This window comes from Amblyomma maculatum, chromosome 6 (assembly GCF_055883805.1).
Source record: "Amblyomma maculatum isolate TAMU_Amacu chromosome 6, ASM5588380v1, whole genome shotgun sequence".
In the NCBI taxonomy this organism is placed as follows: Eukaryota; Metazoa; Arthropoda; class Arachnida; order Ixodida; family Ixodidae; genus Amblyomma; species Amblyomma maculatum.
The window spans coordinates 16,451,491-16,587,779 of NC_139349.1; the positions used below are offsets into that span (position 1 = coordinate 16,451,491).

A 136,289-nucleotide genomic window follows, 5' to 3' on the forward strand; every position below is an offset into this window, starting at 1 on the left:
GGATATGATGAGCGTCATGTACGATATTTAATTAATTAAACCCGGTGTTCCAAGAGAACAGTACATGCTTTTAATGGCCTACAAGCAATTCTTATTAAGTGTCTTATATCTATGCCATTTTGCCGAAGTCCATAAGCTTTACGAAGGGTTGAGTTTATCGAAGGTTGTAAGCGCTCGCTTTATCGCGTTTCACCCCTCTCCGATTGTACACGATATGAAAAGTGCAATAATCGTGATCCAATCCATAGCCAAGGCTAGTACCGAGAGGGATGCTTTAAACACGGGGGCGCTTAATTAAGCATCTCCTATTAAGATCAGAATGCGATTGTGCTGTCGGACCCGTACATTACGAAATTAATAGGTCTGCCTCTATTCAGCTTGAACCGGCGAGCCTTCTCGATCTATGAGCGTTTGTCTGTATCGCAACACGAAAGTCCTGGGCCCGACATCCAACCCACTGAACGTTGACTAAGTTTTCATTTCAGCTTAATTATCTTCCTTTAGTTACGGAACTTTCTTCAGGAATATGGCGCCAATCGGAACATTTCAAATTGCTTGTGGATTTTCCATAGGGATGTATCATCTACGGCCGACGACAACGACGACGAAGCCGGATTTTCTGCCATACGGAACCCTTGGCGACATCGCATTAAAATCCTGTAAATTCGGCCAATGAAACGATATACTCGTGAGATAGTGGTGCCGGCACAATGCAATGGCAGGTGACGCAGAATTTCTTATATCTCGGCTCGAGGGTTACCGTGAGCACACATGAGAAGAGCTTGCAAAGGTATAGGGTAAATCAAAAAGAAGAAGAAAAAGAAAACAGCGAATAATCTGTTGAAGCAATTGATCAGTCACTGCAGCATATACCCACGATAAAGCGGGGCTCAACATTGCAGGTGGTCATTTAGTGATTGCTTGTTGGAGGAACCTGCCGCGTCTAGGCATTAGTTTCTCCCAGATGGCTGCAGCATCATCAATTTTTTCGGTTCGGCAGAAAGGGGTACTTAATTTAATGCTTCGGGCTACCTTTCCAAAAATCGGCAGGAGCTAAATAGCAAAAACAAGAATCGCCGCCATGAACTTCGGAAATTCTCACAGCGATGCATGAGCAGCGGCAAAGTCTCCCGGAAGCACTTCTGAAAACGACCGCTAGGCGGTTTTCAGTGGCGCCCCTATAAGCGGTCCACGGGCACGTATACCGTTTGTAGCTACAAAGAACACACGTCCAGCTTTCTTTTGTGTCAGCATTGCCGTACTATAAAGCTCTATAGCTGTGCTCGGGCGGATGTTAGCGATTAAGTATACCCACTTCCTTTATATCTACTTCATATGGGAAATTTCTCCTAAATACAGGCAATTGTCGGGTGTCGAAACGAAGCTTAGGTGTCGAAACGAAGCTACTAAAGCACTAAAGCCTCAGTTCGACATATGTATTGTAACAACTTTGCTCCTATTGAGAGCCACGTTTTCTAAGGGTGGGTTGTGCGAAATCCAAAACTTTCGAACGGCGAATCGAATATCCACGTATTTTGTTGCTCTGACGAATCAAGTAATGTATTTCAGAAATGTTCAAACGGACTCAAAAGCGTTACCAAATTTGTGAATGCATTTCGAATAATTGGCACTAGGGCATAATAAAGCACGCCATAGTAATTTTCTTCGACGACTGTCCATAAACAGGACCCAAAAAGAGGCTCCTTGCCACTCTGTAGCTATTAGTATGCGCGGGTGTTCAAGTTTGTGTGGCAGCTTTCGTAATAGAGGTGGCCTATAAGAATGAACGACAAGCTTTAGGCAAGTTAAGCAACCTTGTCTTGATGTCTGGCTTCGGAGGCCATGGCGCATACCTGCTAATACCTGTTTAAAGTTTTGAGGATGTATCTCTAGTTTATTCGTTTTCGTCTCTAATAAGAAAAGGTTATTATTATACGTGTGTTATTCGACTCTTTTAGAGTTAGCATAGTTGATTTTGAGTTACGGCCCTATAATGGAGATTAAGGTTGCGTCTATCTGTAGCTTTAACTCCACAAGTTACGACCACAGCTCAGCGCTGCCGCTGGCGCTTATACCTGTTACACTACAGTTATTTGCAGAATTCGCGAATATTTGTCCGAATATTCGATTTTTATTTGATTCGGTAGTGAAGCTGCGTTTTTCGTATTCGGTTTAGTAGCGGAGGTACAAGTGCGAACAAAAGTAAATGGAGCGCCCTATTTCATTTTAACCATTTTTTTTCAGGCGTTCTATAATTTAAAATGGCAGTCAGGTATGCGCAAACTAGTAGTAGACGCCAGTGCTCATTACTTGGACAAATAACATTTTCTTATCTCTAGTGCAGAAGGCGTGATTGCAATTTGAACGAAAAACTGTGCCCCGTTTACTTATGTCCGCACCTGTACATTATTACATTCAATTTGGTTCGGAGGAAATACTATTCACCCACTCTTACCCGAGCTTTTAGCTATATATACGTCTCGCCAAGCGCATCAGCGTGAGCTACTTACCGGGGCCTGACGCGGGCAGCGGCCTCGGACACTGAGATGGTGACTGGGCGACTGTGCCGGGGTTCCGGGCACCATACCAGGGAGCGGGCATGGGACGCGGAGGAAATGGAGTCCGCATTTCTGAATAATAGCTTTGAAGGCACGCAGAGGCTGCTAAGAACACGACGGATATGGCGCTTTTCTTTTGCCTCGTCTGTGGTGCTGCGTTCACGCGCTGCCCAGTGGTCAAGGCATAAAGATGTCGTCGTCGTCGTCGCTGTTGTTTACCGAACAGCATATGGCACATGCCCACGCAGGGTGATTGGGCAAGCATTGGGGAGCAGAGAGAGTTTTAGATGTATACTTACATGTCTAAAAAGAAAATGATCGGAGGAGTAAAGAAAAACAAGCGAAAAAGGTGAAATAAATGATATAGAAAGGAAAAGAAAATAGAGAAGAAATAAGAGGGAGAGAGAAAGACGCGCGTCGTCCGCCACCTAAGCGGTGGTGGCGGCGGGTGAAATGACGGCTTACAACAGGTACAATCGCCGGTGGCTGGCGAGATACCGCCGCAAACGGCGGGGGCCTACCATTCCCAGCCCCGTAGGGGATCAGCCACCCTCCACTCCTGCTGTGCGATTTAAATGATCTCCAAGTGGTCGAAATTACTCCGCAGCCCTCCACTACGGCACCCCTTTTTTTCTCCTTCCGCTTTCACTCCCACCTTCGTAGCTTCCCTTACGGCGCAGTTGAGGTGTCCACAGAAAGTGTGGCCATGACTGCGCCTTTCCTGATAACTAATTATTTAGTCAAATACATCCACTTCCTGTTGCAATGTTGTTACATCTACTGGATTTCGACATTAGTCGTATGATTAGTGTCGACTTATGTTTGATTTTACTTTTACATTTTTGCTCTAATTAATTAACTAATCATGCTATCGACATAATTTGTTTTCTGAGCATCCTCATATCCTTTACCGATCACAATAATTCGCTTGATTATAACCTACCTGAGAACGACACAACGGCTGCGGACACGACGTTGCCGACATAGCCTAAATAAGAAAGCACGAGTGGAGGAAGCGGCTTGGGAGGAGGCCAAGAGCTGGTGTGGCTGACAGAAGGACGGATGGATGTTAAGAGCGTCCCCTTTGAAGCGTCCTAATTAACAATCAATCATCAGCCTGAGCCTCTCCAGAGTTGACGTCACCAGCCTAGCTCCTCGCATGCCCGAGCACGGAGAAGCCACGGAGAAGCTCGCGATCACGTGGCCGAGTGGCTCTCCCACTACCAATGAGTAAACCGCTATAACAAGTGGGACAATAATGACCAACTGGTGAACGCCGTTCCGCTCACGGATATGGCCCCCAACGGTACAAAAATCACGAGGATACATTGACATCTTGGTCTCGCATCATGGACGATGATGATTCATCGACTAAGAAGAAGAGGGCTGAGAGCAGACACTGGCTCATCGGGCTCGGTTTCCCGGTGAGATGTGTACACAGATTGAGGCAATACTCAAGCTCTGCAGTCGCCTCGCTTTGTATATTCGATAAGGACAAATTGGGCCGTTTGCCTGATGGTTTCGCTGAACACATCTAGATGTTCTTTATTAGCAAGAAAAGCTTAAACTCCTCTCCGACGTCGAACGGAATTGCCGAACATTTGACACTTTGAAGATGCGGTGAATAACACGAAGTTTGGTCGCGTGGACACAGTCCCAAGAGTTGCTGCCATCTCGCTTCCACTATCCGGCGGATAGTTCGAGAGGAAATATCCCCGCTGCTATGCAGTCCCTTGTGACCTCAAGTTCACATTTTTGCAGCGACCGAGATAGCCTTTTACACCAATGCAACGGTCTTTGGTACGCGCCGAGCTCTTATTCTTCACCTCACAACGCTCCGAGGTTGCACCAGGACCAATGCTATATACTGCGAACGGCCACCAGCAACCACGACGAGAGCACATGTTCATTGGGTCCTGGTGCCGATAAATACTGCCAGGCACGGAGGCTTGATCACCCCGATGAACATTTTGAACCACCTTTAATTTGCACTGCGATGATCTAGCTATAGGGCACATTTCAACATTTTACGACCGCTGTAGACCTTCTAGCTGCAGTCCATCAACTTTTCCATGCGACTGCCTTACCATACCATTTCAGTGCCTACGCGTCCCCTCCAACAGAAGTTCGGCACACACCCTTCGTAATTCGTCCCCGACGATCGATTGGAGTATATGATCCTCATCCCGTGCTTCGTTGTTGGTTGTACAACCTTTAATTCCATCGGAAACGAGGAGTCGTGCGCCCGCGGATTAGAGGCTGGCAGGTAGCCCTTGGCTTGTTGCGGCCTCTTCCGCCAGATGGACGGTGCGGTGCTGGATCGCAGGGTCCGCGCTTCGCAGCAGGGTATCCCAGGCTTCTTTACTTGTAATATTTTGCCCTATCCCTGGAGATTGTGGGCACTCCCAAATTATGTGGTCGAGGGTCCCTCTCGCCCGACAGTTTGCAGAGATCATTGTCCCTAAAGTCTGGTAGCGCGTGAAACGCCCAGACCGGGTTCATAAACGTATTAGTTTGTAGCCGCCTCCACGCGACAGCTTCTCTATTATTTAGTCTAATATCTGGCGGGGGTACCAGTCTACGTCCCAGTTTATAATGGTCGATGATTTCCCCGTAATTTTGCAGACGCTCGTCGTATGCCCAGTGTTCGGGGGGCTCGACGGCTACCCGGAAGTAGATAGCTCGGGCTAGCTCGTGAGCCGCCTCGTTACCAGGGACGGCAGCGTGAGCGGGTGTCCAAATTAATTGAATTTTCCTATTTATCGTTCTTTGGGTGAGGATTTTGGCCGCCTCCGGCGATATCCTCCCCTTCCCAAAATTTTGAATGGCAGTTTTGCTGTCGCTAATTATGAACTTGGCTTCTGTTCCTACGCAAACTAGCGCTATCGCAACTTCCTCCGCAGTTCGCACACGGCGGTCTTCGTCATCTCATCACCGGTGCTTGTCACCTCGTCCGGAAACCTATAGCCAGCGTGACTGATGGAGGTCCGGTCACTGGACGTCCGCTCTGTTCGAATATTTCTCCTCCTGTCTCAATGCTTAAGAACAAAGTTTGTTCGGTTGTTAGTAACCTGTCTACATTGGCTCTCGTCGATACCGGTGCTGAGTGTCTGTGGTCAGGAGGAGGCTTAAGATTTGTTGGGACGAAAATGTTGAAGTGTGATGATGAATCATCAACGTTTTGCGGCATGAGTGGCTAGCAGTTGCGTCCTATGGGAGTGCGGAATCTGGAAGTTGAGTTGGGTGGAGACCCTTTTCAACCGGGATTCGTTGTTATTTCTATCTCTACCCATGACGTCATTTTAAGAATGGAACTTTTAAAGCTGTGTAGAGCAACAGTCGACTGCGCAAGTGGCGAGGTTTATTTTGAGCGTATGAATGTGCCCAGCTCAAGAAACGTTCGTGGGACGCCACACCGGTGTTTTGTGTCTGAAGATACTGTCGCGTACCATCGCAGGCTGCAGTGTGTATTCCAGCGTTCGCTACCCCTGCCAATCGTGAAATGTTTGAAGCTCTAGTGGAACCTGTACATGTGGGGACGGAATGGCGCACCGGAAGGTTCAGCGAAGTTCACGCCCCCCTACCAATAATATAACACGGACACTTGCTGTCAGTATGAGATTTCAGTTCAGCCACAAAGTTCCAAGCAGTGGTGCGCGCCCACACAGAATGAATTCGTTCCACGCGTGCAAAGTTAGAACACCAATACACCAAGAACATCGTTTACATCATAAATAAAGTGTTTCCTCTCATCCCCTGATGAAAGGGAAGCTCGACTAGCGCAATCGACAGGATCGCAGCTTCTTTCTACTCGAGGCATCAAAAGCAAAGTGAGAGCAAGTTGGTGGACAAGCTGCAGAGTAGGTCGTCCCAAAGGACAAAACTTGAAGCTGCGTCGTGAGACTGACGTTGTGAGCTTCAATATAACTGGTCGAGTCCGAGAGGACGTCGGAGGCAAAGAGTCAGGTGTCCACACATTGAAAAGGTTCAAAGCAAGAACCAGGCGACCAGGTCAAGTGGGAACCGAGGCGCTCAAATTTCGGAAATAAAATAAAAAGGTATAGTATTATCTGCCAGACTACAAAACTGCAATATATTGGATGATCATGGCACGGTCATCCAATATATTGAGGACGAAGAAGAGAGCTATAGAATGTAAAATGGTATAAAGAGATAGGTAAGGGGCCGAGGGTCCGGGAGCGAAAACGCGTGTTAATGATATTCTAGTTGAAACAATGAAGACGAAACTGGCATACGGCCAGTACATGCAATGCAAAGGTAATATAACTGATGGCTACTAACGTTAAAAGATTGGGTTTCCAAGGGGAAGCAAGCATAGAAGGAGGCGAAAATAAGTTAGGTGGGCAAATGAAAGGAGGAAATTTGTGGAGATCAAGTGAATGCATCTGGCATCGGACTCTGTCAATTGGTGGGATATGGGAGAGACATCTGCCCTGCAGGAGTCATGGCAAGGCTGCTGCTGCTGATGATGATGATGAATACACTTTTTTCATAAATTACGCATACGATACAAATATGTTATACTGCCATATCACGATGGCTTCCACTCGGCCGCTTAACTGTTGTCTCTGCGAATACCTCTGTAACATTGAAAGAGCATCGCTGCGACTTGGTTTCGAGAACAGCGCCGCCGGCAACTGCATAAAGAGAATTACACAGTTGATGCTGTCGTGCACCGCGCGTGTTTAACTACGTTCATATCAGTCGCCAACCGCTGGGGCCGCCGTAAACTATCGGCAACTCCTATTCGTTTACATCTATCCGGAACCCCACTTCAGGAAAGTCCAACAGTAAAAATATTGGGCTTAACAATTCATGAGTCAGGAACTGAAACTACATGGCTGTCTGGCGCTAAAAAACAGGCGTTACAGACACTGGGTTTAATTAGACGCATTGCTCCAAAAATGGGCGGCGCTCGCTCAGATGTTGCGAGACAGTTGGTGAGGGCAGTTGTGCAACCGCGCCTTGTTTATCAAGCCCAATTTCAGCATTTGACAAGGGCACAATGGGATCGACTTGAGGCTATAAATCGAGAGGCAATGAGGGTCAACACCCGCCTCCCTCGCATTACACCAGTCGTGGCGCTCCAAGAAAACGCACAACTAAACACAATAGATGAACTGGTGCAGCAACGACGTGATGCACGCAAGCTTAAGGCCACACTCTCTCACGCAACGTGCGCTCTGAAGGCTTATGCTTCGAAACATTCAATACTACCACCGCCACTGCCAGTTCTTCCTCCTTGGCGTTTTGTACAGCTGAGCGATAACAAGCCAACTGATTTATGCCGACCAAGAACACAGGAAACGGCGTCGTCACTTCGCGACCGAATTATGGAACAAGACGCCCACTTGCCACATGGTTCCATTATAATTTACGTCGACGCAAGCATCAAAGCCTGTGAAGTGATAACAGCAGTTTACTGTCCTAGCAAATCTTCATTGAACAAGACGTCAACATTTCAATTACCGGAACATCCATCTTCTTTTTGTGCGGAACTGCTTGCAGTGCAAGAGGCGCTTCGCTCTGTGACCGCCATTCCCATGCTTCCCACGGCCCGTATTATCATACGTACAGATGCCCTCCAGGTGACAAAGCTACTTAGACGAGTTAGTAGTAGCCCGGAAATCTGCCAGAACATACACAGTCTAGCGGCTGGCATACCAAATCCAATTCGTATTGAATGGACCCCGCGTGACCTTTTAAGTGCTCAAAGCCAAATAGATTCTGCGACCCGCCTTTCAAACTCAACATCTGAAGTGAATCGAGAAGTGGTTGGCGAAGAACGAACAAGCTTTATTAAAGGTTAGTAGTATTTATAGCCGTTGGCTAGCCACGTCACCGCAGCTACTGTCGTTAACAGTGGCTTAGCCGGTATCTAGGTAGATAAGCACGTGTTCATGCGTCACAACAATTCTCCCCTCTTAAGGAGTGAAGCGGTCGCGGTGTCGGGTGTTCCTTTTTGACCTACGCAGTGTCACTCCAGCGCCGCCAGTCACCGGTGCCTCGTTTGTACTGTCCTCAGCTTGTGAGCCTGACGGCGTTTGCATGTCAGCGCCCGCTTGACACTGGCTCTCGCTGCTGCCGTGCACTTGAGACTGCGGCTCTCCCGATATACTTGGGCTGTCTTCAGCCATTGATGCCTCCGTGGGGGCCTCGGGTTTAACCTCCGCTCCTTCCACACTGGTTCTCCTGGTCTTTAGCTGATCCAGGTGGCGACGATGTTGCTCCCCATCTGCGGTCTTTACGGTTGTCATGCGCGAGCCCTCGGTGGACTCTATCACACCTGGGCCGGCTTGCACGATAAAGTCCGAGCTAAGTCCAGACTTAAATGGTGTCTTTAGAAAGACCACGCTTATTTAAGACGGCTCGTGTTCCGAACGTCGAACGCTTCGGGTTCATGTTCACCAGAGTGGCTTCCCAGAACGGCCTCAGCAACCACTTGGGGCATTTTTCCTCGTAACACAATCTTAAGCCGCAAAAAGCAATGGCACGGATTTTACACAACGCAAAATTGGCGGAATGTGTACATCTTACAGCAGGGACAGTGCCAGCGCATCCCTGTATTTCCCTAATTTCTATACTTAGACACCTGGCGTCCTTGTGTCTTAACCAAGACAGCACTAGAGTCGTAAACATACAAGCGACTTATTCAAGTCAGGACTGAAGCCCAGTCTTAACTCCAGTCTTAAGCGGCCATGCTAGTGGCCTATTCTTTAGACTTCAGTTAAGTCTGGACTTAGCTAAGACAGTCTTAAGATTGTTTTGTGCAAGCGGGCCCTGGTTTCCACTTGTCACCTGCTCCGTAGTTCTTGAACCAGATTTCCCTGCGCAGCGGTTTGCCGTTGTTGCAAGCACCTGCAGAGGGAAAAGGTCGTGACACGATATTGTGCAGTAAACAGCGCGGCTCGTAACCGAGAAGCATGGAGGCCGGGGTTTTCCCGTTTAGATGGGGGGGTACGCCGATAATGAGACAGAATGTGGTCCAGGCGTGCTTGCAGACTACCGTGCGTGTTCTTGCTTAGACCTTGCTTCACAGTACGTACCGCCCTTTCCGCCAGGCCGTTAGACTGCGGCTTGTAAGGAGCTGTCCGCAAATGAATGATACCATTGCGCATCATATATGCCCTGAACTCCTCGCTACTAAACTGCGGCCCGTTATCAGTCACGAGAATCCTTGGCAAGCCGAATCGGCTGAACATTGTCTGCAGTGCTTCAATTGTTTTCATTGAAGTGGCAGTCTTCATAGCAGCAACCTCGATCCATTTCGTATGAGAATCGACCACAACCATCAACATGTGACCTTCCAAGGGCCCCGCAAAATCGACATGGATTCTAGACCAGGGCTCCTCCGTTTTCGGCCAAGGAACGGGTTGTTGTGCCGCGGGCATGCTGCCGCATTCTATGCATGTTGGACACGCGTTGACAAGCTTCTCAATGTCCCGATCAAGTCCTGGATACCAGAATACAGACCGAGCCAAGTTCTTCATGGCCGTTATACCTTGATGCGCGTCATGCAGCATACGCAGCATTGGTAGCCTCGCAGCCATCGGAATTACCGCACGATGACCCCAGTATACAATTCCATGGCTGCAAGTCAGTTCGTCCTTCCTGTGCATATATGCGCGTAATGGCTCCTGGCTGGGCTGCCAGTATCGTGGCCAGCCATTGTGAATGTATTGGCGAACTTGCGCGAGGTCGCTATCACTGCCCGTCATCTTGGCCAAATCACTCGCTGAGAGAGGACCAGAATTTAGGTGATCTGTTAGAAGAACGTACTCACGCGCATCATCTTCTGCAATCTTAGCGTTTTGCTTCTCCCGCACAGGCAAACGGCTAAGGGTGTCGGCAGGAATCAGTGCCTTCCCTGGTTTGTACTGAATTTTGTAGTTGTAGGCGCTCAGCAGGAGAGACCAACGCTGAATCCGTGCAGCGGCCATGGCTGGAACGGGCTTGTCGGGGCTGAAAAGGCTCACGAGAGGTCTGTGATCAGTGACGAGCGTGAACTGATTCCCGAGCAGATATTCCCGGAACTTTGTAACACCAAATACTACCGCCAATGCCTCTCTTTCAATCTGCGCGTAATTGCGCTCAGCAGCTGAAAGAGTTCGCGATCGGAACCCGATTGGTAGATCTTGCCCATTTACTCTGTGGTAAAGTACGGCGCCAACGCCACACGATGATGCATCGGTTTCCAAGAAAAGGGGCTTACTTGGATCGTAGTTTGCCAAGAACTTTGCTTCCTCTAGCAGCCGCTTCGTTGTTCGGAAAGCGTTATCTTGTCTCGCCCCCCACTTCCAGCGTGCGTTCTTTCTTAGTAGTTCATGCAGCGGCTCCAGAACCATAGCCAAATTTCCCAGAAATGCGTGGTAATAGGTTACAAACCCCAAGAATGCCCGCAGTTCCGCAACGCACGTTGGCTTCGGCATCTTTGCTATGGCGGCAGTGTTATCTGCCTTAGGTAACAACCCGTCCGCGCTTATACGATGCCCCAGAAATTCAACTTCTGTTTGCCGAAACTTGCATTTCTGGGGATGCAACTTAACACCATGCTGCCGGAAACGCCTGAAAACTTCACGCAGTGTGTCAGAGTTCCCGTGTTTTTCCGCGACTACTACGTCGTCCACGTAAACTTGAACGCCCGGAATGCCTTGCAGGATGCCTTCCATACGTCTCTGAAAAATTGCAGGAGCAGACGCTACACCAAACGGAAGTCGATTGAAGCAAAACAGGCCTTTCGGGGTGTTTACGACCAAAAGCTTCCTGGTTTCCTCATCAAGCGGCAACTGATTGTAAGCATCTTTCAAGTCGATAGTGCTGAAGACTTCCCCGCCGTTTAGGTTGGCGAAAATATCCCGTATTTTCGGCAATGGGTACTGCTCCGTAACGCATGCAGAGTTTGCGGTCACCTTAAAATCACCACACAACCGAATGGAACCATTCTTCTTGATCACGGGAACCAGAGGCGTGGCCCAATCCGCACTGTCGATAGGCGAGAGAATGCCATCTTTAACAAGCCGGTCTATTTCATCAGACACTTGCTCCCGCATTGCATATGGCACAGAACGAGCTTTGCAGAAACGCGGTTTCGCATTTTCATGCAACCGCAGATGAACTGCGGGACCGTTAATGCGCCCTAGACCTGGCGTAAACAAATCACTGAACTCTTCTATCAGTGCGCTAACGGAAGGTTGGTGCGACAAATCTTGCTCACCAGAGGTTGCATCGCTGGCAATGCTGAGGACGGGTCTTCCGCTATGCTCAAATGCGCTGATGATGTCACGTCCGCACAAGTCCGGGCCAGCACACTGCAGCACGGTCAGCGTCGCTTCCAAGGTTTTTCCCGCGTACGAGACAGGAAGCTTGAGCTGGCCCTTCACGGGGAGCTTGCCCAGGAAGCAGGACAACTGCAAAGACGTCTTGAGTAGCGCAGGCCAGGCATGCCGATGCTTGCAGTAGGTTTTCCACGTAATGATAGAGACCGGCGAGCCTGTGTCTACTTGCATCTTGATCGGAATCCCGCTCCAACGGAATGTGCGAATAATGGGCGTGGTCAAGTTAACAGACGCAGTGTACAAACTAAGTAGACAAAGCTCGTTGCCGTCACTTGAAGAGGAATGCTCTTCATAAAGTGCCACTCCTGGTTGTTTCAACGCGCACATTTTAGCTAGGTGCCCTTTCCGTCGGCAGCGAAAACACTCCGCCCGGCGAAACTTGCACTTCCCTGCCTTGTGCTCAGTGCTACCGCAACACGGGCAAGCGTCACCTGGGCTTGGTTTAGATGCCGTGTGCGTACGAGTTTTGTGGCAATATGGTTGGCCCTGCTGCTTGCTCCTCACGGCATTAATATTGCCATGATCCTTTGTCTTAACCATGTGGTCCACGTTAAGGGCTGCCATTTCTGCCGCTAACGCTATATCCTCGGCTTCTTTCAGCGTTAGCGAAGCTTTTGACAAGAGTTTCCGCTGAACGCCGGTGTCACGCAGACCGCAAACAAGTCTGTCTCGTAACATCCTGTCCCTTGCATTGCCAAAGTTGCACCTACAGGCTTGCTTCCGAATTTCGGCAATAAAGTCCTTCATTGTTTCGTCCGGACGCTGGCGTCTTGTGAAGAACTTGTACGACTCCGCAATTTCATTGCCTTGCGGCGCGAAATGCTCAGTCAGCAGCAGAACCAGCTGCTCGTAGGCTAGCTCTTGAATCTTGACCGGCGCGCAACGTCCCGTTATTATGCCGACTGTTGCTGTACTTAAAGCTGCCGTTAGAAGAGCCCGTCGTTTCTTCGAGTCATCGATTCCGTAAGCTTCAAAATAAGATTCCAGACGCACCTGATAGGCTTCCCAACTGTCTTCCGTTTCGTCGAAACCCGGTGGTCCGGCGTGGGCCGCCATGGAGCAGACAGTGCCCGGCTGTGGGCAGCCTCGTCGCCACTGAAGTGAATCGAGAAGTGGTTGGCGAAGAACGAACAAGCTTTATTAAAGGTTAGTAGTATTTATAGCCGTTGGCTAGCCACGTCACCGCAGCTACTGTCGTTAACAGTGGCTTAGCCGGTATCTCGGTAGATAAGCACGTGTTCATGCGTCACAACAACATCGACATCGCCAAACCTCATAAAATTGGACAATGCCACCCTGCTTTTAACAAGAAAGGAGCACCTCCGGCGCCGTACACGTGCTCTTATACCTCCGTGTACGGTAAGCCTCCCCCGCGGTCTAACCCGTGCAGAGGAGGTGGCGCTTCGGAGGATTAGAGTTGGGGTGGCCCTAACACCAGCAGTGATCCGAAAGTGGCCACAATTTCGGTATTTATATCCACACCCTGGGTGCCCCATCTGCAAGTCAAGAAATATAGAAGCTGACATCCATCACCTACTGTGGGATTGTCCAGCGTTGAAGCCAACGCGGATCCGGCACCTGGTGGCAGCTAGCCTCTCCCCCCATAATCCGCAGTCATATGCTGCTTAGACACTGGGACCGCATCATCGTTCACTACTCGATTTCATTGCATCAGCCAACCTTTTTTCATTTATTTGACCACACCCTTCATCCATCATAACATTCCTTTTATGCCCTGAGGCAATAAACTTCGCAAAAAAAAAAACTATACCCCTTCATCGCCATTTATTGTTATTATACTATTATGCTTCAAATATGAACATAATATAATTCTGTACTGGCGTCTTAGCACACAATCAAGCTTCCCATTTAGCTTTTTGTTTGCGCTCTAAACATATCAAGATGATGCAAATAAACGTCAGTCAATCGACTGATTGTCGAGCCCGCAGAGACTCTCTCCCTCCTCATCCTAGCTTACAATATTACAAATTACAATATTACAGACTTTTTCGCAGAAAATATTCGCCCCATGCTAAGAACTCTTCAAGCTGATGAGGTTAGATGGCGACAGATCCGGATTGAAACCTACAGCTCACCTTCCCATTCAAACCGAATACACTCGGTTCCTACACACTCAATTGGAAATTGTGCACGGAGAAGGCGGGCTTGCGGCCCATGATGGGGTCCTGCCAAAATAGTCCACCTGACAACCCAAAAGCAATGGGAAGCTTCCCTGTCCAATTCTGGACTTGAAGGCCGAATAATGTCACGCGCAACACGAGCACGGACACTAGAGGCAGCCGCTGGTGACCTGCACTATAGAACCCCACAGATACATCCCTTTTCCAAGTCTCCGAAAAGATATTGATTCATTCATCGCCATTGTCATCAACATCGTCGCCTCAATTTTTTCTACCCGTTTCTCCTGGCCTGATCCAGAACTTTGTGTTCCCCCGATACAAAGGGGAATGGCCGCATCAGCATCAGCATCAGCATTTTTAAGCAACGTTACGTTGCCTTTAAGGTCCACCTGGTAAAAAAAGGGAAGCTTCAGTACCAATCCATCCAATCCAATCCGTTGATGCACTGAGAAAGAAAGGGTGCAGACGCGTGCAGAGAGCGTAAAGAAGAAGAGCTCTGGCCATGGAGCTCAGGCAGAAGAAATCTGTCTCCCAAGAACAGCCTCCCAAGAACAGCCCACTGCCCAGTATTTCGGTGTCTGGGGTGTGCACTGTGGCAGCCAGCACGTGCACCACCACAGACTGCAGTTCTTCCTCCCCAAAGGATAGATCTCCAGCAGCAACCGGACAACACCGAGTAGAGGAGAGTGACAAACAGGGACGCCGGCACCGCCACAGATCTTTCCTCAAATCGCCGAGCAGGACGAGACCTGCACATCCGGGGTCAGCCAGACAGACCATTTCTGCCAAAAAAGGTGTGTCTTCTTGAGTTTTGCGGGGTAGGGGTCGTTAACAGATCACTCCTCATTCCGATTGCGCGGGAAATATTTGAAACAAATTTTGTGGCGCTGCCTTTCATACACGGTCGTCTAAACTATACTCATCCGTTGTTAATCTTTCCTAATACGAACTGGTTCCAAATTGCGTTGGAACTTTTCCCACACTTGTGAAATGTGCGGGCACTTGACATTGCTCGCTGTATGAAGTACAAGTTGTCCTAACGACATCGTCACAAGCGCTTTCGTTTGCGGTCGCCACAGTGAGCGAGATTCCCGTCCAGAATTCCGCAGCGCCAAGCTTGTTCCGCGTCCACTCCGCAGGCACCGCCGACGCAGTAACGTCGAAAAGCACGGATGGTGATGGCGCTGTGCCCAAGGATGAAGCAACACCCACGGCACTGAATGCCACTGGAGCTTCTGCAGAAGCGCTTAAAGCCACACAGAACGAAGGAGAAGCGCCGCAGAGCACAGTGACCTCGCAGCCGGACGCCGTTTCGGCCTCCGACGTGGGTGCCAGTGGCCGCCCCCGACCAGAAATTGACCAGGCTCGTACCCTTTGATGTTTGTATGCCACATGGAGCACAATAGGGTTATTGCGGAGTTGCTGTCTTCATCGGTCGACCGTGTTCGATGCAGCACTTGTGGTGTAAATTAATGCTCATGTCCGCCGCTAGTGTGCGCGGCGCTGGTGAATGCTAGGGAGTTTACATGTTTCGCCGCGGCGCAGCGGCGAAACATGTAGGCTCCCTAGTGAATGCCATAAAAATTGGGCAGCGCTTAACACCTTTAAAAGTAGATAAACAATAGCCTGGGTAGCTCAGTCGGTATACGACTGCACGCGCACAAAAGCCCCGTGCCATTCTATCATTTGTAGTATTTCGACTTTTTTGTCGCTTTTTTTTAACTAAAAGTGTTTCACTGCTAAATGCTCGCTGTGGAGCCTGCTTTACGCAATGCCTCTTTGGGCGTTTAAGGTGTCTCAAGGGAATAAACTAAAACGAGTCATGCATCACAGGCTCAAGGGCAAGTGGCGAGAGCCCCACGAAGAGCTCGCCTCGCGGATTCGCCGGAGGTGGGCGAGAAGCAACCAGGGTGTCGCTTGGATGTCCCCGAGGACAATAACGGCACTGGAGGTGAAGCCAGTGAAGCTATGGCTGTGCACGTGGCGAGTGTGCTGGACAATTTGTTATGGGACTTCCGGTCCGTGGCGCACGTTTTCAGGAAAAGGGAGCGGTCTTTGCTGGCTTCGGCCGAGGGAACGGCCCCGACATCGGAAACTGTGGACTGTAACTCCATCGTTATGATTCGTAAGTGGGATTTCGCATTTGCTTTTGACGCACGCCCCTTTAGAGCCGGTTCAATAGTCCCACAGCTCAGGTTACAGCAGTCAGACCTGGTTGGAAGAGGGAAGTATAAACAGTAGCAGCGCTATACGCCATGCGCAGCGCCTATAGGGGCGCCACTGAAAGCCGCCTAGCGGCGGCCATCGGAACCCGAGGCGGGCCTCATGCGGCAAGCCTGGCCGTGGTGCGCGCGTGCGATCTGCCGTTTGTGCGCGTCTCGCGGGTACTTCCGCGGTGACAGTGTGCGCAAGGGGATCGCCCTTTATAATAGCGGACATGTGTTTGATATCACGGCCGTCTGAAACTGCATCGTTTCCATATGCATCAAGTGTCTCCTGCAGACTGGCGTAAACAAGGTTGCGTATATATACGAAGTGCAGCTCATTTTGGGTGCCCCGCTTTCATTACAACGCCACCCTAATTCGTTAATTCCTTGACCTATGAACCAATGCTCTTTCTTTGCTTCATGGTACACGCTTGCTTCGTTTACATGCAATAAATTGCTACAGAAAACTAGGTAGCGTCTTCGAAACTGCGAGCGGTTTCGTAGCGGCGCGACCGCAGGAAAAGCCAGTGAGCTTGCAAATTCTGAGCATCAGATAAATAGCGCATATATTGGGCTCCTGTAGCAAGAGTTAAAATTTTTCATGCTTGCGCTTTACCACTGCCTGTACGGCATGAATTTCACGTATTCCGCCGTCAAAAAGGCAGATCGGGTAGATAATTTCATGGGGGAATGAGATATCAGCATATCTGAAAAGCCGCATCACAGGTTAGCCAAGAGCATGTTAGATTTAAACTTTATATCCTATTTTATTATTGTAATATCATGTTCATTTAATTTGTATCACCCTCGCGCCCAACTGCAGAATTACAGCGCGCTTTGTAACAAGCTCTATAACATTTAGATTGAATATCAAGTACAGCGACATGTTATGTTTTCGTAATCTTGCCAGCCAACAAGAACACTGGCTCTGGTCTTCAAAGTAATTGCATGGCAAGTTTCAAAACGCATATTGGAAATTGTCTGTTCAATAACCTGCCGCAGCGGCTCAGGCTACTGAGGAAGATCGAGTTATCAGGACCGAAGTCGACCGCGCCGCCCGCGTTTCAGTGGAGGCGAAACTCAAAATGCAACCATGGGCTGTGCGATGTCAATGCACGCTAAAGATTGTCTGGCTAAGCATTTAACAAATCTAATGCGTATTGTATATTCCCGGTAGCGGAGTCAACCAAATTTAAACAAGAAGTGTTCATGGAAGGTGCAATGACAAGCAGAAAACACTAAAAACATAGTTATCAATAGTTATCACTCAGCCCCGCCACACGGTAAATTTAATACCTTTTCCATCGAATGACGTTCGTTCAAAATGGTATTTGTTTGCTGCTACCCGAGAAAATATAATGACATTCGATGAAAACGACCTTAGGTATCGAATGAGTTTGAGGTACTCATCCGAATGCGATCAACGAGGAAATGTGTTATCTCGATGCCAGAGACTCGATGAGAAGATACACCCAAAATAAACTACAAACATTCCACCTGCAATAAATGCTACTGTGCTCCTATAATTGTGCAGCTTGTCATGTTTCTGAAATATGCCAAATGCCATCGTAAAAAAAAAAAGAAAAAACTGGCACCCATTGCTGCCAGCCAATCCGTAGCCACCGCACCCAGCGCGGGCGGAACAGGTCGCTCCTGCTGCCGCGGTCTGTCGGCGCCGAGTTGCCGACACGACGAATTTCTTTAGCCACCTTCAGAAACGCATGCTCTGTTGATTATGGATAATAAGCGCCTAATTTGATGAAGGAATAAAAAAAAATTACTATTTCCAAAGCGCTTCCAGCTACGGCTTTGATGTGAAACCGTTTAGGCGTTTAGGCATAGTGACGACTAGGGCCTAGCACGCGGCCAGAGCGCCGTCGTCGGCTGCTTTCGCGGGAAGCGTCGTTGCGGTAAGCTCGCGGTATCCGATGTGGCAAGCGTTACGAATTTGCCATATGTTTTCTTGATGAGGACAAGCTAGGGCATTTTTCGACGGGCCTTAATACTCAGAGCGAACGATCCGGTGAAAACGTACGGGAGTCAAGGGGGCTGTAGTATGATAAGGCGATACTCGAAGGTTCTATAGAAGCACCTTCTGAGAGTACACTAGATACTGCCTATTTTACGTGTTGATCTTGACACTTGCTTTAGTGCGCCAAGTGTACGCGTTGTTGAAACTCGTACGCGTTTCGCAGTCGAGCGCAGACGTGCGCACCTTCCGCGCCCTTTCGAAAACAAACGCCGCCGACATTGCCGCTGACTTCGTAATTGATAGTCCTAATCAACAGGTAGGTTACAAGGCATGCAAGACAGGAATGTCAATTTAAAGGCTGCTTTCGTTTACAGCGCAGTGATCTTCGCAACATATTGAAGACGCACCAACATTTGCATGTCAATCTCAGTTACCATACTTTGGAAATGACATTAGCTTTGGTCGTGTAGCAGCGCGTCGAAAAAAAAATGGCATTAACCTGAACAAATGTCATTCGGTGCGATTTCTTGCTTTCTGCGTCGAAAAACCACGATTCACGGCCGCCGTCGTTCTTGTGAAGCATCACTGGAAATTTATACAAACGTGTTCCTGGCAAAGGTTTCACGTCTGTTTGAAAAATCAACTACGCAGCAATTCTTCCCGGACATTGCTAAAGATTGACAGCGGCGTTATATCAGTTAAACCACGACCAAAGACGAAAACGCGACGCGCGCGCATAGAGGCTGACATGAACAGCGCCCGACCGAGCCCGCCTACGCTTTGCGGCTTTGGCGACAGGCGGCGTTGTCGGCGTTTTGCGCATCGCCTATAGTGGAGTCATGTCAGAGTTGTGTAACGGTGAGTAGCGCATAACTATTCAAGTGCTATTTTAAGGCGAAAGCCTTTATTGCCTCATCGTTGTCATCAGCAAAAGTGTCACGCTTTTGCTGCGGCTCTGATTGGTCGAGACGGGATGACATCATAGAAGTCTCGACTAATCACAGAGCATCACCATATGCCATATGTCAATATGTCAATCAATGATCAATTACTATTTAACGGCTACTAATTATCAATTACCTAATTGCTAGTTATTTAATAAGTACTAATTAGAGACAGTTGTGTAACTAGTTAATTACTAATTAATGCCGCGCACCCGGTAAAATCAACCGCACAGCAGTAAACGAACAGCTGCGAAGATACAAGGAGTGCGATCTCGTCGCTGCCAAGCAGAATTCACCGAATATAAATGCACTCGCAGAATATGAGAGAGTAGTCGCTCACTTTACTCAACGTTGGCTTTACTCGCAGCAGCATTCATCGATACATGCGCAACAGTCGCGTGGCAGAATGCAGCACTCGGGCTTTCGCCTTTCATCACTTTAGTCGCCAAAGTGTCCTAGAAGTTTTAATCATACATCTTGCGGAAGCCGTTGCAAATTCAGGTCAAACTCAATGCCTATAAGGCACTCATTCCTGTCGGGAATACGTACCCACGAGTGAAATTAAGCGTTTGGAAGCGCTCGGAGCTACCATGTACAGCATATGCAGGAGTCGGGCCACAGTTGGGTTTCAGTGCGTAAGCACCACTTCATGAGATCGAAACGGGTCATCAGATTTTGTTCTCTTGACATTTGACCTTCTATTTCATGCCGATATGACAGGTGCTGACAACTCGAATTTCGCAATTGAGATTAGAGGGTCGCACCGTGTTCAGCCGCACAGGAACGTCCTACAGCGTATTCAGGGCAGGACTTTATGCAGCTCCTGGATTAATGGGCAGCTTACAGCACGACTTCTATTCACGTTCTTCTGTACGAGGAACATTGCGCCTAACAACAAGGAAAGCAACAAAGATTGATCTTGCATAAAACCCGATATTTTCACTGCCTCTCTAACAGCACCACAAAGCTATAATGCATCTATGCAAAGTTATGTTTTCGCAAGACAAGACTGGTTTAACCATGGTTTTAACCACGCCGAACTTTCTTCTTGCGCCACTGCTGCTAAGGTGTCTGCCCAAAAGCATGAATAATACTGACCATAGAATAGATGGTCGCACTAACAATAAATGATACTGCAAATGACACGCACCACTATAATTTTGACATGAAATCGCGTTATATTTTGTTACCATTTTCTGACCACACTTCCTGCTCTAGCTATCCTTAGGCAAGTAAAGCTTCCGCCTTAAATCGTATAATTACCAGCCATTTTCATCACAAAATTGCAGTGACGTCACCAAAGCTGCCCCCCTGGCTGTTGATCATTGAGTTAGCTACGTTACTATGACAGCAATCACGCCCAAATGGTGGTCACGGAGTCTTTTTCGGTCTTGAAGTCGCGAGCTTGAACATAAGGGTTAGGTTAGAGTGTCTAGCGTACCAAAGCGACTCAGGCTATTAAGGACCGTAGTGGAGGGCTCCGGAAATTTTGACCACTTGCGGTTCTTTAACGTGCACTGACATCTCACAGTACACCGGTGGGTTGCTTTTCGCCTCCTTCTTAAGCGGCCGCCGCGGTCGGGATTTGATCCGTGGGAAAACTTTCAAACCAGATTTTCGCCAGCAACCGCGTCTATGCATGGCTGACGAACGAACATCACGGGTCGTATTGTGGACAGCATCACAAATATGTTACAAATATGTCCGCATGTGGGTATGCGGTGACGTATGTTACAAAACCTGTCACACACTGATCAGTTAGCCCATATCGGTCGATTCTGACCGGTAGGAGGGGATAATTGAAAGATTTGCGATGGTTTTTGTGACGTGATTATGATTTGATCGTTGCGTAGTTCGGCCCCAGCATAGCAAAAATGAACATTAGAATCGGCGTTTAGTGAGAACAAAAGAAGTGAGGGATTTCTTCTCTGTTGTTATTTCAAGTTGACCGCAGTCAGGTTAGCTGCTTGCTTCCTTCTTCCTGGGCCCCGCATACGAAGGGATCTGAAGAGGCTTGCTAATCTCCAGGGCTCAGTTCACAGAAGGCGACCGATTTTATGCAGCGGGCCGGCTGTCCCCGCTCCGGGTCGAGTTGCTCTCCGGCTTCTCTACGTCGGCGCGTAACCGGAACAGCGGCTCCGCCTCGTCCATCCAGCGGGGCAGCATTCACCTGACCTGCTTCGTGGCGCTGACAGCCGCCGGCTGCCTTGTGCTGCTGTTGCTCATCTTCTCGCTGCGGGGATTGCGGGAACGCGCACTTCGCTGTAGTGAGAGCTGCCAGCGCCCAAGAAACGACTCCTCGGCCTCCATGAACTGAATCGGGCTGAATGAGCAGCCACATTAGGGTGTATTGCGAGTGGCATAGCCACAGCATAGTTACTGGCATTGACGGAATGCGGCAGAATTCGTTCTGTCTTTAGCTTTACCGTCCCGCAGAGAACTTTAATAGGTACTCACATGGAAATAGAAACGAACGCAACACAGAGAGTGTCAAATGGTTGTGTGATGGCCTTCGTATGCGTTTCCACTACTAGCATCTCGCGCATTTCGTCCCGCACCGCTCCGTGCTGTTTGTTAGTGATTTTCAGAAAATCTACGTCATGCTGCGGCAGTATCGCGAACCATGTGGCAGCATCGAAAACCATGTGAATCATATGGTTCTCGACGCTGCAGCAGAGGGGAACCATATGTGAGTTTCTTCTCTGAAAGTGGTTCGACGACAATGAATGAAAGAGCCGTGAGCTATATAGTTCGGGACGGTGGAAAAATAGATTGTGGAATGCCTCGAAAAACATTTTAACGCGACAGCGTTAGTATAGCCCCGCCCCCGTTAAAGAAAATACCAATCGGCGCCGGCGGCACTTGCGTTCAGCGCGGCACTTGCGTTCAAATGATTGAGGCAGCACAATGTGGTTATGACATGAGCGCGCCGCAGATACCGGGTACTATCACTTTTTCTTTCACCTCATTCCCTTCCCTGGCTTCAACACCCGCCCGACACAATGAAGTTGTCTTTTGCCTAACTTGAATTTCCGAGTGCAGGCATCACATCACTTCAGTGGCAACGAGAATGTCATAATCCAATGAACCCTACCGGAGAAATGGAATGGCCAACTACGCCGGCCCACCGCCGTTCGACGAGGTGAACGACAAATAGCCCGCGTGCAGGTGCACTAAAAGTGAAACGGAGCATGCGAGTGGAGGACAAACTGCAAAAAGGCTGCATGCCAGCGCTCTTAATCAGCAGATGCGCAGCAGCGTACGAGGTAGGTTTCGTCGGCCAGCTGAGACCCCAAAAAGTTCCCACAAGTGTGCCGCCATTTGACCACCATAATCAAAATCATAACTGTAACCAAAGTTTTTTCTCGCTAAGTCAAATTGAGCAAGGTTTGGAATGATCGAGTTTGAAAACATCGATAGATAACTTAGCTTTAAAATGTTTACACATCTTTAAAGTTTCAAAACGCATTTCAGACACTTTTTGAGGCATAATTAAGGAGTTGATGTAGGACAATTGTTAATGTTCGCGAGCAAGCGCTCTTTGAGTTTCGTTTTGAAATTTCAGTTTTTGAATGTCGCTTCAGCTTGCAGCTGCAAAGTGAATGCACTTAAAATAAGAAGCATGCAGTTCTTAACAAAAAGCCCATTGAGCACTCATGCATCGAGATGGCCCTTCATGCGTTGCCATGCAAGGCAAAAACTTCAAAAGGATCCGGAATATCGCCTCACGCATGCATGAGCAAACGCACCTCATCGCATTTGCAAATTTCATGACAGGTTTTGCGTTCCACGACAAGAGCTATGCGTGAACTATGGCCTGCAAGGCGTGTTAACGAAAACCTCCATGTGACAAATGACACCAAGGAAACGGAACATTTTTATTCGCCGATTTTCTTACAGCAACAGCCGGACAAGTATAGTTCAGCGCCATGAGTTTACCACCGCCTCAGGCCAGAACACGCTGCATGCTCTTCACGCGGCATCCTCAAGCGTCAGTTATGAAAGAAAAACAGGACAAATAAAATGAACAGTAAACAAACATACAAGCCCACTTTCAAGTTTGCTGTATATGCAGCGCTGGCCTGGCAGAACCACTGCTGTGGAATTCGTCAGAGTTCTTTGTTTTTTATACTGTGTTCGTCTTATGTCAAATGAAAATTCCGACGTGTTTTCAGGCAACAGATGGGATGCGTGGGTGCTCAATGGTTGAAATGCAAGCGAAGCGCGCAACAATCGCAGAGCTAGCTGGCCTTGAGGTAACGCAGAAGAAACTTGACACTTATATGCAGTTACAGTGGGTACGCTACGAAATATGTAATCAGATATGCTTCAGACGAGACACTTTTGCCGTTGTTTGCAATAGCTACTCTACAGCTACCGCCTGTTAACTTCATGCCGCCGTCTTTAAGAGATCAACGTTGTCAAGTTCAAACCTTGTTCATCGGCCAAATTTAGGAAGTAGAAAATATTTGACAACCACCAAACACTTTTATGGTGGCGGCAATCTTGCGTTCACTGCAGTATGTGCATGTGCCGCTAGTTGACACCACTGCTTCGCTGGCTATATATTTGGGTTCAGTAAAGAATGACGAGCTTTTCCCGCTGTAGCGTGTCGTTCTTGCTTGCAGAAGCATGTCCCGCTACATGGTGTCAGAAGTGGGATCACGACGCCACTGATTCGGCGCTCTTCAGCTCTTCTCCATGAACAACACCGCCGTCTCACTCGAGGCAGTGCTACGCCCACCGCCGCAGTTCGACTTTGACAACCCAGGTACCGACATGGCTGCTGCAGTTCGAGGACTTCGGTTGTGCAATGGTACTGCCTACCGCACACCAGAGGAAGTTCAGGTACGGTCCATGCTATACTGCACGGAGCCGCAAGCGAGAATGGTCCTTGAATCGACGACGCTGGCAGGGGCCGACGTCAATGACAAAAATTATAGATAGGAAGACGTCGGATGCCGCCAGCGGATCCTAGCTTAAATAATAAAGAGGCAATAGCCTGGCGGCGATTACAAGCCGAAAATTTCCCAAATCCTGTCTGGTTATTTCACACCCATGCAGATAGATGAGTAATATCGACCACCTGGGGATCTTTAACGTGCGCTGACATCGCACAGCACACGGACGCCACTTCCGTTTCGCCTCCATCGAAACGCAGCCGCCGTGGTCGGGTTCGAAACCGAGAGAAAAATTATAAATGTAAAGCCTGCGAAGCGAGGGGGACCCTCGATCATATACTTTGGGAATGCCATAAGTCTCCGGGGGTTAGGGACATTAAAAGTAGAGAATCGTGGGTAACCCTGCTGCAAAGCGACGTCCCCGCTGACCAGCAAAAAGCCGTCCGCCTGGCGGCTGAGGCCGCGAATAACCAATGTATATTCGCCAGTCCTTAGTCGCGGAGGTTCTAGCCCCCGTTCCTCAGGCCTGCGTGCCAGGAGCGGGGAGAAGGGGGTCTCCTAAATCGGTGGAAAATAAAGTTTTAATCAATCAATCAATCAATCAATGTCTAAGCCTAACCAAAGCAAAGCCTTCGCTTCGCCTAACTAGGTTTAGCAGGTTTGAACCGCCATCTTAGAAGTTGCCACCGAAGCTGTTTGCGGTGAATTAAAAGCCCGGATGTGACAAACAGCATGACGTCACGAAAAACACCATATTGTACTAAAATATCGCAATACGGAGGCTATTTTTAATTTCTTTTAAATGCCCACACTAAAACCATGCTCTTTCAAGATGTGGCACGCAGGCAGCCTTTATTACATTCTTTTGCCCGGCGTCTCTCATAGCCTGAATCGCTTTGGGACGTTAAACACCACAAATAAACCAACCATATATACGTCGCAAGCAGACGTCATGCAGACGACGTGGCGCGGAGGAACACGCTTGAAGCTCTTTGTTGACTGGCTGAAGATGTCTCCTAGGTTCCAGTGTTCTTGCATGGCCGGTCTCGAGGGAAAGCGCGCTTCCCCTCCGCCAACCACGCATCACGTGACTGCATGACCGTGAGCCAGAGACAGCGCTACGGGCGGCAGTGAGATTATAGTAATAAACTGATGAGTAGATGTGATAACACCATAAACACTGCATTTTCATTCCGCGATTTTATTTCATTTTTTTTTTTGAAAATCGGTTTATATAGGAAGAGAAAGGCGTAATATCTGCCATGAAGGCCTCACGCAAAGGCGCTTTCCAGTTTACTCGCTTGAGCATCCCTCTAATTCAAACCATGTACAACCTTGCTAAACCATACAAAGCTATTCTTAAAGTTTTTGCATAAGTAACTACGTTCAAGCCATGCATAAATACCCATCATTTATGCACTGCCTCGAATTCGACAAGAATACTGTGTAGTTCCAACAATGAAAATGGCCCATTTAAGAAAAGGAAGTGGCGACAAAATTGAATACAGGTATTGCCAGCAGCGGCCATTTTTGTAAGCAAACTACGATGACATCAAGACAGTTTCCAGCAGGCATATCCCCAGGGTTAGACTGCACCATCCATTTGCAAACGGTGTTCACAGTCACTTTCCATTTTGATGCCATAGGCTTGAATCAAGCAGCAAGAAAAAATCTATGTTTAATGTTTTCTAAGCAATTCATGCATCTTTTGCTGCCTAACAAATATGAGCATAGCCAGAAAGAACTTAGAATAAAGTTTCACTACAAAAAGAGAGAGTTGTCCCCAGAGTTCATACGAATCAGTTCACAGGTAAGTATTGTGCAGCCTCCAAGCTAAGCCGATACGTATACCACAAAATGCAACATGCGTTCCCAGCTGTTCTTGGTTACCATGGCACTTACATGCACCCCAGAACAGCTGCTTCAACACATGGTAGCCTAATCAGAGTAACATGGTGTGTTATGATTTTGCACGTTGGGTTCAATGTCCTGGGGCTGTACATTGGATATAAACTTTGAACTGATTTTGACCTTCTCTCTCTTTTTTCTTAACGCACTGTAGACTGGCATTATCGCACTCCACCTCAGCTGATCTAACCCTGGCTACAGCAGTTGAATGCCATAACTGTAATCACTAAACCGCTACCAGAGTGACTCTGCTGCTACCATGCACATTAAGGTAAAAAATTGTTCGGGCTGAGTGATCAAATAATGTTATACTAAACAGTACATCTCCTAAATTAGTGTAAAACTATGTCGAAATGTTTTCGAGCAGAATGCTGGCTGCTACAGAACACGAGCAATGCACAAGATGTCATGAGAAGCACTTTGTTTTGGTCTGGTTGGTTCATAGCTAAGGAAGATTCAGAGAAGGCACAAAAAGTGCAAGGACAAAGAAGAAAGCCAAAAACAACAGGATAGGCACCACTGTTTTTGTGTTTCTTCCTTGTCCCTTTTATTACATACTTAGAATCAATCTTAGCAAGTTTACAGTCCTACAACTCACGCTATGACGGACATAGTGAAGGGCTCTGGATAATTTTGACCCCTTATGGTCCTTCAACGTGCTCAGACATCGTACAGCACAGAGGCGTCTTGCAATTCATCTCTATCAAAACATGGTCGCAGACAGCTCCCAGAACAATGTGCAGCATTAGACCGGTCCATGCTGGTGCCAGTGGCATACAACAGCCTTGTGTCTGTAGTACATTGAGATTATTAAAACGCTAGCTGTCAGTGTAAGCTGCACTGCAATAAAAGTGCATTCACTGCTCACAATGACAACTGTTCTCTGTCAAGGAGAGACCAAAATGAGTCCCATTGATGGCTAGATGCTAAGAAATGACGAACTGTATGAGAAGAGAAAGCTTCAACAAAACAGAAAGACAGTATGTTGTTGCTGCACGCGCACCTTTGGTGATTTCATCACGAACACGAAAATGAAGCTCTAGTGAGTCTCGCAGTTGTGAGCTGTAATGCATGAGCTATTTTCGCTTTTCTCCCTTCTCCCTTCCCCCCCCCCCCCCCCCTTTTTTTCTTCGAGCAAAAACACTGGTCACTTGCGAAACTGCATCGAAACCCTAAGAAACAACGCAGGTGCAAATATGTATCATGCAAAGGTTAAGTCAAAGGCGCTCTTTTCGAGAGAATCACAATTTGACAGCGTGTATTGGTCGCGGTTCGGCAGCGTATGCTACTAGGAATGCTAGGAGGCCGGCCGCGGCTGTTTCTTGTCGGCCGTTTTCGTAGGCTTCACGTCGGCGGCCTCCGGCTTGGGCGGTTCAGGCGGGAACTTGGCCGCCAACTCCGCGAGCAGCATGTCAACACGACGCCGTTGAAACAGGCTGGCGCCCGCGTTGCTCTGTGCTGCAGTAGCGGGGGTGGCAGCTGCCGTGCCGGCTGGGTTGTCTTTGAAGTGCCACCAGTAGCCGCGCGACGGGTGGTACCGCGCGTAGCCCATGGACTCGTGCAGTGCGGCCTGCAGCGCGTGCGCGGCACCCAAGAGTCTCGAATTAAGCACCGAGCCGAGGTCGGGCGCCTGGTAAACGACGCCAGCCAACACGTAGTAGTCGGCCAGCGGCGTCACCTGGGTGGGAGAGTGTCGGTGCTGCTTGCGAACTACGTACAGGATGGGCTCCTGCGCGTGCAGCAGCACATACTCGAGCCCCGTCATATGCGTCAGCTGGTCGGGGCTCAAGCGCTGCATCTTCACGATCTCATTGTTGCATGTACGGTCGTAAAACGGGTTGCTCCTTTCCGAGAAGTAGTCCATCACATTTGAAGGATCCAGGGCGGGTAGCCAGGCCGTGTCGTGCCACGAGATGCTCAACGGGTTCTCTTTGGCCGGCTCCATGGTGCCAGGCAAGGGTTCGCGCCACACCGTTTAACAGCTCGTGCGGCGGCTTCTGGGCGACGCTTACCTAGTTCTTGCGGGGGGGCAACACGTAACCACGTAACGCCCAAGAAGTAGATGGAGAACTTATCGCCACCACGCTAACGAAAAGCTACCGCAGATACATCGGAAACCGAAAACGCTTACATACATCACCCCACTTCACCCGGCGTCTTCATGCGACGTACACACAGACAGACACACCGACACACACGCACGCGCACACACACACATCTTGACTACACCTTGGCTTGCCTTGGTTTCAAGCAACGTTGGCTATAGATATGAAAGAACTCTACGTATGTAAGTACTCTACGCCATGCCAATAAGCACCTCCATGCTCTACTACCAGTGATTTGCTTTACTACTGCGCTCTACGGAGATCATAGCTTACAGGCAGGGCTGGATCGTAGGCTCGCAATCACAGTGGTCATAACAATTATAGTCTAGTTTTTGTGCATTTCAGCAAACCTGCGTTGGCAACCTCAAAATGTGGCGTTTCCAGTTTCTAGTTTCTAGCTAGCAGTACGCGTGAGGTTATCGAGACCGCCAAACTGGCTTGAATCTACGAATGTCATGAACTCTGTGAGTTTCGCGCCGAGTTTGCACTTGTTCGCTGGTGTATAGTTGTCAATGAAACGCTATTCTAGCCAAACATTGCATTCGGTCTCATAAGCAAGCCATCTGATTCAAGCTAAGTTGAATGAGTAAGGGGCGGGTGTACTTTCGCACCACATGGGATGCTGCGACTTAGGAAGCACGACATCTTCTTCGATATAATCTCTGTATAGCTTGCAAGCAATATGAGTTTTTGGCCATATTTGTTCTGCTGATACCCAGCAAATGATGCAGCTCTCCTGTGTTGGCATTTCCGTCGTTGTTACGCCGAATACAATCGGAGATGTATGCCATAGGAAACCCATCAGCAACACCCGCGCCTACATTTTGTTCTTGTTTGGCGTGCACGCGGAACCGGGAGTAAAACTGGCACCGGTCAGCTGAGATGCGCCTCTTCACAGGTGGTGTGCAATGGCGAGGAAGGCCCCGCTGCGAAGCAGTGGGATCAACCTCTAACGACCGCAGACATGCGAGCACGGGCTGCTGACTGGTCGCTGGCTGACGACTCTCGAGTAAGAAAACGTGTGTTACGAACGGCGTTCATGAGGCAATATCACTGTCTCGACGCCATATGTCGATGGATTCCTGTGTGCGCGTATATCGGCTGGAAACCACTTCCTATCCTACACTAATATTTACGGGAGCGCGGCAGCCCTATACGGCCTGTCACTTAGTTAACGTATGTCCCTTCTCATAAGCAAGACGTTACAGTGCAAAAAGTAAGAAAGGAAACACAATTCCGAAAACGCTGTATGTCAGATGACGCCCTTTGAATATGAGCTAGATAGATACTGATGAAATTTAAGGATGTACAAGCGGGCCGGAATTAGAGTTCTGTGTCTAGCAAAACTACATTTCATCCAAACAGTTTCAACACTAAATGCGCACTGTAAAATGAATGCTGCTATTGGTTAAAGTAATTGATTATTCGTGCTGAAATTTTAGGACACAGATATCATATACAACCATCTATCGTTTTTAATACCAGTTTGAACGATGTGCTTGCCTGATTAGATCAGAATTAATTTGAAATTCTCGTGTAGTCTGTGACATTGGCAAATCAAAAGGAAGTACTTGCCTTATTCGATCAGAATTTGAAATCCTTTTCTTCTGCAACGTCAGTGACCCATAAGAAGCCTTCTCTTGCGTTGCTGATGCTACAGGGATTTTGAATTCTCATTATGAGTAAAACTTGCTGTTTTTGGTCACATTGGTCACTGAATAGGCCATTGTATAGCAGACAGCTGCCAATAGTAATCAGCCCAAAAAAGAAGAGGGTGGTTTAGGAGGAAAAAGTTTGCTTAATGTCTTTTTTTTTTTTTTTTTTCTAGCACTTCAAAGCTCGTCTGCTCCTCATTTATGGGAATAGGGAAGGAACTTGCTGCCTCCTCCATGGCAATGGCTGCGAAGCAAATGTTGCTTACACATATATATGTTGCATGTGGTAAAATGTTCCAAAGATTCCTTTTCTTTTCTGTTATGACACAAAAGTGGCCTTGGGCGATGGGGCAAAAAGGTAGATATGCTCTGCCTGATGAGGCGCTAATTTGTTCTGCCATTGCTATTTGGTAAATCGCTTTTCTGAAACACTCAATGTGGCTTCTGCTTGCAGCTACTTGCTTACCTGGAGGCCTTCACCCAAAGTTTAACAGCAAGGACGTGTGAGATCCAGAAGCAACTTGAAGGCCTTGTTTATGAGACACAGGTGAGTGCTGCAAAGAACTGGACTGTTTAGGCATGCTTGTTTGTGAACACATCCACCTGTGCTGAGCACGGGACATTTTATGTGTGATGATGGATTAACCGTGATAGACTCCTGCTAAGATGAACGGTGAAGGTGAATTTTGGGGAAGGTGAAGAATGCAAGACCCTGGGTAATTTCTGATAGAACTCAGAGTAAGAAAAAAATCTGCTTAAAATGAACTATTTTGGCACGTCCTTCGGTTCAGGTGAACTTTTGCAGTGGCAGTGAAGAACAGCTTCCCCCCTGCGCAACGACACTCAATGGTGTTTAGGAGAAAGTATTGATGCACCCTTGTGTCCAAGCAGTATATGAGGGCTGTTAGTTTGGTGGGAGACCCGTTGCTGCCAAGTGCCAAGCTCTGGTTGGCTTCAGTGCTGGGAAAACCCATGGCAAATGGTGAATATCTGCCTCAGGGTTTTGAGAGTTGCAGACCAGACACCTCAGTGTACTGAAAGTAGTGCATAGCACCGAGGAGCTAGAGGTGTCCAATCAGCAAGGTGCAGCTTATGCTGTTGCTCCAAAAGATGTAGCGACATACAGTTCGAATTAGCCAGCTCTTTGAGGGGCATTAACTTCACTTGCTATGAAGCAAGTAAGTCGCATCAGTGAAGTTTCATTGTGGCTATCTTTTTGTCACTGGGGGGGATAGATGCTGCTCATTTTGTCTTGCAGGTATCCAGTGTAAAGGTCAACAATGTCATCAATGACTTCAACCATCTGAGCAGCCTTCAGTTTGTTGAAAATGTGAGTTGGCAAAGACCAGGGCGTCATTAGCTGACCAGCGTCACTAACGCGGCAGGTGCTGTTGTCTCGTGCAGCGCGTCTATGATGAGGAAGTGAAGGACGAAGCCCACCTGAAGGACACCCGTGGGGACTCGAAGGTGAGCATGTCATTTTGTATTTAGTGCTGGCATTGGGTAAGCTGAGGCGTGCTGATATCAGACACACCCATAACAGGTGCAGGTGCAGCAGAAGGATAAGAACAGAGGTGAACATCAGTAAAGCTACACACTGGAAACCTGAATAATGGTTTCGTAGTTCTCTCTTTTGTGTATGTTCTTCATGGAAATTGGTGCTGCTACAGATGATGTAGCCTACAGGCAAATTGCAGTAAAATTTTACTTTCACTGCAATGACTCTTAATTTGCTCAGGGTTTTATGAGACTAATAGTAAAGAAATTTCTTGCTTCTTTGGAAACTAGCTCTTTTGTTAAAACTTTTTCAAAGTCTATCTAGCTGGTGGCACTTGCACTTGGTGGCATATCAGAGGGTTGGACAACTTGTCGGATATGATGTAGGAACAAGCACTCAAGTGGCATCCCTAAATTGAGTTCACTGTGAGTTGATCAGACTAAGACAGCACACAGTAGGAGGCTGGAGGCTGAGCTTTGTCTTTGCATTTGTAGGTTTGTTACAGTGGCATCGCTTTATACAATTTTAGGCACGATTACTGCGCAAAGGTGGCTACTTAGCCGTCGGGAGCCCAAGCACGCATGCCTCATTCGTTTCCAAAGTGTGAAAAATATTAAGCGAAACAAGTAGTGGGGCAGAGGTTGGCGGGCATTTGTTCTGCAGTGTCGTAAATTCATGTGGTCAGCATTTGCCAGAGTCGGAACCATGGAAGAATGCAAACATTATCCTCATTCACAAGAAAGGGGACTCTAAGGACCTTAAAAATTACAGACCAATCAGCTTACTGTCTGTTACGTATAAGGTATTTACTAAGCTAATCGCTAATAGAATCAGGACAACCTTAGACTGCAATCAAGCAAAGGATCAAGCAGGGTTTCGGAAACGGTACTCTACTATCGATCATATCCATACCATCAATCAGGTGATAGAAAAATGCTCGGAATATAACCAGCCCTTATACATAGCATTCATTGATTACGAAAAAGCATTTGACTCAGTTGAAACCTCGGCGGTGATGCAGGCATTGCGAAAACAGGGGGTAGACGAGCCGTACGTGAAAGTGCTGGAAGATATATATAGTGGCTGCACAGCAACCATAGTTCTGCATAAAGAAAGTAACAAAATTCCCATAAAAAAAGGTGTTAGGCAAGGAGACACAATCTCCCCAGTACTATTCACAGCTTGTTTAGAGGAAGTATTCAGAGACTTGGAATGGGAGCAGTTAGGGATAAGGGTAGATGGAGAATACCTCAGTAATCTGCGATTTGCTGATGACATTGCCTTGCTAAGCAACTTGGGGGATGAACTGCAAGTAATGATTGATGACCTAGACAGAAAAAGTAGAAAGGTAGGCTTGAAAATCAATATGCAGAAGACTAAGGTAATGTTCAACAGCCTCGGGAAGGAACAGCAGTTTACATTAGGTAGCGAAATACTGGAAGTAGTAGGCGAATATGTCTATTTAGGACAGGTAGTAACCACAGATCCGGACCATGAAAAGGAAATAACAAGAAGAATAAGATTGGGATGGAGCGCATTTGGCAAGCACTCACAGATTATGACTAGCAGCTTACCGGTATCGCTCAAGAGGAAAGTATACAACAGTTGCATCTTGCCTGTACTCGCCTATGGGGCTGAAACGTGGAGGCTAACCAAGAGAGTTCTACTTAAGTTGAGGACAACCCAGAGGGCTATGGAACGAAAAATGGTAGGGGTAACATTAAGAGATGGAAAGCGTGCAGAGTGGGTCAGAGAAATAACTCAAGTTACCGACATTCTAGTGGAAATTAAGAAGAAGAAATGGATATGGGCAGGACATGTAGTGCGAAGAGAGGATAACCGATGGTCGCTGAGGGTAACAAACTGAATTCCAAGGGAAGGAAAGCGTAGCAGGGGGCGGCAGAAAGGTAGGTGGGCGGATGAGATTAAGAAGTTCGCAGGGGTCAAGTGGATGCAGCTAGCACAGAACCGGGCTAAGTGGAGAAATATGGGAGAGGCCTTCGCCCTGCAGTGGGTATAATCAGGCTGATGATGATGATGATGAATGAGTGCACACTTGCTGAATTTTCTACAAACTGCAGTAAGTGCCAAAATGCCAGTACTACAAAGCTGTGTGTTTGATTGTGCCCTTTTCACATCATTTCGGGCTCTTATGAATTGCCATCTTTTTCCTAGTTTTGGTTTGAAGAACGACGATTATCGTAGATGACTTCTGACACACCCGCATCTATCAAAAATAACATATTTTGTTTTTAATACTCTCTCATGATGTATTCTATTGGAAAACACTGCTTCTATGGACTGAAAAAATTTGCAGCTGGCCTGTTAAGGGGTCCTGCAACATATTTTGAGTGCATTGTTTTGCTTGTTTGTTGCAATTGTTGAGTTATGGCGATGTTTTTACCACCGATCGTAACAAGCATATTTTAGTATTTAGATATTTTAATTTGCTCGAGAAGCAAATACATTGGTTCTGATGGTGTCGGCACACCTTGGTGTTTCTTTGGAGCTGATGTGACATTAACAGGCACGCGTTTGACGATTGAATAAATAGCAAATGCATTGCAAGTTGTGCCCATTAGGAAATATTTGTATTGTCACGTCGCTGTATTTTATATTAAATCAATGAATCCAACATGTTTGCTTTGCACAATGACACTGCAAAGCTAGTGACTCAAAAAGCACCGACAGAGGCGCTAGTTACTTCTTTGCATTACAGACTTTCACTGCTTTCGCGACCTATACATGTGGACAGCTATCTTGGGGCTTTGCAGTCAAAGTTAGGCCACTCCTCGCTATTGGAAGATGCCTGCGGATATAGAGAAAGAGGCGGTCAAGGAGTGGGCTCAGGAGAAAAGCACGACAGCTGTGGTTGCAGGGTGATGAATATCTCTTTCCTGTGACTCGTCAACTTTGGCAAAAGCATGTTGTAGCGACTGGAAAACCATTAGAAGACATCCTCCACGACGTTGTAGTGATATGCTCATGCAAGCTGTCTGAATTGGTTCTGCACGTGTCTTCTTTGGGTGAGTGAAATGGGAAAACGAAAGACTGGGAAGACTGGGTTCTAGTGCACTGATTCCTGCAATTCTTTCTGCTTCGATATCTGCGTGACATAAATAATTCATCTAAAGCATAGTGGACAAACGTTACAGGGCCCCTTTAAAGCCTGCAGCATAGTGCAGCAGTCAACAGAAACTAGGGCTGAATGCTGTGTTTGACAGAGTTCGACGTGGCGGCGTCTGAACAGCTGGTGCGGCATCACAGCTGGTAGAGGTGGTGGCTGCAGAAATGACACGGGCAAGGGAATTCCTGAGGGAGGCACTGGACTCTAACTGGAAATTAACAAGTTGTTATGTGGTAGAAGTGATGACCACAGGCCTCAAAAGACCACAGAAGACTGGAAATGGTGCTTTTTATGCTGAAGCTGGTAGCGGGACGAATCTCTGGCAAAGAAATAGGACACGTGATTGGTAGGCGTGATATGGCCAAGGCCTAAAAGAGTTCTGTTGGGGTGAGCCTATAAGGGTACGGAGCATATCAAAGGCAGTGGGATAATGACCATGAAGATATTACAGGGCCGGAAAGGGTGTGTCCAGTGGAAGATATTTAAGTGGCACGATGAGAAATTTTGATGTACAGCTCATCACAGAGCAATTAGTGATAGGCTGCAGTGCAAGCATAGTTGGTGGCATTGTAGGAGCCCCGCCAACAAATTACATCATACTGTAGGGAATTCAAGCTTCCGGCTTCCAGCAAAGGTGGTTGACGAAACAGAGGGTATGTACCGTCTGTTGCAAAAGTTTAAGATCCACCACACCGTTCATTCAAATGGCTTTTGAAACAGACTGCACCTTCCTTGGCATCTTCTAACATTTTGGAACATGAGCAGGCAAGCTGTTGCTGTCCTGGCCATAATGAGGGCAGGTCAAAATCTTTGTAAATCATTGCTTATGGGATGTCTCAAAAAGAGGTCAGGAAGGTTAACTATGGAACCGCTGCTTTCTCCGCAGTTTAGCAGCTGCATACAGTCCAGAAATATAGTTATGCCAGCTCTAGTACAAATACTTAGCTCATATAAAGTGTTAAAGCAAAACATTATATGAGGATGGATCTCTGAGATAAAGGCAACTGCAGCCAACTACATCCAAGCCAGAAGGTTAACTAGAGTCTTTTCCTTCGGCTATCTTGCAGCAGCAGGCATCGGGGGACCAGGAAGCTGCACTGGTGGAGCGTGTGTCCGAGGCCTTCCGGCTGGGTGTGGAGGTGCTCCGCTCTTCGCTGGAAGTCATTGACCTGCACCAGGAGGGTGACTCTGACGACTCGGATGAGGAAGACGGGGGGGGCCGGGAGAGGCACGAGCCTCTCCTGCGGTCCCTGGACCCATACTTAGCGAGGCCACTGCCACCTCTAATTGGCTCCGATCGCTTCCTAGCCGACGACCGCGTAGGCCTAGGCGAGCTGCTCAGTGAAGGTAGGCCCTTATAGCAGCTTTTTCTCATGAGAGTAGGATTTGAAATAATTATCGCGAGAGCTGGTTATGCTCGTTTTGGCAAATTTGTGCTTACTTTAGGACTTGAATGTAACTGGAAATGCTTTGCACAGCTTAATACATTTTTGCAGCCACTTCATACTGACAGTTGGGGATGCCGGAATATAGAAGTCCCCTCTATACAAATTTTTGAACATTCTTTTCTTTGCTGCTACAGAAGGCAACATAATGGTTTGAATGCCCTTCTGGATTTAGATGTGAAATTAAGTGACCGAAAGTTTTTTCTATCCTGAAGCGCACAAATATTCATTTTTTTTCTTCTTTTCTGCTCAGCTGAAGCAGAAAGCCTGTTCCAGATTGGTGAAGGTCCTGCCAGCATTGCTTCTCTTTTCTTTTCTTTCTTTTTCTTTCAGATGAGGGGGACGAAAAAAGTAGCAGCCATGGAGGAGAGTTCGAGGATGAGGAGAGCGATGAATCTGAGGCAGACAGTGACCTGTTACTGGTGAGGGCACCAATTTAATTTTTACTTAAGGGCAAGGCAATGTGGGCTGATAAAGACCATTGTATCCAGGGAAGGATTTTGGCAGGTATTTGAGACAGTCATACCCTGCTATCTTTTCCCTGGGTTCAATATGCTGGCATAGAGCAAAAGAGGTTCTGCTGACCTGAAAAAAGCGCAGACTTGCATAAGTGGATCATACGTCTGGTATCTGGTCTGTTACCAGGATATTAGTTCAAATTAACAATTGAATGTGTAAGGGAAGGAGAAAAATTAGCACTATAGCAAGGTGATTATAATGTGACTTGGCAGCTAGGTGACGTAAGTGAGTCTGAATAACTTTGTAGTAGTGGTTTAGTTCAGACGATGAATGTTGATTAGAGAAAATGGCACTATCACGATACGATTTGTGAGCAAAGCAAGAAAAAAGTATTGCATCAATTTTTTTTTTTTAATTATCATCAGGAGCTGAAGCAACATTGTGTATTACTGGTATTAATTCAGTGTAGATTGTTTCGGCTTGAGGTGCCATCACAGAAAATTAATATTTAATTTTTATTATCTTTTTTAATATTTAACTTAATTTTTTAGTATTTCAGTGCGCAGTTTCCTTTGTTGAAAAATGTTGAGCTTTTACATGCCATCCAACTAATGTGTTGGGATGCCTTTTTACAAAATGCCACCAACTGTTAACTGTTTCTATGGCATAAAATTGACAAACGGCTTCTGCATTTGCTGTATTGGAAATAAATCCATTTTAAAATTGTTTTGCAGAAAGCCAACTTTACAAGCTTAACAGTGCATATTTTTGAAGTTAAATACTTTGAAATGTGTCTCCTATGAAGAAAATTTAGAAACCGAAAACAGGACCGTACTGGACCATACTCCAGTTTGGTCCCCACTTTCTCAATATAATGTTGGCTCCTAAAATAATAAGTAAAGAAGTTGACGAGTTAATTTTAGTTAATCAATTCATCACTGATCTCTATTACATATATAATACACCAACTTTCTGTACAGTCCACTTGCACAGACCGCACCAACATATCTCTCAGAGGGTTTAAAATAACAATCTGTAAACAGCTACAAAGACACCTTGGTACATTTTTTATTTTGGTTTTCATTGTGCATTGTCCTTTCAAAAGCCTTTACATAAAAACTGCATATATATAACGAAAATATGGAAATAGCGGAAAATCATGGGACTTCTGGTTTTCTTATAACCATGTCTAACTGTAGTTCTTTCTGGGACATTGCATTCTGGGACTGTGACATGCTTTCACATTCAACCACTCAGTTTGGTTAAGCATCATGCAAAAGTCACAGTGCTCTTTGGTCAAGGAGCCATCCTTGGATTTCGGTCATCGTTGATATCAGAATGGGTCTTAAACCTATTTTTGTTATTCACCGCCGAAATTTGATGAAACTGCGCAGAATTAAGTGCTCACTTTATTATAATTTCAAATATGCAAATATTTTCCTTCTAGGGCAACTAGTTGTAGAGGTATTAGGAAATTATTGGTATTGTCTGCTCAAACAATAGGGGAAAAAATGCTTATCAGAAATTAATATTTATTATATGGGTAGATGCTATAAGGTGTAAGGAAGGCAACGTTGGAAGCTTATTTGTTTTCACGTATAAAGTTTCTGTATTTTATCTTGAAATTGTAATATAGTTGCCATGGCTGTGAACGCCAAGTTCAGTGGGCTGCTAAATCTTTATTATTAGCCCAACTTGAAAACTATTTCCAACATTGCATTTCTTACACCTTATAGTGTCTACCTGTATATTAAATCTTAATTTCTGATGAGCATTTTTTTCCTTATTGCTTGAGCAAACAAATACAATAATTTCCTGTTAACTCTAGAACTAATTGCTCCAGGGTGAAAATTTTTGCATATTTGAAATCAGCAAAAAAAGAAAAAGAAAATAACCGTGCAATTCTGTTAGTTTTTGTAAAATTTGGCTTGTAAACAACAAAATTAGTTCTAAGGCCATGTCCTTAAAGAGGATCTCTCGACAGCGCAGTGATGTGGTGGCTTCAAGGAACAACAGGCCAAGGTGAGACAATGGTGGATGTCGCTGGTCACTTAAAGCGGCTGCATGGCATGCAGGCAGAACCTAAGAAGCCAGCAGGGGCCATTGACAACAAGATGGCCGACTACATGCAGCGCGAATTTGGGGGCGCCCAGGCAGAGAGTGACGAGGATGTGTTTGCTGCTGCCGCCGACCCAGAGGAGCTGCACTCTAACAGCAGCAGCAGCAGCGAGCTGGAGGACTCTGACAGGGACGAGTCCGCCGGTGCTGGGAGTGATGCCGTCGCACCCAAGAGAGGCACAGTGCCTTCACCTAGGAGCCAAATTGGTGAGTAGCCTTCACACAGCCCTAGGATGCGTGCTTTTGTCTTTGCTGCTGCTGCAGCAGTGCATTCTGGGACCCTCTCCTGCTGCGCAGGTGCCTTGAATTCTTTGTTGGTGACCGGCATTTGAACTTTTATTGGCGCATGGTAAACGATGCTCAGAATGTGCTGTTTTTGCAGTGGTGGTTGTACCAGGTCGACTTTCCAAACTTCAGCCGCTGCCCAGGGTGCTTATTTCAGGGCCATGTCGGCAAGGGTTATTTCTTGACCGCGTTTTTCATTATAATAACTGGTTATTTGAGGAAACCAGATAAAGCAGGTTTGTAGGTTAGCCGCTGGGCTCATGGGCACTATACAAGAAGTAAAAATTTTTCTAGACTGAGAGCTGGGTGAGTGGGAATGCATTTTTTTCCAGTCTGAAAAATAAAGGGTGAGAGAAGGTCAGAACTGCTCAGCAATGCTTCACTATGCGGTGCTTTCTCTTACAAAGCTCTCAAAGCAGCAAGATTTGCTTTAGATGGAGTATGCAAAAACATCTCAGTGTATAGAGTAGAACCCATTTATAGTAAAGTCACTGAGAACAGCAAAAATCTTTACCGTCTGACTATACTAGTTGCTGGTAATGAAATGGCCCTAAAAATGCTGTCTGGTATTGAATGACTACGTGATAAGCACGTCTTGTTGCTTTACAAAAAAAAAAAAAGCCCAAAATATCTCTCTTCTGTCTCTCTCTGCACTTTTCTTTCTTTTTTTTTCAGTTTTAAGATTTTTGTTTACACCATGTGGACGAATTATTAGCATAAATGCAATGTAGCTGCCAATACAACTGAGTTCGATTTCATGCAAAAGAAAACCAATGCCTTGCATGAGCATGGCATCACCTTCTGCATCGAAGAGCCAATGCACGTGACAGTCAAGCGTGGCAACTGCACTCTCGCCACGCCTCCACTTCTTGCCACCGCTGCACAGTTCTGCGAATTCTCGGCTATTTCATTTCCTTCCCTATTTCTTGCTGCAATTTTGCTCTTACATTCTGAGTGGACCATGCCACCTTCTTTCCACGGTCGTAGCCAGCTCTACTTTTGTTTCTCCCTACGTTTTGCGTGCTTTCCCTCACGACTTTAAGACTTATGTAAAGTTGGCTTCTCCTCAGGGCTGGTAATTTTTTTTAATATTTTTTTTTTTTTTTTTTGAAAAGGAAGCAGCTAAGACATGCTAACTAGCAAGCTAGTTAACCATGATGAAATTGTTAACTTTTTAAGTATTACAGTTAGATTCCTCCTTTATCGCGAGATTGGTAGCTAGCAACTAGCAAAATCCAGACAAATGTTTTTTATTTTTGGAAATGCAATTCTTATCGGAGCTGCCGGGGCAAGGAATTATGCTCCTTTCTTGCTCTAAACTCTAGGCAATCGAACAGAGAAACATATTAGAAGAAAACCTGAGTAGGACCTCTGGTGGCTAGTTGCAGAGAGCGGTGCAAAGGATGAAGAGGATGCCTTGTTTGGACTGAGCAGCACCGAGGACGGTCCAGGGGGAGAAAAGGCTTCACCATTTGTGCGCAAGAGTGGTCTCTTCGCTGGCGACGGGAAGCTCTTTGATGACGACAGTGACGAGGTGTGTAGAATGATGATGATGTAGGCAGCAGCTGGGCCTTATAGGTGACTGCTGGACCCAGCGCGACGCGTAAAAGTTTCTCAGTACTGCCCAGATGAAAAAGTTGGCACCGTGTACACGAGTTTCTTAAAGAGTGCTTCATCTACTGCAGGAAAGCCAGTAAACAAGATTTCATGTTAGGCTTGGATGGACTGATTACTCTCCCTTTGAATCAGGAGCTTTACTATGGTACTCTTCTGTGTATGTGGTTTAAATTATTTCAATTTTTTTTTTATTCCTAAGAAGGGAGAGAAGGTGCCAGCAAACCCTCAAACTTTTTGATGGTGCCATCTGTCAGACATGCCACCAAGCTTACTCCGATGTTGCACTGTTGTTGCCATGTCAACACTGGAGTCAGTTGTTCCATTTTGCTCTATGCTTTCATAAAAGCTTTCTACCTTGGTGATGATGGATGAGTAACTAAACCTGCTGTGGTAGTGTAATGCTCTAGTTACAAAACCTAATGTATTTGGTGCATCTGGTGTCTAATATGTCAGCTCGTCAAGTGAGTCTTGGTGGCTACTTTGCTAGCACGTCTGTGTCCGGAGTATTCCTCGCACTCGCTGAATGGTTAAACTAGTAGGGGGAATGTTCTTGGAACGTTTTCTTTCAGGGGGACCTGTTCAAGGACGTGTCCTCAGCAAAGGAGCCGCCTTCAAGTACACGTGCAAAGGAGCCGCCTTCAAGTACACGTGCAAAGGAGCAGCCTTCAAGTACACGTGAGTCAAAACTGACACTAGCAGGATTTACTGGCTTTTTGATGACCCCGATTTTACCAAGCTTGCTTATTGAAAACCGCCAAACTTTCATCTTAGTTGTAGCAGAGTCCTTCAATACCTTTTTACTGGTAGTGTAACTTCTAAAGAAGTTCGTGGGATAAAAACTGCGGCAGAAAGCTATCCTTGAGAATAACACTTCTGTTAACAATGCAAAGGTGCTGTTTACGCAGTAAAGTGTCACCTTATCAAGTTTCCTTGTCATTATGGGGACAATGTTTTTATCAAATTTTGAGACACGCTTCTGGGAACCATTCAGTGTTTTTTTGAACGATTGAGCTCCTAGTGGCACGCTGACGCCTGCAAGGTTGCTTACCTATGCACACCGTAACATCCTCATAGCCAAAGATGTGCGAAATATCAAATTTTTTGGGTGCTAAGCAAATATAGGTAATAACATGATGAATAAACAGCGCTAAAGACGAGAACGAAGGGTCACTGTACCAACTTGTCCAGATCATCTATTATAGGTAATAACAGTCTGCGAGAATTCAAATACTTTCGGCTTAATTTCAAATTTCACAGTTTGCACCTAATAGCAGTCAAGGCCTTAGGCTGTGCTTGCTCTGCGATGCCATTTCATAGCAGGGGTGTTGTACGAAAACCACAGCAAGCAAACGTCCGGGAAAAATTAGTCGCTTGGGATGAGCACTTCAATATTTTGAACACCAAAAATTTGGATCAAGTTGAATACTTTATTGTTCGACTGAATATTTGAAACTGTGTTTGTACAAGCCTGTCCAGGACCTTCTCACTGCTGTTAGCTTTGCTCTTCCTTTTGTACTTGCTGGATGCTAGGAAAAGTAACCATATTTTTTTCTTTCTTTCTTTTTTTTTTTTTTTTTTTCTTTTTTTTTTTTTTTTTTTTTTTTTTTCAGCCAAATCGCCAAAGCTGACAGCAAGTGGCAAGAAAATTCCTGCAGGAGGTGTGTCTATGTTTGGAGGTGAGTCCCCTTGTCATTGCAAATATGTAACATACTTGCTTCCAAAATTTTAATGCACAGTAGAGCTTTGGTGTAACAAAGCTCACACTTGCTGTGTAAAACTTTACGACACTTAAGCACACATCTCAATTCTGCACAAAATGGTGAAATTTGGGAGTTGAGGTTTGATTTTTGGTGCAGTTGCAACTGACCTGATAGAGGTAGAGCAGCAAAGGAGAGAAATAACCGATGTGGGGGGTCTAGGTACATGCATTTTGGCTCAGTCAGCCCGTATTGAAAGAAAGACCTAAACAATGCAGAACAAAGCATGTGCCCCTTCTGTGAGTGAGACACAACGTCACAAGTTTTTCAGATGCCCTTAATTCCTGGCTATTTTGTCACAAAGCGACTTATAGACCGAATCCCTAGGGAAATAGTAAATTTGTGGTCACAGCATCTGTGGACGTTTGCTATGTTACTTATCGCCATTCCTATTGTCTGTTATCTGACAGATGCCTTAGGCTCAAAATACAGAGTAAGCAAGATAGTCGGTGGAGACTTACTATTTGAACTGAACACAGCATATATAAAGCTTGCAAGCATCCAGGCTATCAGGGACATACCCGGGACGGCCACTTCACATCGGACATTAAATACCGTGCACAACATAATTTCCGATTCTGGCCTCCTCCATATCACCGACGAAGAAATGCTGAGGCCTTGCAGATCATGATGCTGTAAATATGCCTAGAATAACGATTGGGAATGACGATAAGAAAACTCTTGACAAAGCACCTGATCATTATTCAATTCAAGCGCACTCCCGGAAAAAATAGAAGTAGGCTGCCTGAAATCCAAAGTGCATCTGTACGTTCATGACCGTCGCAGATGCTTTAACTGTTGAGTTGGAAAACTGAAAAAGAAATCATTGCGCATTAAATCAAAGGAAAATATGTCTTCCAGAAAGGCTAGAGAAATGGTTGACAGAAACCGACTGGTTCATTTTCATGGCCAAGGCAAACTTGCGGATGTGGTGGGAAGGAGCAGAGTGTTTACTGCAACCTGGCATCTACCTGGGCTTCATCTTTGTTGTTTGTGGTACGGCAATTCAACCCCGCTCCAGGCAGAGGTGGCAAAGGTTGCCATGGCAACTCCAAAAGAGCGCCCATTGACCACTTAGTCAGGAGCCTCCTAGGCTTCCCTTAGCAGGGGGAGGCCTAAGACTCGTCCATCTGCAGCTTCACCGTGGGCCTTCAGCGCCTCTCAACAACTTCTAGATACGCATCAGTGTGACTTTAAAGAAACACGTTAAACAGCCAATTAAATTGTCAGTCTTGAAAACACAGTCTGGCATGGCAATTGCATTCATCCACGGGCAACACTGTGTTGGGGTCGTCTTTGATCTGGAGGAGGCCTATGATAGCATGTGGAGGTTCAGTATCCTTCGTGACCTAGCAGACCTAGGTATCAGTGGCAGGATGCTGACTTGCTTGATCACCTACCTGTCTAACCACACATTCAGAGTTCGTCTGGACACAACTTCTTTCATGATGCTCATGCTTAGTGTCATGTCTAGAATGCACCCCAGGGATGCATTCTAAGCATGGCACTTCTCACAAGCAAAAAAAAATGAATTCCTTAGCTAAAGTAATCCCTAAGTTTATAATGTGTTCTGTTAAAGTAGATGACCTCCAAAAAGAGCGTGCACTTCCTTATGCATATAAACCTGCACGAGACAGATGCAGATTACTGTAAACAAGCTGTCCTCTTGGGCAGACAAAAATGAATTCAAGTTCTCTCCGTAGAAAGCAGTAGCCATTCTGTTTTCACAGAAGCAGGGCTTACAGACTCACCCTACATTGCACCTGAACCAAACTGCATTACCTGTTAAACATGAGCATAAATTGTTAGGCATAACTTTTAATAGAAAACTAAATTATACCACATATAAACAAGCTAAAGAATAAATCATCCCAAGCCATAAATGCCCTGAAACTTTTCTCATGAAAACGCTGGGGGTCTGATAGGACATGCCTATTACATGTCTGTCGTTTCCTGGTGTGATCCAAGTTAGATGATAGTGGAACCCCGCTGTAGTAAGTTCCGATTGGTAAAAACTCGGATACAGTAAAGTGAAGTCATAGTCCCAGTTCATCTTCCATAGATGACTGTACATTTTTCCCCCTTGGTAAAAATCAGTTATGGTAAAGTGCGTCTGGCCATGGCGACTACTTTCCACGAAATGACATCACAGCCCACGCCCTATCTAGAATCTTGATGCAAATATTTTTTTTTTCTGAAAAAAAAAACAAAACAAAACAAACAAAAAGACACGAATGTTTTTTTAAATGGCTTTACCATTAGGCTTGGCAGAATTCAGGAGAAGCGAACTTTACGTACGTCTTGAAACCGTGAGGGAAAGCAGCGCATAGGAAAAAAAAAAGTGAAGAAGTCTACAAACATGGAAAGAGGCAGCACGGTTTGTTAGAAAGTAAAGGAGAGTAAAAGTGCTACGAAAAACAGGAAAGGGGAAGAAACTGGCGAGCATTCGCAGCGCCGTGCAGCACGAAGCACGAGGCAGGAAGTGAAGCACAGCATGTGCAGTCTTGCAGCACTTCGACTGCCACGCACATTTATCATGTATTGCTTTCTACAAGAAAGGGCTGGAAATTAGTTGTATTCTTGCGAGGCTTTGGTTTTCCCCTAAAATCAAAGTTGGTTGTATTCGTTGTAACATTATCCTTATGCTTTAGAGGCACTTCCTCAAGATGTAAACAAAAAATTTCATAATAAAAAATAGTACGAAGAGTATTTCAGAGTTTTCATTAAGCAACCAGACGTGTTCAGTAAATAGCCATTTAATTACACACAGCATCTTCAGGATGATGTCATCACCAGCAACTGATATAGTAAAGATCCTGATATAGTAAAGTTTTTTGCTGGTCCCAGTGACTTTATTATAAAGGGGTTCTACTGTAGTACAAGCAATGTGTATGGCTCGGCAAAAGCATCCTATTTAAAAAAATTTAACCCTGTTCCTAATCTTTGTTTATGCTTATCATCTTGAGCTTACAGAACGTCCTGAATAACCAGTGTTTACCGAGAAACAACTGAGCCAGCTTTTAAGATGAAAAATTGCCCGTATATGTATGTACGTCATTAAATTACGATCTCAGCTAAAACATACAACAGAATGGTCACAACACAGAAACATGCTATAAAATTCCGCTGGCCCCTAGTCACGTTGGGATCAGAGGTAATGAGGGGTGGCATGCGTACACTGTATGAGCAAGAACCATGGAAACAAAACTTGTAAGCATGCCATACAGGCATCATACAAAGTTAGGGGCGGGCTGCTTGAGAAACATAAGCAGGCTACGATCTTCATTCTGTAAAGCCCATTTTAGGGCTATGGGAATCGTGTCAACACTATAAAAGCTAAGCTCCGCCGGGGTGGCTTAGTGGTTACGACGCTCGACTACTGTTCCCAAGGATGTGGGAAATTTCGACCCCATGTGGTCGACATTTCTGGAGTCCTCCCCTATGGCATCTCTCATAGCCTGAGTCGCTTTGGGATATTAAACCCCACAAACCAAATCTAAAGCTAACTAAAGTTGTGTCAGTCTTCATTCGTTTCTTTTCTTACTGCCACTCTGCAAAAAGCTAACTGGCCACAATTCTCAGCTCTTGTTTGTTCTACCTGCCATTGTTATTGACGCTGTGTGTTGACACTGTAAACAGTAACCGCTTCACTGGCAACTGCACAGAGCGTTTACAATATACTGTCGAGCTATGCATCCACTGATCTCCAACTGGGGCATGCCAAGCACAGCTCCACCCAATCCTGGTTATTGTTACAAATTGATCGCTTTCTTTTTGTGGCTCTGTTGATTTTTTGCTGCAAAAGACTTGCTTACTGCTGAGGTGATGAAAATTAAAAATTGATCTTTTTTTGTTATTCATTTAAACTTGTGAAATGGAAGATATTGTAGTCCGGGCACAGGGATCCACACACACACACACACACACACACACACACACACACACACACACACACACACACACACACACACACACACACGCGCGCGCGCGCGCGCGCGCGCGCACACACACACACACACACACACACACACACACACACACACACACACACACACACACACACACACACACACACACACACACACACACACACACACACACACACACACACACACACACACACACACACACACACACACACACATGCACGTGCACACACACACACACACACACACACACACTAATAAAATCTCAAAATTGCTGAAATTTTCTTACCAAATTTTGGCTGTTCATATAGTTCCGTGAAGATGATGTGCATTACGCTTTTCAATGCTTTGCCTAGACTGCAGATAAACATGGTCAGCAGTCATGCCTCTTCTTTTTAGTGCTAACTTTCAGTTTTGTGCACAGGGCATGTGGTGTCCTTTTTCAGTGATGCCATCTGGCTGAGTGCAGGTTTCGTTCCCCTTTTGTTTTGACAGGAGCTGGGCTGCCTTTGCCGTCCGAGCGGAGTGACTTCAAGCAGGAGGCCCAAGGTCGCAGGTCCTCGGCAGGTGGTCCTATGCACACGGGTGAACTTGCCAGCAGCCTGCCTGAAGGTGACTTTGGCCATTCTAATGAACTCTGGGGTCTTCTGCTGTGAGGTAGTAGTCCTGATGGTACAAGCAGTCTTTTTTTGGGGGTCAAGTGCTTGGCTTCAGGGCAAGGTGTCGTGCTGGTTTTCTTGTGTGTGTGTGCGCATTTTAAGTGATGTATGCTGCACGGGTCTTTTTTTGTTCTCTGGGCATGTTTGGGTTCAGCCGTGAATTGGGCTTAGTGTCTGCTTGCTGAGTGGACTGCCAAATGTGCGTCTGTCTTTCAGATGAAGACGAAGACTCCCTATTTGGAAGTGTCAAGAAAGAGGCGCCTCTAAGGAAACCAGCCGCCGGCACAGGAGCCACGACCTCGGAAGATATCGTTGACAGCGAAAAGGACTCCGGCGGTGCATATGGTGTGCCGAAGAGTAGTCACCGTAAGTGAACTCTGGCATTGTCTACAGTGCATTCGCACAGTTGGGAGGTGGAGTTTTGGGTGGATAATTTTGGGCACAGACTTGCTCCAGTAAAATCACACTTTACTTGCTTGGATTGGGCATTGTTCAGGCTAAGGCTTCGGTGTTCTAGCAATTGGGCTTGTGATCAAGCCTTGTGATGGTTAACCTCAAATGAGTGCAGAAGTTACTTTGCTGCAATGTTTGAGGACCAGACCTTGGGCATGTTCTCTACTCTTTGCTTTGACCCTGTTTGGCAAAATCTAGCAATGCAAAAGCCACTAAACCAGATGTTATTACCTAACTGATTGGATGTGGGTGGTGTCGGTTAATTGGAGGTTAATGCCCCTATGCCAGTGTCACGAGATGCCCAGCGTGGCACCAAATGCAGTCGCCTGTATCAAGTTATCCAAACTGAAGGAAAAAGAACTTGTTTTTGCGATCCACACAGATCGTTGTTCACTCTGTCCTTGGTGCTTGTGCTGTGCTCTCTAGACAACTTCTGTTTGAGCTTTGTATCCCATTTGGGAAAGTCTGGTAGATTGGTGGATGCAACAGCTATTATTTGGTTATGACCGCAGTGACTGGCAAACCAACTGTGGCTGCTACTGCTGGGGGCCTCTTTGACGGAGATGATGACGATGACCTGTGGGCACCAGCAGAAAGCATGGTGAGTGGTGCCCCAAGGAGGAATTTTGCGGAATTCTTTAGGGTGAAGGCAATTAAGGGTCAGCGTGGCCGAGGGTGGTGCATGACAGAAACAGGAAAAAGGAGGGCTTGCCCACCTTTCCATCTTCATAAATAAAAGCAAAGTAGCAGAAGTGTCGCCTTAAATGCTATCTTGACTTTGGTATAGGCTCATTTCTATATTCTAACACTTCCTGTCTTGCATCACCAGAAAGCACCCAAGCGGGAATCCAGCGTGCCTTCCAGCCAGCCTGGAGTTGCCAGTGGTGCAAAGGACTTGCTCAAAGAGGCAAGCACATTTTTCTGCCTCCTTTTTTTTTTTTTTTCCACTTCAATTAAACCTTAGGTTTGACTTCAGAGGGCTCTGAAGGTTGCATACTCAAGTGGTTCCCCCCTCACCCCCAGAAGTTTACAAATGTCATCGTTATCATGTAGTATGGTGGAATCTTGAAGTTGTGAGTCTAATGGGGTCTCAAAATATTTGTATCTTCCAATATGCAGATGCACAGGAAATGCATTCACACAAATCAATTCTACAGCTGACAAGGTTTGCCGTATTTTCTGGTGCGTCCTATACAACGGTGTGTCTTATAGGCAAATTTTTCCTTGTTTTCTTTTTTCCAAGTTCGAAAATTCAGAATCTACACAAGAGTTGATGTTCAAGCTTGTTTCATCGAAAAAAATATTACTACCGACCATGCGGTTGTAACACAGTGATGCTTCAATACAAAGACTGCTGTGTGCAACCTTCTTGGGTGTACTTTATCACGAAACGCCGGTGATGACATCTTCTGAGATTACATTACAAACGTGCGGCCGTTTCTGAGGCTTTAAGCATAAATGAAAAGGGCGGGTAGGTGGGGCGTGAGTGTTGGCTATTTTGATCACTGTGTTCTACATATGAACTTCTCACTAGTATGGTGCATTTCGCGATGGTTATGCAAGCATGTTTAATTAGTCTCGTTAGCCTAACTGGGTAAGGGTGCGTCCTTACACCGGAAAATACGGTATTTAAGGTTGCACACCAGCGCTCGCTCATGATGCCTGCAGAGTACAGGTCACCGTCACTCACTGCTTGCTGTGTGTGCCGCTCAAGTGGTGATTGTAGCATCAATGATGTATGGACCGCACATTAATCACACACGCGACTCACGGACCACATGTGACGTCTACTGTCCGACTGGCAAATACACATCAGTGATGGGCGTACAGTGTGTAGTGCTCAAGATCGCTTGTCTTTATTATCTGTAGTGGTGCAGGAGAGTGTCTGTAATGCTAAAACATTCTGCACATTGTACATGATGCGCTCTACTTTGACCAGGGAATATGTTATCAATTTGCATAATACTGAAATTCATATTAACCACAATCTGTCATTAAAATCTACTGAAGATTTACTTAGTGACAAGTTGGGAGATGGTTATCTTTTTTTTTAGATCAAAACTACATAAGTACTACAGAGTGGTAAAGGCCTCCATACTTTCCAGTCATTCCTTCATGTCACACATGTGAGCCCCATCTTTTTTTTATTAAGACAAAGTGCAGTGTGCCCTCAATGTATCTTTCTCCGCTGCTTGAAGTTTAGTTTAGTTTTGTTTTGTTTTGTTGAAGTTTAGTGGACTTTTTTGGGATTGTCACCCCCAGCTTGTGGGGACCTCCCATGCTTGTTTTTGAGGTGCATATTGCTATGAAGCTTTTCAACATTCATTTGCTCATGATCAAAACTACCGAGATGCAGCTTTGTATTTATTATGCAAAATGTGACCACATTTGTCTCCAGTAATCACAGCCGTGCACAACTGCTTCTGCATTGTTCGGGATTTTCATGGCCACTTTGCACGCCTTAGCTTGAAAGTTCATCATCTTTTAATAATAATCATAATTGATTCACATGAAAGAAAAGGCACAGTATTTGTCACACTTGTTCTGTGGACACCTGAACCACGCCATAAAGGAAGGGGGGAATGTAGGAGTGAAAGCGGGAAGAGAGAAAGGGGTGCCATAGTGGAGGGGCTATGGAGTAATTTCGACCGCCTGGAGATCTTTAACATGCCCTGACATAGCACAGCACATAGACGCTACTTCGTTTTGCCTCCATTGGAACGCAGCCAGCGGCGGTCGGGATCGAACCCGGGTACTCCAGCTCAATAGCCGGGCATCTTACCGCTGCGCCACAGTGGCGGGCTTTAGTTCTGGTGTTCCGTGTTAAAATGTATTCAGACAAGCTCTTTATTTGGCATAACGCATTGAACAGCTTAGTAGGGTCAAAGCAGCAAGTGTAGTTGATGGTTGTCAAAGAATAAATTTATGGTCATTCTCGACAGTACTCAGTTTGAAAATGTCAAACGTTCGACTTAAGGTGGAGAAACCACCTCTAGTGCACTATCTTAGACATCGTAGGACCAGTTACACATGGCTGCTGCAGTTTGAGATAGACTTGCATATGGACGAACGTTCCAAAGCTTCGCCGAAAGATTGAGGCAGCAGGCCTGTTTTGTGAGTGAATCCTGCCTGGACCTCCTTTATGCTTGGTAAAAGAGTCAGTTAAAGGCATATAGGCATCTAATTTTTGTTGTGCTTTGTTCTCTGTCACAATCTGTAAGACTTTGCTATACTTGAATCACCACATACTATTTGTCTGCATGGCTAAATAGTTTATAATGAATTTTTTTTCTTACCTCTTTCGGTTTTGACTTCAACAGCGAAGATTTTTCCTGGAGCAGCAGCCTCCGGACTAGGGCTTTTTTTACTGAGACAGTGGTATACCACTCCTTTGTCATTTTATTTCGTGCAATGCTAAATCAGCCTACCTCAAAAACAGGAATCACAACAAATGAAGAAGCGACGATTATGTTCCAGTCTTTTCATCCCATCATGTGACATATGGCAGATTGCGAGTGCTTGACCGAAGCTACAAACGAAGTGCATTTTTCCGGTATAGATCAATTCCTCCATATTTGTTATTGGAATGTGTTCGCTCTCGTGGGAGCATGCTCCCTGGTGGACGTAAGCCAATCAGTGCCCACACTGGTTCTTGTAGCTCCATCCCCTGTAATGGCCACCGCCTTCGCTCTGTTGTGAGCACATTTTTGCAGCTGTTGGCATAACAAGCGTGTCTAATAGCATGAATCTTTGCATTTCTTATAAAGCATAATCAAACCTTGGATCGAAGCTAGCATAAGTCTTTGGAGCGGCAAAGGTGCCATTTGAAAAACTGCAGACGACGAGCGATGGCATCTCAAGCGAAGGGAATTAGTTTTTCCTACCTTCAGTAATTCAGGGGTTCACACTCTAATAACATAAAGAATGCTGAGAAATATTGTTTTTGCGTCGGATGGGATGAGGAACCATTTACGAGATACAAATGCGAAAAAAAGTATGCTTCGAGTATCGATGGTGTCATGGCTGGCTGCAGGGTTTCATCGTCTTGCTGCCGCCGAAGTGTGAAGGAACAACGTTGTGAATCATGCATACAGCTCGCGTGACATGCTTTGTGAGGTTAACATACAATGAAAGTTTACAAATGATAATTTATTCCATCTTACGCTGTAGCGGCTTCTTTAGCGACTGGTACGTAGCCACTGATCGTCTATATACAGCGTCGTCGTAACTGATGCCCTGTGATGGGTTTGATGCCGGTGCTTACCGATGGCGTCCGCTCCTTGCTCGATTTCGATACAGCCTACCGCGCAAAATTCACCGCGAAAATTTTTAGCAGTGAAAGTTGACTCCTTGGAGTCGTGGCAGAAAGCAGAAGCGGAAACATGAGACATGGCACACGCTTCCGGCCAAATCTCCCGACTTCAGCGGAGCTAATATCGTTGCTCCACGGAGCGATCCGGGATCCACACCTGATCCCAATATTCAATTGGAACAGATAGCTCTTGCTCCCATTTTGCCATTGGAGTACAACTTCCCCAAACGGAGCAGAAAAACTTGATCCCGATTTGCCATTGGAATTCAACGATAGACTTCACTTTGATGTGATAGCAATCGCTTGGCTGCTGAAACCTAAACCAAAACAGGTGAGGAAAAAAATCAATTATATGTTATCTAGAGGTCTTATGAAAAAAACATGGTGGTCTGTGTACAGTGATATCTTACTTGTCATTAACAAGAAGCAAAATGGGATCAAAATTTCGTGCCTATACTCCTTTAACACTCCGGTCATAGTGTCCCTCTTACACTGTGGAGTGGGGAAGCTATGCATCTCTTTGAGGCCACAGCTGGAGGGGGAGCATCACTTCGCTTGGAACACCGGATTAGCAAAAGAATTTGATTTGATTGCGGCTTCCCATTTTGTTTTTCTCTTGGGGAACCTAGGAGTTTGTCTGGGCATCTGAGAAGTCTAGATATTGTAATCCAGCCACTTGCAGCCGATGGAAGCCCTGGATGTCCAGTGTCGTTTCTCTCTCAAAGTCTTGCCGGCACGATGGAGTGATTGTGCTGTGTCTTGCGCTGCTCTTCCCAGGAGCCTCCTCCTTTACCGAAAGCTGAAAGCGGCAAGGCTTGGGGAAAGAACAGCCTATTTGAAGACGATGACGAGGATGACGACTTCTTGTTCTCGGCTCCCAGGTGCGGCTTCGCTGGGCTGTGCGACAAATTGTCATTCTGGGACTTTTGACAAAGCTGCCTAATGCACACCGAATCGGATTTATCCAGAGGCCCGTATGATGATTCGACAGTGACTGTTGCATCGTATAAGCAAACTATATTTTTTTTTTGTGTGTGTGTGTGTAGGGGGGGGGGGGGCTAAACGAATTCTGATAATGTACTAACTAGCCCCTCCAGAAGACATATTTCATGGATAAGCTGCTAGGCTGCTTTAGCACTGTGTTTCTCCGATGGCTGTCTTCTGTCTACCTTAAAACAGACTAGGTTCACCCTCATTAGTTTTATTGCATTATGTACCCCTGGCCCTCGGTTAACCTGACTGGTATAATCGTGGGTCGATGGCGCATTTCAGCTAGGACCCATATGCAATGGGAGCATGAGCTAGTCTCAAGGTAATCTTGTCCAGAAATGACCTATGTTTGGGCTGGAAACACAGTAGTCGCTTATGCAGAAATACACCCCACAGGCATTTTTGTCACCAGTTTCCGTAGCATTTCAGCATGCTCACAGGAGCACACAGTGAGCTTCTTCCAGTCATAGCTTAACATGGTTGTTGCTGATACTGGAAGGTGTGGACAAATTTAAATGAAGAATGCACTTCTATTGGTAAGTTGGCTGGGCTTCGAGCTGAAGTGCTGGTCAACCTGTGTATGGTAAGAATGCTGGAGAGAATTGCTATCCATTTTTGCTCTTTTGAATTTTTGCGGCCTTGCACGGATATTTACGCCTATGCAATTGGAAAAAGAGCCCCATGCATTTAAAAAAGCTGGCAAAGTGACTGCTTCCTGCTTTTGGGTTTAGCGGTGCTCTGAAGACTGAGAGCAAGCCAACCAAGTCATTCCTGTTTGACGAGGAGGGTGATGATGACTTTTTCACTGGGGGTGGCGATTGCAAGCCGTCACTGACCAAGGCTGCCAACCATGAGGAGGCAAAGCCGGATGCTACTGGGGACAGCTCTGCCGTCGGCAGCGCACCCACAAACCGGAGGTGAGGGGCTTCTTGTTCTGCTCCAGTGCATCTGCGCGGGAGGAATGGGGAGGGTTTTAATGAGCATTACATGCTAAACTACTTTTAGGACAAACTCTGATCGGAGCTGAGTAGTTTAGGTACGGCTGGTGTAATAGTGACAGACCTGTGTGCACTGAGATGAACTATTGCAAAACCACACTGAGGTGCCTGCATCGAATGGCTTTTTAGTTTTTCGACATTCCGTTGTTGCACAGTGGTTGTGGTGGATCGGGGTAGTCGATGCCCAAACGTCGTACTTGTTCATGTCCGTATCGAGGTTTAGCTCTCCAAAAATCATGCTGTTTTGTTATAGTATGTCAGTAACAGGGAATTATAGCATAGCGCGAGCTGCTACTGCGACCTGCTTCCGCGCGCCACTGTGAGCACGTGCTTGCGCGATCTGATACGGAGTGTGCAGCCGCCAGTGTGCGCTTGCTGATTGGTCCCGATGTGGCAGGCAGGCGTGCATCCGGGAAGCTTGCTGCTCGCTCGAGCTGGTCTCTGCACGGGCAGTGGCAACCCACGGCAGCGGATCATGCTAAACTATAAGCACTCTAATTCTCCAGTTGGACTGTCTCAGCCGGTCATGCTTTCTTTATTTCCATTCTACTTTACAACTGTGACGAAGCTTTTGAACTTCACAGAGTCTGAAATGTCGATCGGGAAAATGTACATGCTCCTATGGGGTGTGTGACGGTTCCTGAATAAGTCCAAAATATTGCCAGTTCTAAATTATTGGAGTCTGAAAAATCGGTCCGCTGTTCTATTAGACGAGGAGAAAACTAATTAATTTTAAAATATAATCTTATGGGTAGAATGGCATAATTTTGCCACAGTAGGATTGTATGCAGTGGCTGCCATGGCCAGTCTCAGTGTGGTCATGATAGGAAAAATTTGATTTGTCTCGCAGTTTCTTGGCGTCTCTTGCTGATGAGCATTAATTGTTGTTCAGCATGGCGTTTGCCTGTGAGTTGAAGGAGCTGTCGTACAAAATTAAATGGCACGCCATTGAACGTGTGCTGGAAAATGGAAACCAAGCAGCATGGAGGCACTCTGATGTAAGTGGAAGTATGATCCAGGCTGATCCGGTCACTGTAGCTAACCCAAAAGGCAGACCACAGAAAGAAATCTACACTAGCCAGAACGGAGGATTGTCTGTGCGCAGCAGCCATCACAAGCGTTTACTATTTCCATCTCGCTCTAACGGAGGGATCCCCGGTGCATTTTTCTGCAGTGCTACTGAATGACAAGTGCACTTTGTACCCCAGTGCAAATTATGAGGACACTTCTCTTTTCTTCCAAAAAACTGTCTCATATAGGTGGAGTGAGTTATACACCGGAAAATATGGTATACGGCCAAACCCACTTTATCAATATGGAACTGCCACGGAAATATAATTGTTATAGCAGTTAATTGTTATAACCGGGATAAGCACTAACAACAAAGAAAACTTGACAAGCATGACAAATTTTAACATCGTGACAATTTGGGCTAGTTGGTGTGAATCTTAACATATTGAACCAGCGATTTTATTGTCTAACAAATTTTATCGAAGTGGCTTAAAGTTTTCACTTACTTGCGGGCAGAGATCCATAATCAGTCAGCTTAAACTGCTTTGCGAAAGTCTTGTTGATATCTCTCTTCAGGGCGTTCAGCCATTGCTGCATGTTGCAGAGTGAAAGATATTTAGCACAAATGAAGTCCTAATAGGGTTGGCGCTTAGTCACAATTTAATTGCTATAACCAACAATCTGCTATTACGGCATTGTCATAGTATGCTGGTTATTTTACGACAGAAGAGATGGTAAAGCTGACGGTGCTGCGGCTGGCCATTGTTATACTCAAAATATCTTTCAGAGTGGTATCGTTATAAGCGGATTTGACTGTACTCGATGGTCAGTGTCATTGTAGCATAGCAAGAGAGTCTTGGGCAAAAGTTTGCTTAGCGCTTCCCCCTGAGTCAACAAAGGAGTATATTTTGCAGACAAGGCTTGAACTGAATGTAACTAAACGGTTGACTAGCAGGCATTGTCTAGAATTGCTCTTTTCATTGTAGTAATGGGTAAAAGATGCGTTGTCAACTCCACCTAATTTATGCTCATTTCTGGTTTACAGTTCGTGCCTTTACTGTGCTGGTTTACAACTTGATATTTTGGGCATTTCTGCAAAGCCAGGTTCGACAAAACATGATGTTGAGCTAGTTGGCAATTCTTTTTTAAACTCTACAAGCATTTGTGTAAACTTAATATAGCGTGAAGCAGAAACATGGCATGAACACAACTCTGCAACCAATATATATTCGGAGGAGGTCGCCACCAAGTAGTGCACTCACTCACTACCTGGCTTATGGGCACCGTGCAGAAACCCAAAAGGCAGCATTCGTGGTGGACAGGCAGTGCCAGCATGGGTGGCCGTAGGATTTTCGTAGTGGCCGGTGCGGTCGCCTGGGCAGGGCGTGCACTTGAAAGAGGCGGCTGTGAGAATGCAATCGGGGTCTGCGCAGCGAAATGGTGGCAGTTTCGGGCAACTGGAGTGATTTAGTGAAGCATAAATAATGCAAGAGCCATACGAGAGACAGGGACGAGCCCTGGCGGCCTGCTGGGTGTTTACTTACTTCTAGGCTGGAAACACGAGAAACGGAAGGCAACAGAAGAAGCGCGCGCAGTTGGAATAGACTGAGCAAGAAACGAAGGAGAGAGGAGAAAGAAGGGGGGGGGATACGAAAGCACGGTAAAAATGTTGAAAAATACAAAAATCATTTCTGGCAAACACCCCTTCCCCCACGTGTGGTACAGCTTCACACAAAGCCAACCTCGAACGCTCCAAATGAGACTGGCTGAGAGAGAAAAAAAAAAGGAAAGCTGCGGTGAATTGAGCAGTGGGAAGAATTGAGCAGTGGGAGAAGAATAGGAATGAAGAATGAAGCTGAAGCCAAAGAGGAGAAAAATGCCTGAAAACTCAGTAACAATTACCGAGGCTTGACCATGCCGCAGGCACTTATACTACGCAGAAGACTTTTGTAAAGCTTTAGCTGCCTTTCTGGTGAGGCGGTTGCCCCCTTTCTCGATGATAAAGGAAAGGATGGCAGATTCACACTGCTCGCTCTGTCCACGCAGTGGTCGCGCACGCGGTTGCTGATACAGCGACACCGCACAGCCGCGGTACAGTGCCGCGCCGTGCCTCCGCACCTAGCGATGCCACTGATTCATGTCACAACAAGCGATCTACAGTTTTTAATACACATGCATGTTTTCCTCTTTTTTAGGCATGTAGGGATTGTAGCATGTCTACTTTTCTCTTTCGTTGAAAGAACTTATGCCTCAAATCCCGACTTGAATGCTAGATTTTTTTTTTTTTCTAACAATACGATACTTATTGCTGATTTAACTGTACTTTCAAGTCCTCTGCCACAAAAATAAGTTGGGACAGGGAAATGTGACAAGTGGCAGCCAGCCACTCGACCACTTGTTTGGAGCAGGATGGCGTGTAATGAATGCAATATTTGTTCAGAGCGTCCACGAATAAGTAAAAAAAAAAAAGTAATGTTTACCAATGCTACTAGCTTCCATTGAGCAGTATGGCGTGAGAAGTTCATCATTCGAGGTTCAACAGCTTAGTAGACCTTGAAATGTTATTAACGTGACTAAATGAATAAAGTGTATGGAATAGCATACAGGGCTTTATGAATCACCTCAACAGAAGAGGGCGAAGTGGATAGCTGGTACTTCAACGTCAGATAGGGAAGGTTTTTTTTTTACACATTTTCATTTGGTTTGCATTTCAAAAGCAATAAAAACCGGGGGAGAGCAGGCAAAAGGTGTATCGACAAGGCCCACCCGCCCCGTATTAGACAGGTGCCCATGCAAGCTATCATAGACAGGGTAATATAGACCGCAGGACAGCTTAAATAAAAATTATGCATTGATGAACTGCATCCACCAGCGCAGCCCACTGGACACGCACTGCGGTCCCAGTAGACGTGAATTCTATTTGTCGGGCTTGCCTATTGGCACCGTGCAGATAGTGCAGGTGCCAATTTCACACTGCTTCAGCAAACAATTTCAGAATGTTTTTTGTTTTTATGAAATACCACTTCAATGACAAAAAGTTTATGCCCGACACAGTGGGTCAGTGGTTGGGGCACTCAACTACTGAACCCAAGGATGCAGGATCGAATCGTGGCCGTGGCGGCTGCTTTTCGATGGAGGTGAAAAGCAAGGCATCCGTGTACTGTGCGACATTGGTGCACGTTAAAGATTTCCACGTGGCCAATATTTCTGCAGCCCTCCACTACGGCGTCTCTCATAGCCTGAGTTGCTTTGGGACTTGAAACACTGTAAACCAACCAACCATCTCACTTCACATTTTGAGTTTTTAGAGTTGTGAAGCTGTCTTTGTAGGGGAACCCTAACATGTTCATGCGCAGTTGTGCAATGATGCTGGACTACTGATGGCCATGTTGATGGCATGACTAATGTTTTGTGAAAGAAAGCATACCTTTTTCCCTGGGCTGGTTGGAGCTTTGCTGCTTGACCGGCAGTTACCTTGGCGAGCATGCCCTGCACACAGTAGTGACAAAAATTGTGCATGAGTCACCTGCCTTCACTGGATGTTAACTTCCCTGTTTTGCTTTCCAGCCGCACAGCCTCTCGGGGGATATTTTTGTTTGAAGATGAAGATGAGCCAGGGAAGCCCAGCCCAGCAGCGCCAGTGCCTCAGAAGGTGAGAACTACCTGGCAGTTAGTAATTGTAAATTGATCATTTATCAATATCCCAAAGCAGTGTGTGGCCCAGGCAGTGCTTTCACTCTCAGAGTAAGAACACCAGCATGGCCTTGAGGTCCCTAAGGGTGACTTTGCGGTGTCGGTTTGCCGCTGACCTTGATGTGAATCACATTTTGCTGCATAGCTTTAGGATCTGGGTTTTTCGTTACGAGTGCTGCCTTAACTGTTTGTTTGCCAGCGAATTGCTACCAAATTTTTCTGAAATGATTGTAACCACCTTCAGTTTCTCGGACATGTGAGAATTTTTTCAGTGTATAAGGTGCCTCATCTCAAAAGTTCACCTTTTAAGTGGACCACAATCAAAAGCGACGGTATTAGTAAACTGTATTGACAGTCAAATGCTTCTGAAGCTAACACTGCTGCCGAGTTTCTTTAATGGCCATTCAAAAGGAAATTAAGTTTCTTAAGTCAGTGGTCATAGATGTATTGGTGCGCTAAACTTTGGAGTTTTTTCCTGCTTATCTGTTTGCTTTTTCTGCATAAAAGCAAAAACTCCTTTACCTGATAAACAGTTCCTACTGAAACGTTATTCCTGCTTTTTATGCCTCGTGTATTTCTTAGTGCTGTAATGTGCTATTAGGGACCAAAATTGACCGAAGTAGCAATTGTGCGCTAAATAAGTATGTTGTCAAGCAATAAACGCTTTATTTCTCTAGCATACACGAGAGAACTCAAGTCGAACTTTCAAATCTGCAAGTACAGTCTGAAACCGCTACTGGCCGATAAAAAAAGCTGTGTTTTGGTTGCTGTTTGTGTGTTCCAGGGACTTTTGTCCCCGATGGTACGTGGCACTCCCTAATTGGAGTGAAAAGTGAGGTAGTACTGCTTTTGCTCAGTGCACTTGAACTCTGCTCGTTGAATTGTTTGGAATGTGTAGTACTTTATTTTTGTGCCCGGTAAACAAGAGGTGGTGGCGTGGAACTTGCAGCCACCAGCGGCCCCCGCGGCGACTACTACGTCCAAGCCCATTTCTCTGTTCACTGCCGACGAGGAAGGTGGCGAGGATGATGAAGACCTGTTCTCCTCGGAGCGCACACCCCCCACCCACTTGGCCGACAGTCAAAGCAGCCACAGCGTCCAAAGTGCCTCGTGGAGTGTTGGGGTGAGGAGGAGCCTCCCACTGAGGACGGTGTTGTCATGGCCATCGTAGGGGGACACACATGCACTAGGGGGGGTCTAAGACCCCCCCATCAGTATTTAAGAACGCTCCGAGACCCCCTCCGCATTCAACTGTATAAGGAATGCATGATTACAAAGCAAGCTGCCATCTTTTATTCTTGCCAGTGCTTGGCATTTCTTTTCTGTTGTTTTGGCAATTTCACTGTAAGTTTTAATAAGAGCCATTATGATATTTTCTAAAATTTGTGAACGAGGAAAATAATTTCTGCCCTTTGTATAAAATGGTGTGCAAAGCAGGTATTAGCCACTTTCTCTCTCTCCTTCTTTATTTCCCTTTCCTTTCCAGCTGTCCTCGAATCACTAGAAATTCCCCTCTGATGGAGTCAGACTTTAAGCACTGTGCACACTGTTCGCAGCATTCCTAATTTGTAAGCCTGGCTCTACAACTGTATCATGACACAAAAATATGTGGACTATTTCCTGAAGACACCTTGTGTAGAGAGTGCAATTTGAGGTGCGAAGGGAAGAAATCTTGCAGACGACTCCTTTCAAGTTCAGCTTGACTGGTGCTAGGCACGGCCAGTGTAATGTATGCCTGGCAGAACTGCCCAGGTCGAAGATTTTATGCGACAGGCAGCAGAGAAAAGCTCTGCTGGATAGCTGAGCCCACCCATTCCATCTTGTGATGCTGTGTTCGGTCAGTGTTCAGTGGGCTACTGAATTGTTGTCACAGTGTTACCACTGTTTGCTAGTTTTGTTCCTTTCCTGTTGCATGCTTCGGTTGCTATGTGCATGAAAGAGGCCACCAAAGGGAAATACTATAAACAGAGTGAAGCTAGGCCAGATTGGTTCGTTTCACTAGAAGATAGCTGCTTTGTAGACAAAATTTCAGCTTTAGCTTCCTATATTCTCCCCACTATCCAGTGTCCTCCCCTTGGCAAACAGAGAAAACAAGATGGACGTGAAACTGGCTTTGCTGCTAGACCAATAGGTTCTATCCACAGTATTGCCGTGGACGTACCAAAACAAAAGATTTGTGCAGCTAGCAAGTCGCTGGTGGCCGTGCCCGCTGCACAGCTCGTTACTGGTCCCATTTCCCAGGTAGAAAAGAATACTGCGAGGAGCACTGGGAGGAACGCTGTTTCAGGCATGGCTGAACAGAATTCTTGTGCAAAGTGCTCTGCTTAAGCATCGGTTTGTGATGGGGCCCGCTTTTTGCGCTTTGTTGCGATGCAGTCCAAGGGGGAGGCTGAGCCCACACCGGTTGTCCACGTTGGAGCCGTGCCTGAGGAACCAGTCACCAAGGTGAGGAGAGTGAGATGGATCACTTCATCTGCGGAACTTGTAGCAAGTGCTCCCTGAGTACAAATGGCAGGGTTTTCACTTGAGAGGTCATTGCGGGGTCTGTTCTACTGTGACAAGCGCATGGCACAATGGGGCTTGTAGCTATGACTTCTTCAGGTGATGATGGGTGCAGGTAAAAGGAATGTAGCCAGCACGCAGTATTAGAAGTAGATATAGCTTGCATAAGGTAGACAGTTGAAAAAAAGAAAACATAAGAAAGCTGTTAACCATATCCAAGGTATTAGTTAGCACTTCATTGTTATATGGAATTTGTTTCAATACATACGAATAGACCACTCGAGTTGGTTTCTGGTAGTCAATTTTTAAAAAAAATTTTATTAGCTGCCATTTTTTCACATTGTTATTTCTATTCCTAACAATCTCTTTTTGGTAGTAATTGTACTTGGCTTTTTAAGTGGTGCAGTGAGTGTTTGGGAACAGAATACAAAAGCTGTGCTGAAGATAGCGATGTACAACCATTAACGCTTTGAATTATTGTAGCGCATAAATTATTAAAAGCAATGCCAACACAGGGCCCTTTCGGTACAGTTCACATCAGATGTAGTGTAAAGAAAACGGTTGGAGTGAAACGAGTGTGAGTTGGACATAGTACATAGTATTAGGCTTCTCTGCCCTCTAGAATAGTAGGAAAATTAGTTAATGGTCAGTTATGCAAAGTGAACAACTTTTGCAGTTTGAGGTGACAAAACATTAGATCAAACAGGATCAGTCAGTGTGTGCAGTTCAGCAGCTGTGCATTGCACAAGGGAACTAATTACATTTAATTATTTAGGGAGTTAAGAATGCTTTTGAGTTCACAGAAAAAATTCTAATAGGTTGAAGACAGTGAGGTCTAAACTATCCAGCCTGTTAGCTGGAAGAAAAGATTGGTCCAGTTCTATTCGCATGGACCCCTATTTACCAGTGCAGAAAGCAATATGAAGCCATCAGTTATAAGCTGAGGTGTTAGGAATGTACGTGCCTGAGTCACCTAATGATCTGCAAGACGATGGCTATATTAAACTCTGAAGCCTGGCAAAGCAAATAATTTTCTTTCGTTAGACGCTAACCAGACGGCATACTTCCACCTGTTGCTTTTTGATAGTGTTTCTGATCATTGGCAGTGTTCAGAACACCTCTCCAGTTTGTTTGTGCTTAAAGAGTCAACGAATGAGCAAGTAAGCCTTTGCTGCACAAACATTTATCCAGAACTGTCCTTTGCACTAGTGTTGAAACTTGGGTTTGTTGGTTAAGACTTTTAAACATCACTCTATGAGAAGGGTTTTTAACTAGTAAGAGCATAGATAAGTGCATTGGAGAGGTTATTGAATCAGAAAAGATGCCTCATCTAGGAAGTGCCTGCATAAGCACACCTTATGTTATCCTGTTAATCTCTCGAAAAATGAAATCACTTACCTTTGGGTCTGATGAGTACAAGCATGCCTGCTGGTATCATGGTAAAGCAGCATGCATATAGATGTGCAGTTTTACAATGAAGTAGTTGGAATTTAGCTTTGTGTGTGTGTCCTCATTACCGGTTCCTGTCGTTTGATGCACCATGACAGTGTTTAAAAGCCTTACACTATGCAGCAGTGGGATTAGATTTCATGAGGAGGTCTTTCGTTTAAAGTGCCTTACTGGGAAAGGAGCACCACAGATCACAAAAGGGGCCACAGAAACATGCTAACGAGCAGAGAATAAGTTCATGCTTAAGTACATATGCTGTTGCTGCCAAAAATTAGCAGTACATGTCTGTTACATTCTAGACCGCAAATATCTCCCAATGTCAGTTTCAGTTGCAGTTGACCCGTTATTAGAAAAATGTGAAGATAGAAGGCTAATTACTTTTTGCAGCTTTTTCTGCACACATAAACGAAGCTACTGGACTGGATTGGTAAACATCTGTGGAGCACATTTTTTTCTTGAGATTTATCAAATATAGAAAAGCAAAAAAAAAAGGGGGATTCAGAACAAAGCTATAAAACAACATTTGGTAGATTTATCAAATATAGAAAAGCAAAAAAAAAAGGGGGATTCAGAACAAAGCTATAAAACAACATTTGGTAGAGAAATGATGTTTTTGAGTAAACAGGAGACAAAGTAGGGAAAGGGTGTTTACTTTTAGTCAATCAGCTGTTAGTCAGCTCCTTCAGTTTGTCTGGTCCCGTTTTTGGCTCTCCCGAGTGGAGGAAGGAAGGAAGCATGGAGGAAAGGCAAGGCGCACCTTCATCAAGTGTCATTTTGCAGCTTGTGTCGGCAAATGCTGAGCTGGCTGAAATAATAGACTTTTCTCTGCAGCCGCGCAGCGGGAGCCGCTTTCTTTTTGACCAAGAGGACGAGCTTTTCAAGTCTTCCCCCGACAACAACGTGGATGTGGACTTGTTTGCTCCAGCAAAGGTGGGTGAATTTGTTCAGTTTTCCTTCCTGCCTCGGCAGCCATGGCAAACATGCGAGGTCTGTGCACCTTGTGTCAGTGTCACTGCCATGCAGGATTTGCAGACTTCACCAAGAAAATGCTGCTGTGATTCCTACTTTCATTTGCCGTTACGGAGTTAGGCCGAGTTGTATTGTCAGTAGTTTTTTTCTCAGAACAGAGTGATACTCTTTGGTAGAAAGTGTTCCTTTTTTTTTATTATTTCATAATTTTACACTCTACAAAAGTCAATTCAGAGTTTTTGTTTTTTATATATGTAACACGCTGTATATATGTAACATGCTCTCATTCACAAACGAGAGCATTTTCTTCATGGGATGAGGGTTGAAATGGCCTAAGACATGCTGTATTCTGCCCATGCATTTCAGCCAAGTGCTGCTGCTGACTGTTCTCCAAAAAAGAAGCCAGCGGGCGGCGTTTCTCTTTTTGGAGGCTCCAGCCTGTTTGGAGATGAACTCAGAAATCGGCTGGAAAAGAGTGGCATGCCAGCAGCAGCAGGTGTGTATGCCTGTTTGCAGTTTGTTTCACTCCTAACCTGCCTCCATTGCTTGTGCCTCTAGAGCCGGCTCAAATTCCAAACGAGGTGGGGCGGGACGAAGATGACCACCTGTTTGCCCAATCTTCTGCCCTGGTAAGTGTCTGCAGGCTTTCCTATTCTTTCTTTGAGGCCTGAAAGGTTTAGTGGCCAAAAGCCGCGCTTTCAGTGACTTCCTAAGCGATGCTGCCAGAATTGCTTGCTTTTGAAGCGATGGGTTTGCTATGCTAGGTAAATCCAAGGTTGCCATAGCTGGGAGTTTGCCCTTCAAATGCACCAGAGGTCAAGTGCGGCTATAAGCATTACCATATGTGGTCCACCATGGCATCACACCACTTGACCTTTGGCCTTATAGCCATTGTTAGGTGGTGTTAGTCTAGCCACCTGATACGGCGTGATGAAAACTGCTTATGTAACGTCAGACGACGGGACGGAATGTCGGGCTCTTTCTCAGTTCTTGCGACTGGTTAACTTTGGCTGCAGGTATGTGAAAGCATTGACATGATCGTCAGGCCACAAATGTGTCTAGGCATCTGCCACGGGTTGAATGTCAGAGTCTCATCTCCAGACCATATTGATTCATGCAAATTAGGCTATAATGCATGGTAATGGCTGTATTCAAATTAATGGACATTACTTGTTGAAATGCCCCTCAGGGCATATGTAATAGTATGTAGATATTGCTGAACTGCGAGCTTGACCCACCTGCATGCATGGCATTTGGCTGTGTCCAGTGAAAATGAGATCTTGATGGTTGAGTCAACTTTGAGTAGACCTCAGTGAAGGCAGTGCACCATTTTGGCCCCCACTTTTCATAAATGGCGTCTCTGAATTGACGCAAACAATGTCACTAGAATGAGAAATGTACCGCATTCATTCTCTCTTCGCCACCGCGCCTACACACACCCGCTATTCGTTCGGGGTCATTTCCTGCCATAAACAATATCGTGCCCCTTCTCTTCTTTCACGGCTGCTGGCATACACATTGTGCGGAGACTCGCGTCAAGACTGCTTATATCTTAAAAACAACCGTTCCCAATATTTATGGCTGCGTTTTTGTTCTTGTATATTTTAATGCTTTCACTGCCAAGTTTTTTTGGGACTGCTGCACACTCCCTGCCAGGTTATTTCGCATTTTAGCCGGGATGTTTTTTTTACATGTTAGTTTCGTGGAAATTTTAAGCTAGTATTGCACCATGATGCTGTGCAGAACATATTTGTTAAATATTTTTATTACTCTCTGCAGGTTTCCACTTGTTGCCCATTTTTATAGGCAGCAGGACCACTTTTCTTGCTCGTTCGACAAGCTTTTTTAGCTCAGCTGCTTCATAGTTGTCACTTTCATTTAAGAATTCATTGGCAGTTTCTCATTTTCTTCACCCATCAAACCATGGGCGCACGTGTATATTCTGAAGTGGTAGGGGTTGCGCGTGTATGGTCTCCCGAGATATCTCACTAGTGTTAGGTGCATTAAAACGCTCTTTTGCTGTGCTTTTTAGCGCAGAAACTGCTGTGAATTGGGCAAAACGCTCTTTGCTATTAAGGGCGAGAAAAGGGACACCTAGCAAAAGGCTGTATAGCTGCACAAAGTCCGGTGGCCAAATTTGTTCCTACATATGATGACTGGCTCTTTGAGCAAGCACTTCTCTTGCTATTCACAAGTATTGCTTTTGGGATTATTTACGTTGCTCCAATACCAGTACAGCATGCTTTAGCTGTTTGCTGGAGAAAGTCTAAGCACAGAAATAGTGCCGGGAACCTGTTTATTGTGTTCCTAATGAAATTGATCCCTTTGGGCACACAAATAATGATCAGCGTGACAGGAAACTGACTTTTTAAGAATTTAAGTTGCAGTCACTTTTTCTTATCCTTGCTTTCGACCATTGTTTTATTTTATGTACATGTTTTTGTTATTGTCATTCATACTTTTGCAATGTCACATGCGCCAAGCTGTCAATGGTCTGTGAGTGTTTGGCACACAATTTCTTTGTATATCTAGAGATGAGTGTTGTATACCTTTTAAAGCTCCTCAATGCTACGTCTGATCCATTTCTTCAACCACAAGGATAGGTTTTTTTGCTACGTTGTCAGCTTCAGATTATTACTAGCTCAAAAAAAGCTGCCATTTAAGCATTTCTGAAATTTTCACTGAAATTTATTTTAATCTAACCTCGTTTTCTTAAAGTGCATTAGTGTTTAGATACTTTTAAACACTACTGTAACTCATTTCCTTCATGACTATTCTAATATGAAATTGTATCAAGCTGAAGGTAGATTTCAGTGCATATACTAAGGCTCTGATGAAGCCACTCTCTGCGCTTCTAACGTTACATCTGCCAGTTTTCATTTCCTATCCCTGTGCATTGTCCTCAACTTAAGCAGAATCCTTACGTTAGCCTCCATGTTTCAGCCCCATACGTGAGTACAGTAAAAGAACAGAGGTTTGGGCTAGTTTGTGATCATTCATATTTAAGCAACAGTGCAAAAGGACATAGACAAGAGCAAGAGGGTACAAAATGATGGCGCTGAACTTACAACTGTCTGTATTAGGAAAACACACATCAATTTATACATTAATCATATCAGCACACACGCGCAACATCAAAAAAATCACTTTTAAATCACATGTGTGTACACTGAGCCTTTATCCCTTGTGTAGTAGGCTCATTTCTTTGGCTGATAAAATCACGAATGATGTTCTGACACACCCGTCCATTTTTCTGATTATATGGAAAGCCTCAGCCAGCTCTCTTGTGCACCGGTCATTATGCACAAACAACACTTCCTCATCTACAAAGAATGGAACACATTTGAATGAAAAGCAACGTTTGTTTAGGTTTGTGGCTTGTTTTTCTAATGCAATGCTCTATGAGCCTAATGTTGATACATCGGCCAGTTTGGCCGATATATTTGTGGCCACAAGAGAGTGGAATTTGGTAAACTACACCCTTGTGACACAGAACGTACCCACTTACACGCTTAACGTTACACTTATTCCCTTTGCGTCCTTCACTCCTCCTTTGAACGGCAGCCCTTAATTTTTCTAGTTTGTTAGGGGCCGAGAATAAAACATCCACTCCATGCCTACCTTCCACTTTCATTAAATAATGCGTGCACATATGGCATAACCACCACCTTGCGTTCTTTAGGAGCCGTTTGCATCTCCGAACCGCGCTCTGAAGATTTCAACATTTGGATAACTTTATCAGCACTAGACACAAGAACTGCGTCAGAGTACCCCGTATCCTTGCACCTCTTAACCTGAGTGGTGACACTAGTGCTCATTTGATGAGGGCAGGACTTTTGCACTGCCCCCCCCCCCCCCCTCCTTTTTCTACTTTAAGTAGCATGAACAGTGGGCAAGGAGACAGCAACGATGTAATCTACATCTATGACCTACCACAACACACTGAACAATACACAACACCAGACTAGTGCTTTCACATGCTATACTAGGTTTAGTCACGTGAGATCTCTGCAGCTTTTCTTTTTTTTGTATTCTTGGTGGCTAGGGTTAACCTTTTGGGGAGTGGCTACCTTAAGTTGAATCATGTCTGGTTTCTGTGGTGGTGTATAGCTGGTGTTCACGCTGCACCGGCTATAAAAGAATGGTTTTCAAGGTGAAACAAGGAGGCAATAAAAGCCTCATGGCGTTTTTCTTTTTCTAGTGCCTTTTCAGGTAAGTGCCAGAACAAAATAAATAGCTGCATCAGGGCATGCAATTGGGCTAGTTGGTTGTGAATTAGGCTTAAAATTCACGCACGACGGGACAGGACTGCTCGTGTCATCTCTCTTCCTCCCATTTCATACTGTGCATGAAGCTTGTCCAATAGCTGCTTTACTATGTTCATTTCCTGGAAAAAAAAAAAAAAAGAATGGAAGAGTGATATCTGAAGCATCTTTCGTGGTTGGCTTTTTTTTTTTTTATCAGCCCCAAAGCCGACCTGCGCTCAGAGACACAAAGGTGACCTCTGTGAGCTTTGATGAACCTGCTGACCAGAACAAGACTTTAGTTAGTGCGACCAAGGTAAGGAACTCTATCGCATTTACTGACAATCAAATCTGGTCAGGAAAGCCACATGAGTGGGGTCAGGGCTCTTGATGAGCCAAAAATCGAAAAAAAAAAAGAACTAAAAAATAAAACACAACTTTTTAAGAAGTACGTTTTGGAAATCCGCAGCCCATCTCCTACCTACCAACTGATTTATTCATGCCCTGAGCCATTAATTCAACTTTATAATGTGCAAACGAGCTGAATAAAATACCATCTGTGTTGATTTCTTTCTCGCATTCTCAAAACACAAATTTTTGATGGTTTGTTCGTTTACAAAAAAGATATCTTTGCATCTTGAGCAGATTAAGGAATAACTTTTATTTCAGGATGGTCCTGAATGGTTAAACTATACAATGTTGTGAGTAGATTTCTCATTTTATTCTTGCTACTTTTTTGTCCACTCTGATCTAAATAGCTTCTAAATCACTTTTCCCTATGTCGAGACTCAGCAAGTTGTAAAATGATTACTATTGCTTTAATCAAAAAAGTAAACCCTACATTGTATTCCTTACACTGTATACTCTCTAGCCAGAAATTAATTATAGTTGGCTGATTAGTGCCTTTTTCTCTATATCTCTTAACAAAGGAGGGAAAATGTATAATGGCCATGAGCCTTCCTATTCAATAAAGGACATTCAATCAATCAGTCAATTTTGAAACTAACTAAAATATCAGAAAAGTGGTTACATATGTGAAGTTAGCAGAAAATACTATGCATTTTTAATCCATTTAGTTTAAAAGTAAAGAAAAATCTTTCAAAAGCCTTGCCCCCCCCACCCCTGTAATGCAATGGTCACGTGGCAACCCCATCTGGAGTAACCCACACAGGCCATTGTCAGCTCTGCTTGCTTTTCCGACTTTTCAGCAATGTAAGCGGCTTGCTTGCTATTCAAAATTTTTGTGCAAGACCCGTAGCAGTGACGGGTGCATTGGTTTTCAGCTTGAGAACAGCTTTGAAGTGCATACAGCACATTTGTCACAGTTCCAGTTCCTTATTTTTTGCCAGTAAATGCCAAGGAACGACTTCTTGTGAATACTTTGTGTGTTCCATCGGAGCTGTACATGTTCCACTAATTTGCTGCCGCAAGGTGTACTAGACTGTTGCTAGTTCGAGGTTGCTGGGAGAGAGAAATATTTTTAGGTAAAGGGAGTGCCAAGAAATGAAAACTCTGTGTGCCGGTCATTCATTTAAAAAAAAAAAAAGCTATGCGTGTTTTAGCTATATTTTGGAGCGCAAACTCCTGTGTTCAAAATGGGTACTTAAGGACGCAATTATAAAACTATTCGTTGTTTATTCTTGAAATGTAACCAAATATAAAGCAGGTAGTGTGAATCTTAGTGCTCTGATTTCAGACTTACATATTGTCTTAGTATTTGCACGCAAATGACAGAATCATGTTGCTGTCTCTGCTTATAAAATGCTGAAAGGACGAGTGTTGGCAATTCCAGAAGAACTGGAAGGTGAGAAGATCAACCTTAAAGTTTATTCCTTCTTTTGCCTCGTTTATTGTTTCATATTCTTTTGGTCAGAGAAATGTGTCATTACAACCAGGGGTTGCTGTGGTCGTCTCATCTTTCCTTTTCATGGAGATATTATGACGACGGTGCTTCCACATTTTTGGAAACCAGTGGAATTCGCAGATGTGCGGGGACCGTCAGAAGCATGTACCACTTACAGTTATTTTGAGGAAAGAAAAAGCATTTCCTAAGTTTGTGATAGATATATTGCGTAATTTTTCATCAAAAGGTAGGTGAAGGCACGAGGCTTACTAAAAATAAACGGGTATAAAAAAATCTCGATCGAATTGCTCGCTTTATTTGCAGGATCCCTCCATGGGTATTGGAGCAGTTCTGTTGAAATGGCAGCATATGGAACAGCTGAAGGATAGCGGTCCTCCTTGAGGAGGAGCATCCCCTTCCCCTTTTTTTGTCCCTGTTGCCTTTTGTCCGTACATTTTAAACTTGCCACTGCATTTGTGCTCTGTCTTTGCAGGGCCGGGTCAAAGTGAAGGTGAAGCGTCGCCTGCCCTCACGAAAAAAGCTCCAGGCAGATGCACAGGATGGTGAGAGCGGCAGCCCGCCACCTGACCCGTTGCTGTCACCCACACCATCTGCTGCGGTGAGGCTCAAGTCGAGTTATACTTTTCTCTTGAGGACACAGTGATTGCAGCAACAGCCTTTTTTTTTTTTTTCTGCTGTAGTGAACTACGAGAGCATATCAGGAAGATCAGGGTCAGAACGACGAAGTGCTGTTGTGCTGCTCGAGCTCGCTTGTGTGCTTAGACTGGCTGTGTTTTTGTGTTGTCCGCTGGGTAGCTTACAGAGGATTATACTCCCTATTTAAGTACTCAGTAAAACCCCTTTCATTTGGTGGAGGTGCGAGGTAGAGAAGTGGTGGTGGCCTTGCAACTGTCTTTGGATCAACGGAAAGATGGCTTTCAAGAGTATGTCATCGCGTACTTGAGTCGTGTTCTCTCCAAAGCTGAATGCACCTGCTTTGCTACGATAAAGGAGTGTCTAGCCATTGTGTGAGCACTAACTAAATTCCGACCCTGCCGGTAAAGTCGGCAGTTTGACGGCATCACGGACCACCACGCACTGTGTTGGCTGTTCTTTCTTAAAGACCCATCTGGCGGTACAGTCGGCAGTTTGACGGCATCACGGACCACCACGCACTGTGTTAGCTGTCCTTTCTTGAAGACCCATCTGGCGGTACAGTCGGCAGTTTGACGGCGTCACGGACCACCACGCACTGTGTTGGCTGTCCTTTCTTAAAGACCCATCCGGCTGCCTCGCATGATGGGCTCTCCGCCTTCAGGAGTTTGACATCCGCGTTATGTATAGCTCTGGCCATAAACACATGGACGCCGATGCTTTGTTTTGTTCTCCCCTATCCAGCGACACTGCTTGCTCCTCAGCAGCTGATCCCGTCCTTTCATCTCTAACCATCGCTGATATGCCCGCGGAGCAGCGCAAAGACCCGTGGCTCGCGTCTCTTATCGTCATTGTGTCCACTTCTCCCAACGTTGCACCTTCTCAGGTTCTACGCCATTAAGCACCACACTTTGCTATACGAGACGTCTTTTCTACCGCAGCAGCTACATGCCTGATGACCGACGGTGGCTTCTCGTCATTCCTTGCCATTTACGATCTGAAATTTGTGCCCCTTTCCACGCCGACCTTCAGTCTGCCCATCCTGGTGTGGTCAAAACATTTCAAAGAACTTCTCAACGCTACTATTGGCGCAGCATGTACAGCTATATTCGCAAATACGTCTGCTCCTGCTTCGCCTGTCAGTGGCGCAAGTCGTCCACACCTCGTGCTTCTGGTCCCTTGCAATCATTCCATGCACAGCACATCGTTTTGATTGCATTAGCATTGACCTTTACGGGCCACTTCCCTGCACGGTCTCTGGGAACCGCTGGATTATCATCGGCATTGACCACCTCATCCGGTATGCCAAGACTGCCATCCTACCCGCTGCTACGGCCCATGAAGTTGCTCTGTTCTTGCTACATATTTTGTTCTTCGCCACGGCGTGCTGTGTGAGCTGCTAAGTGACAGATGCCGTGTTTTCCTTTCCAACGTCATTGAAGCTCTACTGGCAGAATGTCGCATCATACATCGGACCACCACAGCCTACCACCTTCTAACTAACGGGCTGACCGAGTGCTGTACACTCGGAGATAAGCTCACAATGTACGTCGCCGCCGATCATACAAACAAAGAAGATTAGGGTGTAGCTCGTAAAAGTAAAGTTTTTTTGAACTCTAGAACGTTGGTATCTTTATGTCTGAAAGAATGCCATTGGCGGCTTCATCGTCAACTGTTGGAAGCCTCATAGCACGGCCGCTCGATGGAAGCGCACTGGGTGCGGCCTGCTGTGTCGCGCCGCCGTCAATGGGCAAGCGCGTCCTTGGGGAGTTTACAGTTGCGCCCGCTATTTCTGCTGAGGGCGCCACTGTTCGGGGACACGTCGCCGCCGGGGCTGCCGGCTCTGAGCGCGCAGTTTGCTTCCTTTCTGGGCGCGTTCGCCTCGCGTCTATGTGGTAAACGCAAACTTTTTTGTGTGCGCGTGTGCAAGCACGTTAACGTTGAGACTGGATGCATTTGTATTTTAAGGCGAAAGCCGTTCTAGGCTCATGGAGCGAAAACCTATGCGCAGAAGCTGTGCCTGTTATCTGTGCGTCGCATTTGTGCACTGGTGTGCCAGTCGCAAAAGCGGACGTGCAAGGAGGGAGATTAGGAATGAATATGATTGATGGTGATAGGCAATGAATAAAAGTTATAAATAGACATTGTTAGAGGTAATGACTAATGCTAATGACTAATAATGGTTAATAATGACTAAAATGATTTGTAATGACCAGTATATCAAACTACAACATGTAATGACCGCAGTTGATTAGAAATTAGTAAAAGTGCTTAGCGATGTATGGTGATGACTATAATAGCTAGGCATGACTCATCATTACTGTTAATGACTACGAAATTACCAATATGTGAAACGACGACATGTAATGACAACTGCTGATTCTAAATAAGTAACCTGCTTAGTTATGACTGATAAGGGCTACAATGACTACGCAGGCAGACTCATCATGACTGAGAAACGACCAATATATCAAACGACTTCTTGAAATCACGAACTGTGGCAAACGATGAGAGGCAAATGATAGGAGAAGGGTAGGCTTTCGCCGTCCTGCGCTTAAGACATCTAAGAGACTCTCTAATTTTATCCGCTGAGCTCGCTTCAGGCAAAGACAGCAGCGAGGAGTGGAAATGCACTCGCTTCCTCTGAAATGAAAGTGGCGCTGAGGTTAAAAATTCCAGATGCGGAATCATAATGCCCTATCAGCTGTCATTGAATTTGCTACAAGGGACAGCAGATTGGACTTGTTGGTGATTAATTATTGGTTAACCGTGCAAACAACGTGATGGGAACACAGGAAAAGATTGCACAACCGCGCTAGTTGTGTCGTCCTCTTTTCCTGTGCTCCCGACACTTTGTTTAACCTATTTAGTTGCCAGGGAGCTGGCCAGTGAACTAGGATTTTTTATGATGTGTTGTGAAGCAGATGAACACGATTAGGTAGCACCAGAAGCTTTTCTCGCAGGTTATGTTGCGAGGACATATCAGAAAAAGCTACGAAGGTTTTTTTTTTATATAAACATGCAATTTGTTCTAAATTTTGCCACGCTAGTCTGAGTGGCCTTGCAAGTAAAGGAGCCTGTGCATACAACATTTGTTTATACTGTTGAGACTGTTCGAGCCGATGCAATAAAATGAAAAGCCACGTTCCACAGAAAATCCGGTGCCCACTCTGTTGGCAGAAAGTCGGAAAAAAACCTCTCTGGTAAGAGGCACTTTAGTTGGTGATATGGCCAGACACCTTTGGCGCAATGAGAACACATGAAATGTTGAATGTGGCAGGAGCTGCCAAATCAGAGAGAGTCAATAAGATATAAGGGTGAAAGGGGAATTATTGAAAGCGGGACCCTTAGATCCCAAGTCAGGCACACTATACTACTATAGGGCACGTTCGTACGGCTTCGGTAAGGAGGGGCTTTATATAGCTATGTGTAGGGTGCTATTTCATATAATGCGGTGCTTTAAGGTTGCATTCTAATGATATGCGACAGGGGCAGCAATTACGAGATACGGTGAATAAGCAGGTAGCAAAGTGCGGGCACTCTAACGAGGCTCCTCAAGGAGACTTAAGAACCCCAAGTTTTGTTTATTACTACCAGGTTGTTGCTTAATTTATGCGATATTTGGTAATGGTTTTGAGGCGACATGTCAGTCGAGCAAGAGCCTGTTGCAGGAAATATAGTCAACTGGACCAGTTGCTGGTTAATGAAAACCAAGGACAATGGAGGCTTGATGTAACCTGCAAAGGAAGTAATCAAGCTTTGTCAGCTTATGAGCACCTTCATTAACAGGATGATGAAGTCTGAAGAAGTCCGGTGAAGTAGCAATGTGTGTAAACTTTTGGTTTCATCATTGTTTTCTCACTGTACACAGTATCTGCAGCTAATCTATAAAAACAATGATCGTGCCCAAGCTAAGGCGCTATGCAAGATATCGTTAAGTTGCTTCCCCCACTGATAGCGAGCTGGGCTGGAAATGTCAACTGAACAGTGGAGCGATGTTTATGGCTATGGCATAAACCTCTCTCAAGAAAGGTTTTCCGTCTGCGATTGGTAATTTTCTTCCTTTTTTGTGTGTGGCCATTAAATAAGCGTACTCGGCTGCTCACTGAATCTCGGCTGCAGTTGTGCTCTGACACGTGAACATTCTTGTGATCATAGCTAAGAGTTTCACAACAGCAACACTCGATGCGCGTTCTTCCATTGAAAATCACGAACCAGCAAAACTGTATGGATTTGTGAGCAGCCAATAAAAATAGTAATGAAAACTTTCGGCGCATATACGTAGCACCTTAAGGCAGACCGGCTCTATCAAGCGCGCTTACTTTGTCCGGTCATGCAAAATGCGGGAAGCCATGACGGATAGCGTTCTGGCGTACAGAGTTTAATGTCTCCAACTGAGTAGAAGATCCCAGGTTATCATGTAGATTTAACCTAATAAACATCTTCATATTTCCACTGTAAAATTTGTCACAATGAGATAGAAAGGTTGGTTACATGTCGCATTTTCACAGAGGTTGCTCATAGTAGGACATTTTTTTATTGGATAGCGCTGGCAGCTTAGAACAGGTTGACGCCAATTTGTGTATAAAAGCTGTATGCAGGAATGAGTAAATGGTATGAAAATCACACACGGAATTCGCGACATAGTTAATTAAGTGGTTATTCATTAGGCTACCATGGCAGCTGAACAGCTTCGAAATGTTCACAGCCTGGTCACATTTTAATGTGATGAACAACTGGATCTGAATGCAACATCATGGTAATGCGAGCTCTCCAATCGATTGAACCATCGTCACTATAAGTTTTTCGGGGTACACTCCAGTATACATCCTTGCCGAGCAAGTGCCAAGTGCTGACATGGTCACACTAGACATGACAGTATATACTAATTTTTGTTGCCAAATTGTGTGAAGCGGAGCTCTTATATCCTTAAAATAAAAGGCTTCTACCACGCTGACGCCTCCCTCAAAGCGCAGCCAGGCGCCGCTCTCCGCGCGCGGCTGTCCCCGAACGGTGGCGCCGCGGCGGTGGCGACTGGAAGTTGGCGCCTCCCGCCGGTTTCGGGCGACGTAGCAGGCCGCACCTAGTGCGCTTCCATCGAGTGGCCGTGCTCATAGCCTCGAAAAATCATGAGCATCATTCCATAGTTGGCAGGTGACAAACACCAGGACCTTTGAAACCCACTTCGGAAGCCTAGCTACCACTAAAAATCATGAACATGCCTCTGGTAGGTGGTAGTTGGCAGGTGGCATGACGTGGCACTGATATATTTGAGGTGCAATTTTCTAAAAAGAAGCGGCCACAGCACAATAATTGATCCCGAAGCAAATAACGTTTCTGTCATTTCTTTACGTAGGTGATAATGTAATCACATAATAGTGAGTGAGAAAGTAGTGCTCATTCGTATATGCCCCATGAACCTTGGTTATCGTCTGTAAACTTTTCTTTTCTGTTGTTTTGGTTGTCCCATTTCGCCAAATAGCATGAAAAGCCCCCTGAAAACGAAACACAAACGGAACATTTGTCCAGACATGCCCACCTTTCCTTTATTGCTGTGCAGTAGCACTCATGCACTTATATTATAAAGCATCCTTGAGAATTGCTGCCATGTTTTAACATGCAGGTGAGCCAAGAACAGCCAGGACCACTGCTGCACTTGTCATCGGATGTCACAGTGGCCAAGGAGTTGGACGATCAACACAGCCGGTTGGCACCGTTGCAGTCTGCTGCCCTCGTCAAATCGCCTTCGACTGAGGAGGAAGACCTGTTTGCTGTGGTGGAGAACAGGTTGCATCCAGTGCCTGAAGTCACCCAGAAGCCGAACCCAGCCAGGCCAGTGCTGGCTGTTGGAGCAAGGTTGTCGCAGGTTAGATGGCTGTTGTGTTGGTTAAGGCTAACGGTTAATATACAATATTTAATTGCGTAACGAGCTCACTAGCGCAATGAACCCTCCCCCCACTTTTGCTGAGAATTTCACAAAAAACTATTAAACCGATTTTCATAGTTAATCGAATGTGAAGTAGGTGCATTACCCCTGCTATACTTCCACAAGCATTTTACACAGGGGTTCAATGCTGCAGAACTGAATGTGGAGCGATAGCTTTGACTGCAGGCAACTGAGCATTGCATCGAATACAACCGGCATTCCGTTGAACATTCGGAAAACTACTATCCAGAATTCCTGAATATTCGAAAGTCACTGAACGCACCGAAAATTTTCGTCTTTACCACAGTTTCCCAGCATTTCGCGCTTCATTGCAATGCTTTACCACATGGGCTGTGCAGTGAAGAATCCTCAAACCGCCACTTGGTCATTTTGTGAATAGGGACCTTCCTTCTTGTGAGGGGCCTTCCAGCAGTATGCGCAAAGCAAAACACCTGACAAAATTGGGAATAAACGTGCTCTTACTCCAGTTTCTTCTCATATGCAGACATCCATCGTAGAGGCATTATCAGATAAAATTACTGTAATGCAGCAAACTGTTTTTGGCAGTTTTTTCAGACCCGTTTGATCATTCGAACTTTCCCTTAATTCGGATATTTTTTTCTGGTTTCCTGACGGCCTTATTAATGAGAGTTTACTGTATTCGGTAGAGGTATGATAACTCCACTCAGCTGCATGCAGATCGTCATGTATAACATTTACACTGGATTCTTGAGTAGCATGCGCACTTCTGTGCAATTCTGGTTTAATTTTATTTGCAAATACCATGCGAATTCTGAAATAAGCAAGACAAAAAATGCTTATTTTTAATTTTCAGTTTTCTTTTCACTGGTCAGATAATCGGTATTTGCTTCGACATTCGAAGGCATTGTTTTCCCATACAATTCCAGTTCCCATACAATTCCATTTCCCATACTTGATTTAATGAAGTTGAGGGGACCCCTTATTAGTTTGTTAAATTAAAGATCCGTTAAATCGAGGAAGACATTCCTTGGTCGTTTAATCCGATCAAATTGATTATTATATGGTGTAGCAGCATCAAGGAAGTACCACGGCATCATACTAATTGCGAAGCTTAAACTCGATGAAAATGAAATTGCGTTTTGAAAAGATGCAAAAGTGCAACTTATACGAAGAACCAGGGAAGTTGTACTGGGGCCGTATTACGGACCGCTCTATAATTGAGAGCGCTCTAAAACGCCCACTCCTATTGGTCGCCGTCGCCATCTTGAAAAGTTGCGTCACGGGATGCTGCGATTGCGTCGCGGAGGCGAAAAAACAGATGACGTCGCGCACCTAATTATGCCCGTAGTTTTAGACTATTTTTGTAGAGCGCGATGAGACGGTCTAAAACGTTTTAGAGCGAGTTATAGAGCGAAAATGGCGGCGGCGTCCGCGGTGGAGTGGTGTGAGTGGTGGCTGCGGCGCTGAAGCGGCAACGCCGGCGCGAGCAACGACGAAGGGCGGTGTGTGAGAATGCGTTCTACTTGTTCGGCGAGTTGTTCCGACGCCTATTTCGACTTGAAAATGCGAAAGCGGAATGGTGGTGCGATGAATACGCCGATGAACTGTGATGGAGCTCGCAGTCGACCGCTCTTGACGGTGCGGCTGTCATGCGTGCTTCGATCTTTTTTTTTTTTTTTTGCCTCCGGAGGATTTCGTCTCCGCAGGTAGTCGGCCTCTCATAACTGACGGTGAGCAAGTGCGTGCGGGCTGAACTCAACTACTGCAAAGTTGGCGCTGAAGGGTGGTTGGGATCCGCAGTGCGCCCAAAGCAAAAGGCGGAGGCGAAGGCGAAGGCGACATACAGTGCAAAACGAATGAAAACGAGCGAGGTTGGTAGTGTACGCTCAACCGCGTTGCTTTTCCCCGTGCTCGTTCTAACTGAAGCATTTTTGTGTGAGACGTTCGTGTGGACATAAGTTTATTTTGCCTGTGCTCCGCGATCGATCTTTCTTTTGTTTCTGTTTCCTAAAGAAAAATAAAGCCCCGATTACACTGCTTTCTATATGATTTCTCCGCGCATTTAGGACCATCACACAGTACCTTGACATCAGACGATGCGCAAAAGCCGGCACTATAGCCGTGGAATCAGCTGTTTTACTGAAAATCGCCATTTTTACGGTTTGTTTACCTCTGCCAGCGCGCCCTCGCGGCAAAAGAAGCTACCCACGAGAGCGTTTAATTGCAAAACTGTAGCTGCTTCTTGATTTTTTTTATGACATTGAACTTTAAATGCGGCTTCTTGAAAATATAAAACTGTAGTTAATTTATTCACACGCTATATCTATAAAAAAGTTAGCAAACTGCTCCTTGACGTGCGAATAAACTTGTGTCCGTGAAAATAAGCGGCCCGGGGCGGCACCCTGGCGATCATTGGTTGATTCCGATTTTCGTCACGCGTTGACGTCTCGCCGAGACGTCACGGCGTCGTCATTTTGACGTCACGCTCTATAACTTTAGAGCGAGAACCGTAATTCGGCCCCTGTTGCGTGTCCCCAAATATAATATAGTAGCAGTTGCCCACTATGCTATGTTGCTACATTGAAATTGCGGCCTGCGTAGACCGACACTGATAACTAGCGCATTGAAAAAGAAGCCACAAAAATTGTGTGTGTGTGCAATTGAATGGTGCCAAGGGACTACAAACTTCTTTGCTGGCAAAGAAGTTGCTGATCTTTGCTTGCTTGTAGTTTCTAAGCAAGAACTGCATGCTTTTTTCGTGTCTTCCTCCGGCAGAGTGTCGCTTGACTTGACCCGGCGTCGGCAGCGATGCCACACGCCGACACTGGGTCTATGAGCAGGCTTTTTACTGTTTGCAAAATCTCCTGAATTCAGATCAATAAATCTCCCATTTTGCGCCACGCAGTTTGGCAAAAGTGGGATGAAATTTCTCCATGATGTTACTTTTGGCTCGCATTCAATAGATTTTTGGCCGTTTTAAACAAAGTTAGACCGCAAATATAATTTCTTTTATTTTTTGACAAAAAGTTTGTTAAATCGGGACAGATAGTGAAACTGGTTTCGTTATTTAGAGTTACTCAAAGCATTGATCATATGGGCATCTGATAGGGGATCTGAATATCTTCATTAATTTGAGACTTCATTAAATCGAGTTTTGACTGTAGTGTATTTATATTCGATTCATATTAGAAAATTCCAGTATTCAAGCACTCCTAGTTTTAGCAGTTTGCATATTGTTGTTAATTTCATATGTGCCACGTTTTTTTGGTTTGAATCAAATTTTCTTCTTCACCCAGGCTCATCTTTTTGGCACCTCTGTGTATCGGTACACAGTCTGGCGATTTTCACAATATTGATTCCTAATGTTGAATTCCAGTGTATAGCGAAAGCTATTGCATGTTGCTGCAACACTTTGCACTAAACATAAACACAAACGAAGGTCTCCAAGAACATCCAAATGCAACGTGCAGGTCTGAAATGAGCAATGCGAGCAATTTTTGCCTTTGTTTTTTCGCTTTTTGTTCACCGATCAGATATTCAATTATCGATTCGGTATTTGAAGACCATTTTTTATCCGTATTTGCGTTCGATTCATACGAGAAAATATCAGTATTTGCGCACCCCCTTCTTGGAACATAATGTGCAACAGCTTTTTGAGCTTAGATAGAGAAATGAGCCTTCTTGCTTTTGACACCAACCTTTATTGCAACCGCTGTGATTTCGCAATGAACACAAATAATGGCTCACTGCATCACTTGATCACCATTCATTGAAACTGTTTAACATATCCTGCTTGAGTGCCCTGCGTAAGGTGACAAGCGTGCTTACTGTGAATGCTGCGTGGAGAAACTCTCCCTTCTACCTGAAAAAGTTCACGCTTTGAATTTTGTCACTGCTTTGTGAACTTTGCCAGCCCATATGTTGGACTACGCATTTTACCATTTCGTCATAACTTTACTGGACGATGCACCGTAGCATGCCTTTAACGGCCACATTTTTTCTCCCCCTGCTTTACTTCTTTTCTTTTTCGTACAACTCTCTTTTTGTCTTTTATTCCCCTGTTCGCTTTCCTGTGCAGAGTAGCATGCCAGCAAATTTTTAATGCCGGCCAACTTCTCTATATTTTTTTCATTAAAGAGTCTCTTTCTCGATCACCTTTGCCTTCTTATCGCTCTCAGCAACCCCAAACTTTCGTCCTCGGTGCGCTGTCCACAGCATTTGAAGTTAGGCAATTCTTGGAGGTTTTGGTAGCCACGGCAGATGGAATACTTCACCCATTTCGCTAAGTTCTGTGGTGAGGCATGCTTCATCCTGTTGCTCGGTGTTTCTGGTTGGTTTGTAGGGTTTAATGTCCTAAAGTAACTAAGGCTATGAGAGACGCCTGCTCGGTGTTTCCGGTAACCGGTCATTTATTGACGTGTTGAAACTCCGCTGAGTTGACTTGCTGGCGAGAATCCCATCTCTTTGCATTCATCAATGACATACAAATTTCAGGAACATTAAGTGCACCCTTTTTGTCTTTGCATCTATTTTTCTGGTTTTGTTTATGGTTATTGTGAGCATAAATCACATGCTAGTCCTGCATCAGCAGTGTGCTTGAGGGCAGTACCATGAGAAAAAAAAATATAGAACAAATTCTTGTTGCAGGCACCCTTGGCGGGGAGCATCTTCGATGACGACGCAGAGGAGGACCTTTTCGCTAACTGTGTGCCAAGGTCAACTCCGCAACTTGCTTCCTGGCATGAGCAGATGAACACTCAAGGCTTCTCTGACGACATTTTTGAAGAAGGTCGCCTTTCAGGTTAGCGGCGTGCCATTGCGTTGTCTGTTGTTTAGAGGTCAACAGCGGGGATGGTTAAGAGTTTTATTGCTGTGTAACTCGTGACAACTGTACCACCCGCATGTCCCTTTTACAATGCTACCTGGATGTTGGGCCAGCCCTGTAGTTAGGCAAGGAGGAAAACCACCTGCTTTTGTGACTCTCTAATATGCCTTTATGGCTTTTTTAATGCACATCAACTTTCTCAGTTTTTGCCTTGATTTCTTAATCATGGGACGCTTAGGAGCATATCACTTCGCTGCTAACCACTTTGGTAGAGAATATGGGGCCTTCAGCTAATGACGACTGCCAGGGATGCTGAGCATTTCTTTTGTAACTGTACATTTAATCGTCCCTTCCATCGATAATATGGTGGGAGTGAAAGGTTTAATACTGGCTAGTATCTCTGAAGGTCACAGCATCTTTGGTGGTGATTACCTGGAGGCCTTTATGATTTTATAGGCATGTGCAAATATTTTGAAATCTTGAACACAAATGGGCTTGAATTCAGTTTGAGAAATTAATGTTTAAGATCTTTCTGAATATTTGCAAATTCTCTTATTATTTGCCAGTATTTCTGAATAGTGTTTGAAAATTCCTTATTATTTGCCAGTAATTGAGTACTGTGCCAGCTGTAATAATTTTGGCCGCCAGAAAATAACACTTATTTGGGCAGATCATTAGAAGGTTGAGATTGAAATGCCACAGATTTTGTGCTTAACTGATCCTAAAAGTGCAATAGGGCATCATTGATGTGGGTCAGTGCCATTAACGTTGGTCAAGGTCCTCTTTTTCCCCGAGTTGGGTTGGTGCGATGGCACTGTGTAATCATGTGCCTCGTGCCAAAAGTGCTGTATGCAAATGCTCAGCTTCTCCTCCTCTCTCTTTTTCGGATGTATTGCTCACAGGTGACAAGGGCCCCCAGCACCAGACTGGCAATTCGGAATCTTCAAGTGCCACACCAACTCCATCCGAGGTGGGAGGAGAGTCGGATTTTGTGTCAGAACCAACTGCACGCTTTCTTTATAATATTTTTTTGCCTCAGTGAGCAAAGATATGAGACTGTAGAACACACCATGGTTGCTTGCCTAGGTGTTTACTTGAAGTAACCACAATGCACTGACATGCATAAGCAGTGAGAACAAGGTGCATTGGCTTTTTCACAGAGTACATTATTCATATGATCACTCTATGAAATAGAGAGTTAGCAAGAGCGAAATTACAGCTGGGAATTTGCTGCACTAACTGAAGCTGCTAGCATTATTTCATGTCTCTTTTTGTTGTGCTCTATATATTTATCTTTTTTTGCTGCACTTTCTCAGACATGCAGCAATAATAATAATAATAATAACAATAATAATAATAATGCGTTAGCATTAGAATGCTTTAGAAGTGGAAATCTGACAATGAATGGCCAGGTTTCATGTTGGCTGCTCTGCATTGTAAAGACTTGAGCTCGCAGGTCACCTCATTTCACCAAATGAGACGCTATCCTAATTTTGTTCAGAAAAATCGGGAAGCATGAAAATCAGCCTTCCTCATGTTAAACTTCCCCTTAATGGGATGATTAAGGCAGAGGGAAAGGTACATTCTTTATCTTTTCTTTTCTAAACTGACTCTTTGTCATATTATTTTGCTAAATTAACATGCAGCATCCTTAGAACGAATATACGTTATTGCCAAAGACCAGACCGAACAAAGACCTGGTGTGTACATTTTTGCTTGTCTTGAGTTTACAGTAGAGAGGTTCTGCTGTGTTAACATTTCCAGCTGCGCTCAGTACGATGCACTTTCTCCTTGCCGGATACTTGTGCCGTGTTGAATAGAACGATTCTGACACGAAAGAGTAACATACTTGTGGGCAAAGGTTGGGTGCTACGCCTATCATTGCTACTTTTTGTGCTTGCGTACCTGTCTTAGACCTTTGGTTTGGCTTGACTACTCAAGGAGTCGATGATTTGGTTAATGACTGCAGGGCACAGTGAAGGAAGTGCTTCCACAACAAGCGCCCAAAAAGGTCTCTGGGAGCATATTCGATGATGACGACGAGGACGATGGTGACATCTTTGCTCCTTCAGTGAAAGGGAGCAGCAGTGCAAGGCCTTCTCGAAGAAAGCAGGATGCTCTGTTTGATGACGACACAGGTTTGTTTCTCTCTTCAGTTCAGCATCTACATTCTGAGTGCATCCTTTGAGCACATATTTGTGCGTAATAGCATGTACAGTCGAGCCTGGATATATTGAACTCGCGGAATATCCCCTTCAAAATCCCATGTAGAAGTATAGGAAAACTGCGTCATACATCAAACTCTGATTTCACCGGTCGTTTGATATATCGAGCTCTGCATCACGCACTGGAAGGCGCGCCTTCCCCAAAGACGGCATTACCCTTTGCCGTTTACCGCATGACATTTTCAAGCCACGTGCAGAAGGAACAAGAAAGAACTGGATTGGCGACTGCCATCTAGAGCAGTCTTGGAAATCAAACTAGCGCACTTCAAAACAAAGACACAGGAAGAGAACGACAACACAGCGCTGACTTCAACTGGTTTTTATTAGAGAGTGACACAATATATATGTACGAAAAGTGGGCGTGAAAGAATTGATAACTGCTGAGTTTGTTTGTGGCGTAAAACACCGAACGCAAAGTTAAAACGCAAACTTTGCGTTCGGTGTTTTACGCCACGTGCAAACTCAGCAGTTTCAATTCTTTCACGCCCACTTTTCGTACATATATATTGTGTCACTCTCTAATAAAAACCAGTTGAAGTCAGCGCTGTGTTGTCGTTCTCTTCCTGTGTCTTTGTTTTGAAGTGCGCTAGTTTGATTTCCAAGATGAATTACCAACTAGCCCGTTCTTCCACCCTTGCAAGTTACATATCTAGAGCAGTGCCGTGCCCTTTCCCCAAAGGCGCGAGCATATGCGGTCGTGCGGCCTCGAAAGCGGTGCTGGCTATCGAGGCACACTACGGTGATCGTTTGCCGCACGACAGTGCATGGTGTTTGCAGGCCATATGCGTGATGGAAATGAGACGAAACCAGTTTAGCAACGGCTGGTATGGAGCAGACGCAGTCAAAGCAGCCGTGGTGTTCGGGAGAGAGGAAACAACACGATAGAGCGAAGTGTAAGGGTGTGCTCATTTTACCGAGTATTCTTTCTCCCCTTGCTCTTTTTCCCGGTCTTCGTTCGCAGCAGCACGCACTACGCATGCACCGACAAGCCAGCTTAGCCTTTGACAGACAGACAAAACGTTTTACGCTTTCTCGATGTTGTGAACCCTCTGTGTGTGGCAGGTGATGTGCGATGCGCATTTTGTGTTGTCGTGCTGAACGTGCAGCGTAGTGTGAGTTATGGCGGCTGCGGATGTTAAGAAGTGGCAGATTTTTTTTTTTTTTCGTGAGTCGTCTATTCTTGTCGTCGTGCTGAACGTGCGGCGTAGCGTAATCTATGACGACTGCGGACGTTAAGAAACAGCAGATATTTTTTTTTGCCACAGTCATTTATCCTTGCATCTATGATTCAATGAAAGCACGCGGTCAGCTGCAATCATGACACTGTTAGCATTATTCATTTCAAACGGCATTTGCAGCTACCATGCTTTCCAATGATTTTGTGGCAGTGGACTCTGCCCATCCCAAGCATGGTGTGATAACTCGAACCAGGCTTGTAATCAAGCCATCACGGGCACTCTGCCAAGTTCGCTCCCTGCCACCGCAGGATCCAGTTAACATCAAAAGTATTGTCAAAAGATAAACATACCATGACGTTATTGCTGCGCAGCATCTTGCTGCTCTGCCAATAAATGAGCTTCGGATGCGACGGCTGAAACGAAGGGACACTCCACCAACTGACACTTTTTTTATTCCATATTCTTGGCGGCAAAAGTTGAGGGCGAGTTCATTATAAGAGTGGGTTGATTATGCAACAAATACAGTATCATTTTTCATAATTGCAAGTGGCGTCACAAGCCGATTTCTGTATATCGAATTATTGATATATTTAACTACTTCACAATCCCCTTCGAGTCCGATATATCCGGGTTCGACTGTATTGCTGTTACGCGAGTCTGTGCGTAATTTTTAACTTTTTATTGAGTGCTGCTTTTGGCCAGCGTTATGTGACAAAGTTTTTAGGTAATGCAGATGCTGCTGTATACCAGAGGACATCGCCACAGCCTCGCAGTGCTGTTCGAAGGGCATTTTATGAAGGCTGTTTTATTTGAGGGGCTTCCATGGGCTGAAGTTCCACCTTTGTGGAGAGGTTTTTTATAGTGGCAAGATCACGTGCACTGCCTTATATGTGTGGGTTATGCATATTCCCATTGTCATACTTTTTTTTTTTTGCGCTAGTGATTAGAATCTGCTTCTTTAATATGTCAGTATATTAGAGGCTCCGTGTTGGAAAAATTTGTTTGTCAATCCACCTTGATTGGCAGCTGGCGAAATGGAGAGAAGGAAATCGTCAGGGAGAGGAAAAATGAAAAAAGGGTGGAAAGTGGTCATTGTTGTGAAAATTTGCTGCTTAGGTTTGTCATTGGCACAGGCATTGGGGATTACATGACCCAAACGTAGTATAAAATTAAAATTGATTATACCATGAATTCGAGGCTGAACAAGGGAGCGGTTATGCCAGCAGTCTTTTGTCTTTTTTATTTTTCCTGAGCGACATAACCATCGATGCAATGGATACAAAGCTGCTCTTGCCACATGCTTCGAGCCAGGTAAACTGGTGTAAAACAAGTTCAGCGAAGTGAACGGAAAGATGAAGTAATTGATGTATGCCATTTGGAACTGTTGCTGTATTTGGCAATGACTTTGGTGAACCAGGAACTTTCATCAGTTCTGGATAATTAGAATGTTGACTGTAGTAAAGTAGAGTACACATTATATTCTTGCTAGTCTTGTCTCTAGTTGACTGTTTTTATTTTTGTCCTGACTTTTCTGTTATGTTTTGCATGTTAGCTCAGCTCGTTTTTATTTTTAGTGCTTCTAAGTTGCTTTTGTTTTCACTGTACTTTCACAGACCTCAAAGTTTCATACAAGTGTATTTTTCACTTCTTTGTCGTCCGCTCTAGCGCTTGCCTTTCACACTGGTGTGCACATTCCACTTGGCTTTGCCTTCTTTGTTTCCGTGCAGTTCCAAGGCCAAATCGCTATGGTTATTGAAATAAACTGTCAGTTTATATTCAGCTCTTTGCCTTTGCACTGTTTCATATGGGACATTAGATCAAGTGCGGTTGCTATTTCTGAAAGTGGAAGTACTATAGTAGTGCACTATGCTAACAGATGGGTCTTGCTTTTTCAGCACATTAGGTTAATTTAGAGGCGTTTGCTTTTGAGGAGATTATTTTGTCTGCTGAATGTAGTAATTTGTGATCAGAATAAAGTTGGAGCACACCACCAGCAGAGTCAAATTTTGCTTCCGTCTGTTTCAGACGACATTTTCAGTTCCAAGCCAGTACAGCCGAAGGTCAGCAAAAGCGAAAAGAAGACCAGCCAGCTGTCAGCATCTACAAAAAAGAGTTTGCCGAGGACAACCGACTTCAAGGATCCACTGCTCGGAGACCTGAATGACGAGTAGAGCAGCGATAAGGTTCCTTTCATTTGGGGAGCACTGCTCAACCGCTGTGGTCGTACTCTGGCCCCAGTTTCTCCATACCCAGATGTCGGAGCGCCTACTTATTCGCATCTTGCTACTCTCGCAACAACCCAGCCTGCAATATGATTCAGAGTGTCTCAAGTTATGACCAAAACAATTTGTAGTTCTTATGAGTTGTACGTTGACTGCACAGAGTCGCAATTGGGAGGAAAAAAGTGTGTGTGCCCATCTTCGCGTAAATGGCATTTCATTTTTCAGTTGAAGATACATTCTTGCGTTTTGGATTGTTTGCTCAGCGAGACCAGTCCGATAGCTAATTTAGCACCTTTTTAATTTACAACTAGCTATTTTTGTTTCAGTAAATCGGTAAGGATCACCGTTTCATGCTTTACTCTAGAATGGCCTCTGACCGGTGTTGGGAATGTCTGACAAAAAAAAAAGAAATGGCGCTTGGAGATTGAGTGGTTCCAGTTATTGTTGAAAAATATGACAGCCAGGCTTACTACGAACAACAAGAAAAATGAAAACAAACACTTCTTGCTACACAGTAAGATGGAGATCTTTTCTTTTGCTGATTACATCATGCTAGGGATTTTTCAGTTCGTTTGAGTTGACTTGGTCGCATGGAAGCCTGTTAAAAAAACCTGGGGCCTCTTTGGCACTTCTGTTTAGAGCTTGCTGCATATAGTGTGATGTGCCTACATTTTTTCTATATACAGTCACCATCTCCTGCAGTATGCTAATGCCTGCCTCACTAAATCTAGTGTTTACTAGGGTGACTGGGGCACAAAGTTATGGCTTGGTTCCCGAATGCTTAGAATGGTTGATATGCAACAATTATAGTGAGGTACTTCTTGATCTAAAGCAAATAATTTTTGCACATTTATTCAAAACCTGCCTATTTCTTTTGGTAGAGAAGTGAATGATGCTTGTCTTTTCTTATAGTTGTGGATCACACTGTGGCATCATTTTATGTTAAAAGAGAATGAGGGTTAGACAAAAAATTTGTGTTAATGAAGTTGCAGTGATGAGACCTTTGGGGGCATGTATTTTTGTTTGCCAATTCGAGACATGTTATTTAATTTAATGCAAAGGGACTTTTATGCAGTTATATGAAGTTTTGTTGTAAGCTTTAGAAAAGTATTGTTGCAGGGCAGGGTGTTTGCCAAAGGACATGCTATTGCTTTTTCTCTATATGCAGGGTAGCAGCATGGCTAAAATTATCGCCCTGCCTATCATAGGACCTGAGTTAAAAGTTGGTACTTCAGAAACAGGAACACTAATGTTTTTTTTCATGTCTTCTTTCTGGCTATTCACTGTTTCTGTGCTTATTGCCTATGGCTGATGACTGTAGGCTTAGTGTTCACATGGTTTAATACACAAAAGGAGCTGGTAAATTTTTCTCTTAAAAAGCACTCAGCAGCATGGCTGTGCCTGGCATATCATCACAGGATAGCTTGTCCGATATAAATTTGTTTTTCTCAGGGCAGCATTGGAGCTAGATACCTACTACAAACGGTGAACTACTACAAAGTGAACTTGCAGCACATGAAGAGATTTTTGCGAGATCTTCTCGAGCAACTCAAGCTACAGACTGGGGCCAGAGCCGCCGCTACCTTCATTAGTGGTGCTTGTATTTTTGTAGTTTCCAGCTTTGTTCAGAACTTGTTTCAACTGTACATACAGAAGTGCATTACATGGGTAATGTGAGTTCATTCAGTACCTGTACACAAATGCATGCGCGCCACTTTACAGCAGCTGTTAATAAAAACACTTTTACTAGTGACTTTGTTTATAAAATGTGTACTCTGTGCAGCACAGTCTCGAACTTCGTACCCGACTATGTTGCAGTATTTGTTTACTGAAGCAAAACGACCTTACCCAACGACCGAGAATGTCATGTGGCTAGGTGGTCACAGTAATGATTATATGCGCAGTTTATTCTTGCTAGTGCATAATGCCAGTGACCACAGGTAGCAATATGCGCATTTAATGTTGTAAACTGTGATGGATGGGCGCATAAGATGGTACTTAAACCACATGTTTGAAGAAAACATGAGTAATGCATGCTTGATACCACTTGTAGCTCTGGTGATTCAGGTTATTCTTGGCATTATTCTTCTAATTTTATCCACGCATTGTACAGTTTCAGCTGGTGTAACTTCTAAACCAAACTATTTACAAATTTAAAATGTGAACTGAACTCTCCTTGAGGTCGTAGCTATTCATTTTTATGTGTTCCAGCAAATAAGATGCAATCAAATTCTGTACTTTGCAGCAGTTAGGAATTCTAGTATTTTTTCTTGGGGTCAATTCTTTGTAATTTTTTCCTATGTTCATGAAACTCTGCTCCTAAACAGTAATATTTATAATGTTAGTATAATATACATGAAAGCAAAATATTAGGAACGTAGAGTCCCACCATATTTTCCAGGTGCTGCATATTGTGAGCCGACTCCGCCCTAGCCCCCATAGACAGCCGTGCAATGCAAACTCTGCTCTTAAGTATCAGTTTTAGTAGTGTTCTTCCAAGGTAAGTCATGAATGTTACACCACACAAAAATGGAACTATACGGTACGCACAAAAACTGACCATCAAACCGTAACTATAGCTGCGTTAGACTGCGCGCTTGCAGTCCTGCTTTACAGTGGCTTGTTTTTGTCATCCAGGCTTTCCGTCGTCCACTTTTTGTTGGCCATCAGGGCAGGTTCAGAGGCATGGCTTGTGGATTACAGTAAATGAAGATTGCGTAAGATTATGGCAGATGTAAGAACTGTAGAAGTGCACATGATCTGAAGCCTATTCTGTGTGTGCTCCCTCTCTTCTATGACTCTGCTTCTATGGATGGCTGAGGGGGAGTAGTATTGCAGTATGTTTGGGATATTTTTCAACTATAGGAAGATGGCAAGAGCCTAGAGGATTCCAGAGAGCCGTTTTATGCTTTCAGGGAATAAAATGTCTGGAAACAGTTTAAGATATTTTTTGCGCTATATATTCGGTTACTAAATTTTATGACTGTTTTTTGTTCCTGCAGACCCGTGACAAGTGACAAATCTAAAGGCAGAAAATTACTGTAACATGACTGCGGGATAGCGAGACCTGCCAGATTAGAGCATGCAGTGTACTTGAAGCTTCAATCAACGCTGCATAAAGAAAGCTTCTTGCTAGGCCAAATATGCCTAATTTGATCTTATACTCTGGATGATAGTGGTGAGCTGTTAATTAGTGCAAAATCTTTTATTGATCGCACAGCATAAATCGGCTCCGAGACAGCACTTTGAAATCTGCAAGATGTCGCCGACCGATAAATTGGACACTGATAATTTGGACATGCTCGTTTATTCAGAGCTTTGCGGCACAGCCACTGGCCCCATAATCATGATGTATAAGGATGACCAATATTTTGGACAGCCTCCAGCTCTATATTCGATAATCCGGACTCTGAGCAGCGCTTTTCTTGGCGGCCGGTTGTAACGCACAGGCTGCGCCTCTGCGGTATGTGCAAAATTTTTAAATTTGCCTTCAACCACTGGCTCGTGCGGTCACTGGCTCGTGCGACTCCTGGTAAAAAATAGGGTGCCTCGATGCGCGCGCTTTCCCCGCCACCATTCCTAGTAAAAAAAAAAGATGAGCGCCATTCTTTGGCATCTACTCGCAATAAGTGACTGTGCCGCAAATCGCAGAATCCCCGCCTGATCTGCCGCCTCCTACAACGAGCTCCAATTCAGAAACCATTGACGACCTGCGCGGCTGCGGCTTGCCCATTCCTGCCGCCGTTACATTTGAAGGCTTCGCAGATGTCGACAACGCGGTGTCGTCGTGTGCCGAACTGAGCGACGACGCAATAATTGATCAAGTGCTCACTCCGTTGGACAGTGACTCCGACTCTGATGAGGATGTTCTGTGTGCTGTGGAGCCCTCGCACACGGATCTGACTCGAGCTTTTGCAGTCCTCGCATCAGTGTACAGTGATAGCATGACACTAAAGGACATACAGACAGATTTGGTTGCATGTAAGTGGAAGTGCGTGCAGCAACGCATTGACAAATTCTTCCCGAAACAGGCGCCCTAAAATGTTAATAAAACGTATTTTTTGATTCATTCGTTTTTTCGGACATTCAATATTTCGGATTTGTTTACATTCCCCGTGGAGTCCGTATTATCGGTCGTTGACTGTTTCTTTGAAACGCTCTTTAGAGTTGACGTGTTTTATCGACATTGTAAATACTGTTATATGAACGTCATGACTTGTTGAATGCTGGCCAAAAATGTCTGAATGCTTCTGAAACCAGAATGGATAATGGAGTAAAATTAAGCAAACTAATGAAAAGCTGTAGCAGTACGTAGACTGTCTATCCACACGCTAATAAGACTATGACCGACAAATTCTAACTCTCAAGCGAAGCTTGTGAAAAAAGAAAACCTATGAAAGCTGCAATTCATTTAAACTGAAAGCTCATGTAGTACTCTTATATTGATCCTTGCTGTTTTAAATGTAGAGACTAATTTCTGCGCAGTAAGAATGATGCGCAGCCAAGTAGTTCCAGTCAAGCCACGGACTGGATAAGCTGATAAAATAATAAAAGATATATGTTAATTGAGCAGAAATGCAAAAGAGGAACGAATAGCTATTAGACTGAAAAAATGCCTCTGAACCACCGACACGAGGATAGACATTAGACACTGAAAGATTTGCAAGCTAGATGAGGTAATAAGTGGAACCTGTAAAGTCTATCTGAACAATTATAACTAAGGAATTCTAGCTGAAAAGTTGAGTCACTAACAGTAGGAAGCCACCAAATGCTACTAAAAAAATATCCAGGAATAAAATCTCGACTGGAGGGGAATGATATTAAAAGCCCATGAAAAACTAAGGAACAAAATGAGCAGCTGTATATTAGCTTTAAGCCAGTCAGCCACAGAAGCAGGCAGGCCCAAAATGAAGCAAAGCTTGACAAACATGGGATAACATATCTGAAAGTAATTCCAGATAAAATGCTTTCACATTGTAACTGCTATGGGTTTTTAGTTAATGAAGAAACATCTGCAAAAGATTTAAAAAATGTTAGAAACGATGTCAGTCTCAACAAATATAGGAAGGCGCCTCAGCGGTGCCAACCCGAAAACCAAGCAACTGACTAAAGAAGTTAACAAATCCTGCGTGAAAAAATATCCAAAATCTAGTGAACATGCAAAAATTGATGGCAATAGAAAAGGTGAATTAGGACTAAGTGAACGAATATATAGAAAAGTAGCAAGGCCACCACTGAAAAACGCTTATTTAGAGCAGGAATAAAATATTCTTCTTAGGTGGGCAGTTAGGAAAGTAAATTCACAAGACGATTAATGTTGCTCATGCATGCAGCTAGCAGAGCATGCCTTGGCACATATATGTATATATATATATATATATATATATATATATATATATATATATATATATATATATATATATATATATATATATATATATATATATATATATATATGAAGCATGGAATGATCAGAAGAGTTGGCCCTGTGTAGAGTGTTCAGGAGGTGCCGAGTTCGATCCCCAGTGCTATTACAGGTATGTACAGTCTTTGTAAAAAGTGTAGAGCCCATGGGGTCTGCTTCTGAGCCACTTCGTGCGGTATGTAACTGCAGTGTTCTGAACCTCTTGATGGTATGAAGATGTTTCGCCCTACCCTTTCTAATTGGAAAGACTTGCTAAATAGGCATAGTTACACAGCTCAGAAAGGTGAAATTCTAACTGGTCTGGCTGGTTTAAGGAACACATTCCTGGTTGATCCCAGTTGAGGATCCATTGTTATCCAACTGGGAACCAAATCGTATGAACTGGAAATTTGTTCCTTAAACCAACTGAACCAGTTAAGATTTTTGCCTGGGAGACCACATGGTGTGTTCTTGTATACAGGAACACTAACCACTGGGCTCTACACTTTTCATAAAAACTGTACCAGTTTTATAACTATAGTACAGGGCTGTGCAAGGCCTGCTCTTTTGTGGTGAACTCGAAAAACGGCCTCAAGTTCAAGATAACTTTATTGCCATCGATGTAGCCCCTCCGCTCCCTTAGAAGACCCTAGGGGGCCTCCAAGGGAGAGGTTTCCCGCAGGGGGACGTCTTTTGCAAAGCGTCCCGTGCCAGACGGATTACTCGAGCTTGCTGCTCCGGAGCCCAGCTCCGGAGGAGGGCGTGCCAGGTTTCCTTCTCTCTGATTCCATCAATATGTCCGGGAGAATTGGGTCATTCCCAACCACAGAATTTTTATCTGTTGTAGGCCGTCATTGCACCCGCTACCACCTGTGGACGACGGCTGTTACGGCGAGCGTCTTCCTCTCCTTTTTCGTTTTCTTTATTCTCCACTTCCTCTCTTTTGTCCTCACGAGGCAGCGGGGGTGGCTCAGCTACAGATCCAGTCCGTGCACTTCCTTTCCCTCTTCCTACAGCCACAACAATTGGGGCATTCCCAAATGAGATGATCCTGATTGGCTATTATCCCGCATGTGGTGCATAAATACGGGGAGGGAGAGGAACCTCGAAAAAGGAACTCTGGACAACCTTTTCCTTACTGAAATGCACGCTTTTTCGGCGATAATTAGGCCAGTGGTTATTTATTTATTTTTTATTACAGAAGGCGATGTGATAGACCGACTTTCCGAGCATTTCATCTTACATAACATGAGCGCACAGCTAGAGAAAGCTTGTTATCGTGTCATCGGCGGTGGCACTGGGGTCGGCCCCGAGAGACCGATGTGTAGGTCGTGGTTTAAACAGTTTAAACGGTACCACGTTTGGCGCCATTTCGTAGGCGATTCCTCCCATGATTCCTCTTCCCACTACACACAGACAGGCCGTGGTGGGACGCCAAATGTGTTTATTTCTTGTTATTTATTATATTAATGTTTTGTCGAAAACGTAATTCAGCCTGGTGAATGCACTGCTGGCAAATAAGCGTGCTGTACCTATTCGGCTGATTCAGCAAGCTGGGTGCCGCGAGCATGGCCCCGAGCACGCCCCGGGCATGCCGCGCATGTGTGAGCGTGGCGCGCTCCGCCAAGTCGCCAACGCTGCCGACGCTTGAAGTGCGACAACTCATAGAAACTTGTGATTTTTGAAGCAGTTGTGGTCTCCGAAAACGGGTGCGCTGTTTACGTGCGACTGCCGGCGAGATGTCGAGTGCTCGTCTCGCGGTGAGTTTTTCTCGTGCCGTCGCTCACCCGTGCCGCTGAAAACAACTATAGCACGCGATGGTTGTGACAGTTTAGTTTTCGAGTTTTCGGCCATGAATTCCGGGGGATTGCTTGAAGAACAGCTGCTGCTGGCTATTTTTGATGCTGCAGCATTAAAAAAAAAAGCACGTGCGTATGTATCGTGGTGACGTTTACTGTGTGCGTATTTGAGCAGACGAATTCAACGCTGCTATGGGCATAGAGTTTCTTATTGCTTATATAGCGACTGTATGGAGTTAGGTATTGTAATTTTTCAAGTGCGCAGGCCTTCCTGTCGTCTTTAAGATGCTGAAGTCGCAAAATTTATGTGTGTTTACATCCCAAGATTCGTGTGGCGATGTTAGCTATATCAGTAGCGAATTGTTTCCGGTGTATGTATGCCGGGAGATCTGTACCCGATTTCGTGCAGCAGCCTGCCTTTAAAGTATATCTGAGGCATTAACTTAATTTACGTGTTCCTCTTTTGAAGTACATTTGTTTTAAATGCTTTGGATGTATGAAGCGTTTTCCTTTTTCATTAAAAATTTCGATTCTTAAATAGTATGAATTACCTTCGCAGGTGCTTGAAAATCACAATTATTCAAAGTATTTTAAGGAAAGTTTGTAGTTCATTTCTGTTGAAACCATTTAATATGCCATTTGGACAAAATTGGCTTATCGAACTGTTTCCATGGGATTGAAATCAACTAATGATTTTCACCTGCATTGCGATTAAAGGGTTTCTGCAGTGTAACCTGTCATCTGTGTATACTCGACTTGCCTCTGCATGTGCTGCCGTTTCATACTGTTCACCACATACATGGATCCTTTTCTCATACTCGTGCACAGGCGGGGTGCTATTTTTGTGAAGCAAGGGAAGCACAGAAGTGCTGAGAACAGTTCTAAAAATGTATTGTACAGATAGGCCGGTGGAATATTTGACTCATACGAAGTGCAACAAAGATTCCCACATATGGCAATTTTGTGTTCATCCATTGGTACTCTGGCTGTTTGTTTGTGGAGTTCATTTGTGATTGCTGCTAAAAGGGAAATTTGTTCCTCAAATAGTTGAGCACTGGTTCGGCGCAGTGGAGTTGACATGCACAGCTTATGTGCCACACATTGCAGTACAAGCTGAAGTCGATGGCTGCCATCGTGGGTGGGGCCTCGCTGGGCTTTGTAGGCCTGCTGACAGTGACTGGCCACGCAGAGTTCTACCGGCGCTTCCTTATGCCTGCGGTACACACAGTCCTGGACGCGGAGACAGCTCACCGGCTAGGTGTCCTGATGGCCCGGCTCCGGTTGCTGCGAGCCCACAGGGAGCCCGACCCTGACGTCTTGGTAAGAGCAGCCTCACGCAATCTGCAAAGTACTATGCTGGCTAGCTATAGCCTGTCCACACTCTTCACTGCTGCATTTCAGTAGTGTATAGGAAATTAGTTTATAAGATGGAACGTAGAGACAGAAAAATGACTGTGCCACCACTACTCCCAAATATCACTTAGGACCACTGAGAAAGGGGACTGCAGGTGTATTTGAGATCCTGGAGGGACCTGCTGCAGGAGGAGGGAAGTAGTTGCTGAATCAAGTTACCATTGTCTCCCCAAGTCAACAGCAAATGAAAGGAACATCTATCCACACCATCAATGGCATCAAGCGTGTGTTAGTGGCCCCCCTGTTGAGTGGCCACCCACAGTTGACTTGCAGCTCAAAGTTGAAATGACTGCACAATTTTGCAGAAGGAAAAAAAGTTGGATGTGTGTGATATGTTTTATGCTTGGTTGTTACGTATCATTAGCTGTTGGTCATGGATGCAGGAGATGGACACAGTAAAAAAGAGATGCGACACTTAGTTTGTTTTCTTGGGCGGGCAACTCAAGAAGCGCTGAAACTGTTTTCTTAGAAAAATAAATAAAATGTCTGGACGACTTTCTACTTTCTTGGGTTCAAGCCGGGTTTTTGTGAGAGAGTAGGATCAGTGTTGTCTTTTGTAGCAGCTGAGGAATGATGTAAAGGTGCAGACATAAGTAAACGGTGCACAATGTTGCATTGCAAGTGCAGGCTCAGTCCTTTCATATTAGAAACAAAAACACATTGTCCTTAAAGATACCTTGAAACGCTAATTGCGGTATTATATTGCAAGAAATTCATAGAGGTGGTTTTGGGGAGTATTCGAGTCAAATTTAAAAGTTCTGTGTAGAGGGCATATGTGGTTTGCAAGTAATTTTTAAAAAATATTCCTGGTGACCGCTCGCAACTAAGTGGGGTACCTCCCGAAGCGCCCACTTCCTTGTTGGCGTCAGGTGGGCTTTCTGCGTGTGCTCACACATTAGGGACTCTGAAGTGACACAGGCAGGAAAAGGCGTAGTGGGACACTGTTGCTACTTGTTTTCTTTATTTTTTTCTTGCTCACTGGCGTGCACTGAGTTGAGGCGGAGAGGAGGAGTGTCATTTTCAATCACTGCTATGTTTGGTGGTAGTGAAGCTAGCTCCAAAATTCTTTTGTTTTAGATGTTCTAGTTTTGCAAATGGCTTTTCTGTTTCTTTTTAAGTCAGTACACTGGTATCCACTGCCTACACGCACATACCACAGCTGGCAATTTCTGTTGGGAAATGCAAGAAATATTTTAAAATATCAGTAGCTTGCTCTATTTTTCTCTGCACCTATACAATGCAAATTTCTCAAAGAGAGAGCTGCTGTCATAGTCAAGAGAACTTGGGTTTGCTTCCCATATTTCCTTCTTCATGCACTTGATATGACTGAAAGACAAAAAGGTGGCAGTAAACACAATGAATGGCTCTGTTCAAAAGTTAGGGAGAAAGGGCAACAAACATTGACAACTGGAAGGAGCTGAAAAGACTTCTCTATTTTCAGGACAAACTCTGCACTGTCTTGAAAGCAGAAGGAAAAGTTGTGAAAATAATTAAGAACATGAACTGCATTACTCAGAATAGCTCAGTCAGCTAAGCACATTTAAAGCAGTTTACCTTGTAAGTTGTATGTAAGAGTATAAGCCATTTTTACGGATGACAGCGCAAAACACCGAAAACTGGTCGAAAGCGACCCCAATAACTCTATCAGTATGTTTCTTTCACGTTGGCCTGGAACCGGCGGCCACTCGATGGAGCTCAGCAGGTTTTTCATGTATCGTGGCCACGCGTTGCTTTGTTTGGTGTCAGCTGTGTGACAGCCATAATGGAAGTTGGAATAGTTTGAAGAGGGCTGCCACAGCTTGAAGTTGGAGCAAACTGTAATTGCATTTGCTGAAGGTGTTCACCAAGTTTCTTCACCAAAAGAATTTTATTTCTCGCACCTCTCTTATCATGATAATGCCTCCAAAAATAGGGGGTGAGCATTTTAGGATTTTTTGAATCTAACCCCCCCCCCCTCACCTTCAGCTTTGGGATCATGAAAAAAAAAAGGGGGGGGGGGGGGGCTGCTTACAATTAAGTAAATATGGTAGAATGCACTTGAACAAAAATGGCAGTTCCCTTTAGTAAAAATAAAACCTTCTAGCTTAACTGCTGCACACTGAGCAGTGTTGGGATTGAATGATGCCACTTAAATGCTTCTTTGCTCAGCTCAGGTGTCAGAGCGTTGTGTGGCTCAAAACAAAAGATGGTTTTTGATACTTTGAATTTGCGTCTGAACTGTCCTATAACTGTCCTTATAGTGTCAGCATTAGGATAACTTCTGCTGTAAGGGCTTATTGGGCAGTACCCTGCAGTGTAAGTTTTCAATCTATTCTCTGTGAGATTTTTGCCTTAATCTGCCAGCTTTTTCTGCTTACTGCTACGAGAAGGCAATTTCAAAAATGTTTTTTGTCCGGATTCCCATAAGCTGGCATCAAAATTACAGGTTTCGTGATTCATAGAGTGGAAAATGAAGAACATGAAAGAAAAAGTGGATGTGCACAGAGAGCATGATTTGAGTTGGTACTAAATTGTTTTTCATGGCCTTGCAGTACACAGAGGTCCTTGGCCTGCCACTCTCCAACCCCATTGGTTTGGCAGCGGGCTTTGACAAGCATGGGGAGGGCGTCCTGGGGGCTCAGGACTGGGGCTTTGGCTTTATCGAAGTTGGCTCGGTGACACCACTGCCTCAGCCTGGGAACCCCAAGCCCCGCGTCTTTCGACTCTCAGAAGACTTGGCAGTGATCAACAGGTATGGCTGGATCTGCTCCCATTACTATCTCATCTTTGTGGGATCCAGTATCAAAAGATTTTCAGAGTTTGCTTGGGCATAGGAATGTCCGAGCATGTCATCGGCCTTAGGTGTGCAGACCGAGTGGAAGAAGGGTGTGGAGTGCTCTTTGCACTGCAGGTATGGCTTCAACAGTGTGGGCCACGAACGGGTGTGGGCTTCCCTGCACGAACAGCGGGCGTGGGTTGCCCCCGTGGGCGTGAATCTGGGCCGCAACAAGGGGAGTGAGGATGCGGTGGCCGACTATGTGGCAGGCGTACACCGCTTTGCCGACGTGGCCGATTACCTGGTGGTAAATGTGTCGAGCCCCAACACACCTGGCCTACGCTCCCTGCAGCGGCGGCGCCATCTCGAGGAGCTGCTGCTCAAGGTGTGTCCGTTGGTTTCTTGGTCAACAAACATTAGGTAGCAGACTGTCAGCAAGCTCGGGAGCATGCATTTTAGAGCATGCATCAGCATCCAAAACTACTGCCTATAGACACCTCATTCATTTTCATTCATGTTGTTCTTTTTGCTGCTCGTCAGGCCATACGGTTCCATGCAAGTACAGTAGAACTCCGCTATAGTAAACTCGGATATAGTAAAAACTCGTATATAGCAAAGTGAAACTGAAGTCCCTGTTCATCTTCCATAGATGACCGTGCATTTTTTCTCATTTTTTAGCAAAGACATTTTGGATAAAAATTGGTTATAGTAAAGTGCGTCTGGCCACGGCGACAGGTGTGCTACCTAGTTTTTGTTGTTTTTAGTGGCTTCACCACCAGGTTTATAAGCACTGAGGACAAGCCAACTTTACATATTCCTTGTAGCCGTCGGAGAAAGCATGCATCTCGAAGAAAAAAAGAAAGTAAAGCTGGCTAGAAGCATGGAAAGAAGGTGGCGCAGTCTATTGAGGAAGTAAAAGAGAGTAAAAGTGCAGCGAGAAGTAGGGAAGCGAAGAAACTACCGAACATTCACAGGATGAGGCAGCAGTGGCAAGAAGTGAAAGCGCAGAGTGTGCAATTTTGCAGTGCTTGACTGTCACGCACATTTTTTATCTATTGTCGCTTAAAAGACAGCAACAGCAGCAGACACAGTGTTCAGGCAAAGCTTTTGTTTTTACATGAAATTAAGTTCAGCTGTATTTGTAGCCACACTGCTTTTATGGTCATGAAGATGCTGTCTGGCAATTGAATGGCTACTTACTAAACACCTCTCGTTGCTTTACGAAAACAAAAAAATACTCTAAAATACCTTCCACCTCTCTCTTATAGTCTCTTAGTGCCATCTTCTTTTTTTCAGTTACAAGAGTTTTTGTTCACATCTTGTGGTAATATATTTCTTACACCAACAGCTGATATAGTAAAGAATTTTGCCAGTCCGAGTGACTTTTCTATGATTGGTCTGCTAGCTTTATAGCTGTGTGTGTATAGCTGTAAGTGTGAAAGGAAAGGCAGTGGTCACTGGAACCAAGGAAAGCAGAGAAGAATTGCTCTACTTTTTTTTTAAGCCCCATCGTAGCTGTGGTAAGGGATTGCTCTGCTGCTTAAGCAAGATGAAATACATACGCTCAAAAGTGAGACAGCCACTGCTGTGGAGTAGCTGGTAAAGCACTGCATATGGCTGGTTTTTCTCTCACTTTTTTGCAAAATAGGCGACCAATGGCTACACAAGTACTTATCCATTTCAGCCTACACAATGAAAGTGAAGGCAGGTCTCAATGACTGTTCGCTTCTTTGGGTCATACAGAGTGGGCAGGTGTGACAATGCAGGGTTTTATCCTTTGGCAGGTGATTGAGGCAAGGAACAGTTTGTCCAGGCAGCTGCCTGTGCTGCTCAAGATTGCCCCCGACCTGACGGACCAGGAGAAGGCTGACATTGCAGCGGTTGTCACCGGAAGCAGGGTGCGTTAAGGTCTTTCCCCCCCCCCCGCCTGCAGGGACATTTGTAACATGCAGGTGATAGCAATGGTTTGCGACACCACAGGTTTCTCAGCACATGTGGGCTTGGACCACCTATGCCAAGCCTTGCATGAAATTTGGCTGTGTGCGGGAAAAAGGGGATCCTGGTGGTTGACCTGACACAGAGTGTTTGCACAGAGTGAGGCAACTCACCAACTTTGGCCCCTGCTTTCTGTACATGGCACCTCTGGGCTGGCCCAACGAGGGTCACCTTTTTCTCTCTTCCCTTCTATCTTGCACTTTCCTGTCTACTGTCTCACACCTGTCCTGCCTCCTGCCCCCTTTTTGATTTTCTCTTTTTTTTTCTAGTTGCTAGGCTTGACGCTTTGCTGCTAACTACCCTGAGTTACGCTTTACAGTCAAGCCCAGATACATAGAACTCGAATATTTCTGATTATTGGCTATCCTGTGTGAAAGTGCAAGAAAGTTGTGCCACATATTGAATCCCAATATCACTGATCATTTGATATACCGATCAGTGCCCCGCACCCCTCCAAGTGGCACTTCTCCTAGCAGCGCCCTCTTAGGGTGGTCTTTGATTACTTTTCACTCGCTCTAAAAAAAAAACGATCTTGTGCCCTCATTTTTCCCGCCACATTGCTGTTAGGCGCTGAAGCTAACTTAACTGAAGCTGCTGCAATCGCATGGTGTGTGTCACCCATTTTGCTGCCGAAGGCGATTTTAATGTCAATTATGCTATTTGCTAAAGAATGTACTGGTGACAGGATTAGACTTCTAGCTAGTTCTAAAGCTGTGTTTGCTGCAGCTAAAGCAAACATACTCATGCTGTCAGCACAGTTCTTTAACGTTTCTGAGGAGGCAATGGACACAACAAGCCAAGGCAGTCCTCTACTGTCAGTGTCAGATGGACAGTAGGGCTCCTTGTAGTAACTGAAACAAAAACAAGCCCCAGGTTATGGGGCCAAAAAGAACTCCCAAAGACAGCACCACCCACTATGCACCCGAATGAAATTGTTCGAGAGTACAAATTTCCAGCTGCGATTTTTGAAAGGAAACTTCAATTCCTCCTTCACTTCAAATCCCAAATACTGAAGCTGTGCAAACTCTCAGTGTCCTCAAAGGGCGCTCACAAAAACTCTGGGGGCCCTGATATGGCATGACTTTTACACATTTATTGCTCGCTGATGCATTCCTATGTAGATTACGAATGTGTAGTGTTAGACTCCGTGAGGCCGTCATACATTGACTCACTGCATAACAGGATTGCATATTTCATGTATGTGTTCCTTGCACTGTTGGCCTAGCTCACCAGATCAAGGATTGTTTTGTAGGGCTGCAGTCCAGATGTGCATTTTAGTGGTATAGCGGACAAAAGTCTTCAGGACATGTTAAAAGCTTTCCTGATGCATGGGTTTCATGTCTGCCAACAACCGCCTCATTTCAATACCACGCATTAGAAGACACAGCAGGAATAGTATAAATCAGGGGTGTGCAAATATTGAAATTTTTGAATAAGAATATAAGAAAAAAACGCCTAAATATTAAATTGAATATCGAATCAGTGAAAAAAAAGAAGGTAGAATATAGCAAGCACTGTTTGTCTTGTTTTGCTCAGAATTGACATGGTATCGTCAGATAAAATCAAACTAGAATAGCATACAAGTGTGTACCCTACTGAAAATCCAGCATAAATTTGAATCAGGGTTTTATAGACGGGATTTTGTACAGGAAGGACGTGCATGAAACCAGGTGGAGCAGTCGTATCGGTGCTGACCGGTGCTGAATGCAGCAAATGCTCGTTAATTCGGCCTTCGATGAACCAGAAAAAAAACGTCTGAATTAACTGAAAAGTCGAGGATTATTGAACATGTCTTAAAATATTTCCAAGAACTGTGTATCACAGTAATTTTGTCTGATGAATGCCTGCATGATGGTTGCTTGCAATTTAAGATGAAACTGAAGTGAGAATAATATATCACTGCACGTCTACTGTAGTGGGGCCAGGAACCAGGAATTAAACCCATGTGCTCGTGCAAATAGCACTGCATGCAACAGCCTCTGTGGAAGAATGTTGTCTTCTCATATGCACCTCCTTCCAGGCTTTGTGTTTACGACCATGCTTCCCATTGGAGAAGTTTTTCTGCCTAGTGGGGTGTTTTCGGTGCATAGAGGTTGGAAAACCTGCAAAATTGTTGTGGATCACGTAAAAGTTGACTGGTCTAGGTGGGGGCGACTACAGTGCAAAAGGCTGAAGAAGGAAAGAGACGAGAACCGTTAGTGTGCTAGCCAGGAAGGGATGCTCCCTCCTCCACCCACCCACGGGATAAAGACATAAATTTGCATCATTTGGCAGTTAGATGGGCATGAACCAGACAGCTGATTTCAATATAGCCTTTCACAGCACTGGCACATTCTGTGCATGTTTATTTAGAAGCTGCTATGCCACACTCGGTTATTTGCTGTGAACAGTAAAGCATATGCCTTTCGGGACTTCATTGGCAAATGTCGAAACCAGAACGTGAGAGGGCAGCCAGCTGCAGTCATGTAGTACCCAAGCTCTTGTACTGTAAGGTGTCTGTGGACTGTGTGCTGTTTCCGTATCATAGTAATCTTGGATTTTTCTGTTGTTGCTGCCAGCCTGATCGCATCTATGACGCTTTAATACAACTTTGAAAATTTGACACCACTTTTGGCCTCAGTGGTGTCTGTAATCTGCTGTTCTTTGAAAATTAACATCCTTTGTTTCTTGGTGCGTGGTTGTGCTGTTGTCCAGTTGTTTGCACTGTTTATGAAGTGCAGAGCAACAATGCATTGCTGTGGTTCTGTGCAGGCCAAAGTGGATGGACTGGTAGTGTGCAACACCACCGTCTCCCGGCCAGACAGCCTGCAGAGCGAACATCGATCTCAGGCCGGTGGACTCAGTGGCAGGCCACTCAGAGACATCTCCACCAGGACCATAGCGGACATGTATCGGCTCACTAAAGGTGGTCCTTGAAGTCTCATTTCGTTCCCTCTGCTGTGAAAGTGCTGCTGATTAAGACACATTGAAGAAGCACCGATGTGTGCTATCCAAATAAGGCCCATTGCTTAAAATCCTACACTAAGTAATATTGCTGGCAGAAATTAACACTATCAGGAGACTTCCTAGTGCATTGCCAGGCCCAGAAATGGTGGTACTTTATATTTAGCAACGCAGTAGTCGGTTCCTCTGTTGTTGACCGAGTGCGTCGGACGTTGTCATCTGCCAGTCTTGCTGGTCTTAATTCTGTCTGAAGGATTGACAAAAGGAATTCGGGCTGACTTTTTCAAGTAGCTGGATAAACAAAAATAAATGTATTTTTTTTTATTTTGTTCAAATATTCATCCTTTGACCTTAACATTTTTGCATGATTTTGTGCATTCAGAATACGCAGTTTTTTCTCACAGTGTGCTAGAGCTAGCACTGTACTCGGCAACAGCTTTTCTTGGCAGATGATAGGAATAATTAGGCGGCACCCGTTACTGTGTCATTTTACCAAATATAGTAAAACCTAGTTAATACGTTTTTTTTAAATGAGGGAAAAAAAAGTATTATCCGGGAGAGCGTACGATCCGAACTGCCTGAATTTGAAAAATTTTGCTGCTGAATGGGGCATAAAGGCATTTACTATTGAGACTGGCTAGCATTTACAGACATCCAGTATGCACAGCTGCTTTTTTAGCTCTCGCATCATTTAGTCTGTATTTGCATTGTCCTAAGAGTGGAAGAGAGTTTGTAACAATCTTGTTGGAAGCTGGGATCGCTTCTTTGCTTGTTTCTGGATCCTTCGTCTCCTTATACCAAAGACATATGGAGAAGCTATCGTGATGGCTTGCAGTTGCCACATACAGTCGCCCCATTTTTACTCATGCTGCGTCCCCAGACCCAGCCCACTCGTATGCAAGCAAATAGTTGTAGTTATCGAATTGTTCACCTCTATGCCCCTAAGGCACCGCAAAGAAGCCAGCGTGTTTCTCCACATTAAATAGTCATGCTTCCGCGGGAACAGGCGCCTCATATGTTGGCTTTCTTTAATGCTTCGTCCCTTTGTACTTAGGCACTGCTGGAAAGTGAGTGAGTGCTGGTGATCAGTTTTTTATGTCGTGAGCGTTCATTAGCACAAATCTGGTTGATTATATTACTTGACCACAATTCATAGAAGCTTCGAGTGTAGTAACCGGTAAATCATGTTATTGTGAAACGTATTAACTGGGAGAAAAATAGTGCAACTCTATGAGTGATGTTTTTACTGCCCGCGGTTTTAAGGCTATGAAACGGGAAACCATATGAACCAGGAACGTATCAATGAGGTTCGACTTAGGCCAGACGTAAGTGTAGCTTGGCGCATGGTGCAAGACGCACTAGTAACAGAAAAACTGCAGAGAAAGTTATGAAGTATAATCTGTACATTTCAAGTGAATTCAGCGTCCTTCACCTTGCAAATAGGGGTTCTTTTTGTGCTAACTAGTGAACGGAGCAAGAAACATTTTACACCTGAGTGAGCTCAGTTTAGCACACTTTTCATCATTTCTTTGCAAACAGATTTTTCCACTGGTGCTATAGTACTTGATTCCACAGACTGTTTTCAGCAGTACAAAGTGTAAGGACAATCCAGCCAGTCAGGATGGCACGTATAACGTGCTCATGCTTCGACTCTCTTGTGCCACTGGTGGCAACAGGAGTGTTGCCGTTGTGTCTCCTTTGCCTCAGAGTGGTTTCCTGTTGACTAAGAAGAGTGTGTGACATGTGCAAGGCAAGATGGAGCAAACTAAGAGTGTGATAAAAGACAGCATGGCAAATGGAAGTGACACTGGCACGCTGCTGCCATATCCAGTCTAGTTATGTTTTCATAAGTTCTGATTTTGTTTCATTAAGGCCATCTGTTGGTCTCTGCCTCATTTAGTTTAGCCGCGGCAAGATTATGGCTCTACCAGTAATGTAGTGTTTTAAATTCAATTTTAATATGATAGCATCAAAGGCCCTGTTCAGCACAAAATAAAGGAATTAGTAATTAAGTGAGCAGATGTAAAACCTCGTTACAAGAGACACTCAAGGGACCCGAAAAAGTCTCTTGTAAGCAATGTCTCTTGTGACCAAAAATTCTAAAAGCACTGTGTTGACCAGTTTACTACACATCAGCACATAAATGCATTCACACGCATTAACAGGGAATTTTTCAGGAAAGCTTAAAGAAGTTATTCATACTAGTATTTTTTGTAAGTGCAGAGTAGTACATTCCTTCCCGAATTCTGGAGGTAAAGTACTTCACTTTGCAAGCCTTCCTGTTGCTCTAATAGCTTTGAAGCACTCACATGCTCGTCAACATCAGATGCTGACACTTTTCCTCTGAAATGTCCTCGTTGTCATCCTCTGTGGCACACGTGTCATTTACTTCCGCGAGAATTGTAGTCTGTAAGCTCTTCGGGAGCACACAAGATCCATATCTGCAGATACGAATTCCTCAAAAGATTCTGGTACCTCAGCAGTCTCTTGGATGCTCCCCCAAGCTTCATTTTCGAGGAAGTTTTCCACAGTATCTGTATATGGGCCCTCTCACATTATGTCACCACATTTAAATCCTGCTTGCCTGAAAGAGTTATTCGCAGCTTCACTTCTCAAGCCATTCCAGACACCTGAAATCACCTGAACAGCAAACTTGGCATCATTGCTATTGTACAGTCTTGCTACCTGTCGAGCAACAGGCATTCTACCATTCTTGTTTTGTACAGAAACTTGACAGAGTGCATAATGCCTTTGTATATTAGTTGAAGGTAGCGTGTGGAGTTTGGAGGGAAAAAATAACTTTGGTGGCTTTGAGCACAAGAACTTTGGTGCTGCTAGAAGCATTGTCCACAAAGAGAAAGAAATCAGGATTCTGAGCTTTCATCTTGTGATCAAATTTTAATGAGGAGTTAGAAATGCTGGATGTCATTCAGGCATTTTGATCTGCTTCGTAGGTGATGATAATGTGATGCCAGTGGCTGAAACAACGGGGTCGTTTTGACTTTTCAATCATCGGAAAGCACTCCTTCTTAGTTCTTGACATATTGCAACAAAAAGGATGCTGATATGGAACAGAATCTAGCTTAAGGAATCTGAAGTGCATCAGCTGCATTGCATGAGCACACCTGGGTTGTGTCTCTTCTAAATAGTGAAGAATTTACTCTAGGGACCTGAAAAAGTTGTCCTTTGTAACCGAGTGTCTCTTGTAACCATGTCTCTTATATGCAAAGTTGTTAAGATGGCAGACATAGGGAAACCAACCAAACCACTTTCAGATGTCTCTCGTAACCGAGTGTCTCTGTAACAGTGTCTCTTGTAATGAGATTTAACTTATTACATGTACACTAAGGAGGAGCCGTAGGTGAAGCTGTAGATAGGAGCCATTAATTCTATGAAAGGTGGAATTTTCTTTTTCTGTTTTATACACCAACCTTCCGTCCATTATACTAGTTACGGGGCACAGCAAAAAATGACACCCAGTGACACATAATTTATCACCATGTAAACTTTAAGCTGTGCTGATGTTATTACATACCGATGAAAAGTTAGAAGGCTACCATGACTTATAAACAAGGAAATTCAGAGTGCACAAGTCACGTGTGTTCTGACTGATTGGTGAAATGTCAGTGTACACATCACAGCTACTCAAGTTTGAAATGGTGCATGGCATGCTTTGGATTCATCACGCCTGCCAATAATTATATTTTCAAATTTCAAGAAACTGATGCAACCAGCTTAAAATCTCTACAACCGGGAGAGCCTGGTATTTATAGTTGGTAAGTTGCCTGCCTGAATTTAGCTTACCAGCTTACTGCGACTCACCTGTTTTCTGATGTCTGCCACCACTGGTATTTCTATGCCATGAAGGTAGCCTTGATAACTCAAAAGGCCTATCTTTAAAAATGACTGCAAGGTTCTGCTGAAACAGCCAGCCTTTAGTTAGTCAGAGCAGATCTTAGAGCCAGAAGTAAGAAAAAAAAAATGTGATGGGATATCTAAAAGCTATACTGAGGGCTCTTGCAATTTTTGTATGCTGAGCTCTCATTTACCTTGTCGGAACAGGGTCCATACCAATAATTGGAGTGGGTGGCGTATTTTGCGGCGAGGATGCCTACGCGAAAATCCGGGCTGGAGCATCTGCTGTGCAGCTGTATTCTTCACTCATCTACTACGGTCCACCAGTTGTCCAGACAGTCAAGACTGAGTTGGCGGAGCTTCTGAGGTGATATGATGCTTTGCTTGCTTAAGTTCCATCCTGCAGCTGTTCAAGGTACCGCGTGTAGAGTGCAGCCCAGTTATAACGCTATCGAAAAAATCGGAAAATTCGATCGTTATAACCGATAATTGTTATATCTGTACCAGCAGAAGAAAAAAAGGAAAAAACAAACAGAAAAAGCACACACCCACATGCATGTAGGCTTGCCTACTTACCAGCGATCATTGAATCGGGCTGAACAACGCTGATCATCATAAAGGCCACTAAACTCTTTATTACAGTATACATCAATAGCCATAAAATAACTTAAGTATGCTTTTAACAGTCGGAGATTTGTGCTCGCTTGAAGAGCAGCCGAACCTTGACAACCACTGTAAGCACTGCTTCCATAGCGCATACACTGGCGGCAGTCCTTTTTGCATGCACACCACCGTTCAGCGACTTGGTGAACTGTAGGAAATTCCGAGCCTTTCTGATTTATAAAATCATAGAGTGCGAATAACCGTATCTAACTGCGAGGTTTCAACCTTGAAACCCTGCCAGAAATCTCGATGAATCTGCTGTTTCATCTAGAGAGCTATTGCATTGTTGTTGTGGTCGCTGCCATCTTCCACGGTTGTACTTTTGGCGATAATGATACGGCCGCACTCTTTGCGTGGTGACAGACAGCGATAGCGATGATGATAGCGCTCATTTTCAAACCGCATGCAATAACCCTCACGGATTTCTTTGTCACAAGTGCCACAAGCACCGTCACAAGCACCAGACCTTAGAGGGATCTCAATTTAGGATCACATGATGTTTTCCACTGAAGTAATACGGTGTTGAAGATACATCTATAATTTGACGCATATCATTGTGGAAGAGCATTATAACTAGTCCTTCAATCAATTGCTAAGAAGGCAAAACCAGGCACTCAACGTCTTGTAAGCGCAGGCCCTGTTAAAAGTAAGTAGAGTTGATCCCGGGTATATTGCACCGACCACTACTGCTGAAGAAGCTGACATTGAGAGATTTTATGTGGACCTACAATGCCTTTTAGACCGCACCCCATCATCAGACGTCGTTTTTCTCATAGGAGACTGGAATGCTAAGGTCGGGAGTGAAGAAATATCCGGAATTATAGGCAAATTTGGTCTTGGCGAGCCAAATGAAGCTGGGCAGAGGCTAGTTGAGTTTTGTCAAGAAAACAACCTGACCATAGCGAATACTCATTTTCAACAGCACAAGAGGCGCCTGTACACATGAACTTCACCGGACGGTCTGTACAGGAATCAGATCGATTATATTCTTTGCCGGCAGAGATGGAGAAGCACTATACAAGCAGTAAAAACAAGGCCTGGGGCCGATTGTGGCACCGATCATCAGCTTCTTGTTGCCAAAATTAAGCTTCGATTGAGGAAAATGCAGAAAACTAGAAGGCCTTTCAGGTATGATCTGGATCAAATTCCATTAGAATATGCCGTGGAAGTGAGGAATCGATTTCAAGAATTAGATCTAGAAGACAGAGAGCCCGAAGAGATGTGGACTGATGTTCGTGATATAATACAAGAAGTTGCTACTAAGGTAGTTCCAAAGCAAAAGAAATGCAAGAAAGCGAACTGGTTATCTGAAGAGGCTTTGCAAATAGCTGAGGAAAGGAGGATGGCAAAAGTTATGGGGGAAAGAGAAACAAGGTTCTCAATGCGGATTTTCAGAAAATAGCAAGGAGAGATAAGAATGCCTTCCTGAACATACAGTGCCAAGCAGTTGAGGACAACAGCCAAATAAGGAACACAAGAGTTCTGTATAAGACAATCAAAGATATCAAAGGAATCTTCTGTGCTAAGCTGGGCGTGATAAAGGACAAACGAGGCAAGGACCTCACTGAAGCCTCAGAGATAAAGAAGAGGTGGCAGGAATACACAGAAGAACTGTACAAGAAGGACCCGAATGTGCAAACCCAACATAAGACGGTTGTGATTACTGATCTTGAGCCGGGCATCTTGAAGAGTGAAGTTGAATGGGCCTTAGCCAGCCTTGCTAAGAACAAAGCTAGCGGAATTGATGGCATTCCAGCTGAGTTGCTTCAAAACCTCAACCATGACGCTGTTAACATTCTGCATACATTATGTCAGAAGATTTGGACAACCCTGCAGTGGCCACAGGATTGGAGGAGGTCAGTTTACATCCCCATTCCAAAGAAAGGTAGTGCCAAAGATTGTTCCAACTACCGCACGATCGCGCTTATCTCGCATGCTAGCAAGGTGATGTTGAAAATCCTCCAAGGTAGGCTGCAGCAGTATGTGGATCGGGAGCTTCTGGACGTGCAAGCTGGGTTTCGCAAGGGCAGAGGAACTAGAGACCAAATCGCCAACCTTCGCTGGATCATGGAAAAAGCAAGAGAGTTCCAGAAACCCGTCTACTTCTGCTTTATTGATTATGTGAAAGCGTTTGACTGCGTAGATCACAGCAGATTGTGGCAAGCTCTCCAAGAGATGGGAGTTCCAATTCACCTCATCTGTCTCCTCAGGAACCTGTATGAAGGACAAGAGGCCACAGCCAGAACGGGGCATGGTCTTACTGATTGGTTTCTGATTGAGAAAGGAGTGAGGCAAGGCTGCATACTGTCGCCCTGCCTATTTAACCTATATGCAGAGTGCATCATGAGGAAGGCCGGTCTGGACGAGTCTTCAGCTGGAGTGAAGATTGCTGGAAAACGTATCAACAACCTTAGATATGCGGATGATACCACTTTAATGGTAGAAAGTGAAGTGGAACTCAAGAGACTTCTGATGCGCGTACAAGAAGAGAGTGAGAAGTTTGGGCTTAAACTGAACATTAAAAAGACGAAGTTCATGGTGTCTTCCCCTATCAAGTCCTGGAGCATCAATGGACAAGAAGTGGAAGCTGTGACAGATTTTCTGTTCTTGGGCTCCAAGATTACCTTGGAAGGAGACTGCAGCCATGAAATTAGGAGACGCCTGCTTCTGGGAAAGAGAGCAATGGTTAGCCTTGACCGCCTAGTAAAGAGCAGAGACATTAGTCTGCCAACCGAGATCCGTATAACTCGTGCTATGGTCTTTCCAGTTGTGATGTATGGATGCGAGAGTTGGACTGTGAAAAAGACTGACCGCCGAAGAATTGACGCATTTGAATTGTGGTGCTGGCGAAGACTCTTGAGAGTTCCTTGGACTGCCAGAAGATCAAATCAGTCGGTATTGTCGACCATAAACCCTGACTGCTCCTTGGAGGGTCAAATTCTAAAGTTAAAGCTCAGCTACTTTGGTCATCTGATGAGAAGAGAGGAGTCGCTGGAGAAAGATTTGATGTTGGGAAAGGTTGAGGGTCGCCGGAGAAGGAGTAGGCAGCGAACGCGATGGTTAGATGGCATCCTCGAGGCACTGCAGATTAAGTTATGTGATGTTAGGAAGATGGTGAGAGACCGGAAAGCGTGGCGTGACATGGTCCGTAGGGTCACGAAGAGTCGGACACGACTGAACGACTGAACTGAACTGAATATTGAACCTGAAGGGGATTGCGATATATGTAAGTTTGATATATTGATAATTAAATATATAAAACATCCCCACAGATGAGCTTCTCTGTAACCTAGAAGAGTGCATATGGTGTACCCACGCTAGCGGCACACTTTTGTTGGGATACACATCCTACCGGAATACTGGCAGCCCACTATTCACCACGAGTGCAGCTTCTTGCAAGAAGCATGTGCACTCACCTGTGCATCAATCATCACTTCGTGACAGGCATTAAAAAGAGTAGCACATCTCTACATGCCATTTCATGGGCACTAGCGTGTGCTCTCAGTATTTATAGGAACAGATTGGGGTGTCAGGGCTTCCGTCCTGCGCTGTGTGGCACAAATGGCTTTTCTAGTTGGGGTTTACATCAAAGCTGCTGCGGATGGTGCTTCAGGAAGAGCCACAGCTGATCATAAGAGATCCGATTCTGTTACTGACACACTATAAACTCAACCATAATTCAGTTCAAATCAAGTACACTTCATTTCTTCTCCTTGAGCAGCAAAGCAAGCCATGCAAGAACCACCACAAGCCTTCAGTGAGCAAGGGTGGCTTCTTCACACAACAACCGGTGCACCGAACTCCGGCATTCCCACATGGCAGCATTGTCATGTTGGAAACAATTACTGCATACCAAAGGCCACTTTCAGTTGAACCTCATGGTCACCTAATCCAGCGGTTTTACGGCATTAATGCTGTCAGCAGCCCGACCCTACTCCATGCGCGAAGTGATCATTGGCTACATTAGAAGTGCCCCTTGCAGGGGCATGGCGCTCAGTTCAATATATTGAATGTTCCGCTGAACTGGGATAGTACGCAAGTTATACAGCTGCTTTTAAGCTGAAAGATTTCGAGTACGGGCTACAGCATAGAAACCGCGCTGCAAGCAGGCACTTCGGCGTCAACGAGTTCTGCGTAGTGCGCTACTGGAGACAGCGATTGCAGTGTCGATACGGACTCGGATCAAGTCTCTGATCGAGAGTACAACTTATGGTCTGCTGTGAGCATTATACCACGGAACGCGGGGAGTGATGATGAGGCTGTGTGTGGTAAATAAAGTGCTTTAGCAGTATGTGCTTTTGGCGATCCTGTACTTTTATAACAAGGGTAAGTTCTGCTTGAAAGTAATGTTTTGGTTATATTTAAAATAGCTGACATAAAAATCCCGATTCGCACTTATTTTTTAATTTGCTTTCAGTGCTCCAAAACATTTGCTTGAAATTTTCCCCACATAAATATCGCACCCCCCAACTTAGCATCAAATTTCAGCAAGAAAAAGTGTGAGCATTATGCGAGTAAATACGGTATTCGTCCAGGCCCCCGCTTCGCGGCTGCACATATTTTATGGCAGTCGTGCAGCAGTGTTCGTGCTTGTCTTTCTAACTTAGTTCTCCTAATGTGCCAACATTGTTGCCATGATCTTGCTGGCCCTCGATTCTCTGTGAACAGCAATGGAGGATCCGCTTTCAGGAAGCGGGACACAATCGGTGCAGATGAAGTGAACGGCAATACCGCTAAAGGTCAAGTGGAACATTGTATGTGAGCACAAGGACAGCATAAGTGTGCAACTTGGTGCGCAAGTACGGCCTGACACAATCGACAGTATCGACAATCAGCCACAACGTGCTCAAGATTGAGAACGAAAGCGATGCCAGTGCTGCCCATGCAATGAACAGTGGCAGGAGAAGGGTTTGACACGGGGCCTACAAAGACGTAGAACAGGTGCTCTACCAGTGGTTGAACGCCCGTGCAGTGAACCTGTCGAATAGTGGCCCAATTTTAGCGCAGAAGGCAAAGGACTTTGCATACCTCCTACGCAACGTGGATCTTCAGCCTGGTGGTGGGTGGATTTAAAGGTTCAAGAAATCGTCTACAAGTAAGTCGTGGGCAAGGCAGAATCGCTCAGTGTAGATGCTAGGCAGAAGTGGCTTCAGGAAATACTGCCCTGCATCTGAGAAACATGTGCGGACCGGGACTTGTACAATGGGGACAAGGCGGAGCTTTTTTTTCAGATGCTACCTTCGAAGGCGCACACTTTAAAAGGCGATCTCTGTAAGGGCGGCAAGCAAAGCAGATTGCGTGTGACCGTTTTATTATGTGCCAACATGGACGGCAGCAACAACTGCCCCGCCTTCGTCTTAGGGATATCCAAGGATCCTCGCTGTTTTTGTGTTGCCACGAGGATTCCAGTTCGCTACCGTCATAATGAGAAAGCGTGGATGACGCGCGAACTTCTCTGCGAGTGGCTGGTCGAGTTTGATCAGTGGATGCAGCGTGAAGGCAGGAAGGTGACATTGGTGCTCAACAATTGCACTGTGCACCAAACAGCTCAGAAGCTCTTGCATGTGGAAGCTTTTTTTCCTCCCACCTAACATTACTGCAGGCTTGCAGTGTATGGATGCAGGCGTGATTGCTTGCTTCAAGGCACTGTATCGCTGACATGTTTTGAGCAGGCTCACGCTGAACCTCGACGTTTCGTTCTGAGAACGCCGACCAGCGCCAGACTTGAAGATCTCGCTTCTGATGGCAGTGCAGTTCATTTTTGGAGCATGGGCAGAAGTAAACTTCTCCGCCGTCATGAACTGTTTCAGGAAAGTGGGCTTCGCTGGAGATGCCGGCGACGCAGAAGGTTGCGAAGCTCTTGCCAGCACAGCGATGGCTGAACTTTGGTCTACAGTGAGCGGTAGTGACTGCGATGCGTCGGCACTTTGGGAATTTTTACATGCTGATGATACAGTTGCGACAGATGAAGAGCTGACAGACGAGGCTATTGGCGCAGAAGACGGTGACAGCAGCGACGGCAACAATGAACCAGAGCCTGTGCAGGTTGCATCTCACCAGGAGGTTTTGAGAATGATTGACTCCCTGCGTGGTTTTGTAGCTGCCCTGCAGAAAGATGTCGGCCAGATTGCTGTGAAACAGACAACGCTTAAGGATTATGGGTTTCTTCTCGCTATGAAATAAAAAGTGTAAGCTGCCTCGTCCTCATTAAATGTGTAGTTTATAATGTTTTCTTTGTTTTTTCGTCCTAACCCGGTTGTAACAATGATATTTCAATGGCACTTCAATATCGTTATAAGTGGGTTTGAGGGCACTGAGAATGAAATAAAGTTGGTCTGTACCAATGATTGCCATGGTGGAAAATGCCGCATTTTCTGAAAGTGGAGCTTTTATAATCCTTAAAAGGTAGTTAAACACAGTCACCAGCAAAAGCAGTGCCAAGGCTATGTTTGAAGCGCTGATACACAAAACTAGGCTGTGCTGCTGCCTTCCACTGCTTGATGGTGATTACGGAGTCCCTTTTGATTTTGGCATCACAAGTGCGAACCTAGTGGAAGAGATATTCATATTTAGCTTTTTTTTTTCCATCTGTAACTTGCTGCAGAATTGTAAAATGATTTTTGCTGAAAGCAAAAAAATTGCATAGAATCGCCTGCACTGTTTAATGAGTGCCCAATTTTTGTAGCTTATCCCATAGCAAGTAACCATTGAAGCTAAAAATACAATTACCATTAAAATCGCAATGATAAACACGTTCTTCACTTTTTGTACTGAGTGTTTCTTCAGTTCAGTTCAGTTCAGGCGTTCAGTCGTGTCCGACTCTTCGTGACCCTATGGACCATGTCACGCCACGCTTTCCGGTCTCTCACTATCTTCTTAACATCACATAGTTTCATCTGCAATGCCTCGAGAATGCCATCTAACCATCGCGTTCGCTGCCTACCCCTTCTCCGGCGACCCTCAACCTTTCCCAACATCAAATCTTTCTCCAGCGACTCCTCTCTTCTCATCAGATGACCAAAGTAGCTGAGCTTTAACTTTAGAATTTGACCCTCCAATGAGCAGTCAGGGTTTATGGTCGACAATACCGACTGATTTGATCTTCTGGCAGTCCAAGGAACTCTCAAGAGTCTTCGCCAGCACCACAATTCAAATGCGTCAATTCTTCGGCGGTCAGCCTTTTTCACAGTCCAACTCTCGCATCCATACATCACAACTGGAAAGACCATAGCACGGGTTATACGGATCTTGGTTGGCAGACTAATGTCTCTGCTCTTTACTAGGCGGTCAAGGCTAACCATTGCTCTCTTTCCCAGAAGCAGGCGTCTCCTAATTTCATGGCTGCAGTCTCCTTCCGAGGTAATCTTGGCGCCCAAGAACAGAAAATCTGTCACAGCTTCCACTTCTTGTCCATTGATGCTCCAGGACTTGATAGGGCAAGACGCCATGATCTTCGTCTTTTTAATGTTCAGTTTAAGCCCAAACTTCTCACTCTCTTTTTGTACGCGCATCAGAAGTCTCTTGAGTTCCACTTCACTTTCTGCCATTAAAGTGGTATCATCCGCATATCTAAGGTTGTTGATACGTTTTCCAGCAATCTTCACTCCAGCTGAAGACTCGTCCAGACCGGCCTTCCTCATGATGCACTCTGCATATAGGTTAAATAGGCAGGGCGACAGTATGCAGCCTTGCCTCACCCCTTTCTCAATCGGAAACCAATCAGTAAGACCATGCCCAGTTCTGACTGTGGCCTCTTGCCCTTCATAAAGGTTCCTGAGGAGACAGATGAGGTGAATTGGAACTCCCATCTCTCGGAGAGCTTGCCACAATCTGCTGTGATCTACGCAGTCAAACGCTTTCGCATAATCAATAAAGCAGAAGTAAATGGGTTTCTGGAACTCTCTTGCTTTTTCCATGATCCAGCGAAGGTTGGCAATTTGGTCTCTAGTTCCTCTGCCCTTGCGAAACCCAGCTTGCACGTCCGGAAGCTCCCGATCCACATACTGCTGCAGCCTACCTTGCAGGATTTTTAACATCACCTTGCTAGCATGCGAAATAAGCGCGATAGTGCGGTAGTTGGAACAATCTTTGGCACTGCCTTTCTTTGGAATGGGGATGTAAACTGACCTCCTCCAATCCTGTGGCCACTGCAGGGTTGTCCAAATCTTTTGACATAATGTATGCAGTGTGGTAACAGCGTCGTGGTTGAGGTTTTGAAGCAACTCAGCTGGAATACCATCAATTCCGCTTGCTTTGTTCTTAGCAAGGCTGGCTAAGGCCCATTCAACTTCACTCTTCAGGATGCCCGGCTCGAGATCAGTAATCAGAACCGTCCTATGTTGGGATTGCACATCCGGGTCCTTCTTGTACAGTTCTTCTGTGTATTCCTGCCACCTCTTCTTTATCTCTGAGGCTTCAGTGAGGTCCTTGCCTCGTTTGTCCTTTATCACGCCCAGCTTAGCACAGAAGCTTCCTTTGATATCTTTGATTGTCTTATACAGAGCTCTTGTGTTTCTTAATTGGCTGTTGTCCTCAACTGCTTGACACTGTATGTTCAGGAAGGCATTCTTATCTCTCCTTGCTATTTTCTGAAAATCCGCATTGAGAACCTTGTATCTTTCTCTTTCCCCCATACCTTTTGCCATCCTCCTTTCCTCAGCTATTTGCAAAGCCTCTTCAGATAACCAATTTGCTTTTTTGCATTTCTTTTGCTTTGGAACTACCTTAGTAGCAACTTCTTGTATTATATCACGAACATCAGTCCACATCTCTTCGGGCTCTTTGTCTTCTAGATCTAATTCTTGAAATCGATTCCTCACTTCCACAGCATATTCTAATGGAATCTGATCCAGATCATACCTGAAAGGCCTTCTAGTGTTTCTTAGAGCACTACAAAAATAGCTATGTTAAGATAGTATAATCGTTACAATAACCTATGTCATCTATGCCTGACAGTTCAAATTCTGAAAGTGGCCACTGTAAGACCCAGTATTTAGGAATTTTTTTTTAGGCATCTGGATTTTATTATGTCTTTTATTGTTTATTGCCCTGTTCATTTGCCCTTCTGTGCCTCATTTTCGCATTGCATTTTCAGTGTTGCATATGAAGAGTGCACATATTTTTTGCCTATGTTTTTTTTTTTTCTTCAGGAGGGATGGATATACAAGAGTTCAAGATGCTGTTGGGGCTGACCATAGAAATGCAAAACAGCGAAGTGTTGATGCCATGGGTTAGGTTTGTCCTTGAATGAAATAAACTGTTGACTATTATTGCTTTGCTCAGAGAGATGTTAAAGACTCTTGGCACCAGTTTTTGGCTCTTAAATAATTTGTCTAAATTACAGCTTGAGATGTTGGAGATATTTTAGTTTAAACCAAAAAACTCTAGTTAAAGATGGTAGCGAAGACTGCGAGATGGAACTCGCGGAAAAACGCAAGCAGTACGAGAGAGAATGTACTCCCCCTCCTTTCCTCACAGGCGGCGGCAGTGTCGAAGCTGCAACAAACGGTGCTCACGTTCCACTTTCAGTTGAATTGGACTCTCTTTGTAGGCTGCGTCACAGTCTTTAAGGGCATGGACATGACGGAAGCATTTGACTAGCTGAGATGATCTAACTGAAGAGTTATAGTGGTTATAGCTTAGCACAACCCACTTGAGCGGGGCACCACTGCGAATGCTGTGACCGCCTTGAGCGAATTGAATGCTTGGCAATGGCAGGCACACCTGCCATATCGGCAGTGATAAGCGCAAGCATTTTGCCGGCCATGCCCGCCTTATTGGATCATGCTAGCGTGTGCGCACAGGCGGCGTGCGGAAGCGGATCACAGATCGCGCATTGCTATAACTCCCTATTATCACTGTATACATAAACAAAACATGAGAAGCGGTGAACTTCATAATTTGTTTACCTTATTTTTTCCAGAAAACTGATTTTTTTTCATGTTTATGAATTTTTCAGACCGTTTGATTATTTGCACCATTTCCAGGGCCCCGCAAAGTCAGAAAAATCAGTTGCCGACTGCAGTGCAGTTTCTCACGACCTTAGACAAGGGCCTTATGCGTACTGAAAGGCTCCATGGCCTAAACTTCATCTACTAGCATGGTACATTCTGCTAACGGACTGTCATCACATTATCATTAGGGACTTTTTGATCCCTCATATTTTGATCCTCACAATATATGTTGCCATAACCAGGTGCCATCAATTCGAAATCGTGTACAAGTGCCATGGTAAAATGTCGTGTTTTGGCTTCCATGGTAGTTCAGCAGCATTTCCTTCACTGCCATCATTCTGTGGAATGCGTAAGCATTTTAGCGCCTTCCACATTCCTGGAAGTGCTAGCTCATTTTTTTTCCTTTCTGATCTGAAATTTTATTTCGATGCATCTCCTGCTTTCACAGTGAATTCTGTCACCAAAAGGTAGCAGTAGCTTGGAATCAGCTATTCAGACGTGAAAGCAGCCTCACAAGAAGGCTTAGCTGGTTCAGCCTGCTTAACTGAAATTTACATACTATATGTGCATTGCTGCATAGTTGCTTTTACAGTTTTTTTTCTTTGTTCACTTTCCTACGGAACCCAGGTTCATCTAAATGAACATCTACATATGTTTTTTTCCTTATACTTTGATTGCTGAACTTGACTGCCGCACTGTTAATTTTTTTTTCTACGGTAAGTGTTTCACATTGCAACCATTATTAAAAACATAGCCATCTGTGGTTCAACTACTTGTACATATAGTGATCTAGCTGAAACGGTAACATTTTTGAGAGTGCATATCACCAAAAAAAAATGATGTTTCCATTAAAAATTTGCAGAAGGAAACCAAGTATTGTATTCTGAAAAAGAAAAAAAAAACAAAGTCCAACGTTTTAAAGATAAAATCTGGAAAGTCTAGCCTCATGACAGATCATAATCATATAACAGGCAACTAAAGCATAATAAAACTAAAATATGTGGCAGATTCTCTGCATAGGAAGCCTTTCAGCCAAGGGCATCGATTGATTGCTGTGAAACGCTTGATGCCCTTGGACCTGCTAGCGTGACAATGAACAGTGTGGCAGATGAAAGGAGGCTCACCACAACTTATTTGTATCTACCATGGCAACATAAAAATTGGTTGCCACCATTGGTTGAAGGGTTTTCTTTGAGGGGAATCTGCCTCTTTTTGCTTCAGTTGTATCCTCCTTGCTCGACTCGCCAGATAACATTTGGAGCAGTGATAGGGTGTCAATTCTTGTTGGAGAAGTGTGGCATATATATGAAAAACTTAGAAAAATATGTGCATCCAGTTCTTGCTGTAGGTGTTATTGGTAGCATTCGTTTTGTCCCTTGAATTGTTAATTGCTAGAAGAGAAAACATGCAGCGGGAAGGTGAAGGGAAAATGCTAAGTGGTGCAGCAATGACTTGTAGGAAGGACTGGAATAGAAAGCTGGGAAGGGGTAAGTAAATTAAGTTGAAAATAAAAAAAATACAAAAGAACTCGCATTGGAGGCTGGCACAGTTTTGGTCGGTAGATGAGGAACAGGATGACGAGGGGAGGGGGTCATACATATTGAGTGTTTAATGCCCGATTGCATTTTAACCTCAGTGCTAATGCAGTAAGGCAAAGACTCAGTTTTTATCTTTTTTTGATCATGATGAAACCAGCCGAAAAAAGTACAGAACCTAGTCAAAAATATGATAAAATATTCTGCTGCTCCGTTGTAACCTCGGACTTTCTATAGCACTATCGTTTTCTCCAGTAGTAGTTTCTGTTATATCACTACAGCTGTTTCTGTTGTCTCTGCAGGTTTACTGTAAAGCGTACAGGAATTCTGTTGTGACGACAGAAACATTTCTAGTTTTTTCCGACTGGAATTGGACCATATTCGTGAGGAAATTCTGATGTTATTACAGCTGATTCTGTTGTCGCTACAAGTTTACTGTAAATAAGTGCACGGGAATTCCGGTGTGATGACAGAAACATTTGTGTAGTTTTTTCCGACTGGAATTGGACCATATTCATGAGGAAATTCTGATGTTATTACAGCTGATTCTGTTGTCGCCACAAGTTTACTGTAAAGAAGCGCACAGGAATTCTGTTGTGACAACAGAAACATTTCTGCAGTTTTTTCCGACTGGAATTGGAACCATATTGTTTAGAAAATTCTGGTGTTACTACTGCTGTTTTTGTTGTCACTACAGGTTTACTGTAAAGAAGCGCACAGGAATTCTGTTATGACAACAGAAAAATTTCTGTAGTTTTTCCCGTCTGGAATTGGGGCCATATTGTTGAGAAAATGCTGATGTTACTACAGCTGTTTCTGTTGTCACTACAGGTTTACTGTAAAAAAGTGCCTGGGAATTCCTCTGTGACGACAACATTTCTGTAGTTTTTTCTGACTGGAATTGGGGCCATATTCATGAAAAAATTCTGATGTTACTACAGCTGTTTCTGTTGCCACTACAAGCTTACTGTAAAGAGGCGCACAGGATTTCTGTTGTGACAACGGAAACATTTCTGTATGTTTTCCGACTGGAATTGGGGCTATATTATGAAAATTCTGATGTCACTACAGGTTTACTTTAAAGAAGCGCACGGGAATTCCGGTGTGACGACAAACATTTCTGTAGTCTCTTCTGACTGAAATTGCCATATTCATGAGAAAATTTGATGCTACTACAGCTGTTTCTGTTGTCACTACAAGTTTGCTGTAAAAAAGCGCACGGGAATTCCGGTGTGACGACAGAAACATTTCTGTAGTTTTTTCAGAGTGGAATTGGGGCCATATTCAGAAAATTCTGATGTTACTACAGCTGTTTCTGTTGTCACTACAGGTTTACTGTAAAGCACGACCGGCTTTATGCAAAGAAGTGCACAGGAATTCCGGTGTGACAACAGAACATTTCTGTAGTTTTTTCTGACTGGAATTGGGGCTATATTCATACGAAAATTCTGATGTTACTGCAGCTGTTTCTGTTACTACAAGTTTACTGTAAAAAAGCGCACGGGAATTCCGGTGCGATGACGGAGACATTTTTGTAGTTTTTTATGACTGGAATTGGGGCCATATTCATGAGAAAACTCTGATGTTACTACAGCTGTTTCTGTTGTGAGTACTGCTTCACTCTAAAGAAGCGCTCTGGAATTCTGGTGTGACGACATAAGCATTTCTGTAGTTTAAGGGCGAAAGCCTGTAATACCTCATCATTGTCGACAGAAGGTTGTCAGCAGAGGTGTTACGCTTTCGAGAGCGAGAGTTATTCATAATTCCCCTTGTCTACTGTGAGGATGATAGCAGGATTCTGCGTGATAGATATTGCGCCTTTCCTCTAAACGAATGGCAGAATGCTGGTGCACTTTGATGCCTTCGCCCCGCCGGCCGCAACAACATCCGTCGTCCACCACTGAAACGGTGGCGGGTGCAATGCAGCAGGCATCAGCGGTTGTAGGCCGTCATTGCGCCCGCCACAGTTTCGGTGGTGAACAACGACGGCTTTTGCGGCGCGCGTCCTTGTCTCCCTCTTGCTTTTGTTTATTTTTCTTCTGTCTGCACGAGGCAGCGGAGGTGGCTCAGCTACAGAGCCAGTAGCAGGCCCGTGCATTTTAACGCGGTAGCGTTAAGGAGCTCGTGTCGCAGAAAAGCCGGTGTCGTCGGCGTCCAGTGAGCGATAAATCCCGGCATGCACTTCATAAATAAACATGCACTTCATAAATAAAAACCGAGTTCCAAGATGGGCGGGTGGGAATAGAACCAGGGTCTCCGGAGTGTGAGACGGAGACGCTACCACACAGCCACGAGTTCGATGCTTGAAAGCGGTACAAAAGCGCTTCTAGTGAATGCGGTGTTGCCTTAGAAACATGCCGTAGAACGTTATACTGCAGTGTATATCGGTAATTATGAGCATGTTACTTACAGAAGTCGCAGTTACACGAGTAGCGAAGTACGTTTCCGCTACATTTCTTCTGCGCTCTGCGCACATGCAGAGCCATCTTGCGGCAAACACAGAAGAACCCCTCCTCGCAATGTGCGGCGCTGCCCCGACACGTGGCGCGCCACTCGCCCCTGACGTTTCGCCGTGCACCCTCACAGGTTGTAGAATCAAGCGTCTTTCCTTTAGATCACTATCTTCGCTCACCCGCTTCTCCCCTTCGGGCGGCGCGGGTACCGGTGCGAGGATGCCCCAATACCCTTGCGTTTAGTAAGTTTTCTCGACGAGGTGCAATAACGCTATCGCGTTTTCTTTTCCTTCTTCCTACAGCCACAACAACAACTGTGTGACAGATACCGCGCCTTTTCTCTCCTGCGGACACATTTACCAGGCTGTAAAGGAAGGGAGGGAAGGTGGGAGAGGGAGATAGAGGTGCCGTATTGGAAGGCTACTATCCACGGCCCTATAATGGCTTTCGAATCATCGCACTTTAGTGGTCCAAAGTGCCCTTTAGAATTTTTTCTATGTTAATTTTCAACTGAGACCTCATTATTGTGTGTTCTTTCCCCACAGCTAATGCTGCACACTGTTCCCTAGAAGAACATGGGTACCAAAAAAATCACGATTGTGGCAGTTTGATCGTTCATTAGGAAAAGAAACAGGGGCGATCATTGCACCAAGAGACTATAGTCGTCAAGACCGAGATGGAATTCATCGGTCGTTGCGGAGGCCGTCGTCACGGCAACGTCTCAACCACCTGACGAAGGAGGAAAATATCATGAGAAGGAAACTGAATAACCGTGTGGCAGCGCAGAGTGCCTAAAACAGGAAAAAGACTCGGATAGTTGAACTCGAGTGCAGGTCACTTGGCCCAGTAGCTAGGGCCTCGCAGAGAGCCGTCTTCTTCGCCAGAGAGAGAGAGAGAGAAAAAAACTTTATATGATGCAAAAAATAAAAATAATCGAGCTCCCGTGGTTGGGTCCTCAGTCCAGGACTCCCGCGGCCTTTGCTGCCCTGCTGGCCCGTTCAATCAGCCAAAGCTGGTCTTTCGGCTCCGAACTGGACAGCGCAGCCTCCCACTGCTCCGGCGTGGCGCTGTGAATTATCGGCACTGCATCTATTTTCTGGCAGGCCCATGTGATATCATAAATTGTCCGTTCCTGTCCACATCAGGGACACGTGACCCTGTATACGGTCGGATGTATCTTGCTGTATAAAGACAAGCAGGGATAAGAATTTGTAGCTGCCGCCAAGACACTGACTGCTCCCTGTTTAACAACTTGTGAGGCGAAGGATACCGTCTTCTGGTCCCCCGGTAGTGCACCAAAATGTCTGCGTAGGTACGAGTCACTGCTCCGGTCTCTTCGGCCTCTGACCTCCCTCGGTTTGCATAACCTCGAGCTATGAGGTCGGCCTGAATGTTCCCGGGAATGTCGCCGTGCCCCGGAGCCCAAAGTACGAATTGTTTTGTGTCGCTTATCCTGCGCCAGAGGCTTGAACGAGAGGGAGAAGTAACTTCTCAAGAGGCCGGAATTAAAAAAAAAAAAAGCCCTTTTATCTCCTCAACCTTCACAAACATCACGATTACTACACCCTTCCTCATTTTGCACCAGTTACACCTGAGCATAGTCGACCTGAGCCGTGTCCAGCGCCAAAGGCAGGAATGAGCAGCGGTTCAGTTGAGCACCCAGCGGGACCAGGTCCTGGTTGCTGGCGCTTTCTCTCTAGAGGTGATGCAGTTCGGCTTCTGGAAGCTGATTAGTGTGACGACCTCTTTGTTCTGCTCCAAGAGTGCATGCCAAAGCCTGCTAAGAGGGATGACCCTCGTCCTGACCCTCCTCGAGGACCGCCTCTTTGCCTGTTCGTGTTGCTGCTGCTTTTGCAGTAGCAGCACAGCCAACAGGAAGCCTCGAGAAGTCGCTTGGTCGATAACAGAGTCTGGCAGGGGTCTCATTAGGAGCTGGACTTCATCCACGGCCGATCTTAATTAGGCGCCCTGTGCCAACTGCTGCCAAGACCCTCTTTCCCCCATCGGGCGCCAAACATATTTATTCTTTACATTTACCTTTTCATAATTTCTTATAGGAGCCACCTGATATTAAAACAAGATTGTTTTGACACTTCATTAACGTGACCTGTATACTTCGATGGCTGAATCCGGAAGGGAGACTGCGAATTAATAGGGAGACTGGAGCCTGAAGGGAGACTGCGAGCCAGAAGTCACCATGACTCTGCCCTCAGCGGGTCACAGACCGCTAATATTACAAGCATCTCATACGGTCTAAAAGCAGGTACACAAAGAGTCTCATCAGTGAAAAATAAATTTAGTTGCATTTCCAGACAACTTCAGTTATTCTTCAATAAGGTTGCGCGCGAACAAAGCGCAAATATTGATTGTCGGATTGATTTAAACCTTAATAATAAACCAGCCTTTAAATTGGGATTTTTTAAAATTTGTTTTTTTTTCTCCTTTAAACATTTTACTGCACACCTGTAAATTTGGCATTTCTGCCATCCATTTCTTTGACAAATCGTCTTGATTAAAACGGTGCTGAAAAAAAAAATGAAGTCGCGGGTTATCATAATGAATATTAGTTTTTCTTCAGTCTGGAACAGGTGAGGGAGGAGATTTCAAAATAAAAGCAAACAGTATTTTAATGTACGTAATGCCAGACTCGGCAAATCCAACCTTTCTTTCCGAAGTAGCCACATTGTTGCCCTAAATTTGGTAAATAAGTCACTTATCCATGCACATAGCAGCAATAGTAGCAATAAAATTTTACTCAAAATCCGATCGACTGCATTTTGTCTGCTAATTTTGTTCTAGTGTTCATAATTAGAACAATTTATTTCATCCATAAGTAATTTTTCTAGCGTCCGAGTCATTAAGGCTCGCAGGCCAAACTTGCGCCCCTAAAAAAAGAGCCAATGTGTGTTGAAGTTTCCATCAATGGGGTGACTTTAAACATGGAGCTTGATACCGGCGCCAGTGTGTCAGTTATCAGCGAGAGAAAGTTCACGTAGCCGTTTCCCTCGGCAATACTTGAGACATCGGAAGTTCAGCTCCAAGGATTTTTCGGCGACACGAAGCCGGTGGTATGCAAGTTCATATGGCAACTGTGAAACTCAGCGAGAGCGAATATGTGCTGCCTTTGTCTGAATGGCCCGTGCCCAACACTTCGGAAGAAGTTGGATGAAGGAATTTCAGCTCGGAATCCGCAAGCCAGTAACAGTCAACGTGGTTACGTCCTTGGGAGAAGTGAATTTTCAGAGGCACGAGGCACCCTTGAAGGCGTGACCGCCGAAATTACCGTGCAAGAGGGTGCTAAGCCTAGATTTTTAAGTCGCGGGTCGTCCCGTTCGCGTTACGAGACAGAGTTGCCGAGGAGTTATAGAGAATGGAGCGTGAGGGAATCATCCGCTCAGTAAAGACGTCCGGATGGGCCGCGCCCATCGTCCCCGTAGTAAAGCTGTATGGCCGCGTTTGCCTGTTTGGCCAATTGAAGATGACAGTCGACCTCGTGACGGTGCTTGAGTCGTACCCAATTCCTCTCATCGAGGAGCTGTTTGCAAGGCTAACGGGAGGCTCTAAGATGACAAAACTGGACCTGAGAGATGCGTACCAGCAGAAATTTGTCCCCATCAATACCCCGAAGGGCTTGTACCACTTCACCCGACTTTCGTTCGGGATGTCGTCAGCCTCGGCTTTATTTCAACGCGAGATGGAGAACCTTCTGCACAATCTTGACCATGTTACGGTATACTTAGACGATATATTGTTGACCGGTGCCAACGACAGCGACCATTGGGCTAATGTGTGCCGAGTCATGGAGCGACTGAGGAGAGCCGGGCTGCGGCTGAAGTTTTCTTAATGCGAGTTCATGGTACCAAGGGTGGAGTATCTGGGGAACGTCATCAGTGCAGCCGGTCTTCAACTGAACTCAACCAAGACCGAAGCCGTGCTAGCTGCACCAGTGCCTCGGGATATGTAAGAGCTGCAGAACTACTTAGACCTCATCAACTTTTATAGATGGTTCATGCCAAACCTATCTAGTGTGTTGCACCCCTTGAACTGCTTGCTGGAGGCAGGGGCCCGGTGGTGCTGGACGTCTGAGGAGGAGCAAGCCTTCCGGAAGAGCAAAGAGCTGCTTATTTCCGCTAGAGTTTTAGCACGTTTTGACCCTGCAAGATCGACTGTGCTGATCACAGATGCCTCACCTTACGTGCTGGGGGCAGTCTTGGTACAGCGCGAGAGCTCGGGGGAGGAGCGTCCTATTGCTTTTGCGTCTCGAAGTCTGGTAGCTGCAGAAAGGAATTACAGCCAGTTGGACAAGAAAGCGCTAGCACTCGTGTTTGGGGCCATACAATTCAGGCAGTATTTGCGGGGTTGACCGTTCGAAGCCGTCACCGACCGCAAACCAATAATAGGTTTGCTCGCAGCAGACTGACTAGCTGTCCCAGAGTCCTGCTCACCCAGGGTGCTACGATGGACTGTGATGTTGTCCGGGTACCGATATGCGTTAAGCTATAGGTATGGTATGGTATGGTATGGTATGGTATGGTATGGTATGGTATGGTATAGTAGCCACATATAGCACACGCGGATGGACTGAGTCGCCTGCTACTTCCCACAACAGTTTTCCGTGGACTGCCCTGCGGAAGTTTTCATGCTGGCGGGAGTATACCCGCGAGTGCTGTCGTCAGCTGCTGCTGCTGCTGACGCCACTGGCCGGGATCCAGTGATTTCACGAGTGAGGGAAGCCTTGTGGACTGGCCACCAGCTGGACATGGGACCTAAGGGAAAAACCCTATGAAACACGGTTCTCTGAGATGAGTGTGCAAGGGAACTGTGTGCTCTGGGGCAACCGTGTGTTGATTATTGCGTCACTCCAGAGCGACGTCTTGAGGCTGCTTCATGAGGGCCATCCAGGGATATTCAAGTTTAAAGCTGTAGTGCGGAGCCACGTATGGTGGCCTGCAATGGATGCAAATATCGTTAGTGTCGTCCAGGGGTGCCCCAGGTGCAGCAGCGAGCGTCACGGCCAATACCCGTCAATCCCGGGCCGTTCCCGGACAGACCCTGGTCAAGACTTGGACTATGCTGGGCCATACCGGAACACTTTTTTTTTTATTCCAGGGGATGCATATTCTTAATGGATTGAGGTGTTCCCAGTTTCCTCGCCATCTGCGGAAGCCCCTATTGCGTGGTTGAGCCATGTTCGCGAACCAGGGGTTACCCGACATTGTGGTGTCCGACAATGGGCCAGCGTTTATTAGTGACATGTATGCAACATTCTTGAAGAATGGGGTGAGACGGATGCTGATAGCGCCGTACCATCCAGCGTCTAATGGCGCTGCAGAACGTGTCGTTCACACCGTAAAGCGGAAGTTGCGGAAGGCTGGTCCTGGGGACTTTTAGACACAAATTTCACGCTTCTTGCTGACTCATCGATCGACTCCACATGAAGTCATGGGATGCAGTCCCGCAGAGCTACTGTTCGGACGAAAAATGAAGACTGCAATGGACCTGCTCCGACCGGACTTGAGGGCCACCGTACAGCAAAAACAGCTCAAGCAGAAGATTAGAAGCGGCCAGCGAACGAAACCTCGGATTCAGGAACTGCGTGGGGATCAGGTATACGCCAGAAACTTTCGGCGAGGGCTTGCATGGGTGCCGGCTACAGTCACAGCTCAGGGAGCATTTTCGTCGGAACTCCAACTAGCAGACGGACAACGTTGGACGCGCCATCATGATCATCTCCGGCAGGCAAAACCGCTACCCCAGGTTGACCATAACCAACCGTTAAGCACAGTCACGGCCCCTGGCGTTCCTGGGCCCAGTCCTAACATATCCAAGCCAGCAGAGCAGGCTGTGGCAGCTGACTTGTCAGACCAGTTTTCCGGAGTCTCCTGTCCGGGTGCTTCAACTGAGGAGCCAGGGCAGCCAAGGGCTGCAGGAGGTACATCGTCCCCTCGTCAAACACCTGTCACCACGCCTTCCCAACGGGGCACCAGGGTTCGTCGGCCTATACAGCGCTACAGCCCATAACTCAAGTGCTGCCATTGTTACACTTAATCACCAGGCGCGTAGCCAGGGAAGGGGGGGGGGGGCTTATGGGGCTTCAGCCCCCCCACCCCCCCCCCCCCCCCCCCCCCGAAATGTTTTCGTGCTGTCATGCACCGCCGACCAAAACAACCACCGGCGCTCGAAAGCATTCTGGGTTTTGTCTACAATATCTTTTCCCGGTTCGTTCGAAAATACATTGCGGCACGAACATTACGAACTTGGGGGCTACATTTCGTAGCAACGCCCATGCAGACGGAGTCACGTAAAGCCAGGAACCATTTCCGAGCACTAAGTTTCAAGGGCGTAGCGAGCGGGCTCGTCGCGTCAACTCGCGCCGGCCGCGGAGGTGGGGGTGGACGACGAAACAAGACAGGTTTCCATTTCCGCTCAGTGTTTCAAAGGCGGTATTTCCCTCGCCTTCGACTCCCCGCTTCCTCAAAATCCCTGTGTCTCTCTTTTGGGGCTTTCTTTTTTCTCGTGCCTTCTGCGAATCCTCACCGTGCTGTAGCAGCTCTTAGTGGTACTCCCTCGCCCTTCTCCCCGTACACTATGCTCTCTCCGTGGTTGCGTTTTTTGTTTGTGGTTGTTTTTTTTTTTCGTTTTCGCGCTTCTTCCTACGCGCCGAAGAGAAGGAGCTGAACATTGGCCCAGGAGCGTTCTGGCTTTTTTATTGCACCTCGTTTTTTTTCCTACACCGCTCTACGCCGCCCTACGCTCTACGCTTCCCTCCCCCCTCCCCCCCTCTCCTTTCGCGATGGAGACGGAGAGGAGCTGCTCTTTCAGACCTTAATCCTATTGGCACCCGCGGCGACGACCACGGGAACGCGCGTCGCCGATCAGCATTGACCCTGCTCGCCGACTTCTCGAAGCAGGCGGGTGAACTTCTGAGAAGTAACGCCAGGGAAATGAACTCAGCCAACGGACGACTTCTCCGGCTACTTTACCTTAGCGAAGGGTTTCCACCGCCAGCATGCACAAAATTGTCATCGACATCGGAGAAGTTAGCAAGTACCAAAATATTGGAAATTAAGCAGGATGAGACTAATATACAAAGGCAAGGGAAGCAGAGATAACATAAAGTCCTATCGGCCAATCACAGTTACATCAGTTATATACAGGGTAGCAACGCAGTTAGTAAAAGTAATGATGGAGGAATGGGCAGAAGGAGGGAATATCCTCGGAGAACTACAAAATGGTTTCCGCAAGGACAGAAGACTAGAGGATAATTTATTTGTGGTTACCCATTGTATAGAAACAGCAGCTGCAAGTCAGAGACCATTATGGATAGCGTTTTAGATATTAAAGGGGCATATGACAATGTAGATCAGAAAAAACTGTGGGACCAGTTGAAGGAATATGGCCTGAATAAAAACCTGGTTCAGTTCATACAAGAAGTGTATGCAGATAATGAGGCAGTGATAGTATGGGAGACGGAAACAACAAAACCAGCAAAAATAAAAAGGGGGCTTAGGCAAGGGTGCCCGCTGTCACCGCTGCTTTTCATGATATACATGAGCCAAATGGAAAGGCGCCTCGAGGAAAGTAATATGGGATTCGATGCAAGCTATATGCAGGGAGGACAGAAAGTAACACAAGTTCTACCAGGATTGATGTACGCGGATGACATTGTACTGCTGGCAGATAAGAGGGATGGGTTGCAGGAGCTGCTTAAGATCTGTGGAGAAGAGGGCGAAAAGCTGGGACTGCAATTTAGCAGCGAAAAATCAGGAATAATGGTATTTAATGATGAAAGGGGGGACGTGCTGGAAATACAAGGCACCAAGGTTGAACATGTGGAGAGCTATAAATACCTGGGCATATGGATCAATGAAGGAAAAAATTACCTAGAAAAGCATGAAAGAATTACGATAGACAAAGGGAAAAGGAGTTCGGATATTATGAAACACAGGACCCTCTGGAATTATAACAGGTATGAGGTTGTTAGAGGGGTATGGAAGGGTGTTATGGTACCAGGACTAACTTTTGGAAATGCAGTCCTGTGCATGAAATCAGAAGTACAGTCAGGCCTTGAAATCAGACAGAGAAAGGTAGGTAGATTGGCATTGGGAGCACATGGCAACACACCTAATGAAGGAGTCCAGGGAGATATGGGCTGGGCATCATTTGAGGTTAGAGAGGCAATTAGCAAACTAAAATATGATCAGAGACTAACCGAAATGGAGGAATCAAGGTGGGCACGAAAAATGTACAAGCACCTATTCATGAAAAGCCTGAATACGAAATGGACTAACAGAACCCGAAAGCTCAGATTTAAGTACCTAGAGTTTGGAGATACACAGCAGCAAAACAGCAGCATTGAAAAGCAGGTAAAGCAGGCAGAAAGGAAAATGTGGGAGGAAAGAATGCAAGGAAAATCAGCATTGGGTGTGTATAGAACTCGAAAACAGGATATAAAGAAAGAAAGTTTATTCGACAACTCACGAGGGAGCTCATTGCTGTTTGAGGCTAGGACAGGGGCCCTCAGAACAAAAACGTACAGGAAAAAATTTCAGGAAGTAGATATATTATGCGCGGCGTGCGGAACTGAGGAGGAAACAACGGAACATGTTGTTCTAAGGTGCCAAAAACTTCGTCCTGCCCTTCCCGCGGAAAAAGCGGCAGATCTGGAGAGAGCGCTGGGATTCGCTGGGGAAGATGGACGAATGGATGAGGAACGCGTTCTGATGACAAAAGAGAGGTTAGAGGATTGGTAGAAAAAGTCAAGAGAATAAAGAGAGGAAAAAAAGGGAGGGGGGCAGATACGGGCGAATTAGAAGCTAAAAATGGAGAAGAGATAAATATATTTCTTATAATTTTTTGGCTAGGCGGCGCAAGCTGCCGTCCGATACAAAGGGCAGATCCATCCATCCATCCATCCATCCATCCATCCATCCATCCATCCATCCATCCATCCATCCATCCATCCATCCATCCATCCATCCATCCATCCATCCATCCATCCATCCATCCATCCATCCATCCATCCGTCCGTCCGTCCGTCCGTCCGTCCGTCCGTCCGTCCGTCCGTCCGTCCGTCCGTCCGTCCGTCCGTCCGTCCGTCCGTCCGTCCGTCCGTCCGTCCGCGTCCGTCCGTCCGTCCGTCCGTCCGTCCGTCCGTCCGTCCGTCCGTCCGTCCGTCCGTCCGTTCCGTCCATCGCCACTGAAAGATGTGAGAGGAGGCTCAAGCACCACCCTCGGCAGTGGGCGGCATCTCAAGTCCATGCTTGTGCCCCGCTGATTGGACTGTACAGATTAAACAAAGTTTAATCTGTACAGTCTTCCGGTTTACACAGGTACTGCTTCTAGACAAAACACTCCTACCGCCACTGAAGGCGAGAGGCTGGCTTCAGATACTCACCTGAAAATTGTGCCGCCGGCGCTTGCATCGCCTGTTCCAACATGCTCCTCTGGTGAGAATCCCCGCCTAATTTTTATTATTCGTTGAATCAGGATACAGTTAGAACTTTGAAAACAGCGCGTTCATATACCGTACTAAATAGTGGTGTCTTAAATCTTTACTCCTCTCAGATCCCCAGAAGGTGGAAACAAACAAGTTTGACATTGGGATGTACGAGAGTGGCTCCAGAATAGAGGATCAGACCAGATATCATCTGTTAACTTCTCCTTGGATTCCTCCGAAAGGTTACGTGTTCAAATGTACGAAAGATCTGAAGCAAAAACGGAGGTTTCAGTCCGCTTGGCTAGACAGGTACCGATGGCTCAGCTACTCAGCGCTTCAAGAAGGTGCGTTTTGCCGAGGGTGTGTCCTTTTCTGCAGACATGAGGTTGGTAAGGGTCAGCATGCGCGCACTGGAGCTCTCGTATCCCAGCCGTTCCAGAAATGGAAACACGCCCTCGAAATCTTTGACACGCACGAAAACACTAAATATCACCGTGACAGATTCAATAAAACATTTCCCGCCAAAGTGTTCATTTCTTGGCCTTTACGTTTTCATATCAGCGGTATGCACTGCTTTGCTGGTTTCGAACTGATATAGTTCTAGATTTCGTTTAATATTTTCTGTACTTATTCAACAGACAGAATCAGGGAAGCATCGATGTCAGTTATTTCTGCCACAAAGTTTGTCACATAAATATACGTTATTTTATAATAAAGTTATTTTACATTTGTCTTGGCAGTGCGTACTGCGTGGCATTCAATAATTCGTTTGCAGCACCTAATACACAGTGGCTATTGGCTATTGGCCAATAATCTATTGGCTATTGGCCAATGAATTAATCATATCTGATCCATCGAAAAATTCTATATGGAGGAGGACGCGTTGCATTTTGAGCCCCCCCCCCCCCTTCCCCCCCCCCCCCCCCCCGAACAAAATTTATGGCTACGCCACTGTTAATCACCTTATAGTTGTTTGGGTTTTTATTAACTTAAGGTGGGAGGGATGTGACGTTTTTGTTCACTTAGGGGCGGCACTGCGCCGGTCTGCGTTTCTCAGGCCTGCGTGCCAGGAGCGGGGAGTAAGGGGCCTTCTAAATCGGTGGAAATTAAAATTTCAATCAATCAATCAATCAATCAATCAATCAATCAATCAATCAATCACGCATGACTGGGCAAGTTAGTGCGTGATATGCCCTCGACTGGCGTGTTGTTCTTCACTCTTGGCCGGGAAATGTTCCCGGCCCAGGTTATCACAGTTTTCTCCAGTTCGGTCGGATCTTTGCTGAAGGTTCCGCATGTTCAGATTCCACGAGGACAACCAGCAGGTGCGTAGCTGTTGCCGAGCAGCGCGCCGCGCGCTTCGACGCCCTCCGACTAGTGAGCTTCTTTTGCTCATTTGTAAAACAAACGTCGTTCGGTGTTAAAAAAATATTTTGCTGTGTCATTAGAAAGCAAACATTATGCGTGAGTACGTGAAGCGACTATATATATAGTGGCTGTCACCACGGCTTTACGTTGTGCGAACATTGATAGTCCAGGCGACATGGTGTCAAGTTTCCCAGAGGATAAGAAACTTTCAGCGTAGTAGGTCTCTGGCATAAAAAGGAAAAAAATTCCGGCCTTTGAAATCAGCTGTGTTTTGCACTGATGATTTTTGTGCCAATGACGATAATCGAATCTTGGCAGCGATTGCGGCCACTTGAAATCTCAATTAAATCAGCCCAACTGAAGTCCAGCGCCGTTATGTCATTGCTCCCGCACCTAATTAGGTTAATAATGTTGCTGCACGGCTGACTTCACCGCAGTTGCGCTTAACCGAGGATGCCGAACTTAAATCGTGGTTCGCGGCTAGTCATCAGTACAGCAAACGAAATGCACGATCGGTAGAACGAAGCGGCATTTGCAATAGACATTTATACTGCAATGTCTGGAATGCCTGGCGGCTGGCGCGGCAACAGCTCGCTCTATCATCTTCCGAAGGCAGCACTGCTTCCACATGCCACGCTGGCCGCGCCTTCCGCAAGCTGTCCGTGGATCTCTTACGCTAGCGTCAAGAAATCATGCTCAAATTTATTGTTACCTTAAATAATAAGCCCAGGGATGACGGAACGTCAAAATTAATTTTTCTTGAGGATCGCTGACGCTTTACCGAGATCCTGGTATGATAACTGCGATACAAGCAAGCTTCTCTTTACAGCTCCTCTGCTAAGGCGGCGCCGTAATTGATATCTTAATTTCATTGTGAGACAATTGCATTTACAGTAGGCAGTTCTATGAGTAGCCCGTTTACTAGAACGCAGCCGCTGCTATGACCAGGGAGTGCGATTGGCCGGAGCACCCATCCGCCGCGCTTGCTGCCGGTACCGTTCCTGTAAGCTCGCTTCATCTTACTCTGCAGGTGTTGCAAACTTGTCTGATTTCATGATGCGGCTGAAGCTGGACCATTTCCGGCGTTGCATTGAACAGGGCACCGCGCAAACTAAGCTACAGAGACAGGACGAGCTGCAGCTGCAGTATACGTGTGCGCTTGACGTTGCGCCCTTCGGCGATACTCGAAGGTTGTATAAACGCGCCTAAGACTAGGACTGCATCCTGTACGATGCCTATTCAATTTGTTACTACTGAAACGTGATTTAGAGCCTAAAGTGCAGTTTTTAAAGCGGGCCAGCTCGTACGCTTTTCGCACTCGGGTGCAGATTTCTGACTCGCGCAAATGTGCCGACTTCGTTCTCGCTGTTGATGTACTTGGCAGCGTCTCTCGTAGCGTCGTTTTTTGGAACTGCTGGTTGCTCGAACGCGTATGGTAAGTGTACAAGGTGTTTTACATTGTTCGAATTATCAATAACCTTTTAAATCGAGCTGTCAAGTCACTTGAAGCAATGCGCACGCAGCAACACCGCCGGCGCCGGCCTGGCATACCGAGAATGACGTCATGATGGGCCCGGCCAATTACGGAAAACAGCGGCGTTTGCTTGGAGGGCGGACCTATTGGTGCTAGTTTTCTTGTAAACTCTGCAGTTTTCGTTCATTTCTGCCATTTTTAAGCATGTTAATCTTGTACAAAAAACTATCAAGTGTCGCACAGAAGCAATTTTTTAAAAAGAAAAAGAACGGATGCATATAAGTAGACACGCAAAAACAAAAAATGTAGACTGTCCAATCATAAGAATAGTGTGCACAGTAAGAAAGAATTTGTAGCGATCGAAGGAACGATGCAATGAAATGAAGTGCAGTACAAAATGCGAAGGGACGTGGCGTGACGTATAGTACATGAGAAGGAAGCTCAGGAAGCTCATTGCTATAACGCCCCTAACTTGTTAACGAGCGTATGTTAACGAGCAGACATGGCAGTAATTTAATTACAGTAATGAAATTAATGTAATTTAATTACTTTTTTGGTAATTTGTAATGTAATGAGTTACTTTTCCAGTCTGATAATTTAGTAATGTAATGAATCACGTTTTGGCTGTAATTTCAGTACAAAAGTAATTAATTTCGTTCGCAATTACTTTTACTAAAGTGTACCATTGCTATTTCGTGAGAGAGTGCCGCGAGAGCAGGAACGGCGTGCGGTAAGCTTGGGCCAGCGTAACGGATCGGCGCAAGGAGACAGAATTGAGCAGAACTCTGCGTCTTAGAGCTCCTATGTACTGTGTAGCCTGGTCACTTGCAAGTTTCGGCCATTCCCCAAGTAGCAGGATGTAAGGCGCCAAGGGGCCACGCCGAAGGGACAAAAGGCGCAAGACGGCCGGAGTTGGGAGCGCGCAGTGGCACTCCCTATTGCGTCGGCTAGGGCACAGGTGCCTGGTCACACTCGTCACCACAGGGCGAGAAAGGATGGAAGTGCACGGGGGGGGGGGGGGGGGGGGGGGCGAGAGGGAGACAGGCGGAAGGGTCCATAGCGTGGGTCAATACTGAGCGCGAGGTGCCGATGTTAATTCTTGGGACCACGGAAGCAATAAATAATGTCGCATCTTCGGGGCCTTCAAACTGCGGTGTTGTGAGCCAGCATGACGCTGGGCTCATCGCTCATTTCGCGGGCGCTCGATCATGTTTCTGTTTTTGTTGTTTTGTTGCTGTTGTCTTTCTCAGCCACCTTGAGTGTAGGCTATGCGGTTAATCGTGAAGACCTGTAATAACGTAAAGGGATTTGTCTTCTTCCGGCGCGGAGTATAATTCTTCGAATGAATTACATTACTTGCTGTGCAGTGCATGTGTCTTGAAGGGCGTTAACCACATCTCCATTGCAACCATTTTCTTGGGGTGTGAGACCTAAAATTAGTATTTTGGGGACCTGTGGTATGAACACTCTCCCGACCGACAGCGCTATGTTGTTCACAACCTGCTTGCTTGACGGTGTTTACCGATCGATAAGAAATGTCGACTTTTTCAGCGGGAGTCTTAGTCCTCGGGGGTCTACGTATTCTTTGACCGCGTTTATGGCTTCTTACAGTCTCTCTTCTATTTGCGCATCACTTCCTACTGTTCTCCAGAGAGTGACGTCGTCTTCATACAAACTAGAGTTTATGCCTCGAATGCGCTCGAAGTTCTGTGGTAGCTGAAGCAGAGCCACATTACGGAGAAATAGGGCGAACCGAGTGTTGCGGCGTGCCCCTGTTTCCCAGTCAGATTTCTCCGGATTCGGGCTCTCCAATGCGAAGTTTACTATCCTACCAGTAAGCAAGTCCCTAATGTAGTTGTATGTTTGTATTCCGACCCCAAAATGCTGAAAATATGCTGAAATAACCTCGTGATGGACGTTGCCGAACGCCTTCTCCAGGTCCAGACCTACGGTCACTCGCGTGTCCTGTACGTGATAAGTAATTGGTGTTAACCTGTAACCTAACGTCCTACGTGGACAGCTTTGGCTGGAAGTCTAGCATCTCGTGCTGGAATAGTTTATTCTCCTCCATGGATCTATTCAGACGCATTTGCATTACATGTTACATCAGTTCGCCTACTCGCGAGGTCAAGGAGATAGGGCGGAGATGCTCTACCTCATGTTCGTTCCCCGGTTTGGGGATCATCACTATCGTGGCCATCTTCCACTGATGGGGGATTTTCCTTTCTTTCCAGCATTTTTGCACGTAATTGGTTAGTGCTGTTAGGGTATCCTCTTTCAGGTTACGGATAATTTTGTTTGTGATGTCGTCCGGACTCGACGCTGATGTATTGTTTAGTTTGGCAACCTCTGCATTGTCTTTACCTTTATAATCTGGGAGAGATACGCTACTGTGCCTACATGTGTGGTGGTTCTGAAGTTTTTGCAGTAAATCATCCGTCGTTCCAGTGTATCTGTGCAGAATCCTTTGAAGATACTGCCTTTCCATGTTCGTGGAAGCTCTGTGCTACCTTCCAGTTGGTTGCAGTTGGCAGCTCCACTTGGCCGCGTGCTCTTTTTAATTTCTTTATCTCCTGGCGAGCCGTCTTCTTTTCGATTACATTTCTGTTTTCTGAGCCAATTTTTTTATGCCTTTCTTAGCTTCCCACATGTGAAGAAGTTTCTTATCGGCTATTTCCAGCTGATCCGCCCTTTTCAGTGCCTTGGTGACGATTTGACATTTTGACGAATCTCGCTCGCCAGCTGGGCTACATTTAAGATATCTGCTCTAGTAGTGTCGCATTCGGATCTCTACTTCTTGAATATGTTCCATTCGACCAGTGACAAGCCAGTGTTGTGTCAGCTTTACGATGTTTGTGAATAAAGAGTTCCAGTACCCGGATCTCGTCGTGTTAGGGTATGGGTCCACTGTTAAGGGTGAGGTCGATGTTGGTGGTGCACTTTGATGAGGGCCGTATGTGCACAAATTCCGATTTGGACGGGGAGCAGTGAAGGCCGGAACGACGGACGTAGTTGTCTACAATGTCCGCCGCTTGCTGCAGGTTGGCCTCCATTTCTCCTGCCGAGCCGTATTTAGCCCAGATGGTGATGTCGTCGGCATGCAGCGCGTGCTGGATACCATCGACA

The 136,289-nt window shown here is 45.4% G+C and overlaps 5 protein-coding genes across 11 annotated transcripts; 3 read left to right on the forward strand and 2 right to left on the reverse strand.

Moving 5' to 3' along the window:
* Positions 1-8,503: 8,503 nt before the first annotated feature.
* LOC146185161 (uncharacterized) lies at positions 8,504-10,112 on the reverse strand. The gene is made up of 3 exons (XM_084607763.1): positions 9,883-10,112; positions 9,351-9,437; positions 8,504-8,865 (listed from the first exon to the last, which is right to left on the reverse strand). The coding sequence occupies exons 1-3, from the start codon at positions 10,109-10,111 to the stop codon at positions 8,504-8,506; spliced, it is 678 nt and encodes a 225-aa protein (XP_084463889.1). The 5' UTR covers position 10,112.
* A 16,986-nt stretch (positions 10,113-27,098) lies between these two features.
* Positions 27,099-28,215, reverse strand: MED6 (mediator complex subunit 6). Its single transcript, XM_084606147.1, has one exon. It carries the CDS (start codon positions 27,930-27,932, stop codon positions 27,285-27,287), a length of 648 nt encoding a protein of 215 aa, XP_084462273.1. The 5' UTR covers positions 27,933-28,215; the 3' UTR covers positions 27,099-27,284.
* A 34-nt stretch (positions 28,216-28,249) lies between these two features.
* Positions 28,250-87,877, forward strand: LOC146185163 (WASH complex subunit 2-like). Of its 6 annotated transcripts, none has more exons than XM_084606146.1 (30): positions 28,250-28,274; positions 28,991-29,101; positions 30,202-30,294; positions 31,006-31,077; positions 31,152-31,214; positions 35,440-35,719; positions 36,151-36,239; positions 38,352-38,601; positions 40,062-40,213; positions 40,866-40,971; positions 41,907-41,972; positions 46,475-46,591; positions 46,855-47,004; positions 47,604-47,692; positions 47,921-47,998; positions 52,181-52,284; positions 53,125-53,310; positions 57,970-58,054; positions 59,045-59,218; positions 60,472-60,540; positions 62,878-62,976; positions 63,382-63,511; positions 63,574-63,644; positions 67,480-67,575; positions 69,596-69,721; positions 75,380-75,622; positions 80,312-80,465; positions 81,392-81,459; positions 82,459-82,627; positions 85,918-87,877. In XM_084606146.1, the coding sequence occupies exons 2-30, from the start codon at positions 29,057-29,059 to the stop codon at positions 86,061-86,063; spliced, it is 3,570 nt and encodes a 1,189-aa protein (XP_084462272.1). In that variant the 5' UTR covers positions 28,250-28,274; positions 28,991-29,056; the 3' UTR covers positions 86,064-87,877. The 6 variants fall into 6 exon arrangements, with proteins under 6 accessions (XP_084462272.1, XP_084462266.1, XP_084462270.1 ...); XM_084606140.1 differs by lacking the exon at positions 28,250-28,274 and adding an exon at positions 28,283-28,556; XM_084606144.1 differs by lacking the exon at positions 28,250-28,274 and adding an exon at positions 28,283-28,556 and having other exon boundaries at positions 40,866-40,944.
* A 5,031-nt stretch (positions 87,878-92,908) lies between these two features.
* On the forward strand, positions 92,909-116,210 carry Dhod (dihydroorotate dehydrogenase 2). Of its 2 annotated transcripts, none has more exons than XM_084606148.1 (8): positions 92,909-93,278; positions 94,425-94,637; positions 97,262-97,461; positions 97,621-97,870; positions 99,270-99,383; positions 102,232-102,385; positions 106,486-106,645; positions 116,091-116,210. In XM_084606148.1, exons 1-8 carry the CDS (start codon positions 93,258-93,260, stop codon positions 116,173-116,175), a joined length of 1,197 nt encoding a protein of 398 aa, XP_084462274.1. In that variant the 5' UTR covers positions 92,909-93,257; the 3' UTR covers positions 116,176-116,210. The 2 variants fall into 2 exon arrangements, with proteins under 2 accessions (XP_084462274.1, XP_084462275.1); XM_084606149.1 differs by having other exon boundaries at positions 92,910-93,278; positions 94,507-94,637.
* Positions 111,013-116,081, forward strand: LOC146185165 (uncharacterized). The gene is made up of 2 exons (XM_084606150.1): positions 111,013-113,726; positions 115,827-116,081. Exon 1 carries the CDS (start codon positions 112,684-112,686, stop codon positions 113,122-113,124), a length of 441 nt encoding a protein of 146 aa, XP_084462276.1. The 5' UTR covers positions 111,013-112,683; the 3' UTR covers positions 113,125-113,726; positions 115,827-116,081.
* Positions 116,211-136,289: the final 20,079 nt, after the last annotated feature.

Coding starts and splice junctions, on each gene's coding strand:
- MED6 (XM_084606147.1), bottom strand. CDS start 27,932: ATGGAGCCGGCCAAAGAGAACCCGTTGAGCATCTCGTGGCACGACACG.
- LOC146185163 (XM_084606140.1), top strand. Junction 31,078..31,151: donor GCCTTCAGTTTGTTGAAAAT/GTGAGTTGGCAA, acceptor TGTCTCGTGCAG/CGCGTCTATGATGAGGAAGT. Junction 60,541..62,877: donor CTGAGGAACCAGTCACCAAG/GTGAGGAGAGTG, acceptor TTTTCTCTGCAG/CCGCGCAGCGGGAGCCGCTT.
- LOC146185161 (XM_084607763.1), bottom strand. CDS start 10,111: ATGCTGCGTATGCTGCATGACGCGCATCAAGGTATAACGGCCATGAAG. Junction 9,438..9,882: donor TTTTGCGGGGCCCTTGGAAG/GTCACATGTTGA, acceptor TTCCCTCTGCAG/GTGCTTGCAACAACGGCAAA. Junction 8,866..9,350: donor GTGGAAACCAGGGCCCGCTT/GCACAAAACAAT, acceptor AAGCCGGCCCAG/GTGTGATAGAGTCCACCGAG.
- Dhod (XM_084606148.1), top strand. CDS start 93,258: ATGTCGAGTGCTCGTCTCGCG. Junction 97,871..99,269: donor TCGAGGAGCTGCTGCTCAAG/GTGTGTCCGTTG, acceptor ATCCTTTGGCAG/GTGATTGAGGCAAGGAACAG. Junction 102,386..106,485: donor CATGTATCGGCTCACTAAAG/GTGGTCCTTGAA, acceptor TTGTCGGAACAG/GGTCCATACCAATAATTGGA.
- LOC146185165 (XM_084606150.1), top strand. CDS start 112,684: ATGGCAGTGCAGTTCATTTTTGGAGCATGGGCAGAAGTAAACTTCTCC.